General features: G+C 41.6%; 1 long non-coding RNA gene across 1 annotated transcript; it reads right to left on the bottom strand.

The window, feature by feature from the left end:
- Positions 1-50,512: 50,512 nt before the first annotated feature.
- On the bottom strand, positions 50,513-93,158 carry LOC123582530. The gene is made up of 7 exons (XR_006704430.1): positions 92,632-93,158; positions 90,656-90,784; positions 83,013-83,139; positions 57,633-57,749; positions 55,744-55,929; positions 51,133-51,296; positions 50,513-50,556 (listed from the first exon to the last, which is right to left on the bottom strand). It is a non-coding gene; the product is annotated as an uncharacterized LOC123582530 (long non-coding RNA).
- Positions 93,159-144,179: the final 51,021 nt, after the last annotated feature.

The raw sequence follows: 144,179 nt of genomic DNA, 5'->3' as shown, positions 1-144,179 counted from the left end.
TACGTTTGTCATAAGCGATGAACCTAGGTTGGCATGTCAGTATCACCCAAAGTCCAGCGTTTACGTTCAGGTTCTTGTGGGTATTTGTTGTCATTACACATCTCTGTCCTTTATGCAGGGTTTTTCCACTCTGGATGGTCGCTTGAAAAAATATATACTTCACCATTAGCAGACACTCAATAAAGTTTCATTTCTTCGCTGAGGAACTGATAGTGCAATACGATGGACCTTCTAGAAGTCTTCTCTTGTTACCTCGTTCTACAGAAACTTTGAATGATCTAATGCTCCGACCTCTCACCCCCGCTAACTATTTGCAGACGCGCTCAGGCCGTGTGGAAAAGGTGCAAACACAGTCTATAATTGCCTACCTACAAGACATTTTATTAAATAAAAGCATGGCTTTCAAGCAAGATTTCTCTCTAAAAAGATTTGGAAAAATCTTGTTATGGTAGCTCCGTTCTTCAAATGCTTACAGTGTAAGTGAAATCAGACTCTGAGGCTGGTTATAAAGGGAAACGTGGTCCAGAATTGTAGCCCCAGGACACTGAGATGATATTAGAAGTCATCTTAATTCTGAAAACAAAGAAAATCACAAAGTAATCCAGTCAAGTACCGTGCCAGGTGAGGGGAGGCATGGAGGCAAAGGACCCAGAACGACCTTCTCCGGGTCCACAGGGAGAGAATCTGTGATTGTTTTTCTGGCAAAAGCTTGATTGAGACCTATTTTAAACCTCGTCTTTTCTGCTTTGGCCTTCTCTTAAAGGAAGACAAAGGCCCTTGAAAAGGAGTCTTAAAAGTATGATTCACGGACTCGGGAAGAATTACAGGATGCGGACAGCCTAGAGTGGTGCCTTCCCCCAGAGGGATTCACATTTCCTTCCTCTTAATCTGAGCGAACCATTAAAAAGTCAGTCCGTTCCCTGGAGGCCCTTCCCAAGGAATCTCCTAAAAGGAAATCCCCCGCACTGGAAAGGTAATTTACCTAGACAGGATTTACAAAGCGAGGTTCCAGTTTGGAGATACCCAATGACTTCACATGGGCTGGTGCCTTGTGTTATCCTTGTTAAGGATTCTCCCTGACGTTGGGTAACAGAGCAGACATAGGCAGAACTACTCTTGCACACTTTACCTATTTATTTTCATAAGCAACGGCATCCCAAATATGAGTCTTAATCACCGTCCGAACATCAAAGGGTAAATATGCAATACATTGATTCTTCCTGAAAACTGGCCAGCCCACGGCATTTTGCTTTCTATTCTCAGAATGTTTTTAATTGCTTTATCTAGTGGGAAAACTCTTTTCTTATGGACAGGCATGGGGGAGGGGAGCCGGATTCTGTGCCTGGGACCTCAGGGAGCGCTGCGGCAATTCCGTGTCTGAGGTCTCCGGGAAGCCGGGCTTCAGCGCTGATTCCCTTTTATGGAAAAATAACTTGTGAATTTCCCTTTTTAAAGGCCACTGGAAACGGAGCATGGCTACAGGGAGCTTCAGCTGTGAATATGTGTAAAGCTGCTTACTTTCCCATCCCTGGCGATCCCGTGTCCCCTTCCCTGCCCCCTCCGACGAGGCTCTGACCTCCTTTCTGAGTGAATGACAGAACAGGGAAGAATGATAAGGTGGAAGAAGTCAAAGGCTGACGTTGGCCCATGTAAGGCAGACTCCGTGTACCTAAAGAACAGACAAATCAGGGAGGTGACTGGGCACAAGAGGAAAGAACGTCCTCATCTTCCACTTCCACGGGCCGAAACTAGGAGGACAATATTCTGAAATGCTATTGTATTCAAACAACAACCCCGACCAAGAGGATCTCGTTTCCCCAAGGCACCGAGTATTTCTTAGCTATAGGCCAGGATTCTGCCAGGATACTTTATTAAAAACTGAAGTCGAGGAACAAGGATGTGTTCGGCATATTTGGATTTGCACACCTTTAATCAACACAAACCCTCTGGCGCGTGAAATGTGAGGGAAATGGTAGAAAAACGTAGCTGTCTGTTTATCAAATAGTCACGTCTAAATTATCTGATGATAGGGCAAAAATTAGGAGCGACGTTTTAAAGCTACCCTACCCTTATGGGGCCTACTTTGCCATTAAAAAAAAATAAAACTATTCACATTTGATAAGTAATTTGTCCCATTGTTTCTTGTCCTATGAACTATGAAAAAGAGCTAAGAGAAATTCCTCTCCTTTTTTTTTTTTCTTTTCATAAAACTCAATTCGCAGGCCTGCATATTTTATTCACATTTTTCTTGTGTGCTTCCTTCTGTATTTTTTGGCTGCACTGGTGGAATTTTCTATGATAAGAGGACCACCAATCCAGTGTGCATAGTGTGGGGTTGGCCCAGTTGAGTGGGCCTCACTGGGGTTTTCAGGAAGAGGGCCAGGAATTCACAGGGCTTGATTACTGCCAGGGCCTTTTCTGTTTTTCAGTTAACTTTGCTCTTCCTGGTAAATCAACGCCTGAACCTTGGAGCCTTGACACAAAAGCAGTGATTGAGCAGAAACTGTAAAAACGAAGGCCCGGCCATGTGTACGTGACATTTCTCCAAGCTCGCTTGCAAGGGACACAAGGAGTCTAGGGGAAGATGAGTTCACTGTGTGAGCTCCTTTTAGGGCTTTGAAAATGTTTAAACCCACTTCCGTGGTGAAACATGTAAACGCAAGTGAAAGCATCTTCGTTCATAAAGGACAGCCATTTTGTGCTTAAAACTTCTTGTTTTGTGTTCATCACACATCAGCCCACCATGCATACTTTCTTTAAAAAACATTAAAAGCGAAGCTATCAAAATTCTTTCAATCCTGACTTTCTAAAAAATTCCTATCTGTGATCCAACTTAATTTGGTGACTATTTATGGACCACATAAGCCATTGAGTTGTTGGGCTATGGATTGGTAACGTGAGGATTAAGAAGATCAGTCAAATGGCTCTAATGGGTAGTAACCAATATTCGGTTCTTCCTTTAATAGAGTTACCCACCAGTTTTTCCTTCGTGATAGGTTTTGCTGCATTCCTGGGACCGGTTTTTCATCTCTCCTTGTTCCCATGCCCTTTGATACGTGACTCTGTCATGTGGCTACAGACAAAGAGTGTATTGACTTGTCCTTTGACTTGGGGTTCCCCGTGTGGCTTGCTGTGGCCAATAGAATAATGTGGAAATGATAGTATGTCTTAAGAGCTTTGCCAGTGTCCTACTTTTGCTTCTCCTGCTGGTCTTAAGACAAAAGCGAACATGGAGAACAAGAGTGATCCCAGCTGAGCCGTCCTAGCCCAGCCTGCCCAGCCAAGCTCAGCTTTGATCAAGTAAGCCCTGGGTAACCTACAAGTGCACAAGTGACACTAAACCAGAACTGGACGAAGCCACTGGATTTTAGAATGGTTTGTTGTGTAGCAGTAGTTACGTGATGCAATCCAATTCAGTTATTCATTCGCTTCTTCATCTTCAAACGTCCGTTGGACACATAATAGGCGTTGCGGTCTGTGGGCAACACCTTGAGATGCACAGGACAAACTTCTAGTGGAAAGAGATAAATGGAGCAGTAAATAAAGTAGATGGGCAAAGTGCTCACTTAGAAGTATGCATGGGGTGCTGTGGTGAATCCTTCACAGAGTGTTACCAAAGCATCCTGGAAGAGGAGGGATGGAGCCTAGGAAAATTGTAAAGAGTATGTAGCGTTTAGGAGACGCTATGCTTGGATTTTCAAGGGGAGGAGCATAGAAAGGCATTCTAGATATAGCAAGCCAGACTGTGTTTGCAAACATCCCACTGTTGACAAAGAGGCTGGTGCCTTGAGAGCCCAGTGACAAATCCGACACGGGCAGGAACCACACCTCACATTTTCTTAAATTCCAAATGGTTCTCAGCATAGGGAAGTCAGGGGCACTTCAAGAATGGCTTCCCGGGGCGCCTGGGTGGCTCAGTCAGTTAAGCGTCCCGCTTCGGCTCAGGTCATGATCTCGCGGTTTGAGAGCTCGAGCCCCACTTCGGGCTCCATGCTGACAGCTCAGAACCTGGAGCCTGCTTGGGATTCTGTGTCTCCCTGTCTCTCTGCCCCTCCCCCACTTGTGCTCTGTATCTCTCTGTCTCTCAAAAATAAATAAATGTAAAAAAAAATTATTTCAAAAATTAAAAAAATGGCTTACCAACATTATTGGTCACTCTCTTGAATAGAACCTAGAGATAATGTTTAAGGAGAGTCTTCTTAACATTGCTCAACTCTATCTAAATTCAGACCTAACTTCTTGAGAATGCCAGACGAAGGCAGGAAGCCTTTTGATTATTTGTGGTGTTTTTCTCTTCACTTCCTGCTTTAATCTTACAGCACAGGGACCAGACTATCCTAAGGGGAACTACATCCTTGGTATTTTTGGCCTGTGTCTTACCAGGAAACTGATGGAAGTATCCAGAGGTACCCTTTTCAAGAGATTTCCACTGAAACCAAGGGGGGGTGGGGGGTGGTCACTTCCTAACCATTCAGAGCTTTAGCCATTGTGGTTTACTCATGTTCACTAGCATGAAGGCTTGTGGAGAAAAAGTCAGGAAGTCCTTAAAGGCCCACAAGCATGTTTTCTTAGCTGCCAAATTACGGCTCTGACATTTACGTGAAATGGTTGTGGACATAGAGAGATAGAGGAAATTAGTATGTCCCCAATTGGAAAGATGCTCTGAGGTCATTAGGCCCAGAAGGGTCTGCTCTGGGGGCCAGAAAAAAAAAAAAAAATCAAAAGAAAGAAAGAAAGAAAAGAAAAGATTGGCCCAAGGCCTTATTCATTAAAGAGAAAAATAAAATGGTTCCCAGACTAGGGAACCACAGCCTCTTGCATTCTTGACTTCCATATTGCTTATAGACTCTACAACACTAAACTGGAATTGTGGACAAACAAAACTTATAAAGAGAGAGAAACAAACATGTTTCCAGTGTGTTGAGACAAGAAAGAACAAGTCAACAGAGGCAGTGGCACCACGAACTTGAAACAGAACGGAAGGAATGCATTTTGCAGGTGTGGCAGTCATTTTACAGTAGCAAAACTATTTGGAAACTTAAGACCTATGCGTAGGAGATGGGGAAATGGACAAGAAAGGACGAGGAGGAAAGAAGACACTACATCTTTAAATTAAATGGAATGTTCTGTGACTTTAAATGAAAGCTCTTCTGTTGTTGGGCAAATAAATTTAAACCACTTAACATGGCAGAGAAGGTCAGGCAAGCTTATTATAGTGATCATAGCGTTACAGCTATTGCGATTGACCGCTGCTCTCCGGAATCACCAATAATCAGAGACCGCAAGCTGTGTTTGCAGAGAAAGGTCATCATTCATTTTTTTCAAAGCATTAATATCTTTTGTTTGTTTGGCTCAACATGAAACAGGAATCGATAGAGGTAATTCACAGAGCAATTAGCCCCTCATCTGTCAAACGGCATCTGGGTGTATTTAACAAAAAGACCTTTGGAAAGGTTTAAAAAGGAAGAAAGTGCCTGTACGATCAACAATTTATATTTTCTACATGACATGTTGTGTATGTATCTGTGAAAAGGGGGGCCCTGGGACTAAGAAAATATACATAAAGCATGCCATAAATCTACACTTCAATGTTACGATGTTGCAGTGTAGAGAGAGACCAAAAAAAGCTCAGATTACAGTCTTGCCTGGTTCCCTTGAAGACAGTAAGTAGCATTTGGGGTCTTTGTATCAGGGGCAGACACAGCCCTAGTACGTAGATGTCTCAGAAAAGAAGACCTCGAGGAAAAACTTGTTATGGGCGCTGTAAACAAATTAGAGAGGGCCCAACTTCAGGAACGAATGGTCCCTGGTGGCATCGGAGCTTACTTTTGTGTTGGGCTAGATGGCTCTTGAGGCTGGCCACAGCCATGCTGTATGACCCATTGCACAGACACAACTCCCTTCCAGCTCAATCCTGGCCACACCACTGTTACGTTGGCCCTGTCTTGACATCTAGTTTGTCTCTGTATGAAAACAAAGAGTGAAAAGGTGCAATGCAAACTTGATTTAAAAGATTCTAGAATTAAAAAAAAAAAAAAAATGAATTCTGTTCTGGGTCTATTTTTCTTTACTGAATTTCAAATGTGTGTACTGTGGGGTTTGAACCGTTCGTATCAAAGAGGTAGGCTTAAAAAAAGTCATCTTAGGGACTTGTCTACACATTTACACAAATGCTATTACTCTCAGCAGGACCAGATGTATTTTGGGAATGTGGTATTTTCTTTTCAATTCTCTGGCTCTTCCTTCTCATTTTTTCTTGACTTGTCTTTCTTTTTTTTTTTTTTTTTTTTTTTTTTTTTTTTGTCTCCCCCCCAACCAATCCCACTTTTTAAAAAATTTTGGTCTTTACCCAGACCATAAAATGATGGCCAAAAAAGAAGTCATGAGGTTAAAAAGGAAGTTACAAAAGTTTCGCTTATTCTGTGACTTGGGAAAATGCATTTTTTTGTCTAGAATTCAGTTTTATTTTTAATAGACAAATATTTTAACAGGTTGCCTATCCATCTCGAAGTCATTTTCCAGATCATTGTGAACGTCTTATCTCCAAATTATGCAATCAAGTTAAGTAAAAAAGCAACAGACTCCACTGAACTTTGGGTGTAATTAGGACTGTGAAAAAAATATCATGGCAAAGATGGAATGTTAAATAATGTTTTGGGCGGAGGGATTATGGAGGTTATTTTTGTTTCGTTCAAAATTTTTGTATTTTCAAAATTTTCTATCGTAAATAGAATGCTATTTTAATTGAAAAAAGAAAGCGTTACTTACACTTAATACAGTAACGCAAATAAAGCAATCACGTCTCTGCAAAGTCATTATGGTCTATACTGACCCCAGGTAACCAGGATTTCATTTTTTGTAAACGCTGTCAAACAATCTTAAAGAATTCGTTGTAGGGCTACGACGAACACGAATTCTTAGAGCCTCAAGAAATTGTACACAGCACGTACAAGATTGAAGTTGAGATCTGGGGTGGGGTGATAGGAAGTAGCTCATGGTACACCTAGCTGTCTCAAATAATGAAATCCTGTTATAAGAGAGTTTCGTCGTCATATACTTGAGTTCATCTTATTTTTCTGGATGTGGAATTTAATGCTGGAGGCACTGTGACACAATGTTTCCTTCCTCCCACCTCCCAACTTGTTTGTCATTTTTTTCTGTTCATGTGAGCTATGTTAGAAGTTTCCATACATTCAATACGTGGCTTCCTTTAATCAGAGAGATTCTTTGTCACCCACAGATACAGGCTAATAATCATTGTCCACACTTCCAGTTACTAAAACAAACATCATAGTCAGCGGTTGCCCAGGGTCTATTTTGCTTTCGTGAAAACACCATATTACACTTCAACAATCATCCAAATCATTCTACCATCCCAATGGCTCTTCACAAGCAGGGGTCATTATTTCCTTGTTAGACTGTGTTAAGGGTGGGTCTGGCTTCCACGGGCTTTGCGCATTCTTCTGATTTGTAAATCAAACCTGAGTCAGAAAGATGGACTGCCACCTCCTTCTGGCTCTGCTTAGTGTCACAGGGGTACAGTTCATCAGACAAACACCTCATAAGCATCAGTTCTGGCTGCCTTCCAGGGAAAACCATGTCATACCATTGAATAACACTTAGGACCCAATCTTTCATCCTCCTCCTCCATAACTAAATAAATTGGGTAAAGGTCTTGCCCTGTTTCAAGATAACAAGGAGTTTAAAGAACTTACTAGTGTTTCATGTTGCAGACACTAAGCTTTAGAGAAGCGAACAAAAACAAGATGGCGGCTTTCCTGAAGTTCAAAGGCAGCTCTGATAGGCAAATGAATACTGATGGGCACAAATAATACTGTTCGAAAAAATTAAATTCAATTAAAAAAAGGAAGAAGATCCGGACCGAGGGCAGAAAGAGAATGAACCTGGACTTTTCTAATGCTAGCCCACTAAAAACTTCATCATCTAGGGCCAGAGTCAGCAAACTTTTTCTATAAAAGACAGGATGCCAAAGAGCTACACGACCTCTGTAGCAGTAACTCAGCTCAATGGTGGAACCACCATTAAGATATGTAAACAGATGATTGTTGTCCATGTTTCAATAAAACTTTAATACAGGCCCTGGAATATGAATTTCATATTTATGTGTCAGAAAATATCATCCTTCTTTAGATTTTTTTTCAACTATTAACAAATGTTGAAAAAAGAAAAAGAAATCTTTGGCTCATAGATGATAGAAAAACAATTACTGGACTGGAATTGGCCTTTGGCTCATAGTATGCTTACCCCCTGCTCTAGAGTTCAAAGTTCTAGTTCAAGTTTATGAGTCAGAATTTACAGAATGACAAGTACACTGTTGTTTACCCTTTAATTATCATGTAAATGAAGGTATTTTTCTTTAACTTGAATCTTAGTTCTTATCATTTCAGAAAAGGTCCATTATGCTTTTTAAACTCATCAAATTTAGAAGAAGAACTTAATTATGTATGACTCGGGCATTGGGGTGGGAAGTGGTTGGGCATATGTAAAACCAGAACAAATTAAACTGTATAAAATCATGCCTATGTCAAAAGTAGATTTTTTTTTTTTCAGGTAAAAATCCCAAGTAGTCTCAAAACCAGTCTCAATTTCAATTATAGTTTATTCAGGCAATGAATGTGTACATAATTATTAAATAAGTTTGAAAACTCTGGTGACAGAGGAAAATGCTCCCTTTCTAATGTAAGTGGAAAGAAATCAGAGTGTAAAATTCTACGTTGGTCCCTGTATGTATATATTTTATAGAACAGGAAGATATAAATTAAGATGTCAATATTACGGGGATGGTGAGGTTAGTCACTCCTTTCTATTTTTTTCTACTTCCTAACTATTTCACAATGGGTGCACAGCTTTTGTAGTTAGAAAAAGACCCAGCAATATTAGAAGAATATTCTTTACTCCCAACTTTTAAAAGTATTTCTACAGACAAATCTCTGCCTCTGTAGCAATCCTGGATGAAGAACACTGAAATACGCTGCACGATTCATTGACTGCTGGGAGCTTTTGTGGTAGCATTGAGGATAACCCCCGATGAGCTCATAAAAATCATTACCTGCAAGTGAGACAAATTCAACATTTTTGTGACGCGCAAATAAAGAAAAGAAAGGACAAAACATGAGATAACACAAGTAAGATTTCCCAAAAGGGACAGAGATAACCGTATGTAAAAAGAAATCATGGACGTTACTAAGTTCTGTGAAATTTTGGCAGATCGATAGGACTGAACGAGACAGTCAACAAACCTCCCTCACTTGCTATTCAAGAGGAACAAAGCACTAATTACTCTCTGAAATCAACATCTTATTTGTATTTATGACCAAAGCTTTCTTAAAAGCTTCTTTTCCTTTTCATTTCTAAGTTTCCTAAAAAGAAAATGGCTAAAGTCAATGAAACTTCCATTCATGTGGACAACGTAATAAAAAAAGATTCTTCTTTGCATCCTTTAGAACAGTTTTATTTCAACTGTGTGTGTGTGTGTGTGGGGGGGGAGAGAGAGAGAGAGAGAGAGAGAGAATCTTAAGCGGGCTCTCTGCCCAGTGTGAGCACAAAGCGGGGCTCAATCTCACGACCCTGGGATCACGACCTGAGCCGAAACCAAGAGTCAGAAACTACTGAGCCACCAAGGCCCCCCGTATTTCACCTTTTTGAATAAAGCATATTTCAACCCACAGCTCAACACATATTTCCTATCTGTATCCTTATTCCTGTTATTACATTCTAGTCACCATCAAGAAGAGGTTAATGTAGTTTACTTTCTCCTTATTAAACAAACACACAAACAAAAACCTTAAAAAGACGATGAAAGCATCTCTGAAAAAAAGTCTTATTTTAAATGTATATTATTAACCGACTGGTTTGAAAAGACCAAGTTTCAAAATAGCTTTATTTATGTTGCTCAGTGATTGGAAGACAAGCAAGAATATGAGAAAACAAAACAAAACTAGTGGCTTCTCACATGTAAAATAAAGACCTTCTGGGGTTGCCTGGGTGGCTCAGTTGGTTAAGCGCTCGACTTCGGCTCACGTCATGATCTCGTGGTTTGTCACTTCGAGTCCCGCGTCCGGCTCTGTGCTGACAGCTCAGAGCCTGGAGCCTGCTTCGGATTCTGTGTCTCACTCTCTCTTTCTGCCTCTCCCCACTCACACTCTGTCTCTGTCTTGTCTCTCTCAAAAATAAATAAACGTTAAAAAAATTTTAAGACAAGCTACTCAACTGAGAAGTCATTATGGCCTAAAAGCTTGAGCCTTACTTATTAGATTTGGCATATCAATAACTTTTTACTGCAAATACCAGCAGAAATATATCTCAGACTGATATTCTTGAGTGTGTCTGCTCTTTTCTCCTTTTCTGCTTCCATCCCATAGAAGCCTCGTTCCCCAGGAATCCATTTGACTGACGGAATTGTAAGGGGGAACAAATTACAGCTGTAGGATCCAACCTACTTTACTTCACCTTATCAAATGCACTCACCAATTTATGTTCAAAGCGCTTTTCCACAGTCTGACAAGAATCGGGACTATTCTGGGGCTTTTTGAGCCCTCCTGTCTCTCGGGATGGTGACGACTTTCTATCTTGACAGCTCAGATCCAGCCACCAGGCACCACCCACGGGCCCCTGATGGCTCTTCAACTTGTTCCAGGGGAACCAAGAGGAAGCATGCAGACTTCAGTTTTTCCCACTCCATGTTAGGATTCATAAATATACCCTGACCTTCAAAACTCAACTCAAAAAGATTCAGCTCCTCATCATGAGCTGCTGACTGAAAGCTTATAAACAGAGTCGTGGATGCTATGGGCGGGGGTGCTGCTCTTAGTTTTGTTGGGGCCCTGCCGTGGAGTCGCTAAGCGCAAGAAGCTATATATAAGGGCTAACTGAGTCGTACAGAATGCATACTTAAGAAATGGACATCATGGCTGTCCACGGAGAATCACGGAAGGCTTCGGGAAGGACTAGAATGGGGATCCGACATGAAGTCGGGGTAGGCACAGAGAGAAAGGTAGCCAAGAGAAGCTCATTATGTGTGTTCATGACCGGTGTATCGTGCCCCAGAGCCTGGGTTGATTGCTTCACCCACGCTATCCCATTCGCTCCTCATTAGGAAATGGAGGCTCAGAGCAGGTACTTTTCCTGAGATTGCACAGCTAATCCATACGGGAAAATTGGGTGAAGCGTCGATCTGCCGCATTCTGACGCATAAGTTTTTCTCAATGCACTGAAATGTATCAAAGGGCGTGACGTGGAAAGCGGATTGGTCAAAGCAAGATTGAGGAGGGTAAATAAACCAGAGCTTCCCCGGTGGTAGATCTTCCTTCCTGGAAACAATGGTTGGGATGAACCAACCAATTAAAAAAAAATTTGTTGGGGCGCCTGGGTGGCGCAGTCGGTTAAGCGTCCGACTTCAGCCAGGTCACGATCTCGCGGTCCATGAGTTCGAGCCCCACATCAGGCTCTGGGCTGATGGCTCAGAGCCTGGAGCCTGTTTCCGATTCTGTGTCTCCCTCTCTCTCTGCCCCTCCCCCGTTCATGCTCTGTCTCTCTCTGTCCCCAAAAAAATAAATAAACGTTAAAAAAAAAATTAAAAAAAAATTTTTGTTTTTTGGGGAGAGCAGAACTGAAAGGACAAGCAGGTGAAATCGATTTCCTGGTTGCCAAAGTATTTCATGTTAACAGGAGAAAATGAGGAGATTATGGAAAGAGTCACCAGCCATAGAATCAATGAGAGCTAGCTACTGTTTATTTTCTAACATATTGTCTTCCATTTTTTTCTTCAAACACATACATGTATTTATATACTATGGTTTAGGGGCGCCTGGGTGGCTCAGTCGGTTGAGCGTCCGACTTCGGTTCATGTCACGAACTCACGGTCCGTGAGTTCGAGCCCCGCGTCGGGCTCTGGGCTGATGGCTCAGAGCCTGGAGCCTGCTTCCGATTCTGTGTCTCCCTCTCTCTCTGCCCCTCCCCCGTTCATGCTCTGTCTCTCTCTGTCTCAAAAATAAATAAATGTTAAAAAAAATTTTTTTTTTATATACTATGGTTTATATAAAATTAGAATTTGGTTTTCATATTTTTGTAATCCAATATCCGGATTAATAACATACCACAACCATATTGCAACTCATGTGCTCTTTGAAAACATATTTTTAATCAATTAGAATATCTTATGTGCATAGATTACCGTATTTTATTAAACTCCTATCATTAAATATTAAAATTATTTCTAGTTTTTCTTGTTTTCTAATTCGAAACTGTGTCAAAATTTCCATGTAAATCATTTTGTTCATTCCTGATTTTTCCTTAAAAAATAATTTCTTAATGTTTACTTATTTATTTTGAGAGAGAGAGAGAGAGTAGGGAAGAGGGGCAGAGAGGGAGAGAGAGAGAATCCCAAGCAGGCCCCATGCTGTCAGCACAGAGCCTGATGCAGGGCTCAGTCGCACAACCATGAGCTCATGACCTGAGCCAAAATCAAGAGTTGGGTGCTTAACCAACTGAACCACCCAGGTTCCCCAAGAAATACTTTTTTTTTTTTCAACGTTTATTTATTTTTGGGACAGAGAGAGACAGAGCATGAACGGGGGAGGGGCAGAGAGAGAGGGAGACACAGAATCGGAAACAGGCTCCAGGCTCTGCGCCATCAGCCCAGAGCCCGACGCGGGGCTCGAACCCACGGACCGCGAGATCGTGACCTGGCTGAAGTCGGACGCTTAACCGACTGCGCCACCCAGGCGCCCCAAGAAATACTTTTTAAACAAATAATTCAGCTTATCTTATTTCTTAGGGTATACAGGATTGAAATCTAAACTTAAATCTTGCACCATTTGAGAAACTGAGGCACAGGGCAGGCTCTTGATAGAATAAAGCAAAACCCTAGCAGAAGCTTGACCCAATCACCATCACCATCATCATCATCATCTTCATCATCACCTTAGGGAGGGAATCATCCTCTGGAAGAAGGTCCTCTGGTAGAGCGAGAAATCGAAGACATGGAGGAAGGGAGCACAGAGGGAAAAAGAGAAGGAAAAAGAACATTGAGTTTCTTTTCTCTAGGACAGATACATTTTCACCAGGTAAGTGAAATTTTTTTTTAAAGAGCCAACTCCCTGGTGGTCTTGGGAGTGATGGGAAACACCCACTGTAAACTTTGTCAAGGTGGCGATTGACATTTTCACGCCCAGTGACATTCATAGGTGGTATATCTACATCAGTCTGCGATGTATTTCCTCATTGGGGAACATCAGCCAGTGAGGGAAGCTACCTGGGCTCCAATCCCTGCCACTCACTTCAACAGCTCTAAGACTTTTTTTTTTTTTTTAACGTTTATTTATTTTTGAGACAGAGAGAGACAGAGCATGAATGGGGGAGGGTGAGAGAGAGGGAGACACAGAATCTGAAACAGGCTCCAGGCTCTGAGCTGTCAGCACAGAGCCTGATGCAGGGCTCGAACTCACGGACCGCGAGATCATGACCTGAGCCGAAGTCGGCCGCTTAACCGACTGAGCCACCCAGGCGCCCCTAACAGCTCTAAGACTTTAAACAAATCCTTTTATTTCTCTGTACCTCAACTTCCACAGGAGTAAAAGGAAATAATAATGCCAAGTAGGAATGCTTGGACACGATGATTAAATCATATCCTGTATCCTCAGGCAATCACATATACTAGCTCCTTTCTCCCCTTCCTCCACATTTTTCCTTTTCAGAGAGGGCACGAGAGCTCTTCTTTTTTCCAGGAGTTTTCTTCATTTTAAAAAGCAGAGTTCAGGGGCACCTGGGTGGCTCGGTGCTTTGAGCATCTGACTTCAGCTCAGATCACGATCTCACGGTTTGAGCCTCACATCAGGCTTTGCACCAATAGCCCGGGGCCTGCTTACGATTCTCTGTCTCCCTCTCTCTCTGTCTCTTTCTCTCCCTACCCCTCCCCTGCTTGCTCTTTGTCTCTCTCTCTCAAAAATAAACATAAAAAAAAAAAAAAGGCAGAGCTCAGTCATTCCACAAAGTGCTGAATCTCTGGGTGCCGAGGACTCAAAGACATTACCCATTCCCTGACAAGGATCACAGCCCAGTAAAGAAGACAGGGAGAGTAATGGAAAAATGAACTAAGATTTCAAAGGGAGAGAACTGGGCAGAGAGTTGTGTGTGTTCCCAAATAAGGAAGGGTCAAATCTACTTGGAGACAGGGCATAGGAGGAATCACCGTTGAGGTGAGTCTTATGAGCACCTTTGACAGGCACAGGGAGGAAAGGAGCATCATTGGCAGGGGTTAATGCTTGGTCCAGTGGTAGTGGAGAGAGGGTTGGTGGTTGACATAAGAGTCCTGAACAGAAGCTAAAAGCTATTCAAATGGTACTTCCTTTGTCGAGCCCTGTCTGGTCCCTTATACAGGAAACTCTCCTTACCACCTTAGCACATTAATTGTACTTCATCTGTGGGTTTCCTTGACATTTACTACGTCCTGTTTTGCATTGGAGATATTTGTGTACTTATTTGACTTTCATACACACTAGAGAAACAGAGGATTCTTTTATCCTAGTATTCCTCACAGTGCCTTCAACATAAAAGTATATAGACATACACATGTATATGTATGTCTATGTATGTGTATATACACTATATCTATGTGTATGTCTATGTGTATGTATATACACTATATATATAGTAGTATAGTATATGTATATATACATATACTATACTACTATATATATAGTGTATATACATACACATAGACATACACATAGATATAGTGTATATACACATACATATACTATACTATATATGTATACATACTATACATATGTATACTATACATACATATACATATGTATACTATATATGTATATATACTATACTGTATATATACTATATATATAGTATATATATATACACATATATATATATACTATATATATAGTATATATTTGATAGGAGATACAGATTGGTCTTTCTGTTGCTTATATTCAATTATTAAGCAGATGAAAAAGCAAATATATATAATCGTATAAATATACATATTTAAAGAATGAAGGCCAAGCTAATATATTTCACATTCACTCTATCATGGTGGGTTTCTTGGCCCTTTTATTTATGGACTTCTAATCGGTGAAAAGTCTTGTCTTTTGGTTATTCGGCTGGTTGCATATTAAGTCTGATAAGCATACAGCACCTTCCAGTTCCCTGAGGAAAACCACTGCACCGGTTTTGCTGCTGTTATCAAAGAAGTGAATTTCTCCTACTACCATTGATGCTTCCGGAATAGACAACTAGCATCATCTCCTCTTTTACTGTCCACCCAACCTAGAGCTTCTAAGACAGAGGTTGGGACCTGACAGGGAACCCCCAGAAGACTAATTTGCTAAGTTCCTAGTAACGATGGAGTGTCGCCAGGATCCCACGTGGTTGCGGGGCCAATTCAGGGACATTTTGTCCTTCAATCTTCTGGGTTTAGACCCCCTTCAATCAACTAATGGATTATTACAGTTGGCTCCAAGTCAAACCTGCCAAGCAGACTGTTAATATTCACCTCATTATCTTGATTATTATGGGTAGTAATAGAAGTAATACTATATTACAATAATATCATTCATAATGGCTTACATTTATTGAACATTAACCATGGCCAGGCACTTTCTAAACACTTTGTCAATACTAACTAAATTCACATCCAAAGCAATTCAATGACTTGGTTACTATTAGCATCCTCGATTAATAGATGGTGAAACCAAGTCACAGAGAGTGTAAGCATTTGTAACTTGCCCATGGATCATACCTGGTAAGCAGTAACCTTGGACTTGAGCCAGAGCAACTTGCCATCGAGCCTGGGCTTTTATCTTCCATGCTGTTTCATTAATCCACCTCATCAAGGAAATATTATTATCTCCATTTTAGAAATAAGGTGCAGAAACATTAAGTGACTTGCCCAAGTCCACCCACTGGAAAGTGGTAGAGCCAGGACTTAGAGTCCAGTCCATCCAACTCCAAAGCCTGAGTCGGAGACTCCATACTTTCCATTCTGGGTCAAGGTTTATAACGCTTCTGGTTATAACTGCATGGTATCTTCTTACCTATGGGCTCTTCCAGGTGACAGTTTCCTATGATGAAAGAGAAGTGAAAATAAAGTGGTTCCTGACACTAGTATAGTAGTCATTGAAGTCAACTGGAGTAGTATTTAATATCTCTATGAGTAAATTAATTTCAGGATCTTTAAGGTATTATGAACGCTTCCTAAAGAATCTGTTGAAGATGACCTACCCCTCTGTACTCTGCAGTGAAAACGTAGTCACTTTACTACATTTTGTTATGGTCCAGCCTTCATGCTATGGCTTAAGACGAAAGGTATCAAGAATCCCAAGTCAAAGGGTAAGAAGGAAGTATCCAAAGGGATAGAGATACGGGGCGCAGTACATTTTGAAATGTTGAATTGAAACAAACCAAAGATCAGGGAATCCAAATATGCCGTCATGCCCAGAATCAAGACCGGTCTGGGTGCCTGAATTCACAGGACAAAGCCAGTAGACCCCTCGTGTGGATTTGGTGGAGAAGCGGGGATGAAGGCTGCCCCAGATGGTGATTTCCATAGGAAATACATGATAAATAAAAGTAGTTGGCCAATGGAGACCAGTGTAATTTATTGTTTGTGGAATCTTAAATGTGAAGCCCCCTGTTCTTTCATCGTGGTGGTTGTTCGCACTCCATCCAATCCACGGGGTCAGAAGATGAACTTACAGATTTGATCACCCCAGCAAAGACATGCTAATTGACCGGAAGTATCTGTCGTATGCGTCTCTTTTCTTCGATAATACACAAAAAATTGCCAAGTTGTCACTTGGTTCCCTGAGGTACCAAAAGAGACTTTGCAGAAAGCATAAAGTAAGGTATGATGTCTTATCTATTCTGAGAGTGAAATTGGTGATATGTGTTTATTTATAGATGGTGCCTGCAGTCGTACCTCTTAAATGAAATCTGACAATTGGAAGTGGCTGCAAGAAATGACAGTGAGTGCTCCTAAATAAATAAGATAGTGTGGAAGCAAGGGACTTTCTTCCTACTCCTGTAACTAAATTTGACAAAGCAGTCACAGTTTGCTTTGTAATCATCAACAACCTGGTCATATGACACATAATCCTTTAACGATCTATTCAGGTATTCCCGTTGCTTCTATTAAATTATTAAGCAAGTCAGAAGGTGATTATTTTGGTCAAATGGCAGAGAGTGCAATTAACTTCTTAATATTATAACTGGTTTCTTAAGGGAACGTAGCACATTAGGTTAAGAATCCAGACGGGCTCTTTTTGTGGTTTTAGTTTTATTTCTGGTCCTGATGTTCAACCACACTATGCCAAAATCTTCTTTTTCCCATTCTTACAAAAATATCTTGGCAAGGTCCTGTAACTTTTTAGTCCTTCTCAGATACTAAAACTCAAGTTAGCCTATTTTAAAAGTAAAATCTCATATGAGATTCAAATTTCTTCCCTTCTCTCTCTCAAATGCCCCCCCCCCAAACAGACTGGAACCTGGCTTCTTCGATTAGAAGAGGAGGCAGGAGTTTTTGTTTACGCTCTTGCCACTCTCCATCCTTTTGGTTAAGCTCCCCTGGCCTTCCTTATGTGACTGAGATGAGAAAGAATTAAAGGCACATTGGCTTTCCGTGTCCTTGATTGACCTTCCGGTGTTGGAAGGAGGATGTCAGGAAAGAAGATAAAAGAGGAAGGATTGATCTAAACTGCTGGGAAAGTCAGGTAGAGGCCGGGTCCTGGGCTCCATTGATTCTCTTTGCAACTGGTAACCACCACTCGTGGTGTACTCTTTCTCTCTCAGGTGGTGTAGCCTAACCCCCAAGACATCTTTCTTAAGATCCTGCCTGTTCCCTTCATATGTCAAGAAGTTCTTGGCCTACCTTTCCACTGGCCAAGCAATCTCTTGGGCAGCCCAAGTCTCCTGACCCCTCTTTCATCTCACTGCTTCCTCAGTTGGAGATGGAGCTAATGGGCCATGTTTGCATACTCTGAGGGCCATGGAGGGCACTTGGGATGGGGAGGCGGCTCTGTCTTCACCCCAGGTGTGCTATATTACAGCCTCAGCAGGCCCCACTCTCACACCCTACTTTAATCTACTTCCGTAGTAGACTTCCAGCTTCTGTGTACCTCTTGACCAATCCTGCACAAAGTCTCTGTGAGCATTTTGCCCCACGACACAAGTAGGCCTTTGTTGAAGTCACACCAAATCTCTCTCAACCATGTTCTTCTCTTTCATGGGAGCATTGGGACATGCTACAGTTTGTTGGCTCTGGCGAGCACACAGCTAGAGAATGAAAAGTAAGCTCCCCTTTCTCACGGGCACCTCCAGGATCTATAAGCAATTCTCCTGAATTCCCGATTCTGCAGCCAGTGGTCTTTGAAATGAGGAGGAGATAGCCTCTCCCCGTGAACCTGTAGTCCTCAAAGACCTGAAAGCCATTCTCCTCCATGATGCCTTCGGGAGGTAGACTGGGAATGAGGTGTGAGGTTGAGTCGAGCGAGCTGAGCTCTGAGCTCGGCCAGGTAGCAGCAGACTCCACTCCCATCACCTGGGGAAGTGTCTGCCCCCAACTGGTTTGTTGGTGACTTGATGGTGTGAGGTGCCTCTGGGTCTTATTTGCAGCTGCAGATGTCATAGCTGATGTGGGGAAATTATAAAAACTTAAGTCCCGCTATTTTTTATGTCTATGTCCATGTCTATGTCTCTATGTCTATATACCATCTATCCAAGATGGGTTTTGTTTTCAAGGGTCAAATGCATTCCATATCATTTCCATGTCTTCTTTCCACCCCATCCTCTAGAGTCTCTGAAATCAGATCGCGAGTACTAAAAGGGAGTTTCCAAGTCCTTTGCTAATTCTCCACTGATTCGCAGCCAAACTGGATCACTTAACCTCTTTCTCTTGGTCAGGGCTCTTTCCAGAAGCAGTGATGCTTTGGGTCACCAAGTTCACTTGTGATCCTCGATTCATCCTTGTTTCTATCACTCTGGAGAGCAGAGGCTGCCCGCGGCACCCCCTAGTTCCTGGAGACCCAATGCATTTCTTCCTTGTTCTCCTCAAGCATCTTTTAGAGTTGCCCATGCTGCTTCCTAAGAAGCGGAACCCTGCTCCTTGCGCCTTACTGGAAATAAGCTCAGTGCTGACGGGATCCGATCTCTTGGGGGTGGGGGGGTGGAGGGGAATGATGGGTCAAAGCTACATTTGACCCTTTGTTCCTCAGACTCACTTCATAGCTGAGCAGTCAAATTTTGATTTAAACTTCTTTTTTTTTTCTAGGCCCTAGATCAGTTCCTTACCTTGGAGCATGTCCCCTTTGCTGATCTCATACATTTTTATTTTATTTGATACTTGATGTTATGCTTGGATTATAGAACTTCCATTCAGTAGAGGTTCTGTAACAAATTGTTCTTTTGTACAATTGCCAACTATCTCAGACTAAAAACATATTGGGGTGGGGGGAGCCAGAAAAAAAAATTAAATGGAGTCAAAATTAGGGACTGGCTAATAAAATCAGATATTCTTGACACTTTTAGTCAATGCAAAAATAATTGTGGGAATATAAAAGGGTTTTTATGGTCAATTATTCTTGTCTTAGTAAGTATCTATAATCACAGCCCCCTTGGAATAGGTAATAATCCTCCATAGAAAAAATGAGACTTCCCTACAGATCCATAAGAAAGGTAAAACGTTATCACATGCATGCATAAAGTATATTAATATTGAAATGTGCTAGCTTTAAGGTCAGTTGGGTAGACATCTTTTCTACTCTGAAAAAAAAAATATATATATATACACATATATATACATATATATATATATATATATATATATATATATATACCATCTGATGTTACTGCCTTGCTGACATCCAATTGATCTGCATTATTCTTAGCTGGAAAGAGCCTATATACCTAAATGCCTCAGATAATAGGTATTACAGTATTAGGTAAAAAGCCTCCATGCAGTCTATAGCAATATCAAAAAGGTAGAAAGTGTAAAATAAGGGAGATTAAGATGACACCAGAAAGCTTTAAATGAGGTGTCATTTTGCATTTAGAGAGACAACCAGGGAAGTTAAGACAGAAGAAAAAAATGCCCCTTCCTCACCAGCTGCCCTTAAAGGTTTACAAATGATCTGTTAACAGAAATGAGTTTCTCTTGGGCTTCAGACACCATTTATTACGCTGGGAGAGAGACAAAAAAAAAAAAAAAAGGAGATGGAAACGACTGGAAAATTATGCTTATTTGAAGGCAAAATGCTTCCCATCGGCGACATGATAAAAATGTAGCAAAGGTGTCAGCCAGATGTTGACATGTTAATATTTTTCATGAGGTCTTTCAGTGAGGAATGAGTACAAAGAACTTTTTGGGTGTTCTTTAGAATATGAATTGAAATGCATTGTTAGGCTAGATGCCTTGCCTGGGAAACCACGATTGTATTTGATGATGAAGAGGAACCAGAAGTGTGTCCTAAATAGGGGGCTTGAACCTCTATTCCCTGGCTGCCTCCCAGATGTCTTGTGCTACGAATGGGCTCATCTGATCTCTCCTAGTCAATTTCATTCTGGAAAGTAGCCAGTGGGCCTAGTTCATGACCCAGTGATGTCATTATAATTCATTCTCCCTACCACAAAGACTTCGGAACTTTCCAATTTACAATGGGTCTTTTTAATAAGGAAGAATGTCATGCACAGAATTTTTAAGTGTTTCTAATGATTCATCTTTTTTTTTTTTTTTTTTTCTGTTTTGGCTTCGAAATGGCCTATCTTTTCCTTATGAAGACTGGCCTATAAAAATCATACAAAGATTCTATACCTTTGTTGTGTTTTATAGGCTGAACAAGGGTGACTACAGCCTATTGTGAGAGCGTCTTGTCCAAACGGCAATAACGAAAGCGATTTTATACGTGATGCCACCTCGAATGTATGAGGACTCGACGGATGCTTCATCTCGAGTACTCACCTCGCCCCTCGGAACGGCACAAAGGCCACTTTTAGTGACGTTGTGTGTCCTTTGAGCCTCCCTTTACAAGGTAGGGGAGGGGCGGGGCGAGGCGCTGGGAGAGACACATGTAAGTCATTTAGGAGCAGGGGCCACGGCATCATCTGTGTGTTCTCTCAACACCCTTCATAGGCTGTAAGGGAACATTCACTGGTGAAGCCTATGCATAAATCGAGCTCGACGCTGGGGAGTTGGGGCCCTCTCCCCCGAACCTCACCTCTTTGAACTTGGTTAACCCTCCCTGCGAAAATAAACTTTGCTAAGATGACTTCACTTATCCTTGGCCTGGATCTTTAAAATCCCAGGTCGGACGAGCTGAGTGGATGATCAATGCATTTGTGGCCTGCGCTGTAATTTAACCGGCTCTGTCTGACAGGAGATGTGGAATGGCTAAAGAGAGGCTTTACTTGTAATCTGCCGATGACTTTATCCTGGAGTGTTTGTGACGAGCGAGGCCTTCCCTGTAGTCCCTCCCAGTTGAGGGTTGAAGCTACGAAAGAGAAACGGCCCTTTGGTACATCTGACTCAGCCACCTCATGTCGCCTCCTCTGGACACCTTGGGACCCCTCACCTTTCACGACAGACCAGACGCTGGCTTTCTTGAACTAGCATCACCTGCCTTTCTCCCATACACACGTTCACAGAAATAACTTGCTGTAATTATGATATGTGTCGGGGCGGTGGGGGGAGGGGAATCCATAGACGTTTTGCCATTGATTTTCTCCGGGATGGATTTTAAATCAGAGCTTCACCGCCGGATCGTTACTGGCAAGAGACTGAGAAGTAGAAGAGGGAGGTGGCCGGATCACCGGTGCGGGATGAACAGATGCGGGTCACTTGCGTGGTGACTGAGAGCACAGGAAAGGCCAAAGGCAAGGAGTGAGGGGTGGAGAGAGTCTAGGAGGAAAAGAGAAGAAAGAGAGAGAGAGAGAGAGAGAGAGAGAGATGAAGAAGGGCAGGGAGACAGGTTTTTAATGAGAAATCACAGTGCGGAGGAGCTCAGAAGACCGGCAGCTCCGGAGGTGGTAAAAATGGAGGAGGGGCCCATCCAGAGGAAGGGCTCCACCCAGAAGGGCATCGACCTTTTCAGGAGGCAGTTTTTCTGTTTTCACCAAAGCTGAGCCACAGCACGGAGCCTGTCAGTCTCAGCTTCTCCAATGTTGGGTAATTTCGATTCTTCTAGATGACTTGTGGGTGCATAAAAGTATTGGAAGTGAGCCCTCTGTGAATCCGATCGCGGGCACATGGTCTTTCCAGGGAGCAGATCCTGGGCCGAGCACATCCTCAAAAAAGATCATACGTTGGGGCGCCTGGGTGGCGCAGTCGGTTGGGCGTCCGACTTCAGCTCAGGTCACGATCTCACGGTCGGGAGTTCGAGCCCCGCGTCGGGCTCTGGGCTGATGGCTCAGAGCCTGGAGCCTGTTTCCGATTCTGTGTCTCCCTCTCTCTCTGCCCCTCCCCCGTTCATGCTCTGTCTCTCTCTGTCCCAAAAAAATAAATAAACGTTGAAAAAAAAATTTAAAAAAAAATAAAAATAAACATGCAACTGTATCTACAGGATCCGTAATATACAACATTGGAGTGAGGGACAAGTGGGGAGATGTTAATGAAGGAAGGCAACCGTTGGGAGGTTTGTTGGAAACCAGCTCAGTGAACAGTTTCTATGCTGCTCATAGGAAACCAGATTGTATCTAATAGGTACTGAGAAGACAGGGGAAGTTTTTAGCAGAGGAGTCATATGATTAGACATATCCGTGGAAGGTAACTGATCAGAGAAGAACTAAGAATTCAGACAAGGTCTCATAGAAAAGTTATGGCAATAGCATGAGCATAATATGGGCCACATAACCCCTAGAAACAAACATGGCAACTCATTTGGTCCCAGCATGGAGTGCTACCACCCTGAGTAGCAACCCCAGTTCATGGCAAAGAGGGTTGGAAACAATCTTCCCCTGACAGCAACATTAACCATGGCAGAGCTGGGACTGAAACCCAGGTTCAGAACCTGGTCTTGTAGTGACCACACCACATTTTCAAGAACGATGATAAGTGGAGAAATGGCAGGCAAAACGATAGCCAGGTTCTAAAAGCGTTAGTGAATCAGGGCCAGTTGGAGACGCGTGTAGATAAAGGAGAAAAGGGGGGAGAGTTGGGGCCGGAGTGATTGTAGCAGCATGGGGTGGGGCACCTAGGTGGCTTAGTCAGTTGAGCCTCTGACCCTTGATTTCAGCTCAGGTCATGGGCTCGTGGTTCGGGAGTTTGAGCCCCATATCTGGCTCGACACTGACAGTGCAGAACCTGCTTTGGATTCTCTCTCTCCTTTTCTCTCTGTCCTGCTGTCTATCTCCCCCTTTCAAAATAAATAAATGCACTTTCAAAAAAAATATGGGGAAATTGTGGTCAAAGAGATACGAAACATCAAGAATAGTGACCACAATCTGGACCCTGAAGAATTTGGAAATAAGTAAACATCATCCTGTACTTTTGGGGGCTACAGAAGGGGCAGTGTCTTACAGACCCAACTCCATTCTACACAAGTTGATTCAATTGGACTGATGTGTCCTCCAGGCATCTGCTTTTTGTTGTTGTTTGTTTGTTTTTACAAGCTCTCCTTAGGAGTCTAATGCAAGCCGTCTGTTGAGAACCACTGGATAAAGTCAAAAGAAGGAGAAAATGTTCTGACAAGTAGAAGATAGGTAACCCTTTGCTGCTCACAGAGTGGGAATTCTAGCAAGATAAGTAGAAGTGTTTGGAAGAGAAGAGAAAGCAGCTATTCATGATATGAATGCCATTGTACGCGTATCTTTGAGTAGCTTCCCTCTGTATTGCTTGATTTCATATTTATTCCATGAGCACGGATGCATTATTCTTTGGTTGTGAGCATCTAAAGTATTTTGGATAAGAGAGCAGTGGGATGTGAATACTAAAAAATAATAATGATAATAAGATGTAGGTATGTGTGACTGACTGTTGGCTTGCTAATACTTAGATGCTACAATTCATTAACTGCTGCCAGAAGGGTGACTTCTTAGCCATTCATGCAGTGGGGTGATGACTTGGGTTGAATCATCTCTAACACCACGTGAGAGCACCTCCTCTGCATTTTCCTCTCTCAGATATTTATTGCCCCATATAACAACAAAAACAACAACAACACCTGTGACTTCATTTAAACGAAGATTTTTAATCAAAAAAGAGAAAGAAGAAGGAAGGAAGGAAGGAAGGAAGGAAGGAAGGAAGGAAGACAGGGAGGGAGGGAGGAAGGAAAGGAAGGAAGGAAGGGAGGAAAGAAGGAAGAGAGGGAGGGAGGAGGGAAGGAAGGGAGGGAGGGAAGGAGGTATAGGAAGGAAGGAAAGAAGGAAGAGAGGGAGGGAGGGAGGGAGGAAGGAAGGAAGGAAGGAAGGGAGGGAAGGAGGGAGGAAAAAAGAGGGAGGGAGGTCATCAGAAAAAAAGTAGCAGACGAAGAAATCAAGCAACATTTTACACACGATGTAACATTTTACATGGAATAAGGTCGATGGCAAGCATAAGACTAGAAGAAATGTCTGCAGGACAGGTTCATGACTAGTTATGGGGCTAATGGAAAGAAATGAGAAATGCAATCGAACGGTTCCCGGAACCATAGCAGGTGTGGACACAGTCCCAGAATGTTGCAGTTTCACCTGTGGTTTGTGCCCAGCTGATGCTCCTAAAGAAGCAGGTGGGATTAACTAGAACCCTTTTTTAAAAGGTTCTTAAGGAATAATTTCCCGGTTCTTTTTATTATTGTTATCGTTAAGTGTCAGTTCAAACAGATCATTTGGATTATATTCGAGAAATAAATTATAATGTAAGAATAAGAAAGCCATAAAATCTTGGGACCGGCCACTTCACTCCAGGTACTTGAGTTTGTCAGCCAAATACAGACTCTACATTTGGGTCCCAAACCTCAGCTGCGTAAGGACAGTACGATTTGATGTACACGTGGCGTCTGTCTCAGTCGTACAGGAGGGCAGGCATCACCCCCATTAAAGAGGGTTCTGTTCAGAACTTTACAAGGGACACCGAGAAACTTACGCACAGAGAAGACGACCACCATATTTTTGTTTTCCTTGGCGAGAAGACAACTCACAGGGACATAACAATAGTCTTCAACAAAGTCGCTGGTCTTTGTCTGCCATCCTAGAAAGTCTTGTTAACAACGATTTTGCAAAAGGCAATCGTCAGCTGACTATTCAAGGAAAACATTCTCATAACTAGCATTTTTCAAAGACAGAATGGATCTCTCTATAGGAGGCGGTAAATTCACTTTTGCAAGAGGGATTCATCTCAATATTAGGGAGTCACTTGTGGGACCTGTTGCCAAAGGGATTTGCGCATCAGGTGGGCAGGAAAAGTGATAATAATAGTAATAATAATAATGGATTATGCTTATTGAGTGCTTACTCTATGCCAAACACTGCTTTCTATGGATCCTCATATGTATCCCAAGGACTCTTCTGTAAGATTAATGATACCCTCCCTATCATACGGATAAGAAAAATGAAGTCCAGAAAATTACTCCTAAAAGGCACAGCCAGAATTCAGCTCCACACTTTTAACATCCACTCTCTCCTACCCCTGAAGGTAGTTGCAGTAAGAGAGCTTCAAGGTCAGTTGAAACTCTAATGATCATTGATTTTGGAAGTTACACTTCAGGAGTTTAGATTAGTGGTTTGGAGTCACACGAGGGTTCAAATCTGGATTCTTTCCTGTTATTAATGTGTAACCTTGGGTGATGTACTTAAACCCTTTGAAGCTCATTTTCTTCATCTGTGAAATATAGATTACAATTTTAATTCACAGGATTGAGAGCATGACAAAAGATGATGTATAAGTTGTTCAGCACAGTGCCTAGGATTAGTTAGAACCTTAGCAAAACTAGTGGCTCTTATGAAAATAATATGCAATAATAACTAATATGTTCTAAGACCTGAGACCTTGTCAGAATCATGTCTTGTACCGCCTGTGGCGCTCTTAAGTTTTAATAACATAATCTATTTTTTAAAGAAAATACTGAGTCTAGGCCAGGTTTGAATCCTTTCAGAGAATAAGCATTTGGTTTCATCCTTGAACCTCTTCTGTAGTAAGATACCAATTTAAATTCAGTTCGGGGGGGGGGGGGGAGAAGGTAAAAACAGTTTGGGGAAAGTATTTGCAATATGTATTTAAAGAGACATAGGATCAAGAATATATGGAGACAAAGTAACGCCCCCCCCCCAAAATAGGCAAAGAACAAGAACTTCACCGAAAATGGTACACATGGTGACTAAACATAGGAACACATGTTCACACAAGTTATTTTGGGCTCAACCCTGGAAAAATAATCAACACCAGTATAACGATGACAATATCCCACTCGCTGCCTCGTTTTCCCTTCACCCACGTCTCCCTCCAATCAGCACCCCACGTCTCCACTTCCTTTATAGGAAACTCACCAAAAGGTTTGTCCATACTCATTTTTTCCACTTCCTAGCTTCTCTCTTGCTTTGGAATCAACTTCAACCCAGGTTTCTCTCCCTTTCTTTCTCCTTGTAAGAGAAAGGAGGTTTCTTCCTTGTGGTGTTGAAGGTCATTTTGAAATCACGGAAGAAGCCGATTCTACATAAATCAGAGCAGAAAAGTAGGGGGGAAACAGATCCTCTGTGACATTACCGAGAATTCAAACTAACTTTATTTTTTTTTTTTTTAATTTTTTTTTCAACGTTTATTTATTTTTGGGACAGAGAGAGACAGAGCATGAACGGGGGAGGGGCAGAGAGAGAGGGAGACACAGAATCGGAAACAGGCTCCAGGCTCTGAGCCATCAGCCCAGAGCCTGACGCGGGGCTCGAACTCACGGACCGCGAGATCGTGACCTGGCTGAAGTCGGACGCTTAACCGACTGCTCCACCCAGGCGCCCTCAAACTAACTTTAAAGCTTATTCTACGTCGGGGCATTTCTCTTATCATTTAACCAGCTTGAATGGGGTTTCTGTTTTCTAGAATAAACCCCTCTGGGGGAGTCTATGGCTAAAGATGGATTCCCTGAAAGGAGGGAATATGTGGGGGAGGCAACTACTAGGAGCTTCTAAGGAGAAAATTTTTAGAGAATTTGGCTCACAAAACTGCCAGTCAGTCTTCAATCCGTGTAATTCCCGCAGATTTGTATCTAAATTGCGCAGGGAAATTCACGTCTGAGCCAAGTCAAGTCAGCGAAAGGTTCAACCAAGGTCTGAAAGCGTTTGTACAAGGATGAGTCATAGGCTTTGAAAAAAAAAAGTTGAGAAATGCTTTGAATTAAAATATACGACTTTTTGCTCTAGGATTCAGACTAAAGCAATTTTAAAGTTCAAGTTGCTTATCAGTGAATTAAAGAAGCTTTACCTCACTCTTTCTTATTTATGTATTTATGTATTTATTTATTTATTTGCTTAAATTTTTGTTTTTTAAGTTAATTTAGCCAGTATTTAGCCTTGACTTTGGTAAGGTGTTGGAGACACGATTATGAATAACATATTCCTCCTGGCCTTAAGTAATATTGCCCAGTATAATGAGGAAGACATAAATGAAAGACATAACTTTTGTTTCTTTTCAGTATGGTGAAGGAATTTCTTGGGTTTGCTTTTTATTTTTTTTTTCAACGTTTATTTATTTTTGGGACAGAGAGAGACAGAGCATGAACGGGGGAGGGGCAGAGAGAGAGGGAGACACAGAATCAGAAACAGGCTCCAGGCTCCGAGCCATCAGCCCAGAGCCCCACGCGGGGCTCGAACTCCCGGACCGCGAGATCGTGACCTGCCTGAAGTCGGACGCTTAACCGACTGCGCCACCCAGGCGCCCCAAGGATTTGCTTTTTAAAACCCTAATTAAAGTTCTTCAACTTTCCTTAGAAGTATGCTCTTTAAAGCCCAATATTTAATGAAAAAAAAAAAAATGGCTCCTTTCCGTTCTTTGTCAGTTTCCCTTCTTTCTGTGCTTTTTGACCTTAAAGAAACAAAGAAGGAAATGCAGGAGTGAGAGAATGGGAAAGTAAGACTTTCTCTGCAGGGGGCCAAACACCTCCTGGGGAACTCAAGAGTATAAGGAAATGAACAAAAACTAGGGTGTGGTGAATCTTTGAAGCAGAAGGCAACTGTGAAATTACTCCATGTCAGGTGATCTATTTCAAAGTTTTAATCATGACATCGAAAGGGATGCCCAAAAGTCTGGATTTTAAATCTTGAGGGCAGGGGCGCCTGGGTAGCGTCTGACTTCAGCCAGGTCACGATCTCGCGGTCCGTGAGTTCGAGCCCCGCGTCGGGCTCTGGGCTGATGGCTCAGAGCCTGGAGCCTGTTTCCGATTCTGTGTTTCCCTTTCTCTCTGCCCCTCCCCCGTTCATGCTCTGTCTCTCTCTGTCCCAAAAATAAATAAACGTTGAAAAAAAATAAAAAAAAAAAAATCTTGAGGGGAGCCTGGGTGGCTCAGCCGGTTGAGCCTGGGTGGCTCAGCCGGTTGAGCTTCGGCTCAGGTCATGATCTCACATAAGTTCGAGCCCCGCGTGGGGCTCTGTGCGGACAGCTCAGAGCCTGGAGCCTGCTTTGGATTCTGTGTCTCCCTCTCTCTAGGCCCTTCCCTGCTCATGCTGTGTCCTTCTCTCTCTCTCAGAAGTAAATAAACATTAAAAAAAAAATCAAATCTTGAATGTGAAAAAGTTGCTAGGATGTAAATTGTGGTCCACAACTTTTACCCATGGGTTCACTCAAACAATTTTCTCTGTAGTCTTCTCCCTCTGTTGTGCAAAATGATTTTTATATAACATTTCTAGATGAGTTTTCTCTAGAAAATACTCTCTGTACAAACTATACATTTTCCAGGTATATAGGTATAGGTATATAGTTCCTATATAACTATATATTTTAGAAATGTAAATTATGTTCTATTTTATGGCCATCATTCATGAACATCCATTCTCATAAATAATATTTGTATAAAACTTCTGAACCCGAAGAAGAATCATTACGAGTATGACAGATACTAGAAGGAGGGTCATCTGAGAAGAAAAGATTTGCTTTCAGAGAAAGACACATTGAATTGTGTTTTGTTTTTTTTGTTTTTTTTTTTTGTTTTTTTTTTATTTTTTTTTTTCAACGTTTATTTATTTTTGGGACAGAGAGAGACAGAGCATGAACGGGGGAGGGGCAGAGAGAGAGGGAGACACAGAATCGGAAACAGGCTCCAGGCTCTGAGCCATCAGCCCAGAGCCTGACGCGGGGCTCGAACTCCCGGACCGCGAGATCGTGACCTGGCTGAAGTCGGACGCTTAACCGACTGCGCCACCCAGGCGCCCCTTGAATTGTGTTTTGAATTAAAAAGAGAAGATATTTCCTTCACTGAGAACTTCTTTAATGTGTTTTATAAGAATGATTATGTCTTCTGAATTGAATTCAGTTCTTTCCCCACAATATGTCTTTGCTTATCATAATCTGTAAATTCTTAAAGCCTATATTAAACACTTACACCCAACACAGAATAAAATCAATGGTCACAGCACGTAAGGTTATCAATATATTTGCGGATATTTGTGTTTGGCAGAGTAAGACATCCTGATTCTGTGTTTATAGATACTCATGTTTATGTTATAATAATGTACACACAGTAAGTACATGTGTATTTGGAGAGTGCTTCATTACATCTTCTATTGTACCAAAGAAGATCTATTATGTGGAAAAACAACCTCATATCTCTTTTTTTTTTTTTTTTTTTTTTTTTTTTTTTTAATTTTTTTTTTTCAACGTTTATTTATTTTTGGGACAGAGAGAGACAGAGCATGAACGGGGGAGGGGCAGAGAGAGAGGGAGACACAGAATCGGAAACAGGCTCCAGGCTCTGAGACATCAGCCCAGAGCCCGACGCGGGGCTCGAACTCACAGACCACGAGATCGTGACCTGGCTGAAGTCGGACGCTTAACCGACTGCGCCACCCAGGCGCCCCACAACCTCATATCTCTTATTTCCTACCATTTCGAAAACAAAAGAATTGTCATCATTATGTTCACCGTTATCTGCAAACAAACTCATGGTCATTCTATTGGCTTGTGAGTTACAATAAATTTAATAACATGAAATAACAACAATAAGCAACAACACCACCAAAAAACATGACCTGTACATTCAAGGAAATGGAACTCTTCTTGGACAGAAGCTCTTAATGTGCATGTAGGGTGCACATTAAAGGAAAGCTAAGCATGAAAAGTAGTTTATGTAAATACCTGTGTCTAAGTAAAAAGGAGTGATAGAGCTGGTAAATAAGATCCTGTTGGAAAAGGGAGCTGTCTGAGTAGGAAATGTATATGTACATTTGGGAAATACTTTCGTGGAGGGAGCATCTTAAGCTAATCTGTACAGGATGGTAGGCCTCAGAATATGGAAGGATGGAGCGAGGGAGAAAACTATTTCATATATTAAGAAGGAGAGAAAAAAGGAAGGAAGAAGGAAAGAAGGAACGGAGGAAGGAAGGAAGGAAAAAAGGAAAGAAGGAAGGAAGGAAAAAGGAAGGAAAGAAGGAAGGAAAAAAACAAGGGAGGAAAAAGGAAGGAAGGAAAGGAAGGAAGGAAGAAGGAAGAAGGAAGGAAGGAAGTCATTCTAGAGGCTTCCACTTTTATTTTGATTGGGATATAGAAAGAATTGAAACATTTTACATCCCAAGGAGATAACAAGAAATCATTATCTAAACAATAATAGAAATAATTTTAAAAACTTTTCTTTAATATCATCAAAAAGCTGTGGACACAGAGAAATTTTAAAAAATTAAAAAAAAAAAGAACACCAAACCCAAAACCAAATGAACAACAAAAACCCGTAAACTCCAGGAAGACAAACCCTTTATTTTTTTTTATTAAAAATTTTTTTTAATGTTTATTTATTTTTGACAGAGAGAGAGAGAGACAGAGTGTGAGCAGCGGAGGGGCAGAGAGAGAGGGAGACAGAATCTGAAGCAGGCTCCAGGCTCTGAGCTGTCAGCACAGAGCCCAACGCAGGGTTCGAACCCACAGACCGCGAGATCATGACCTGAGCCGAAGTTGGACGCTCCACCGACTGAGCCACCCAGGCGCCCCAACAAACCCTTTCTAAGTAAGTGAACAATATAGGACACATTGAAACCTGGGATCAATTGCTGAGGTTTGGGGCAGGTGGGCAGAGGAGCAAAGCTATCAGAAAGTTCAAACTTGGCTTAGAAAAGAGGAAATAAACTAGGTTGTAATGAATCTAAAGGCTGCCATTTTAGATTGCAGCTGAAGGAACCCCAAATGCAAAGAGCATCCTCTCAGCCAAGTTGTTCACAAGGAAATTTAGATGACTGAGCAGAGACTGGGAGTGGAGGCAGAGAGATTTCACAGACTCACACTTGTCAGGATCTCAGTTTCCTTCCATCTCCCTGGTTTCAGCACCACACAGCCTCTCAGTCTCTGGGCCTTGGTGAAATGGTAAATATAGAGATTATTTTCTTGAATTCTTCAAAAGTCAAATATTCTTGAAAAGACTAGGTAAGGTGGTGCCTGGGTGGCTCAGTTGGTTTAGCATCTGACTCTTGATTTCACTTCAGGTCATGATCTCATGGTCTGGGGATTGAGCCCCACATCGGGCTCCATGATGGGTGTGTAGCCTGCTTGAGATTCTCTCCCTTGCCCTCTGCCCCCCCCCCCGCCACTTGCACTCGTTCTTTCAGGAAGAAAGAAAGAAAGGAATGAAAGAGAAGAAAGAAAGAAGAAAAGAAAGAAAGAAGAAAAGAAAGAAAGAAAGAAAGAAAGAAAGAAAGAAAGAAAAGAAAGAAGAAAAGAGAGAAAGAAAGAAAGGAAGGAAGGAAGGAAGGAAGGAAGGAAGGAAGAAATGAAAGAAAAGAAAGAAAGAAGGAAAGAAAGAAAGAAAGAAAGAAAGAAAGAAAGAAAGAAAGAAAAGACAAGACTAGGTAAAGGGAAAAATTCACAACAATGTATTATGGGGTTCACAGTATGTAAAAGTATAGAGAAAGTACACAAGTTAAGATAAAGTATAAATGAAATTATGCTGTTATAAAGTTATTTCATTATGCACCGAATGATATAAAGCTAATTCAAGATTGATTGTGATAAGTTACGAACGCATTTGGTAATCTCTAGTGCAACCACAAAAAAAGCAATACAAAGTGATAGAAAAATGCCAATAGAAGAGATAGAAGGGAATATTGAATATTTTCATGTTAATCCAAAAAGAGGGCAAGAAAAGTGCAAAAAGGAAGCAACCAAAAAACGGAGAGAACAAACAAGAAACCGGAAGCAGAATGTGACACTTGAACTCAGACATATTGATGAGCACATTAAATTTCCATGGGTGAAACAAAGCCCAGGTAAAACATTAGACGTTTCAGAATAGATAAAAAATAAGACCTAAGCATATGCTTTTTCTAGGAGTGCACTTTAAACATAAACTCACAGGTAAGTTGAAAGCAAAAGAATGGGTCGAAATATGCCACGGGAGCAGTAAGTAAGAGAAAGCTTGTGTAGCCTTATTATTATCAAACAGACTAGACTTGAAAATGAGTAATATTATTACCAGCAATAAATAGGGTCACTTTGTACTGAAGAAAGGATCAATTCATCCCCAAAATAAGACAATCTTTCATGTACACTCATCTCATCACAGAGTTGGAAAAGAAATTAAGCCAAAACTGATAGATCCAAAGGGAGAGGTAGATAAATGCAGTCACATTTGAAGATTTTTTCTTTCTTTCCTTCTCCTTCCTTCTGTTTCTCCCTTCCTCCCTTCTTTCCTTCCTTCCTTCCTTCTCTCTTCTTTCCTCTCTATCAGGAGTTAACGGAACAACTACAGAAAAAAATCATTATAAGTACAGCAGATTTGAACAACACTATCAAAAATTTGATGTAATTGACATAGATCATTATATACCAACTGTAAACACATATTCTTTTCAGTTATATAAGAGGCAGTTCAAGATACACCACATTTCAATAAATTTAAAAAGTTGAAATCTTATAAACTATTTCCTCTGACATCAGTGAAATTACATTGAAATCAGAAACAAACAAAGAAAAAAAACAGATAAGAGAGCCTAATACATCAAAGTTAAACAACAGACATCTGAATAACACGGGTCAAACAAAATAGCATAAGGAAAATTAGAAATTATTCCAACTGAATGATAATGAAAGTACCATATATCAAAATGTGTGGAATATAGCTAAAACTGCCCTTAGGAGAAATTTGTGTATTTAGATGCTCAAAGGGGAAAAGAATAAAGGTTAAAAAGAAGTATTTAATCTAAATTTCCATTTTAATAAGCTAGAAGAAAAGAATGAAGTAAATCCCAAGAAAGAAGTAAAGAAATAAAAATATCAAAGCAGAAATCAATGACATAAAAAATAGACAAACAATTAAGAGAATCATCAAAATGATAAGTAGCTTTTAAAAATGAATGCAAGGGCGCCTGGGTGGCGCAGTCGGTTAAGCGTCCGACTTCAGCCAGGTCACGATCTCACGGTCCGGGAGTTCGAGCCCCGCGTCAGGCTCTGGGCTGATGGCTCCGAGCCTGGAGCCTGTTTCCGATTCTGTGTCTCCCTCTCTCTCTGCCCCTCCCCCGTTCATGCTCTGTCTCTCTCTGTCCCAAAAATAAATAAACGTTGAAAAAAAAAATTAAAAAAAAAATGAATGCAGTTGATAAGTAGAAAAAAAATGAATGAAAATCACCAAAAACAAGAAAGAAAAGAGGGGCATTATTACAGATTCTATTGAAGTTAAAAGGATAATAATCAGATATTCTGAACGACTGTTGGCCAACACATTCAACATCCTGGAAAAGCTGACAATTTATTTGAAAAAGACAACCTTCCAAAAGGTCAACAAGAAGAAATAGAAAATTTTATAGTCCTATGTATTAGCCAACTCAGGTTGCTATAACAGAACGCCACAAACTGGGTGGCGTGAAAAATAGACATTTATTTTCTCATAGTTGTGGGTGCTAGAAGTCCATGGTCAAGGTGTCAGCTAACTTGGTTTCTGGTAAGATCTTTCTCTGTGTCTTGCAGATGGTTGTCTTCCTGCTATGGCATCACGTGGTCTTTTCTTGACACTTTGGTGTCTCTTTTTTTTTTTATAATGTTTTTTTTAATGTTTATTTATTTTTGAGACAGAGAGAGACAGAGCATGAACAAGGGAGGGTCAGAGAGAGAGGGAGACACAGAATCCGAAGCAGGCTCCAGGCTCCGAGCTGTCAGCACAGAGCCCGACGCGGGGCTTGAACTCACGGACTGTGAGATCATGACCTGAGCCAAAGTCGGCCGCTTCACCGACTGAGCCACCCAGGTGCCCCCTTTGGTGTCTCCTAATAGGGCACTAATACTATCAGATGAGGGACCCATCCTTTTGACCTTATTTAATCTTAAATACTTTTAAGAGTCTGCATCCCCAAACAGCCACAATGGGGGTTAGGACTTCAACGTACAAATGTTAGGGAACACAAACATTTACTCTATAAAACTGTATCTATTAAAATGTTAAATATAAAATTTTTAAAGTGTCTTATGCCCCCCCCCAAAAAAAAATAACACAAAGAAACAAACAAAAAGAATCTCTCCAGGCCCAGATGCCTTTAAGGGTGATGACTTTCAAACATTTAATTAATAATTAATACCAATGTCACATAATATCTTTCATAAAATTGGAAGGAGGAAAGATATGCTGATTTGCTTTATGAGTTCAGCATAACGTTGACTCCACAACATTAAGAAATAGAATATATAGCATTATATAAAAATCTATATCCTGCCCAAACATACTTTGTTCCAAGAAGGCAAGGTTAGTTCAACATCCCAAAATTCACTTAAATTCACCACATTATTGGCATAAAGGAGAAAAATCAAGTGATTATCTCAGTAAATGCAGAAAAAAAATATCTGATAAAATTCATCAGTCATTCATTATAAAAACTTACAGAAAATTAGGAGTATTCTCAGTTTAATTAAGGAATATCTACAAAAAATTCACTTAATCGTGATACATTCAATGTGTTCATCTAAGATTGGAATGTCAGTAAGAAGTCCATTCTATAGCTTTTATGCCATTTTTCTTAAAAGATGAGCCAGTGTAATAAAAAGTAGAAATAGCACAAAGAATTGAAAGGAAAATGGAAAGCTGTCATTATTCACAGAAAACAAAATTATTTCAAAGAAAATCGTAAAGGAATACCAAGAAAACCCTAAAACTTAGAATTAATGATAGGGAGAATATAGCATTATTGCAGGATGCTGGGTCAATATATAAAAATGAATGACATTTCTATTAAATGTTAGTACTTTACAAATAATAAAATAAAATTTAAGATGCTATCTACAAAAAAATGAGAATAAACCAAAATATTTAGAAATAGATTAGACAAAAAGATGTATAAGATTTGCACACTGAAAACTAATCAATAAATTTAAAGATAAATCAATCAAGATGACCAAATAAAGAGGACTCAGAGTTTTTAATGTGACAAATATCTCTCAACTGAAAGTATAAATTCAATGCAATATGCATCAAAGTCCCAGCAAGCTGTTTTTAATATAACTTATCGATTTGATTCTAAAATTAATATTAAAATTCAAAGCTGAAACAATTTTGAAAATAAAGCAAAATATTGGCAAATTTTCTTATTTTATTTGAAGAGTTATGAAGCTGTCATAAACATCAAGGCCACATAGGCTTGTGGAACAAAATAGAGACTCTGGAAAGAGAGCCACACGTATACAATCCACCCTTTTTCAACCAACGTGCTAATATAACTCAAGGTGGAAAAGGATAATAGTTAAAAATTTGTGTTTTGCAGTTTTTGAATGTTTGAGAAAACATGTTAAAACTCAGAGATCTTATTACTGGAAATTTCAGGGAAAAGTTATAATTATTGTCAAATGGGAATACATTTTGAAGGAAAGCTTTCCTCAAGATTTTTCACATATGAGCTGTCAAAATTAGATTTTTCAGGGCATTTTCAGGGCAAAAGTAAGATTTCAGGGCATTTCAGTTGCTCTTGAGAAGTAAAATATTCTTCCCTCACTCATTAACTTGTTTGACTCCTGGTGAATTACCGTTTGTAGCTTTCTCAATGTGAATGTTTTATGTCAAATAACCTCACATTGATTATTTCTTTCCCCAATGTATTGATGCGATTCACTACTTTCGATTGTCTTAAGAGCACATTCCTACAGCAGGATTGCTAACAATAAGTTAACTACACATAGAAGTCACAGCGAATCACTTCAATAAGTTCTCATAGATCCAGACCGAGTGGATTCCCAACTCATCCCCTAAGGTAGGTCGCTCAGATGACTGGAGCCACCCCAGTGCTACACCCAACACAAGGGAAAAGGTGAACAAGCCAACGTCAAAGAGGGAAGCGAAATCACAACCCATTGGGACTATGATACCTTTTGCAAATTTTACAAAATCACATGAGCCAATGCCGGGTACCTTCCTTGGCCTTTTGAAGGCTTACGCAAGTGCAAGGTCCTGAGGCTGATGCCTCCTTAGCTTGCCCATGAATCAGCCTCTGATTCTGCCTGTATCTGTTTCCATCGACATTGCCATCTATAGATGCACTAAAAAGATATAACATATCTATATTTTCATCCATATTTATGTTCCATAAATCCTCTCCTAGCCAGCACAATGCCCTATGCCTAAAATAGTTTCTTACTTATGGTAAGCACAAGATATGAGCTTTTAGAATTAGTTGAATTGGACTGAATTTAATTGACAGAGTGTAAAAAATTTAATTGGATCAGTTCTTATTCTTTTTATGCCTTATGGCAAAATGAGAGGAATGTAGGGTTTGGAATTGCTTACTAGCTTCTTCTTCTTTTTTTTTTTTTAGGGAAAATTATTTTTCCACTCTTAGATTCTGTTTTCTAACCTGCAAAACGGGGGGAATAATACTCTGCCAGAAATTGCTAATTGTCTCCCAATATTCCTTCTTGCCTTCTTCTACAGTAAGACAAGTCCTGGTTTTAGCTGGGCACATGGCTGCCCAGAATAAAAGTTACAATTCCCAGACTGCCTTGCAGTTAACTTCAGGTGAATAAGATGTAAATGTCAGGGAACTACTTCCCCGAAACTTTCTGAAAAGAGTGCTGAGGCCGGTCTTGTTTTTCTTCTTCATCTTGACACTCCAAATGCACATGCGATGCTAGAGCTCTATCCGCCATCTTGGAACATGAGGGAGAGGACCACATCCTCAGGGGAAGAACAAAATAGTCTGAAAGGCTAGTCATTGAGGAGCTAGACATTCAGGGGTAGAGGCATACTGTCAGTCCTGAGTTGCTCACCTCCACATAGTTTTGTTTCAAAGAAATACCACCCTAGCTTATTTAAGTTGCTATTATTTTGAGCTTTGTTGCTTGCACTGACTTTAATACAAACAAGCGCTTTGCAGGATCTCTGAAGACGACATATGCAAAGTGCCTAGTACAGTGCCCTGCAGACAGTTGATTTTAATATTAACAGCTGCTCAGTGTTTTCTTATCTGGATATTTTGGCCGGCCCAATGAGATGGCCCTCAAAAGTATTATTTATATTCCTGATTCTAGCTAGTAAATATCCTCATTCCTTAATTATCTAAAAATAAGACTTCTTAATGATATCTATGCATTAAAGTCTCTAGTCTGATCTCTCTTATGAACTGTTAGGAGGAGAACATTCCAGGATGGGATTACTATTTTGCTACTGTGTAGACTTTTCAGAATGTGCTGGTGTATAATTTTGCCCAGCATATAATTTTCATCCTATTTTCTATTTTTTCATCTTGCTGTTGTCAGCTATAACTTAGAAAACATCTTTAAATAGATATCTGGAGGAAAAAAAAGAGCACTGCATTTTTTTTTAAATTTACATCTCAGGCATCTGTGTACAGTTTACAAAATGACCAAATTTTATCCTTATAATGGAGGTCTCTGAAGTTGGCTTGGAGAGGGCCAATGTCAGAATCTCCGTGAAATAAAAGAAAACTATGGCATGATTCTTTTACCCCAAGATGTGAATTTAATTCATATTATCTTTTTTAATGGAGAAGATGACACACACGTTCAGTCCTAATTTCTCAGATCTCCATTTTTCATGAAAGTTTTCTTCAGCTACCATGCAATGGATTCTTTCTTTCCTTTCTGATACCTTGTGTGGCTTCATTATCCTGCCGAGTTCTTTGGATCATGACTTATAGCTCTTTTCCACCACACACACACACACACACACACACACACACACACACAATGCAAATAGAGTCTAAGGCAGAAGAATGATTTTCCAGGAGCAGGGGCATGCTACAGAATGGAGTTCCTGCCTTTTGGGAGTTAGCTCCTTCTTCAATTATGGTCCTGCCACTCCTCTCCTAAGGAGCCCCACGAAGTGTACTTGTTAGAGAACACACAGCATCACATCAGCTCAGGAAGGGTCCCCCCAAATTAATCTCGCCTGGTACATTAGGAAACACTTCGCTGACATTTGCTGTCCCTGTCAGCCCTAATAAAGAGATTTTTACCTGTATTTGCCTATTCAACACTTCAGTCCCTCAGCCAATTTTGGAAATTATTTCTGATTTATGGCTCTCTCACAGGCGGGTGTCACCCTGCCTGTCAATTATGCCTCAAAGCAAATGCTAAGTGAATGCTGGCTGGTAAAATTAATAAGGGAAACCTTTACTCAAAAACCTAGAAAGAAGCTTGTAAAGGGGATCATTCAACCAGGCAGTAACTCGGTGCCTGCCTGTGATATTTATAAGCGAGACAGAGGCATATGGAGAATTCAGTCACACACAGAAGGGAGAAATGTGGTTCCTCCTCGGTCTTGGAAGCTCAGCCACTCTGGAGAACATGAAGACCATTGTGATAGAAGTTCAGTGGTTCAGTCCCTCTGATGCTTCAGGGCCTGGGTCATGCCCATGCTCTGCAAAAGGAAACTGGTTTTTCTCCAGTTGGTCAATACAAACTGTTCAATTTCGGTGCAAATCCAAGAAATGGAAAGACACCACATCATTCTGTTCTTTTAATTATTATTTTAAAGATTACTAATATGAATAATAGATGCCCTAGTTTATATGGTTTTAAGATATTTGACATTAGAAAACTTACTGCTACTAAGTACTTTCATGACTGAGTAAAAGGAGTCCACTTAAGCACTAAGGTGACTTATTTCTGTCCACATTTACAGCAACAGGGACCACTGGCCTCATCTCTGTGTATACTCCAGTCTCCCGGTCTCTCGGATCCTCAAAGTTGTTTAGTTCCTTTACACCCAGGGCTTTTGTGCATTCTACTGTTTCCACCATTAGTAACAGTTTCTCTCCATATTTTTTTTTCCCCTGGAGAGCTCGAACTCCTCTTCAGGCCTAGGTCTGGTGGTATTCACTCAAAGAAACTGTCTCCCCAGTCTATGTAAGTGTTCATTTTCATCTCCTACCCCATCCTTTCCTTTTGCCTCATGATTTGTATTAGTTAGTAATTATGCATCCATTTGTGAGACTGTTGGCTCTGTACTTGTTGCTCTCGGTAAACTTTAAGCAAGATGAAGGCAGACTCTGTGATTCTTGTTCAGTTTTGTCCAAACCTCCAGAATATAACAAGTCCTGGCTCATCAGAGAATCAGAAGATATTACTGAACTCATGGCTGATGAAAGAAGGACAACTTTTTAAATCTGGGCTGGATCTGTACGATCCTTAGTCATTTGGAGTCCGAAAGTATATACTACCATATTCTTGTTTTGCTTTTCTGCATAAATAATAGGTCTACAAAATACATTCTAATATTACTGCCTGAAATAATCCTCGCCATCTGAATATGCTATTGTCAGTAGGTTGATTATCACATATGCCTCTAGCACATTTTTTCCTGCTTTATAGTAAGGTTGTTAAACGAACTGTTAATGAAAACATAGTGTCCTCAAAGTTGGAGAACCACATCAGACTTACCCAAGGTTCCTCCCTGAGTGTGTTTGTATGGAGGTATTCAATATTTTCTAAAGCCCAGCATCACTTTTATTCTGCAGAGCTAAATTGTAGTGGTTTTAGTTGTTCATTTGACAAGCATCAATGAGCCATGTCGTCGGTGCTAAGCATTTAGCATGACCATGGAATACCAGAGATGAAGGGTATCCTATATACCCTTGGAGAGCTCACAGTACACATGACTGCCATTAGGACACATCCCAGTATGTCACTGATTGCATTTATATTTATGTCTAAGGTATAGATATCACTGTGGAAACAGATCCCAGTACATCATGGGAATACAAAGTAAGCTCCAATCTCACAGTCCCACTGTCTCCTAAACTTGGAGATGACCCTATGGTGACAAATTTCCATGGCCAGGAATGCTTATCATCTGGGAAGCGTTGCATACATATCTATTGAATGATGGAACGAGTGACTTGAGCACATCCCTGAATTACCAAACTCTACTCCAAACAACCTGAAGAATTTCAGAGGTTCATGGCTTTAGCGCTTTCTCTGAAAGAAAGAAAACATCATGTTGATGCTTATTTCCAGAACTCTACTGAATTCACTTTGGTTGACTCCCACAGAATGTTTTTTAGCATCGTACAGTTGTTCAGTGCCAGCTTTCTAACACATCTCTTCAGTATTTTCATGGGAAGGCTCTGTCAAGTCTCCTCCCTTTAGAGAGGCAGAGGAATGCAGCGGAATATGGTATTGTATTTGAAGCTGTGCTTCACATCTGCTGCTGCCTAACTAGATCAAGCACCTTGCCTGCTCCGTCTGAATTTTCCCATCTTTAAAATCAGGGGTGACTATGAAAATCCAAGGAGTCTTTAAAACGTATAATGTGCGGCGGCAATACAAAGTATAAAGGTCATTGTTGCTATTCATAAAGTCTAGTGATTTCAGGTATTATATTCCTCACTCTAAGCAAAGTACACAGTGCTCTCCCTGACTTTAATCCTTCCTCTCTTTCTCTCATACCTGAGAGCACTTGCAATGGATTTCCTCATGCCCTAGGAGTCAAGGAAGAAAAAAAAAAAAACAAACGAAAGAAGAGAAATTTTACTAGATGGGTTAAACCAGAAAGGAGAAGGGGGGGAAATAATACTTTATTAGTTCATTCAACAGATTCTTATTTTAGTCATTGATCTCCCGGTATGTACAAAGGGTTGTTGTAGATACTGAGGATACCAAGGAAAGTAAAATGGACTCTGTCTTCGTACCCATGAAGGTTATTAGTAGGTGCTACAGAATGCAAATTCTGAATTAATGTGTTTCCTCGCACACCTTGATTTCCTCCTGGTCCAGCTAATCACATTGATAGGTGAAAGATGCATCCCTTACAACTGAGAAAAGTAGTACTATTGGCCAGGCCAGGATGAAACTAAGACAACGATAGTCATGTCAGCTAATGAGGTGAGTTTTTAAAGGTAACCCAAAGGTCATTTTATTCCAACTCCTCATAGTAGAATTGAGGCCTTTGTACCCTAATGGTGTTTCATCCACATGTACAGTTAGGGAGCTTCTATTTATTGGTGGCTACTAGTACTCAGCACTTTGGCACTTCTTATAATGTCTTAAGGAATCTTAAAGAATATAAAATGTTGTATTTATGTTTCCCACACACTCAAATTATTATAATTATAATCTCTCAGAGTTAATAAGTAGAATTGTAATATATATGAATATCTATGGAAGGATTCCCAAACGTGTGGTTTTTATTGGTTGTGATCAAAAGAATTTTACTATTTTTTATACAGTGGATTGTTACACAGCCATAAAAAAAAAATGAAACCTTGCCATTTGCAATGACATGGATGGAGCTAGAAAGTATTATACTAAGCGAAATGTCAGTCAGAGAAAGACACAGGCCATACGATTACGCTCATATGTGGAATTTAAGAAACAAAGCAAAATAAACGAAAATGGGGTGGGGAAGAGAGAAAAACCAAGAAACAGACTCTTAACTCTAAAGAACAAACTGATGGTTACCAGAGGGGAGGCCGGCCGGGGGATGGTGAAGTAGGTGATGGAGATTAAGAAGGGCACTTGTTGTGATGAGCACTGGGTGTTGTATGTAAGTGAGGAATCACTAAATTCTACATCTGAAACTAATATTACACCAAATGTTAACTAACTAGAATTTAAATAAAAACTTGGAAAGAAAAAAAGTCAGATTTATGATCCAGTGTGTGAGTGCTATTATATGACCACACCCCCCACCCCCACCCCCATACACACACACCGGAAGACCAAGAACTCCTTTGTTGTCTTTTGCTTTAGAAAACCTCAGGCGATATGCTGGTGGACAATTCTGCCACCAAATCCACAGTCCACCATTTTGTATTCCATCACTCTGAGAGATCATCCAATTGGCACTGCTGTGGGAGGGACACAGTACTGCTTAAGTGCACAAGTTTTGGAGTCATATAACTGGGTTCAAAGTCTTATTCTACTGCTCTCTATCTCTGTGATCATTCAAGTTACTCAACATCACTAAGGTCTAACGTCTTCATCGGATGAAGGAAGCCATCATGATGCTCTTCTTATAAAAGTCAACCGAGCTGTGTAACTACGAGTCAAGGTTCTTGATTTCAAATAACAGAAATTTACCTTTGTTAACTCAAGCAGAAAGGAATTTACTGAAAGAATATTGGTTGCTCACAGATTTGAGGGGAATGCCGATGTACTCGAGCTCAGAAAGGAATAAAAGGAGCCAAGTCATAGTTCAGTTATCGTCATGGGAGAGCTCCCTGAGGATACGACGTCTAAATTTTTTTAATTAAAAAATGTTTTCAAAGTTTATTTATTTTTGAGAGACAGAGACAGAGTGTGAGTGGGGGAGGGGCAGGGAGAGAGGGAGACACAGAATCCAAAGCAGGCTCCAGGCTCTGAGCTGTCAGCAGAGAGCCCGACACGGGGCTCGAACCCACAAGTCACGAAATCATGACCTGAGCTGAAGTCGGACGCTTAACCGACTGAGCCACCCAGATGCCCCAGAGGGTACCACTTCTAGTGCCCATCTTTAGCAAAACCTACCAGCTGTTCCCATGGACTGTGAATGCGCTTCCCTTGAATATCCCTAAGGGATTCGGCTTGCCCGTGTCTTAAGATTTCTGGCAATTCCAGACAAAAGTTTCTTTCAGGAGAAGTCATATGGCCCATGCCAGATGACAGCGACCAATAGCCGTCTTCCATGAGTCACACCCCTCAACAGTGTTGGTATTCTCACCCTTCTACTTGAAAGATAAGGAGACTAAGACATAGAGAGGTGTAGTAACTTAGCTATCAAATGACAGAGCTATCAAAGATTCAAAGGCATGACTAAGACCTCCAATACCTTATTTTTTTTTCAAAGCACTGTGCCCCAAAAGTTAGGCTATATTTCCAAATTTCATGTTCCACCTGCCTTAGTGCTTACCACTGGGCAGGCTAAGTATACTCATTCAACGTAAGCAAAATAAGATTAGGACCATTCCCCTTCCTCCAAGAGTCACCCTCTGACACCAAGCTGATGTAGACTCATATAGTTTGCTTGTTGCAGATGCAATTTTGAAGGGAAAGGGTTTGGGATATGGATGTATAGATATAAACAAAGGTACATGGAAGCTATCTCATTTGTATAGGTAACAACAGGAAGTTGGTATGCACAAGAACAGAAGTGACGGGTTTAAAATAAAAGAGGCCCTTTTGTACTTAACATCCATTTCTGAACCCCTGTATCACAACCTTCTCATACGAGGTCGGTAAGGTTCTGAAGACAGGTTTCGAACGTCGCAACGGGGTTCCTTTGCCTAAACATGAATGCTAATCTCTTCCCTCTCTTGCAAAGGGTACCAAGCCCCTGTTGGGTCAACAGATCTGCGTCTGGAATGCATCTCTGTCATGTCTGTACCTTCTAATTCCAGAGCGATTATGATGGAGTGTAAAAATTGTGTGATTAATAAGCAAAAGTTTTTGAATGTCAGTGAGGAATAGAATGCCTTATTTTTGTCTATCTCTGGAATCCCAGATTTTATTTTACTTTAGGAAGCCTTATCTTTCTACAAAATCCAAAGCTCTGGGAACACATATCCAAGAACAACTTCCCAGCTTCCTGGCACTGTGAGGCTTTCGAGATCTCCACAGTTAGATGGATGTCAGATTCTGAGGAAAAAGGAAAAGGGAGGGCTAACATCCCCAAATTATGTAAAGTTTTAGATTAAACATCTCCTTCAACTGACATATTAAATACTATCACCAAAGCCTTAAAATATCTTGCCTTGTTGTTGAGTTTTGATACATGTTAGTCCCTTTAAACGGATCATTTCTATGTTCACCAAAAAAGCTCTGGAAAGAGTATTATTTTCACTATTCGCTCGAGGGGAAACTGGAAATCAGAAACACTCAGTAGTCACCCCACTTCTAATACTTATTATGTGTCTGGGCCTGGATTTGAACCTTTTTCTCTAATGCCAAAGTCCACGTTCCTGTGTCCTGTGGACACACGCACGTATACAAACCTGAAGCTAGAACAGGGCCATTTCAAATTTAAAAGACGTACTCTCTCTTGGGGCACCAGGGTGGCTCAGCAGGTTAAGCATCCGACTGTTGGTTTTGGCTCAGGTCATGATCTCACAGTTTCGTGACTTTGAGCCCCACGTCGGACTCTGTGCTGCCAGGGTGGCGTCTGCTTGGGATTCTCTCTCCCCCTCTCTCTCGGTCCCTCCCCCACTAGAGCTGCCTTTGTTTCTCTCAACATAAATAAATAAACTTAAAAAATATATATACTCTCTCTCGACAAATTATTAGGAGGGGAGAATCAAAGGGAATGGGGAAAGGAAAAGGGAACAGACCAGCTGTTACTGGCAAATTCGTAAGAGGTTAGGGGAAGAAGAGGTGTCTGGGGGGAAACAATATTCCAGTGAATTACATGTGTGAAGTGTATCACTCAGGGACAATGTTGTCTCAACATGAACATTTTAAACCAGTTCTACATGCCCCGTGTTGCTTGTCAGCAGAGATATGAAAGGGATAAATATAACCCTTGGGGTTTCACAGCTTTGCACTTTGAAGAAATCAGCAATCTTTCTCCGGTTATCAAAACCCAGCATTTCTTGTCGTGATGGCTGTAGCATCCTTTGGAATTACTCCAGTGGAGGCAGCACATGCTTGAATAAATTGGGGGCTTTTAAGAAATGAAAGCCTGATTTCATGTGGATCAAAAGCTGCCAACACAGAATTTCCCTTTCTCTTCCCCCGTATCCGTCGGGCTACCTTCACCGACATTCACCTCCAGCCACCTAGCTTATTCTGCCCTTAGGTTGGCAGCCTGCTGTCAACAGTCTTGTTCTCTGTGGGAGAGGACGATTTCTAAATACTCTTGTTGTGACTTCCTCCCAATCCGACTAGATGTGACATCCGGGCTAGACAGGATGTTGTGCCCGCCGATCAGAACTTTCAGTGTGGGACGTTTTGCTTGGCTGTCCAACTCTCTGAAGGGAAAACCAGTTGGTCTCCCACTTACAGGTTCTGTTCCCCACTCACAGACCAGTCACACCCCTGGTTCCCGGGAGTCGATGGAGCCCCAGGCCGGTGGCTGGTGTTCTGTTGGCATTGATGTGAGTAGCTCCCTGACCTTTTGTCCTTCCTCCAAATACAGGAAAGAAAGATGAGGTGTAAGCGGAACCAACAGTACTGAGAAGTAACGAAGATTCTTAGATACCTAGTCTTCAAGATTTATTCCTACCTTAGAGGTGTCGTAGTCGCTTGCTCAACTGTACTTGGAAACTTTTATCCTTAATACTTGAGCATCTCCGTCCTTATCTATTTGGGTCACAGGTGAAATGTGACTTTCCCTAAAGGACCGTCCTGAATCAGCCAATTCAAAGTAGCCTTTGACTCTCTGGATCCACTCACCAGCATCGCCCTGTTTTATGTTCTTCAGGGCACATACCACGGTTGAAACTCTCACGGTTTTGTTTGCTTCTTGTCGATCGCACTACAAGGCAAGTTTCCTGAGGAAAGGAACTGTATCTTTTTTTTTTTTCAGTGCTGAAATATAGTCAAATTGTTAAATAAATAATCAATGCCAGGGTCTTCGAAATAGTTCTGTGATCTTTCTTATTTTTATTTCTACTTTCTTTCACACATACGCAAAAAGATGATTATTATATAATTACAGGATATAGGGTTCCGTGATTAGGGTCACAATTTTCATGACGGCTGGTGTCGTGTTATTTTAAAAGCCCGTGATAGTAAATGATAACGTAAGGTGACCCCTCGGCATCCATTTTCCAACAAAAGTTATGGGCCAGTTCCCTTTATTGTATGGAATTAGATCACTTTTTTTTTTTCTGTTTATCAACATAGAGATTTTATTATTCTTGACTTCCCTCTAAGAGGTAAACTCTGATGTAAGAGCGATCGTGTTCACCTTTGTTCCCCACTGTATCCATACCTAGCTTGGTTCCTGGAGCAAGGAATCTCTCAACATATGTCAACATGTAAACATGAAGGATAAAGTAAGGACGCTAATATTTTGTCTGTGTCCCATTTTCAGCTTGGTTTCTTTTTTTTTTTTTTAATTTTTTTTTCTTTAATGTTCACTTTTGAGAGAGAGGGAGAATGGGGGAGGGGCAGACACAGAATTTGAAGCAGGCTCCAGGCTCTGAGCCGTTGGCACAGAGCCCTAAGCGGTGCTCGAACCCACCGACTGTGAGATCATGATCTGACCTGAAGTCCCACACTTAACCAGCTGAGCCACCCAGGCACCCCTGGGTTTCCTTTTTTTTTTTTTTCCACTTTACTTATTTACTTTGAGAAAGGGAGAGCACAAATGGGGGAGGGGCAGAGGGAAAGGAGACAGAGAGAATCCCAAGCAAGTTCCGCGCTGTCAGCACAGAGCCCAACGCAGGGCTCCATCTCAGGAGCCGTGAGATCGTGACCTGAGCGGAAATCAAGAGCTGGAAGCTTAGCCGACTGAGCCACCTAGGGGCCCTGGGGTTTCCATTTTTGACCAGAGCCCCGGCCTCACTATTCTGGAGCCTCATTCCTTCCAACACAGGCACTAGATTTCTAGCCGTACCTTCAAAGAAGTCCCATTGCCTTGGTGGTTCCCCAGGATCTGCCGCCCAAGCCCCATGTTTTTCTCCTTGTCTTCAGGAGCTGAGCTCCAGACCCGGGAGATGACCAGCTTCACTCATCTTCTTGGGCATCCACATGTTGACTGTTGTTGGGTTTCCCTACAGCAGACAGTTGGCATGCCTATCAGGACGAGCCTACCGCTCACTGTCATGCTCTGTTCCATCAGTTCCGTCTTTGAAAAAATGGATCCTCACTGCAGCAGGTGTGAGCAGTGATTCTTCTAAGAAAAGGCGATCTGAGGGGCGCCTGGGTGGCGCAGTCGGTTAAGCGTCCGACTTCAGCCAGGTCACGATCTCGCGGTCCGTGAGTTCGAGCCCCGCATCGGGCTCTGGGCTGATGGCTCAGAGCCTGGAGCCTGTTTCCGATTCTGTGTCTCCCTCTCTCTCTGCCCCTCCCCCGTTCATGCTATGTCTCTCTCTGTCCCAAAAATAAAATAAACGTTGAAAAAAAAAAAAAAAAAAAAAAAAGAAAAGGCGATCTGAGGCCCCTAGCTTTTCCCAGTCATAATGCTGTTTCTTCGCTTGATGTGGGGAGAAGAACTTCTCATTGAAAAGAGTCAGCTACAAATTAAGAGACATACTTTCCTGACATTTAGAAATATGCAACACGTACGAATTGAAGTAGGCAAATAAAACAGTCTAAAATTCATAGGTGATATTATCTGAACATTTCTTTTTTTTTTTTTTTTAATTTTTTTTTTTTAATGTTTTTATTTATTTTTGAGACAGAGAGAGACAGAGCATGAGCGGGAGAGGGTCAGAGAGAGAGAGGGAGACACAGAATCGGAAGCAGGCTCCAGGCTCTGAGCCATCAGCCCAGAGCCCGACGCGGGGCTCGAACTCACGGACCGCGAGATCGTGACCTGGCTGAAGTCGGACGCTTAACCGACTGCGCCACCCAGGCGCCCCAGTATCTGAACATTTCTTAATGAGATCCCCCCAACTGTAAACTTTTTAAAAACATTACCCACAATATGTATTTGTCTGTATATTATGTACATAGATATTAATGTGTATCTACACGTATATGAAACCTTACCTAAATGTATACTTTTTTTTTTTAACATTTATTTATTTTTGAGACAGAGAGAGACAGAGCATGAGCAGGGGAGGGTCAGAGAGAGAGGGAGACACAGAATGCGAAACAGGTTCCAGGCTCTGAGCTGTCAGTCCAGAGCCCAATGCAGGACTCGAACTCACGGACCTCGAGATCATGACCTAAGCCGAAGTCGGACGCCCAACCGACTGAGCCACCCAGGCGCCCCTAAATGTATACATTTTTAAAGGAAGAGCTGAAAATCGAAAAAATAATTTTAGTCCAACAGAAGATCATCTTACATGCTCCTTGTGAAGGCTCAGAGATGCACCAGCCATCCCCCATCATTTTTTTTTTTTTTTTCTGAGGGACGATCACTCAGGAAAGTTCAAAATGCATTTCTTCTCCTGCTCCTTGAAGTCACTATTCACACTCGTGTCACACTGCAGTTTCAGATGCGGTCACCTCTGCAACCCATCAATGGGCGGGGTTATCAGGCATTCAGAGAACCTGACAACTTCTGTGAACACGTATTTTTAGCAGGGTAAAAGAAGGTTAAAATTTGTGGTTGTTTCCATTTGACACACAGAGGAACCCACACAAAATCTGGCTGAGAAGAGAGAGAGTTTTCCCGATCTGTAAGATACTTATCAGAAGGACTGTGGGAAATCAAGGGAGCGATCTGGACTGTGTGTGTATGTGTATATCCGTATGTATATACACATAAATATATATAAAACACGGCTGCCTGGTCATGAGTAAGCAAGCCATGTTTCACTGGCAGCACGTGTTTAATAAAACCTTTGTGCTCGTGCCAAAATCCAGCCTGCCGGTGATGTTCATGGATTGTGTCATCCAACATTATTAGCAAAATGTGTAGTTAACCTAGTGCAAGAATTTTATCACTGCCGTGTATTTGGTACTTGTATATCAGAAAGTTTTTTATGTTCAACCCCTACAAGCTTTTTGAACAGAGAACCTGGATTTTTAAGAGTATGTTTATAGTTAACTAGAATTATTATGCCTCCATAAATTCAGGGTGGGGAAACAGCCCATGGGCTTCATTTTTAGCTCGTTGGGGCAATTGATTGGTATTTCTTTCTTCCTTTTTTTTTTTTTTTTTTTTTTCCTTCCCAGAAAGGAAAAATGAAACAAAGATCCGTGGGCTTCCCAATCTATCATCCCAGTTCAGAAACGTGCCATTTTTCTCCTTGACCAAAATGCCTCCCAGCTGCCCATTTCTGTCCTAAGCCCAAACAAATCCCAAATAGTTTTGTTCAGTGATAGGACGACATCCCCAGTCTGACAGTCTGGGTTTGGTGTTCTGCTAAATGCTCAGGATGGCATGAAATAGCCAGTGAGAAATGAAAATTCCCCAGCGACAACACAAGGGAATATTCTAGAATCTGGGGTCCCAACTGCAAAGGAATAAGACACTAGATCCACAGGACGTGTGCTTTGTCAGGCTGCATGTCTTTGCAATTGCCCTCTGTGGTACAATCACTAAGGCAAGATTTCATTTCCCCCTAAACACTGAGCATATAATAATGGCTTTCAAAAGCTCACAACATGAGTCTATAATGTTGAAAGACCAGTAAATTACTATTGATAATTCAAGAGAGATGGGATGTAGCAAGTACAACTTTAAAGGATTTTGAGTTTGAACATGGCTCCGAGGAGGCTACAATTTTGACCGTGGCTTTCCTTTCTCTACCGCACCACCACCGTCCTACATGGTTGCGAGACTGAACGAGTAATATTTGTGGCCATTGGTCAATCGTAACATTTTTATCCTTCTAGGCATTCAAGGATGAGGTTAAGTAAATGTGTTAGCCTTCCTTCCTCAAAGATGGACACTTAAAATCATTTGGAAGAGCGAAAGTCTACATGAGCAAGGTAGGCAACATTTGAACTTGATTTTGTCTAAGAAACAAACAAACAAACAAACAAAAAGATCGCATCATCAAGTAAGCTTGGAACCTAGCCAGAGCAACCAATTATAAACTTACCTGAAAATATATGCTTCCTTTCACAATCACCTAATCATGTAGAAACACTGAACATCAGAGTTGCTGAAATAAATATTTTTATCTATGTATTCATAGTCCACTGTTTGTTATTTGATTTCGTAAGTTATTTAAAAGAAAATGTTTTTTTTTTTAATTTTTTAAACTTTATTCATTTTTGTGAGACAGAGAGAGACAGAGCATGAGCAGGAGAGGGGCAGAGAGAGAGGGAGACATGGAATCCGAAGCAGGCTCCAGGCTCCAAGCTGTCAGCACAGAGCCTGATGCAGGGCTCGAATTCACGAATGGCGAGATCATGACCTGAGCAGAATCAGATGCTCAACCGACTGAGCCATCCAGGTGCCCCTAAAAGAAAATGTTTTTAAAATAGTATCATCCATTTTATCTGTATCTTATAATATATTTTTAAAAAAATTTTTAATGCTTTATTTATTTTTAAGAGAGAGAGATAGAGCATGAGCAGGAGTGGGGCAGTGAGAGAGGAAAACACAGAATCCAGAGCCTGGAGGCTCTGACCTGTCAGCCCAGAGCTCAACACGAGAACTGAGAGATTATGACGTTGGCCAAAGTTGGATGCTGAAATGACTGAGCCATCCAGGCGCCCCCATTCTATCTGTATTTTAGATCATTCCTTAAGAGAGACACCTAGAAGTGTAATTACTTGGCCAAGGGGAATGGGGAGTTTTAAGTCTCTTGATTAATAATGTAAATTGCTTTCGACAAAAACAAAGTAATTTCAGAAGAAAGAATAATTATTTCATATAAGAGGCTGAATACAAAATATTCAAAATATTTGAATAAATGACCTTACTCTCTAGAGCTTTGGCTAATAAATAAAGGGGCAAAAGGAGGTTTAGGATGAAAGAAGGAAGGAAACTGGAAATGTTTGGGTTTCTGAAGCATTTACACTAATCAACTCACCTTGCGATGAATGGCTGTGTTCATAAGGCACAATGTATCTGCTTAGCAGTTAAAATAGCCAATCATGTAGCATAGTCAAATTATTTGTCTTTGTGTTACTCGATCACGCATTTTTAGTGAAAATATTTTGGGCCAATTCTCAGCTCTCAATCAGTATTTTTGACCTTTTAATGATGAAGAATATGAGAATTTGAAGAAAGCTATTGATTCCCCTAGAAAATACACATACACACAAAGCTTTGCATCTATTATCAGGTATCCACATATCCCCAAGATATGCTTTGTGTAGTTCCTTTAGGTAGTAGTGGCTTTTGATTAAGAAACCATAAAAATATTATCAGCCCATCCTCAAAACCCTTCAGTAGGAAACTGATGGTGACCACATTTAAACGTTGCATCTGAGTATCTTTCCATTCACAACATCAGCAAATGCTACTACTTGGAAAAAATGGTAGCAACATTTGGTTGAGTGGGTCTACACATTCTGGGGACACAGATTTCTTTGAGACCTTGATGAACACAATGGAACTTTCTCCTGGGGAGAATTGCTGATACACACGATGAGCCACAACCTTAAAATAGAATTGCTGAATTCCAGTGATGAGTTCAAGGACCTTCTAAATTTTCTCCTCAGAGTCCAAAGAGTCCAGGCTCGAGGCCTTGAGTTTCATTCCCGACACCACTTCAGTTGTACAGGTGAGGAAAGGAAAGTATGGAGCGGTTAAAAGATTTATCCTTACTCATAAAAGGAGTCACTAGCCATGTTAGAATTACAATCTATATTTTTGATGCCCCCAGCTGGTGCCATTTTAGACCAATTTTACATATCAGAAAATTGAAATTCAAAGGGGGAAAATTACTTACTTTAATCATATACTGTATGATCAACCAAAAGCAAGGGAGTGATTATACCTCTAGCCTCTGGAGCTTATAGATGGCGTCCTCTCTTCGCCAAGATGATAAATTTGTGTTTGGAATATACATTTGGGAATAGATCAGTTAACCGCAGATGATCAAGTTCTTTAACTTGATCAAATAATGCATTTTTACAGAAATACATTGTGATGAACCATACGAACTCCACACTTAAGAGCTAAACAGATGTATTTGCATACGTAGACAATTCCCTGTACAGGTGTGGAGGTTAGCTTCTCAGTACGTTACCCAATTTGCATTGGCAAATATGAACAGACTTGTCATTGATAGCTTTGCCTTCTGCACTTGAAAATTTGACCCTTCCAGTTCCGAAATATACAATAATCACCTTGTTTAATTTTTGAGTGTGTAATGTCTACAACCAGCAAAGTTCTTTAAGTAAATTGAACGCCTATTTTGGTTATCTCCTAGGACCACTAATTTGGAAAAAAAAAAAAAAAAAACAAAAAACAAAGCATATAAAATGGAGACGTAAAAATATCCCAATTTGGTGGCGTCTTTTACATATCCTGGTTTCCAATTTGGTGACCCTACAATGAGATGCCACAACTCGTCTGGAAATTCACCTTCCTGAAGCCAATATGTCAATAAATATGTAGACACACAGATCCACAGACCATCCCCTGCCAGCTGTTAAATCATACCATTGCTCTCAAAATCATCAGAGGCAATTTAACCAAATGGAAGGTGGCCATTGGGCAATTCTTTTCCAGGCCTTTAGAAAAATACAGGTCAGTGCTTATTAAAGGAGTATCTTCTTGCATGGTGATTGCTCGACTAATTTCGTATTCATAATCCCTGGTTCTGTCTTTCAAGAAAAGGCTGAATCCCAGCCTACCGAATCAGTACACAGAGGGATAAATTAAAACTTGGAACTATGCTAGGGGCCTCCAGGGTTGGGACTTCAGGAAAGTCAGGGCAGGGAGCAGAGAGGTCATCCGTAACTGAGCTAGGTTCCTTTTTCTTTCCTGCTAGATATATTTAAGGGGCCTATTTTCTTAAATACCCACTTCCTCCACTCAAGATGACTTTTGCATCCATTTCAGAACTTGAAATAGAATGGAAAAGTACTTCTCAGGACTCTATCAATCGTCCTGCTGCTGGACAAAAAAAAAAAAGGAAGAAAAGGCTTAAGTACAAGGAATGCCTCTTTAGTTCAGTTTAAAATCAGCTCCTGTTGCTACGAATGAACTAAACTGGCCACGAGTATGTTTCAGCGATCATATGCTTCTTTCTACAGAGCTCATCCAAGCCTACCTCGAATTGACCCTAATTAAGTGGGCAGACAGAACAACGGACTACTGATGAGGAGGAATACGACTTTGACGATCATGTCTCGCTTGACCAGATTGTGTGATCTTCGGTGAAACTTTTGTTGTACATAGAAAGGAGAGAAAGAAGGTACTCTTTGCTTTTGCACGTAGAGGTACGTGTCACCATACATCAGACGTCCAGCTCTCTAGGCTTAGACCAATAATGGAAAGGGAAAAGTCAGGTAAGCGAAACAGCCAAGGTTTGAATCCTAGCAACGTGATGATCCTGAGTAAATAGTTTTTCCTCGATGAGCATAAGTTAACTCGTTTGTAAAATGGAGCCAGTGGGGCCCCCACACGCTAGATATTCAGTCAATGATACCCATTATCCTTGAAGATTAGGAGGCCCTTTTTTTTTTCTATTTTCATATAAACTTGGGATATATTACAGCCTGGAGTTTGGCAGAACTGAGATAACAGACTTAAGTCCCAAATGCAGGAGAGAACCAAAGTGCTTCCAAAAGATTTGAGAGTTGCCATTACTATGTATCCCCATCCGCATCCCCTTAATACTGTAAATGAGGTCATTGCGCAGCTCCCAAGAATTGTCTATGAAGATGTTTGGAAAAAGCACTCCTGGGAGGTCCCTCGCCACTTGATAGTGAGACGTTCTGCAAGGGACACGAAAGTTCCTTTTTGGTGCAGGGACAGTCACAGGTTTTATAACATGGGTGACAGAATCAGTTTGACACAGTGCGAAGGAGATGGTGTCTCATTTCTCTGTGACAAAAGTCAAGTATTTCATTTACTTAATCTCCGAAGAAAAAGTCACTCATTTATTTTTTTGACTTAAAAGAAAAACCACCTAAAATGTAAGTTTTAGAGAGAATATTTTCCAGCAGGTAGCAGAAAACAGCATAGGCTGGTTTAAGCCAGCCTTCAAGCACAATGATTTATTTGAGCTGAGCAATTTTCCATATAATCATGCTTAATATACATTTTTTGGTTGTTGAGATACTACTGCTGGATGAACATGTATACATTTCCAAATTCAAATAGAAAAACTATAAAATATGATTCAAGCCATATGTTTTCTTTCTTTCCTTTAAAAAATTACGTACATAAAATAAATTGGGGGGCATAGATTCATAGAGGCCTGTATACATTTTATTCAAAAATATTTTTAAAGAGCCAGGTGACGCCTGAAACAAGGCTTTTGTAACACTCCCAAGAGATCCAGGTGACCTTAGCATTCTGCTCCACCAGCCGTGAGGCTGGAAACCTTGGGCAATCCAGCTGGTTCCAGTATGATTTCAGAGCTGGCAGACCCAATTAGGGACATTTCTCCATCTGCTGGTGAGGTTGCTGGTCTAGTTATCACGGACCATAATGTACAGGGTGCACGTGAAGTGGAGAAAACCACTGGAAACCTTGCCTGCTGCCCCACCCAGTCTTGATGCATCAGTTCAGTATGGAAAACATGTTAAAATATGGAGTCTGACCCCAATTCAGAATTCTCAAACCCCCTCCTCTACAAACACATTTATGTCATCGTTATCGTTATCATCATCGTCGTCGTCAACTTCATGGTCAAGGTCATCATCCTTACCGTCTACTGCGTGCCAGGATCTTCCAGGTCTCGCCACGTCTTACACCAATTAGGTCTCCAAGCCACCCTGTGAATTAAATATCCCCAGAACAGCGAAGAAGAAACTGACATCTAGAGGAAGCCTTTTGTATTGGACGGTCTTGAATAAGATGGAGACATGGTTGCTCTTTTCACGCAAATTCACGTTGTTTGTTTCCACTCATTTTTTATTTTTTATTTTATTTTATTTTTTTAAATTTTTTTTTCAAGGTTTATTTATTTTTGGGACAGAGAGAGACAGAGCATGAACGGGGGAGGGTCAGAGAGAGAGGGAGACACAGAATCTGAAACAGGCTCCAGGCTCCGAGCCATCAGCCCAGAGCCCGACGCGGGGCTCGAACTCACGGACCGCGAGATCGTGACCTGGCTGAAGTCGGACGCTTAACCGACTGCGCCACCCAGGCGCCCCTCCACTCATTTTTTAAACAGGCACGGCAAGTGCCTTCCACACACATACCAGTCACAGCGTGGCCAGGTAGTCAGAGGTCTTCCTGTATAATCCACTGATCTGGGTTAAAATCCCAGCTCCGAGGGGCACCTGCGTGGCTCAGTTGGTTCAGCATGCGACTTCAGCTCAGGTCATGGTCTCACAGTTTGTGGGTTCAAGCCCCCCGCGCTGGGCTCTGTGCTGACAACTGGGAGCTTGGAGCATGCTTCAGATTCTGTGTCTTCTTCTCTCTGCCCTTCCCTGCTCACACTCTGTCTGTCTGTCTGTCTCTCTCCCTCTCAAAAAGAAACATTTAAAAAAAAAAAATCCCCAGCGCTGATATTTACCTACTGACTGATTGACTTTGGGCATGTGGCTGTTAACTTCTTTTGAGTTTCATATTTCCCATTTAAAGATGAGAAAACTTAGACCTTCTTAATACTAAACATAACAGTGCCTCAAACAGGATAGGTCTCAATAAAGCAGTTTGGTTGCTATTTGACCTTCTTGTGAGTGAAGATCCACAGTTCTCTCTGAGAAGAAAGAGAGACGGTCATTGACAAGAACTTTTACAAACACAACTACTTTTTATTCACTTGCTTAAAAACAATGGACAGGCCTCCGAATGGTAACTCTGAAGGAGCTGAGGGAAAAATTATCAGTCTGGTGCCATTAGGATGTCTCCATTCAAAAGAAGCCAGAAGGCCCTGCTCTAACATGTCCCCTGGGTTAGAGGGTAATTCTGCTTCTCAGTAACCCACTCATTCCCCAGAGCCCATTTACAAAACCCGAGGCCCGACCGGGCTGCTGCCCCAGGAATCTTCCCATTTCTGGAAAATGGGGATGGACATCATCAAAATTCATCTCCCCAGAGGGAAGAAGCCCAGTGGTAGGTCTTTTGCCTTTTAAAGTGAACAAAACAAAACAAAACAAAACAAAACATATTTTTACTATTGGCGAATATGTTTTTGCCAGTTTGCACTTGGGAAGGCATACATACATAAATAGGGAGTTTCCTTTCCCCTGAATAATTAGGAGAAAAACATGTAGCTTTCGGTCAGGGCACATCTGCTTCAGTTTTCCAGTTGTGTATTTAAAGGGAAAGTTGTCGGAAGGAAGCCATTCCTTTTGTGTACCCGCTCTATGTCAGAATCCTTATTCGCTGTGATACATACAAACATTTCACACCATCCTCTATAAAAGGTATTATTATTTCCATATGGTAACAACAACAATTTTATTTGGCATTCATAATCATTGTATTTGCAAATAAATGTGTTTGTGTGTATTTTTAATTCGGACTTGCACTCACAAGGCATTTGATATGGCTCATCCCTGATTTCCAAGATGGGGAGACTCGAAAATGTTAAACGCCTTGCCTTATCGGATGGTACCTGCCCAGGGACACGGAAGGCTAAGTGTTACAGCCGGGACTTTTGGGGTCCAAGATCCATTCTCCTCCCCACTGTGTACCACTTCCTTATCAGTGAACGTCTAAGCTGCTCAGATTTCTGTTCCTTTAATCCAGAAAGCACGCTGGCAGAGCTAAGGAAATTCTGTTTGATCTGTTGTAAGCGTTACTTGCACATTAATACCAGGCCTCGCAAGCAGGATTTATTTTGATCGCTGGACTCACCAGGACATTTGAGGAATGGAATGTTGGGTTGAGCGTCGGTTAAGGAGACCAGAATAGAACCTGGTGCTTCAGAGCTGGACGGGGCTTTGCGGATTGACAGGTCCAGGGCATTTAACCTTGGGTGATTTCTAATGGCCACATGACTCCTTTGCAGGTAAGCAGGCTTAACACAAGCGGGGGGTTGAAATGTGTGTCATTGGGCTTGCCTGCCTGCCTGCCTTTCTGCCATGGACCATAAGAAGAGTTTCTGCCCCTTCCACCCGGGCCCCAGAAGAATTATATATGGAGCAGAACAGAGCCCGAGCCATAACAAGGCAGGAAGCATAGCCCAACTGGATCCGCTGCCTGAAGCAGAACAGCCCAGCTGACCCCAAACCGACCCTCAGCGGAACTGCAGACACAAAAGAAATAAATGCTTTATTGCATCCTCCACGATTTTGTGGCCATTGTTCTGCAGCAGAGGAAGACCGGCAGAGCCCCTGAATATATTTTTTGATGGCAAAGTAGAAAAGCCATAAAATGGGGAACCATAGCCGAGTCTAATGTTTGTAAATCTAAGGATTTAAAGATAAATTAAAAAAACAAAGGTTTCCAGAATACCTGCTTGGTACTGTTCTGTAGAAATTAAACCTCCGAAAGTACCGAAGCTACGTGAAGAGGTGGACGGAGGGCTAAGAGTCGCCGTCTCCCGTTATAATGATGTCGTTCACTCGAGCACTGAAAAAACAAACAAAAAAAGAGCTCTCATTTGTTCATTAATCTATTCAACAAACTGCTATTAAGCGTCCGAGGCAGCAGGTAGTGGGGTTTTTCAGGATGAGCAGCCCAGGTGCCAAAGTGAGCTCTCAGCTTAAAAGCGAGACGGGTTCACACAAACAATAGGTGTACAATGCGAGACGAGGCTAGAAGGGACACGTGAACGGTGTAGATTGTGAAGAAGGCTTTTAAATAACAATAGCTGAAAAGGATTGTGTACTAGGCAAATCCAGAGCTGATCTGTGCGCTTTGTATCAACTGGCCCATTTCATCTTCAAAACCCTCTGAAATGAAATAGACATCGCTAACACTGTTTCCATTTCACAGACGAGAAAACGGAGCTCCGCACAGGTTGAATCACCCGTCCTGGGTCAGGTATCACGTAATGAGAGTGTGCATTATTTGAGCTGGCGCAGGGCCACTCCAGACCCCCCAGCCTCCTGACCAGCACACCCCAGCTAGAGATTAGGTTATACCTGAGCCGATTCTTAAATGACACATGGAGAGGGCCGCAGTCATTAGCCAGGCTATTGGGGTACCGCCTTGTAGACAGAGCTAGCTGGCCAGACTCCACATCCACAGGGCTGTGTAACCCTGGCTCGATTCGTATGGATGTCGGTATTTACAGGAACCCAAAGCCCTCTCTTCTTGGGGATCGAGCTAAATGGACCAGCAGCCCGTCTCTCCTTATTCACAGATAACTCTGACTCACACATTTTCCATCCCTCACCTTCTCTTTACCCTAGGAACCTGCAATGGCCACGTGAGTGGACAGCCAGCATCCTTACTCGGAGCTCTGGGTGTCAAGTCCAACAGCTCTTAACTCTAGTCCATCAATACTCTAGGATGACCTTAACTTTGACTTTTTCGCTATCAGAAACCGTGCTACCCGTTAAACCTTAACTATCTCATTCTCTGACCACAAACTCTGGTTCTTATAGCTTTCTAGATCTCTCCGGCTTCCACTCAATCTGCACACAATACCATGGCCCTCCGCACCTCAATTTCTTAATTTCTTCTCGTCTGTCCCAAATTTCGTTTCTTGCTCTCCTACACAGCCTGACTAATGAGGTGTATTTCATCAGTAACAAGTTCGTCACCTTGTCTCCCCACAATACCCGCCCAACGTATCTAAGTCAGTGAATCACTTATGGACCATTGTGTCTGACTCCAGACTTGTGACTTTTAAACCCAACTAGATTTTGGACCATTCAAGGGGCGATATAGGTGTACTGAGTTCTCTCTCTCTTCTTGAGAGCAGTTATTCCAAAGTTTTAGGTGTGCCACATGTGTGGCGTTGTTCTTGACTTTCTTGTAGCAAATGATCTCATCTGGTACTCTTTGGGGAAAATAGGAGACTTCAGGCTTGAACTCTTTAACCACCTGTTCTTATACCTACAAAACCCATTCCTTTCATTTTCACCCCGAAGAAAGAGGAACTTCTACCTCTGTCCAAAGCTCATCTTCCATTTTCACGTTGGAGTCTACGTTTTCGGATCTTTTTTGAAAACTCATGCCATCAATGATCTTGGCCCTCTCCTTTACCCTAAACATTTTTTTTTTCTCTTTGTTGGGTCTTTTCTTTCCAACGTAGACATGTACTAATGTTATGGCTATACTTTAAAACATAATGTAAATAAAACCTTATTGTACCCTATGATACCTTAAAGAAATAATTACGCATTCTCTTCCCCTTTGTACTCGGACCTCTTAGAAAAGAAGTCAACCTTTGCTCTGTTCTTCAGTCCATGACCCACTAAATCAAGCCAAGTTATCACATCACTACCCTGAAACTGCTCTGACCAAGTCACCCAAGACTTCTGAAGGCAAATACACAGAGTACTTTTCAATTCTTTTTTGACCTCTCACTGGTTCTCAAACCGCCACCCACTTCTTCTCCTAGGCTACCATCACAGGGCACCTCTTTGTTTAGCCTCCTGACTCTTTCCTGATTCTTCTTTCTCCTTCTGCTTCTTAGATTCCTCATCATTTTTATTCTCATTAAAAAAAAAAAATCTGTTGATTCTGCTCACCCCCTCCTCCTTCTTCTCCTTTCTTCTCCTTCCCCTTCCCCCTCCCTTTCTCCTCCCCTTCTCTACTAATGTCTACTTTATATTCTACCAGAGTTTCAACTCCTTGGAGTCATCATGCTGATGACGTTTTTTCCCTTTCTTTTAGCATCTATAGTGTAGTAACTAAGAATGCAGACTCAGGCGTCAAATTATTGCATTTACGTTACGGCTCAACTCCTTCAGAGCCATGCAACCATGGGGAAGTCACTTCTCTATTTTACTTTTTAATCATTTTAAACAGATGTAATTTGTTTGTTTCAAAAATTAAGTGAGTTAAAATCTGTAAAGCACTTAGAAATTTCTGGAACATACTACACATCAAGTAAGTTGTAGCTATTATTAAATAACTGTCCAGAAATCCAATTCTATATTCAAAAACCACTTACTGCCCCCCAGATGTCCCGTAAGTACCTCAAAATCTTATCCAAAGCTCAACTCATCACATATTTTTACCACAAAATCTCTCCCCGTGGCTACTTGGTCTGAAAACTTTGCATCACTGTTTTCAGATAAGAAACCGGGTCTTGTTGTTTGCTGAGATTTTTCTCTCAATCTTCCTCTCCATCTTCCAATGGTTACCAAGTCCTATTATTTCTACTATTACATTTCTCTCCAGTCTGCCTCTTACCTTGCCTCCTACTACCATTGTGTAATGCAGGTTCACACCTCCGATGTGTGTGTTGTGTATGTTGGAAGAGTAGAGGTCTGGACCATTACAACTAATATCCCTTGACCGGGTCCATTCTTCTATGCATTATTCCCTTGGCACTCAAGGTATGCTTTTATTTATTTATCTTTAATTTTTTTAATGTTTTATTTATTTTTGAGAGAGAGAGAGAGAGAGAGAGAGAGAACACGTGAGCAGGGGAGGGGCAGAGAGAGGGAGACAGATGATCCAAAGCAGGCTTTGGGCCGACAGCCCCAATGGTGGGCTCGAACTCACGAACTGTGTGATCACGACCTGAGCTGAAGTCGGATGTTCAACCGACTGAGCCACCCAGGCACCCATCAAGATATTCTTTTAAAACAACAAACAGGGGCGCCTGGGTGGCGCAGTCGGTTAAGCGTCCGACTTCAGCCAGGTCACGATCTCGCGGTCCGTGAGTTCGAGCCCCGCGTCGGGCTCTGGGCTGATGGCTCAGAGCCTGGAGCCTGCTTCCAATTCTGTGTCTCCCTCTCTCTCTGCCCCTCCCCCGTTCATGCTCTGTCTCTCTCTGTCTCAAAAATGAATAAAACATTAAAAAAATTTTTTTTTAAACAACAAACAAATTCATGTTACTCCTCTGCTTGAATTCCTTCAAGAGCTCTTCATCAACATCAATGTGATGCCCATACATTCGAAGCCCCCACCTTGATATAAACACTGGTGACCACCTTTCCAGCTTAAACTCCTACCGAGCCCCATTGTGCTCCACAATTCAGCAAAACCCTACCACTAGCATAGCATTATTTGGGTTATTTTTCAAATCCCTTTTTTCCCCACCTACAATGTAGGCTGTAAGTGGTATAATCGGAGGCTTCTAAGACCCAGCCTCAACGACAGAGCTCTAAACATGCAAGACAAAAAAGTAGATTCAGATAAAAGGAAAGCCTGGATGTATTAAAACAGTCGTGAGACGGGGCGCCTGGGTGGCGCAGTCGGTTAAGCGTCCGACTTCAGCCAGGTCACGATCTCGCGGTCCGTGAGTTCGAGCCCCGCGTCAGGGTCTGGGCTGATGGCTCAGAGCCTGGAGCCTGTTTCCGATTCTGTGTCTCCCTCTCTCTCTGCCCCTCCCCCGTTCATGCTCTGTCTCTCTCTGTCCCAAAAATAAATAAACGCTGAAAAAAAAAAATTAAAAACAGTCGTGAGAGTTAAATCATCTAATTACCTAAGGCTAAAATTCTTTCTGCATTCTTGTAATCTTTTTACCCAATTTCCCCCATTTAGCAGAGAACTTTTTTTTTGAAGATGAATCCTCATTTGCCTCCCCACCTCATTTTAGAGCTTGATTCACATTCATTACTGTATTTGGCAATTCCTTCCCAAAGCTCTGCTTAAAATACATTGATTATGGACATTGCAATAGTTATCTTCATTTTTTTTTAAGTCACAGATTGATTAAAAAAAAAAAAACAATGAACGATATTATCAGTGCAATCCTCTAATTTTCCTGTGTGTGTGTGTGTGTGTGTGTGTGTGTGTGTGAGTTTGCCTTTACTAACTTTTAAAGCTATATACATTTATCACATTTGTAATAAGAAAAAAACAATGTCTAAAAATGAAACAATTACCAAGCAGTCGACAACTTATAATATGTAATGGAATCTACACGCACGTTCTCTGAGCATAAAACACTTGGAGTTAAGTGCTAACTGAATGTAAATGTGGAGACACCTGCTAGTTAAATGGGTACCTTAATACAGACCTCCTGGGGATTTGCTATATTCTTGCCAGATGTAACTTTCAGATTTTCCCTCCAGCCTAGATAGCACCACCATTGATGAAACACATAGAAGAATCAGCCATATGACTCTGGAGCTCTCTCAGTATCAGTGTTGATAGAATTACGTTGGAACTTCACTCTCTGTAACAAGATTTGAGGAATCTTCCCACATCTCCGTGTGCATGATTGTTTTAAGTTTTTCATTTTTGGCTTCAAGCACGCAGGCTTTCTCCGTCTTTTCTTTTCCCAACAAGTTCCCTGGCTCTGTCCCCACGCACCTCTCTATTTATCTCTACAAATGCTACCGCTTTGTTTATGGTATAGGTGACAAGACACAAACCAGGGATTGGGAAGAGTCAGTGGGATGGGGGTGACTCGAAGTTGCCTTTTAGGAAATGTGCTGTAACTAACATTTGCATCGGGCATTTGGGAGCCCCCTCATCTTGTGCTATGTGTGAATTCCAGTCGGGTGATTCATCCTGACATGGGAGTTCTTTGCTGCTTCTATTCGGCAAAAATGTGAGAATGAGGGGAGAAGTTTCTCATTCCTTCTGACTTCTCTAGGCAATCTTTATTTGTTCCCATAGCCATGAAAGAGATTTTCCGATGAGAAACGTTGCAGTTATGACATAACAACTCCATGTTTCACAACCCAACTGCTCTCCTTGTTACGCTTCCCACCCTTATTTCTCACAATTCAAAGTAAATTGTGAGATTACTAGTACAATTAAGGCTCTGGAAAGAGGAAAACTGTGTATTATGGCCTTGATAACCCTTTATGGAGAGCAAGTCACAACTCTGCCACAAATTCCAATTTTAGAGTGGGGTTCAACAATAGTAGCGAAGAGAAGAAACACAGGAAAGCAGATACGTGTTTTAAAATCATCTTGACCAGAAATGTTTATCTAGACACGTTAGGCTCCTGCAAGATGTCTATCACCTCCTCCTTCCATATATTCCAGTTCGGTCAGAATAGCCCTTATCTATTATCTAAGTACTATTACAACCTTATTTTGGAAAGGTCTCCCTGGTCACACGTACCTTAAGCTGGAGAGGAAGGCAACTGATTGCATTTTTTTTTTTAACTGAAGTAGTTTCTGTAGAACAATACAAATTATATTTATACCATCGCTTGCAAAGATTAAGTTACATGGAATTGTCACATCTGCTGGGCTTGAGGTCGAAAATGTCTCTGTTTAGCGGCCAGTGTGCCGATTTCACTACCCAGTAAAGCGACGTGTAAAAGGGAAAACTCAAACTGCTAAAGCAAGGAATCCATCTCGACATTAAATATTTTGAATTAAGACACCAGTAAAACCTTGGATTGCAAGTCACTTGTTCTGCTAGTGTTCCGTGAGACAAGCAAACATTTCTAACAAATTTCAACTTGATAAACGAGTGATGTCTTGTAATACAAGTCGTTCATGAGGCCAAAGGACGCATGATCACCACTGAGCCAATGGTTCCTGACATTCGTTTTGCTATACAAGGGCTTTGGATGACAAGCATCTTTCTGGAACGAATTATGCTTGCAAACCAAGGTGATATGTACTAGTATTTGTACACGATCTAATTTCAAGTGAGTACATAAAAGTATTAAGAACGTGCGGTCCTTCGCTTACAGAGCTGCTGTAATAGAGAAAACATTACTAGGAATTTTTCATGTCCAACATTTCATCCCACTATTCTTACTAGGTGATATCTCTCCAAGCCATACCCCTTTTGTATTTCCATTTCCATTCTCGTTCGTTTAGAATTTCATCATCTTTTCTAGTATTACCAGCTCTCTATCTTACCTACCGGCCTTGAATCAAACTTCCTCAGCTCTTTGTACAACCACCAAAACTACTCTTATGCCTGAACTAATTCACCAGATTAACAAGAAATTTTTAGCTGAAAATGACAAAAAGCCCAATTTAAAAGTATCTAAACTAAAAAGGAAATTTATTGAGCCATGCAAATAGGAACTGTAAATAGTTAATACAGATGTGGCTCTCAAGCTACTGTTTACTAATCAGGAATGCATCACTTTCTTAATTTCATGACCTTAATTAACTATGTTTGCCTTATTGCTCAGATAGAGTCTCTTGGTGAGGTAAAAAGAAGGTCTCAAGAACCGTGGCATAGAAGTCCACTCTACTAAGCACATCATTAGAAAAATGGGAGGTTTTCCTTAATATATTTGGGGAAAAACCAACAAACAAGTTTTTAGGAAAGATTATGGTTAGTTCTGCTTAGGTTACGTTTCATCCGTGAATTATTAAGTGTAATGTCCAGGGGAAGGGGACTCTTCAAATGGATTAATCTGGATTGAGAACGCAAACTCTATCAAATATCCAGTGTACAATGAAAAATTAGCAGACACGTAAAGAAACAATACAATATGAGGTAGCAAAAAAACCAACCAAACAAAATTGGCAATAAAAACATGTTACAAGTGTTCCAGGTATTGGTGTTATGAAGCATACAGCTTAAAATAACTATTTATTATGTTCACGGAGATAAAAGACATAACGAAAAAGTTAGGCAAAGAGCTGAACGTTATAAAATTTTTTTTTAACATTTATTTATTATTGAGAGAGAGAGAGACAGAGCACGAGCAAGGGAGGGACAGAGACAGGAAGACACAGAATCTGAAGCGGGCTCCAGGCTCTGAGCTGTTAGCACAGAGCCTGACGCGGGGCTCGAACTCATGAACCACGAGATTGTGACCTGGGCTGAAGTCAGAAGCTCAGCTGACTGAGCCACCCAGGTGCCCCAAGAGCTGAACGTTATAAAAAGAACCAAATAAAAAATGTAAATTAGATTAATAACTTGATTGGTTTAACAGGAGACTGGACACAGCTAAAAAGAGAATTAGGGCACTGGATATTACTTTAGAAGGACATATACAGAATTAAGCCTGGAGAAACAAAACACTGTCAAATGAGAGAGCGAGGTATTTATAGGATACAGTAACAAAGTTATAAAATGTGTGGGCTAACATCTCAAAAAGATAAAAAAAAAAAGAATAGGTCACAAAACTAATTGAGGAAATAATGGATGTGAATTTTCAATATTCAGGAGAGATATATAGCATAGAATTACTATCTTATTTACTCTAATATTAGTGTAGTGGGATAATATGTACAGGATAAGTAGTATAGTAGTAACTAAGTAAGTAGTAAGTAAGTAAGTAGGATAGGTAGTCGTTATGTGGCAAAAAAAAAAGATTGCAGATGGGTTCTCAGTAATGCAGAAACGAAAAGCAGTAGCAAGATGATGAGACGGTGAGCAAATAAAGATCATTACAGTGCATATTTAACAATAATAATATCTTTTTGATTTTAAAGTATAAATTATTAAGGGTCGCCTGGGTGGCGCAGTCGGTTAAGCGTCCGACTTCAGCCAGGTCACGATCTCACGGTCCGTGAGTTCGAGCCCCGCGTCAGGCTCTGGGCTGATGGCTCAGAGCCTGGAGCCTATTTCCAATTCTGTGTCTCCCTCTCTCTCTGTCCCTCCCCTGTTCATGCTCTCTCTCTGTCCCAAAAAAAATAAATAAACGTTGAAAAAAAATTTTAAATAAAGTATAATTTATTAAAATATAACAAAATTTGTGTACTTACGCTGTAGGAAGGTAAAAACAACTAATAGTGTGATTTCTATGGCAACTATCAAAAAAAGTAAAAGGCACAATTTCCAAGCTTAGAGAAAGAAAAGTTGGATTAATAAAAAAATAACTAGATAAATAACTAATAAAAAATAAAAAGGTAAAGACACAGAGTAGAGAAATGGAATTAGTAAAATGATACGTTTAATCTCAATATATCAGAAGTTATATTAAATGTAAATTGATTAAGTTATTTGATTAAAATAAAAAGACTATTGGACCACTCAAAAAAATCCTCAAAATCAATGTCTGTGCTGGGTACAAGAGACATCTAAATTGTCAGAACAGAATATTTAAAACCAAAGAATAGAAAAAAGATGTACAATGCAAACACTAACTACAAGAAAACTATCGTGCTATGTTAATATCAGAAAAAGTACACTTTATAGGAGTATTAACAGATTGAGAAGGACAATCCATAATAATAAAAGTGCCCGTTAAATGGGATCATATAATAGTCTCAAGTTGTCAGAATCACAATGAAAAGTAGAAAAATCCAGAATCACAGCGAGTGAATTTATTAAATCTCTCTCAGTCACTGATAACGGAAGTAGGCAACCAAAAGTACCATAAGAATATAAAAGTCTGACTTACATTATTGAAAGATTTGTCAAAATTTTGCAAAAAATGTCCATATAGTGCATCGCAAAGCAAGCGTCAACAGAATTTTAAAAAAATTGAAATCATGGAATATAATCTGAATATAATGTTATTAAACTGGGAGTGAAGAAGAACAACAAAAATTGAGACCTCCATATGTTTGAAACCAAGAAATATAATTCTAACTAATCCATGGGTAAAAACGAAATGGCAATTAGAAAAAATATACTGAGTAATAATTAAAATTCTACATATAACAGATGTTGTATTACATGTTTTAGTACAACAAATTGCTTCAGTTTCAGCCGTTAGGGACTCTTCCAGGTTGGCTTTGGTGTCCCTGTGACATTTCCCAGTCCCATCCTTTCGCTTATTAAGCATTTCCTTATTTTCTGGCACTACAGGAGGCTCCAAGGCTCAGCTGTGTTTTTCCTGTCCCCGTTCTAGAAACATCAATTTCACCAAGGTGCTCTGCACCTAACTTTCTGTGAGACATAATTTTTATTGAGTAAAATGAACAAAGCTTCATTGTACAGCTCACTGAATGTTTCACCTATACATACATTTGTAACTTCTTCCTAGTTCAAGATACAGACTTCATCACTCTGGAAATGACTCTCAGACCCTTTCTCAAGCACAAACTCCCACTATTCTAACATCTGTCACCCTGTTTCATTTTGCTGGTGCTTGAGTTTCATCTAAATGGAACCACAGGGGCACCTGGGTGGCTCAGACAGTCGAGCGTCCGACTTCGGCTCAGGTCATGATCTCACAGTTTGTGAGTTCGAGCCCCATATCGGGCTCTCTGCTCTCCGCATGGAGCCTGCTTCAGATCCTCTGTCCCTCTCTCTCTGTCTCTCTCTCTGTACCTCCCCTGTTCTCTCTCTAAAAAATAAATAAATATTAAAATAAATAAATAAATGGAATCATCGAGTTTGTACACTTTTGTTTCTGGCTTCTTCCATTTAATGTAATTTACTTAACATTATCAATAGTTTTATTGCCAGGTTATCTTCTCTCATGTGTGTATAGCATAATTTGTTATCCTCTCTCTTGTTGACAGACAGTTAGGCTCCTTCCTTTGTTTTGTGTTGGTTTTTCGCCATTATGAATAAATGTGACTAGGGTGTCTGTTGGTAGACATTGACCCTCGCTTAATATAATGTTTTGGAGATGCAGCCGCCTTGTTAAATGTATCAGCTAGTTTATTCCTCGTTAACGATGACGGACTCGTATTACGTTCTGCGCATGCACCAGAATTTGTTTATTCATTCACCCATAAACGAACTATGTCAATTTTGAGCGATTATAATTAAAATGTTACAAACATTCACGTACGGCCATTTGTGTGGATATGTTTTAGTTTCCCCTCTGTGAAAATCTAGGCGGGGGGATTCCTGGGTCATACGGTAAGAAGTTGCCCAAGGGTCTTCCAAAGTGGCTGATTTCTTCTTTCTTTCTCACCAACAAAGCTGGCATTCCAATTGTCCCACATTCGTGCCAGTACTTAGTGTCATTTTCTTAACCATTGTAAGCCACGTGAAGCAGTATCTCATTGTGGATTTAATTTGTATTTTCTTAATGACTAATGACTTTGAACAGCTTTTCTGGTGCTTATCGTTATTTCTGATTTCATAAAAGCATTTGCTTAAATCACTTGCTCGTTTTTGTACTGGATTGTTTTCTTACTGTGAACCTTTTTTTTTTTTTTATTGTGAGCATTCATTATAAATTTTGAATACTGGTTATGTAGCAGATTTGTGTTGTAAGTATCTTATCCTGGAATGTTACCTATCTTTCATTCCAGTAACCGTGTCTTTGTAAAAGCGAATGCTTCTAGTTTTGAAGTACAATGCATCGATATTTTCTTGTTTGTTTCCTGATTTTTTGCTTCCCAAGAATGCTTCGCCCGACATAAAGTCACAAAGATTATCTCCGACTTCTACAGATTACTGGTGAGGAATATGGAAGGCTTTAAGAGTAATTTTGGAGTTTCCTATTTCTCCATTCAGGACTATTAGTTTTTGCTTCATGTGTTTTGAAGCTCTATTAGGATCCTACAGAGGATAAAAGGAAAAAACCAATGATATATACCACATGTGGCTTTTCAGGTTGACTATTATATATAATATATATATAATATATTACATATTATACAATTATATATTTAATATATATATTATATATACACATATACACATTATACACACACACACATATATACACATATACGTGTGTATATACATACACATATGTTGTTGTCGAAAGGGTAACGTATCCTGAGGATAATGTGAGTTTCATGTTTGCGACATTACCAGATTCTGTCCTGCGCATCTCCTTCCTTGGCTGCTTTCAAGGTATCTTTTCCTGTCATCCATTGCATCTGTAGGACAGCAGCTTTTAGTGAGCTTGGTGGGTCTTTTACGAATTGCCAATACAGCGGGGACATCCCTAAGCGTGTGGCTGGTATCAGAAATGAAGTCAGCCATTTGTGGGCTATTTCCTCTAACTTGGTAGCCAGACCCAAACTTCCCGCAGTTGGATCGGAAATTCGGTCCAAACGTAGTAGTTTGTAGTCTCTGTCCTCAACCTCACAGCTCAACCGATTCCAGGGGCAGGGTCTTATATCATTCTCATTATCTACCTAAAGAAAGGTCAGGATTGTTTCCTGGCTTCTATGAGGAATACACCACATTTGGCGGTAAATACAAGTGATTTATGTACTTCGAAAACTTTCAGCCGCATAGCACATTACACAACTACTGAGATACTCTGTTTTCTTTTATGTTCTTGTTACATTATTTTTATAGGTATATCCCATCAAATACAGGGCATTTTAAAGAATATTATTAAGTTCTTTTCCCAAAAAAGCTGTACCCACTTATATCACCATCAGCAATGTACGTACAAGCCTGCTGATTGCACCACATTCTGTCATATTATTTCAAATTCATAACATGATGGAAATAAAGTACGAAATACATTTTTGATTTGGTTATCATATTAAGCACTGTTTCATGTTTATTGACTGTATGTCTTCCATAGGACATCTGTTTATGTGCCTTACCTGTTTTTCCTTTGGATAAACAGTTTATTTTCTGATTGACTTTAAAGCTCTTTAAATTCAATGTATTGCCATTCGTCTGTCAACATTATTGTAACGAGTTTCCAAGTTATTCACTTGATTTCAGTTCCTTTACCTTGGTAAAATATAGAACTATGTAAGAAAAAGATTTATATATTTAAATATATTTTATGTTCTCATCGAGGATTTCTTTGGCACAGAAATTTCACTTTTATGAAGGTTTTCTAAATAAAACAATTAGAAAATAAATCTGTTATGTGCAAAGATGATGATCACAATGATGCTCTTTTAGATGAATGCCACCTAAATGCCCCCATCTAGGGTAATGTTAAAAAAAAAATTTTTTTTAACGTTTATTTAGTTTTGAGACAGAGAGAGACAGAGCATGAACAGGGGAGGGGCAGAGAGAGAGGGAGACACAGAATCTGAAACAGGCTCCAGGCTCTGAGCTGTCAGCACAGAGCCTGACGCGGGGCTCGAACCCATGGACCGTGAGATCATGACCTGAGCCGAAGTCGGACGCCCAACCGACCGAGCCACCCAGGCGCCCCTAGGGTAATGTTTAAATGAAGTATTCTCAAAAGTCTCAAATCAAATACTAAGTATCTTTTTTAAAAAAACGGGGTACCTGGTGGCTCAGTCGGTTGAGCGTCCAACTCTTGATATCAGCTCAGGTCCTGACCTTGTAGTCATGAGATAGAGATCTACATCAGGGTTAGTAGTATACAGCTAATAGGATATTAATAGTATAATGTTGGGTGGAAAAGAAAAGCATGATTTAAAACTGTGTAAGTCTAGGGGCGCCTGGGTGGCGCAGTCGGTTAAGCGTCCGACTTCAGCCAGGTCACGATCTCGCGGTCCGTGAGTTCGAGTCCCGCGTCGGGCTCTGGGCTGATGGCTCGGAGCCTGGAGCCTGTTTCCGATTCTGTGTCTCCCTCTCTCTCTGCCCCTCCCCCATTCATGCTCTGTCTCTCTCTGTCCCAAAAATAAATAAACGTTGAAAAAAAAAAAAAAAAAACTGTGTAAGTCTAGATCTGAAATGGAAACTATGTAAGTATATTTATATAAAAACAATTATAAATAAAAGTCCAGAAGAAAATACATCAACATTTCACTAGGTCATAAGATATGGGTAGTTTTTTGGTATGCGTTTTTTTTTTCATTTTTTTCTCCATAAAAATGCATATTACTTTAATTTTTTTAATTTTTTGAGAGACAGAGAGAGAGAGAGAGGGCAAGTAGGGGCGGGGTAGAGAGAGAAGGAGACACAGAATTCCAAGCAGGCTCCAGGCTCTGAGCTGTCAGCACAGAGTTCCATGCGGGGCTCGAACTCACAAACCATGAGATGGTGACCTGAGCCAAAGTTGGATGGTTAACGGACTGAGCCACCCAGGCGCCCCTTGAAGTATCACATTTTGTTGTTTTCAGCTTCTAAATTGTGGTAATTTGTTCGGGTAGCACAAATACAAACATTTCCTAAATGTCAGGTTGAGGATTCAAATTAAAAAAAAAAAGAAATGCCCTGGTCCAAGGCCTCAAGAGGAAGATGTGTGCATAAATAACCATATATGCTCTGCTAAACTGTATGTGTTACGTTTTATGAAAACACACGTGAAAAGTAAGCCCGCCTAGGAGATTCAGTAAACACATCAGAAGAGGTTGATAACTGCACATCACTGTCACTGCCAAACCCCAAGTGTTAGGTGTCCTATTTAAAGCATGCTCGGGAGGCGCCTGGGTGGCTCAGCGGGTGAAGCCTCCGACCTCCGCTTGGGTCGTGACCTCATGAGTCAAGATCTCATGGTTCGCGGGTTTGAGCCCCGCGTCGGGCTCTGTGCTGACAGCTCAGAGCCGGGAGCCTGCTTCGGATTCTGTGTCCCCCTCTCTCTCTGCCCCTCCACGGATCCTGCTCTGTGTCTCAAAATAAATAAACGTTAAAAAAAATTTTTTTTTAAATTTTTTAAAGCACACTCAATATTTGGTGATAATGTAATCTAAGTTCAAGGCCACCAAAAGCAGACTCCATCAAAGCTATGAACACTAGAACCTTCTCCGAGCCCCAAATTCAAAAGGTGCTTCCAATTTGATAGTCTTTGATTTTAAGCTTATGCTGCTTAAACCAAGTAGACAGGGCTTCGTTTGGACAGACGAAGGAACTGTCTCTACACCATGTTAGGAAAAGCTCATAATTTTTTTTAATGTTTACTTATTTTTGAGACACAGAAAGACAGAGCATGAGCATGGGAGGGGCAGAGAGAGAGGGAGACAGAATCCAAAGCAGGATCCAGGCCCTCAGCTGTCAGCACAGAGCCCGACGCGGGGCTTGAACTCACGAACCGCGAGATCATGACCTGAGCCGAAGTCGGACGCTCAACCGACTGAGCCAACCAGGCGCCCCAGGAAGAGCTCTTATAAACAGCAGATGACATTTATTTATTATGATTTTTATTTGTTGGAAATTAATATATTACCATTTACATTATTACTGAAAAACTGATGAGACCCCGCAGAGAATTGCCACGAAGCTCTTCCCCCCACCCCAGCCCACCCCCGGCCCAGCTTCCTCTTTTATTTACCTCTTATATTAGCGTAATGCATTACATTAATTAATATTCATACAATAGTAACTAAAGTCCACACTTGAAGGTTTGCCCTTTGTGTCTTCCATTTCATGGCTTTGACAAATGCATAATGACACAGGTCCGTATTCTTATTATCATACAAAGTTATTTTCACTGACCTAAAAATTCTCTCTTCTCCACCTAACCACCCACCCCTAGCTCCCCCTGAACTTCAGGCAACTGTCTCCAGTTTTGTCTATTCCACAGGCACTGGAATCGTACAGCGTGTAGCCTTTCCAGATTGGCTCCCTTCACTTAGCAATATACTTGCAATCTTAGTTCATGCCTTTTCGCGTGACTTGATAGCTCGTTTCTTTTACCAATCAAATAATACTGCATTCTATGGATATACTACCGTTCATTCGTCCATTCCCATACTGAAGGACATCTTGGTTGCTCCCAAGTTTTGTCAATTACGAATAAATCTCATTTAAGTATGCATGTGCAGAGTTTCGTGTGGACCTACGTTTTCACGTCATTCGTGCGCATACCAAGGAGCACGTGCGGGATTATGTGGTAAAAGCAGGCTGGCTTCGTTTTGTAAGAAACTACCAGGCAGCCTTCCAAAGTGGTTGTATCGTTTTGTATCATAACCGGCAATGAATGAAGATTTTTGTTGTTCTACATCCTTACATCATTCAGTGTGGTCAGTATTTTGGATTTTATTCATTTTAATAGGAAACAACAGTATCTCATTATTTTTAATTGGGAAACCCCTTATGACATATGACACGGATCATCTGTTCTTATGTTTATTTACCATTTGTATTATCTTCTTTGATGGGTATCTGTTCAGCTCTTTTGCCCAATTTTAAGATTGAATTCCTTATTTTCTTATTGCTGAATTTTGAAGGCTCTTTGTCTATTTTGTTACCAGTCTTTTATCAGATAAGGGTTTTGCAAAGATTTTCTCTCAGTCTGTGGTTTGTCTTTGTCTTTCCGTTTACTTAAGAGTGTCTTTCGCAGAGCCCAAGTTTTTAATTTCAATGAAGTAGAACTTAACAATTTTTCTTTCATGCCTTATTCTTTTGGTGTTGTATCCAAAAACTCATCGTCAAGTCAGAGTCAGATATAGGTTCTCTCCTGTGTTGTCTTCTAGGAGTTCTGTAGCTTTGCATTTTACATTTAGGTATGGGATCCATTATGAGCGGATTTGGGGGAAAGATGTAAGGTGTGTCGTGTTTCATTTTCATTTTCTTTTCTTTTCTTTCTTTTTTTTGAATGTGAATGTTGTTCCAGTTTCACTTGCTGCAACAATGATCCTTTTCTCCATTGAATTACTATTGCCTCTGTGTCAAAGATCAGTTGAGTAGATTTACCTGGGTCTGTATCTGGGCTCTCCATTCTGTTCCACTGACCTATGTTTCTATTCTTTTTTTTAATGCCATACTGTCTTAATTTATAGTAAGTCCTAAAGTCAGATAGTGTCAGTCGTCCAAATATTCTTCTCCATATATATGTGTGTGTGTGTGTATATGTGTATATATATATGTATATACACACACATATATATGTATGTATATACATATAAATATATGTACATATATGTATTCTTCTCCATATATATATATATATATACACACACACATATATGGAGAAGAATACATATATGTACATATATATATATATATATATATATATATATGTGCCATACTGTCTTAATTTATAGTAAGTCCTAAAGTCAGATAGTGTCAGTCTTCCAAATATTCTTCTCCATATATATATATATATATGTGTGTGTGTGTGTGTATGTGTGTATATGTGTGTGTACATATATATATGTATATACACACACATATATGTATGTATATACATATAAATATATGTACATATATGTATTCTTCTCCATATATATATATACATATACACACACATATATGGAGAAGAATACATACATGTACCTATATGTATATATATATATATATATATATATATATATATATATATATATATGGGCGAGAGAGAGAGAGAATCTCAAGCAGGCTCCATGCTGGGCATGGAGCCCAATCAATGCAGGGTTCGATCCCCTGACCCTGGGATCATGACCTGAGCTGAAATCAAGAGCGGGACACTCAACCGACTGAACCACCCAGGCACCCCTTCTCCTTTAATATTGTGTCGGATATTCTGGGGTCTTTGCCTCTCTACAGCAACTTTAGAATCGCTTTGTTGGTATTTACCAAAAAAGTTTCTGGGAGTTTTCTCTGGACTGCACTGAATCTACAGATTATGCTGGGAAGAACTGACATCTTAACTATATTGAGTCTTCTAGCATTCATGAACATGAAATACCTCTCCATTATTTCATCTGAGGTTCACAGTTTTCCTCATATAGGTCTTGTAAATATTTTATTACATTTGGACCTAAGCATTTGACTTTTTGGTGTTAATGTAAATAGTACTGAATTTCATATTTCATATTCCAATTATTCATTATTGGTGTAGAGAAAACAATTGGCTTTTTAAGAAAACTTATTTATCTTTTTAAGGTTTTTATCTGTTTAAGTCATCTCTGCACCCAACTTAAGGTTCAAACTCACGACCCCAGGATCAAGAGCTGTATGCTCTCCCAACTGAGCCAGCCAGGTGCCCCAATAAAATTTGTTTTTAATTTGCCTATAGGACACTCCAAGGGCTAAAAGAGAAGTGGCCATTTCTATTCGTATCTCAAAAGAACGCCAGCGGAGGATGTGACCGGACGCGATTTCTGGCCGTCTTGGCCAGTGGCTGTCGTCTGGGCAGTATACAGTTAATCAGTGCATTAACACTTCAGATTCAAGACTCAATCATAAACTTTTGACAGCCATTATCAGACCCCATCAGGAAAACTCTCTGCCTCATCTAACAAAATGCATTTCTTTCTAAGGAGACATCTTCTCATAGAGCAGTTTTTTCCGGGATAAGACGAAGCCTGTGGTCTCGGGATCCCTTCCTCTGTCACTGTACAAGCCCCCATGTCTAAATCTGTAGTCTTCCACAAACCCTGGGATGAAAGTCGATAACCTGACAGCGCTTGAAGAATGCAGTCTCATCATTGGCATATGTAGCCAAAGTGAGATTTATTTCTCTAGCCCATGGGTGTCTGCATTAAGAAGTATGTTCATTCTTCTTACCAGTGTCCTTTCACTAGAGAGAGCGAAAGAGACTCCGTCAATAACAGGCTGAGGCTTCTTACGAAGTGGCAACCATTAACCATTTGGCACACAGATGCCAGGGAGTGCGATCTGTAAAGTTAGTGAACAAATCCTTTCAGCACTTGACAATGGATGCCCTCTTCAAGTATCGTATGCACGTTGTGAAGTGTAGGTTTAGGAGGAAAAAAAAAAAAAACCCTGCACCGTAAAATACAGTAAAAAAAAAAAAAAAAAAAACAACAACCAAAATTGATAGGTTATAAACATACCTTTTTACTTATGCTTCCTGCCCACAGCATAATTCCCAGAACGAATGATAAAATCTAGATATTAAAAAAAGGAGGCGATGAGGTTGTTTCCCGAGGCTTTATCATGAGCCTGAGTGTCTTCTGTTACTCTCATTCATACTAATTCTCATTGATGGAATTTCTTTGCATTTCAGAGTATCAGAGAAACCTCCCCAATTATAAGCCAAGAGTTTCTAGGGAGTGGGTTAAGGCTCTAAGATTTATTTTATTTGTATTTATTTGATTGCCTTAAGGGTGGGAATGTGAATATTGAGGGTCTGGTCTAATTTTGTTTTTAGCCTATACCAAATCTCCTCGGTCGTTTCTGTTTATACCAGTACATTCAATAGTGAATATGTAGTTAGAATTATGTTAAGAACTTGGAGACACAAAGGTGAATAAAATAATTTCCCTGACCTCACAGAGTACATAAGCCTAAGAAACATTCATATATAAATACAGCTACTCAGATCACCAATACAATTCGTCCCTTCTCCCTCTCACCAATATAATTTTAGGAGCAGAAAGAATTTCAAAAAGGCCCTAATGTTCTCTGCAAACATTCACTTATAAGAAATAATATGCTTTTACTCTGTTATCAGCGCACATTCCACTCAAGATCAAAATGGAATTTACTAATTGACAAATTCACAATTTTTAAAAAAAAACGCATTCTTCAATCCAAGACATGTTTTCTGTTAGATTTGTTTTAAAAGTCCTTGAATTTGACCCAAAAACCTTTCGTACTGATTATGTGTAGGTTGCCATTATGGTAACTTGAGTCGTGTCACTTTTTTTTAACCAGGCAAGAACTTTAAATTTCCTTTCATAATTCTATATACAGCATTTACCTGTTTACCCAGCGGTAATTTCCCTTAGTCAAAAAAATGAAACTTGTCATATATATGCTTCGACCTGATCTGTGGCCCAAATGTACATTTTTATTATCTATTAAATGCATCCACAACATGGACCGAAAAGGAATTGCCCACATCCCTCAGTTTTGCTTAATACTGATTTAGCCGCATCCAGAGTTTAACCCAAATATCTCATGCCTGACTCCACTTAAGGCAAAGTTCCGTAGATCTCATGCAATCAAATATCCATATCCATCCAGTCAACTCTAATCAGGATGGAATCATGCTATTAAGATGTGCTTGCCAGAGACCCACCTTTGTAACAAAGGAACAGACAGAAGGAATGTGGGAAATATACAACTAGAAAGTCATCAAAGTCATTTCCCAGTGTGGAAGGTGAGCGAATCTTCCATTTTTCCCAGGAGATTCCAGTCTTAAGCAAATTTTTTCTCATGCAATTAATCAGCAGTGTCCACTTTTACTCTTAAAGACAACGTGTTGGCTTGCACAAAGAATTATTTGATATGCTTAGACTTTACTTTTTAAACTCACGCAGCATTTTGGCTATGATTATGGTTTCTGGCCATAAACTGAGATTGCTTCTAAGATTTTAGTTTATCAAGTGCATAAGGAACGCTTATAAATGTAGACAAGCAGGTTAAACTTTAGATGATTGGCAAAAGCAGGAACGCACGTCATCCCAAAATATCTACATGTGAGTTGAAATATATGATTTATTCAGTTCTTTACAACATTTAGAACTTATGGTCAGCTAGATAAAGCACTGTAATCTAACACAGTACTTGTCACAGATTTTTTTGGTTTTTTTTGTGATTTTTTTTTTTTTAGATCTCAGGGGGGCCCCTGGGTGGCTTAGTCAGTTAAGCAATCGACTTCAGCTCAGGTCATGATCTCACAGTTCGTGAGTTCGAGCCCCACATCGGGCTCTGTGCTGACAGCTTAGAGCCTGGAGCCTGCTTTGAATTCTGTGTCTCCCTCTCTCTCTCTCTGTTCCTCCCCCCGCTCATACTCTCTCTCTCTCTCCTTCAAAAATAAAGAAAATGAAAATAAAAACATTAGATTTCAGGGGGCTATGTTGACTTTCTAAGATATTTTTTCTTTTTTTTTCTTTTTTCTTTTTTCTTTTTGTTTTTTTTTATCACGGCTGTGGCTAATTTTAAAACAGCTTTCCTCTGAATGCAGAGAATGACCATGATATTCAGAGAAATGGAGATTGGAGGTGAAGCTTTCCTGGGAAGGATCAGTTTTAGGAATAAATAGAATTTTATCCTGTTTGTTACTGTTGTTTAAGTCTAGCACACCCTGATAAAACAGTGGATACAACAACGGAAGTATTAGTTATGCATATGAAATAATCAGTTTGGGCAGTCACATGTTAGGCACAAGCAAAAGGAGGAAAGAATCTGGACCTGATGTCTTCTAAGCAGGTACTTGCTAGGAAATTGTTTTGCCAACTTTGAAAGAGGTGTTGGCAGCTTTTTAATGGGTGCTAATAAGCATAGAAGTCTGAGTTCTGAATGTTATTGTTGGTAAAGACTTGGACCACGAAGATGATGAAACTCACAGACAAAAATGTGTCTCCCTGACCACAGAAGTGTATACATTCCACTGTGGTTTCCTTTCCCTCCCACCCTCTATCTCCAGAGAGAACCAGATATGCAAATCGGAACCAAAATATAAACAAAGATAATGAAGATGCTCAGAAGAAAAGAAGTTTATGAACTCCATACTCAGTGGAAGCAGGCTACAAAAGAGTGTAGCTGTCCTTCTAGAAAACAAAAATTAATTTGCTTTGGCCAAATTAAAATTAATTAAAATTATGCAATGTTGCCCTTGTGTTAATTTTAACAGTGAGGTTGTTGTGATTTAAGGCTACAATTAGTTCTAGTGTTTGAAAGAGAAGCTCTGTAATCGAGACAGGACATTTTAATAATCCCGGTTATAAACATTTAATACATCATCTTTAGGGACTCACAAACACATTGTAATTAACTTTTACAACTGAAATAAATCAGATTGCATTAGCATATTGCAAAGGAAAAAATCATTTGCATGATTGAAAACAGCTTCAGAAAATTATGTATAACAGGCTTCATGCAAACACCAGCACAACTTTCACCAGGTTTCTTGAATGGGGATTATTTTTAACAAGTACAGTTTAGGAGTCCTCAGCTAATTATAGCTCTTGCCATACAAGGAAATATCCAGGTTCTCAAGAAGTAGCGAAAGTCATTCTGTGGTCAGTAGGACCACGTCCAGGCTTACTGTAAACTCATTGGGCAACATTCACATGAAAACATAGTGTGTAGTTCCTCTGTGGCTACTTCTACGCTCTGGGCAAGCATTTTGGTCAGGAGAAAATGCTTTCTATTTATGTGTTATCCACGTTTCTAGTGCTAAAACCATTAGTGGGAAGTGTTCCTCTGTCCAGCACCTGGCCGGCCTCATAGAATGTCAACCCCTTCTTGATGGAGATTTCATTGAGAATATGGCGGTCTGCATGTTCACTGCGGGATGAATAAAATGAATTAAGGTCTTACTAAATATGAGCTATCATTCTTGCCAAAAAGTTTTCAGGTCAAGTGGACCAGTTGTTGTTTTTTTTTCTTTTTAATTTAAGTTTATTTATTTTGAGAGAGGGAGAGAGCGTGAGAGAGGGCACGAGTAGGGTAGGGGGAGAGAGAGAGGGAGAAAGAATCCCAAGCAGGCTGGATGCTGTCAGTGCAGAGCACAACGTGGGGCTCAAACTCAAGAACTGTGAGGTCATGACCGAAGCCAAGATCAAGAGTTGGCCACTTAACTGACTGAGCCACCCAGGCGCCCAAGAGGACCGGTTTGATACACTATTGATCCTTTGGTTCTGGTCACTCATTTAGCCTATGAGTGATCACTGGTGGCGGGGTAGGTGTTAAAAGCACAGAATCTGTAGTCATATTTCCTGAGTTTAAAACCTCATTCCAACACTTACTCTGTGACATTGGGTTCTATGCCTCATGTTCTCTTTCTGTAAAATGAAGATAATAAAGTGGGTATTGAAAGTGTTCTTTGAGGATTAAATGACATAATGGATGCCATTTATCTTAGAATGATGTCTGAAACATAGTAAGCACTCAATAAATATTCATGACTATCACTGTAATTTTTAATTTTGTGGACTATCCTTAGGTCAATGCATAAAAGAAGAAAAGAATCAGTTCATTGCTGTCTGGAAGCTAGAGACTCTCCAGAACTGAATTTACCCAGGGCTTTTCACAAATACACAATGTGGCCCCCACCCTTCCATTCATTTACTGGATTAATATTGTGCCTCTACTATGTACAAAACATTAGATTTACAAGAGAGGACATGTGTGAGACCTTGGCACTGAGGCCAGGGTAGGAAAAGCAAAACCTGGAGTCAATCAAAGGGTCAGAAGCCTTATCAAGTTATGAAATCAGAGTGAGAGGGATAGCCAAGTTCAGATTCCAGGTGTGAGGCAAAGCAGCTACAGCCCCCACCTTCCACCCCTCAGCCCACCCCTCACATACCCAAAAAGAGAAGAGAAAACAACTAGTCAACTCCCAAGTAGAACAGAAAAAACAAGTCGTTTATGGATCACTCTTGGGTCCAAGGTAAAGAATAGGACAAGGCATGTTGGTGAGGACATGAGTTGCATTTAGGCTCTGATCCCAGGACAATCCTAAAAATAGTCTTTTCTCCCGGCTAGATCATGTGAATGATCAACACTGAAATGAGGATAACATGATTTCGGGAGTTGAACCTTGGGTGGAGACTGTGTAAAGGTAGGTTAGAGCTGGTCTCTGTAAAACCAAATCAGACAGAGACAGTTTAATTTCTGTTAGGTAGAATCTGACAAAAGACAGGGTAGTGGCTTCCCTTCAAATTCAGTATTTCTTTTCGGATTTCTATTTAATCTGGATTCTAGAAATAGACAATGAATGAACTGGAAATACAATTTACTCTTAAAAGTTCGTCCCCATATGGGTCTTTGTGTTGAAGGAAAAGGAAGGGTTCCATATTCTGCCCCACTTGGGGGGGGGGTAGTGCCTGGACTCTTCAAATGGGAAACTTCTCATTTCTCCTGAGGCTACAGTTTATTGACTTAAAAGAGCAGGAGTTTAATTAACAGAAGAAATGAAGCCTATTGCATAATTAATTAGACATTTACCTGAAATCAATAATCTAATTGCCACACCTACATAGGGGATAATTTTCATTCTATTGAAAGCGATTTATTTATATCTATGTGTTAACAAGGTGATTGGTGGTTTGTTTAAGAGACTAACCCCATCTGCAAAGTGATAATTTATTGAACAATCAATTAATCTTTTTACTATCGCAAATGTAAACAAGCAATGAAGAGCCACACCGTGTCTGCCTTTGAAAGGTCAGATTTGGGAGACTTCATCTTGCGTTCTCCCTCTCAGTCACCATTAAGATATGAGCGATGAGTAAGGTTTTACTTTAACTATCCCTTTGGACTTGTTACTTTCATGGGGAGTCAATAACATGCACAATATTTGTAAATACATAAATCACCAATTTAAACCTGTATCCTGTCAGGGTGCCTGGGTGGCTCAGTCGGTCGAGTGTCTGACTTCGGCTCAGGTCATGATCTCACGGTTCATGAGTTCAAGCCCCGCATCGGGCTCTGTGCTGATGGCTCAGAGCCTGGAGCCTGCTTAGGATTCTGTGTCCCCCCCCTCTCTCTCCGCCCACCCCTGTTTGTGCTCTGTCTCTCTGTCTTTCAAAAATGAATAAACATAAAAAAAAAATTAAACCTGTATCCTGTCTTTACAATAGGTTCCTAATCTAAATTGTGTTTCCCTTTTTAGAGATACACATCACTCTGTCCCAATATACCCAGCTCTATATATACCCTCTGGGCTTTTAATCCAACATGGGAAGAATTGTTTCATAGCCAGGAGAATGAATTATAACCTTTATCTAAGAATATGGGTCCATGTCAAAAAGCTGTAAAGCTGAGGTTGAATTACTATCCCGCAGTCTACACGCTTGTCCAAAGTCTATTTTGCTCTTTTCCCTCTGCACAACTGAGTCTGAAGTTTCCCAAGTCTTAAGACACTTCCTGTTTTATGACTGTTCTCAAAGCATTTCATTTCTTAAAATATTGTCATAGCTTAGTTTGAATTCTCTTGCATCTATCTTCAATCTTGACTTTCAGAAATCATAACATTTATACCAAGATACTCCAACTCACTAGAAACAGAACCATAATAATTATGATATCAGCCTGTGTAGGTGGGAGGAACAATTCAACGTGTCCACAAAAATGTCTAAGACTTGATCTCTGAAGGCCTTTACAAATGTCATTAGATGGAGGAGTATGTGCTGGAGGGCGACCAGGGAGGTGGTCTTGGAGAAACACGGTATATACCAAGCTGATTACGTGAAAAGAAGTTTCTAGGTCTCAGACTAGGGTTTTAAGTTGGGATTCTAGCACAGTGATTCATCATCTAGGGCTCCAGGGCAAGGGGTCCATGAAAATGGATGGACAAAATTGGATGGATGCATCTTTATTTTCACCAATTTCTAACTGAAATGCAGCATGCCCTTTCATTATGAATGTGGATAAAACATAGTAACGGTATTATGAATACGTATGATTTTGCACCAAGGGATGGATACAATTCTATTACATTAAATATGCCACAGATCCATCACACTGTCATGTTTGTTCCACACATCTTTAACAGGATGGTAGGTATGAGGCCTGTCACTGGATCTTGTTATTTACTACGTTAATAAAGAAGCACATATGATATTATGATACTATGAGTTGGTCTTACCAGCATTTTAATGATTGTATTTTATTTTTTTAATTTTTTATTATGTTTTATTTCTTTTTGAGAGAGAGAGAGAGAGAGAGAGAGCGGGGGAGGGGCAGAGAGAGACACACACACACACAGAATCCGAAGCAGGCTCCAGGCTCTGAGCTGTCAGCACAGAGCCCGACGTGGGGCTCGAACTCACAAACTGTGAGATCGTGACCCGAGCCGAAGTCGGATGCTTCACCAACTGAGCCACCAAGGCACCCCTTTAATGGCTGCCTTTTAAAGTGCATTTTACATTATTGACTTAAAATCATTTCTTCTAAGACAGGTTCAGAGGCTTCATCAGATCTCCGAGAGAATCCAGGGGGCTTGGAATCTTTGGAAAGATCCTTGCTGTCTATGTGGAAAAAGCATAGGACAGTGCTGACCCTTCCTGGACAGGGCACGAGGCACAATTGCTTCCAGATGACAGACCCATTCCCCCGAGTGTGGGCTCCGACTCAGAACCCTTCCAATCAAAGCACTATTACCAACGACAAGTGCAACTATTACCAAATGATGTTTGCTTGAAGTCTTTTATGCCTATGGGAACCCTCTGAGGTGAGTTTTTCTGCAAACGAGGATTGTAACAATAGTTATCATTTACGGAGTACTGGGTATTTGACATATTTTATCTCACCAAAACGTGTCCCAATCCCATGAGTTGGGTGTTACTTGATATGAAGAGTAGCTTAGAAGGTGGCAGAGACAATTTTCCCAAATCTTGGCTCCTTCCAGGATTCGCACACCAACAACGGCATCTTTTTCTTGAGAAAGAGAGAGAGAGAGAGTAAGGGTACCAACGTTCATGGAACCTGTTGTAGCCCACAGATACTAACATAAAGCCAACATTTTATCAGTATTGTAACACATGGCACTTAACACTCAAGCTTCCACGTGGTCTTGTCTGGTAGTTATTGGCTGCTCCATTGCGGCTGTTGAAAACAGAAGACTAAGAGGGAAAACCCAAGAACTAAGTGGAGAGGGAAAGACGGGTTCTAAGCAGGATCGTTTCAATGACTGTTACCCCCATGCAGTGTAGAAAATGTCAGCATGTCTCGAGTCCCTCTTTTGAGGTAGGGCTTTCGTGCTAGGCACAGAGGTACCAGGGAGCTGAAGAAGCCAGCCCCTGTCTCCAACGGGCTTCACAAGTTGGGGAGAGACTGCTATAAAAGCTGTACCCAAAATAAAAGGTAAAATGGTAACTCTAGCTGACGTTTATCAAGGACTGCCATATGTCAAATACTTTTCGAAGTGATTTGCAGGCACTAAGTCATTTAATCCTCGAAGTAACTCCAAGAGCTGAGGGCTACCATTATTTCCTTCATCGTACAAATGAGGAGACGAAGCCAAAGAGAGATTAAGCCAGTTGCCCAAAGACACACAGCATGTAGCCAGAGAACTTGGATTTTGACCAGAGGACCTGCGCTAAACCCCTGTCGCTCAGAATAAACCAAACGTTGTGAGGGCAGCGGCATCAGTGATGAAAGAAAGATGGATTGTGATTGAAAACCACAGGTCACCTTACCAAGCTGTGTGTGATATGCATTTGAACACTTATTTGACTTATTTGACTCAATAGATATTCCCTGAGTCCCTACTATGATAGTATTAGCTTCTTCTAAGCGATGCACCAGCTCTGCTGTTCCGGAGATGTTTTTAACCATTTCTCACCTGACCAGTGGAAGCAAAGTGATGATGGGGAGAACCAGGGGGCCATTTAAATGTTATGTAAATAGTAACAATTTCGCGTACACTTTCTATCAAAAAGGTGGCTTTACAGGCCAAAGCAATTTTTTGTTTCAGGCCAAAGCCATTTTAAAAAAAGGAGAGTATCGCCCAGGAGGAAAAATCCCAAAGAGTTTGGAAGGTATTTAAATGTGTTCACTGTGGGATTTGCTCCCACATTCGTATACATGAACCGTTATATGTATTTTTAAAACTTTAGAGGTGCATTTTGCATAAAGAGAGATCACTGCATGATTGTTTTTGTTTTTTTTTTTTCACATTTTCAGGACTCCTACTTTATGTTGTACTTGGAGGTGAGAGAACACTTATGTCCAATATAATGCTCTGTCTTTTCATTTATTTCCAATAAAAGATTTATTTTCTTGAGAAGTCGTTTCTCTCCTCAACCAGGGAGGGTTTCCTTCTTATTATTTAATTTTTTTCACTTATTTTATATTTGTTTTGAACATAGTGTAAAGCATTCAAATAATTTCGGCCATGGAAATGCCTGTTCAAGATGAATGTCCTTCGTTTCTCCGTTGGGTTTCTGAAATGACCTATTTGGACTCTGTTGTTGCTATTATCCAACTTACGATTTTTTTCTTCTCCTAAGAGTGCACTCGATAGGATGCCGTACTAGTGGGAAAAGGCTACTTTTCTCTTTTGAAGTTTTTATCTTGATTCAAATTAGTTAACATACAGTGTTATGTTCGTTTCAGCTGTATAACAGAGTGATTCGATAATTGCAGGCATCGCCCAGCGCTCATCGTGACTAGGGTCCTCCTGAACCCGAACCTGTTTCACCCATCCCCCTACCACCTCCCCTTGGGTAACCATCAGTTTGTTCTCCATAATCAGGAGTCTGATTCTTGATTTGTCTCTTATTTTTTTTCCCTTTGCTTGCTTGTTTTGTTTCTTCTAAAAGGCAATTTTTTTTTTTCTTTTTTTGGTGAAAGATTGTACTTTGAAAAAATCATGAAAAGATCTCGATTTAAATAGGGAACATATTCACGTCCACAATTTAGGAGGTACGAAATGACGAACAAATTCTCTTAACCCACCTTGGCCGCTATGCACCTAGTTACCTTCTCAGAGGCAAACACGTAACTAGCTTAGATAGTATTCCAGAGATATTCCAGTAAAGTACAACTATGTACATGTAAAAGGTGAATTTTCTGACTCAGAGTTGGTTAAGAGCTCAGATGAGCCCTTTAGGAGTCTATGTCTAGGGTATGCATCAGACTAAGAACTATCACAACCAATTTTAATTTTCAGGATATAACAGAGTTTACCCCTAACTGAATCAAAACCTTTTTCTGGACTGCGGTGGAAGGGAACACTCCACGTTCTCAGGGTTGAGGTCGTAACAGCGAGTCAGGCATAGGCCAGGTAAGGGTTGGAGCCATCACCGGGAGATGCCAAGTCAGGCCAGAACAAATACCAGATTGGCAGTGACTCTGAAATTCGAGTTCAGAAAAACTGATGAGATAAAAGCAAGATGAGGGAAACTGTAATTCATACATCAGAGGCCCAAACAAATCAGGATTTTGGAAGAATGAAGCCTCTTTTCAAAATCCACAGACCAGCCCAAGAGAATGTCTCTCTGGAAGGATACCGAGATCTTTGTATTAAAGACTCCCACCATGCCTACTTACTTTTACAATCAAACCTTGGTTTAAGAGTGTAATTCTTTCCAGAAACATGCTTGCAATCCAAAGCACTTGTATATCAAAGCGAATTTCAAGAACTGTTGGTTCAGTCGTGATCATGTGATGTTCGGTGTCAGGTACCTCACTGCCATCGCAAGCCAACGCTCGTTTATCAAGTTAAAATTTATCACAAATGGCTGATCCTCTTGTGGAACCCTCGCAGAACAAGTTACTGGCAATCCAAGGGCTTACTCTCCTTTGAACACTCCATAACTGATCAAGGCTTGCCACATCCTTCCCGGAAATAAACCCTGCAGTTTTCTTTGACTCCACGAAAGTGGACAAAAGCTGGGTTCCTGATGTCAGAGGGGCTGGGGTGGGAAGGTTCAAGGCGAGGGGGAGCCCACGGCGGGTGGACCTTACTGCGTTTTACTATTAGAAAGAGACTGGTTCCGTGGTTGTTTCTCTTAAAACAGAATTTTCTCTTCACCCCGCAAACTGCCCCTGATAGTTTGTTTCTAATAGTTTGCCCATGATCGATTCTCTCTGGCCTTCCCCCCGCCGGTTGTCTTCAGGTCTTTAACCCTTTGCTGGTTTTGCTTCCTTTTCTCTGTGCTTTCCTTTTATTTCATTGGACTTTAACCAGCCATACACAAACATCCCAGCTAATCTTTCCAAATTAGCACAGCACCAGCTCTGGAGGTTCTCATTAGATGTGCAGCTGAGATGTATCAGATCTCATTTGCCTAATATGGAGCCTAACTTTGGGCACCTGGCCCTTGCAGTAGGGGGTAAGGAAAAATAGGAACGGGTCTTTTGTCACTGCTATGCAGACTCACTAATTTGCTCCGCCTAATAAAATTACAAATGAATACAGCTTTATTCACATTGCCTTTATAGGTTATAATAACCTTGGTACCCCATAACCTCCTGCTAGCTGAATTAATCAGATCATATTAATATTTCTTCTTACTTTCTTTTAACTGGTTCTTCTCTTAATTAAAGGGGCCAAAGACGTAAACAGGGTAGGTGACTAGAAACATGGCGTCAGGTTATAAACAAGGCTCATTAAAAAGATGGATGTGCAGGCCGACTGCAAAAATTGCTTACTTTGCAAGTGTACATTTTGTAATTTCCTGACGACTAAAAGAACTAATGCCAGATCCCACCCCCCTCCCTTTCGCACATGTATAAAAGATGATAATTTTTGAATACCGGGGTGGGAATGGCAAAACCGAGGAACCTATTCATCAACCAGAATAAGGTCTTTCACATTATAAGACTCTGAGCTCCTTCCCCACAAGCCTACAAATGTGAAATATATTCAGAAGTGGAGAAAGAAAAGAAAAAAAAAAACACAGGAAATGATTTAAAAAGGAAAAAAGAAAGATGAGGAACTTTTAAGAGAACGTTACACATGTTACACCGCAGTTAAATTTGAAAGAGAAAACGAGGGTCTTCTTAAAAGAGGAGTAAATCTTTTGAACTTGCCCCTGTTCAAGAAGGTGGGGGCGACTCACACACGTGTTTGCCTGCACACACAGGGCAACAGAGAGCTTCATCTTTATGCATGAGAGCAAGAATCATTAAAGTGGACAGTCTACACTAGCAAGCTCGCGGGAAGTTGTAACTACAAAACAGAGCTGGAAATGGTACGGTGTGGGAAATTTAACTCGGGCGTGTTTTCCATTGTTGTAAAGGCTTTGCGTCCACTCGTACGTTGACACGATGGTGTGCCTACGCCACGATGATGAATAGGTTTAGAGGCATGGAATCGATAGGCGTCTTACAGGTGGATTCTAGAAGCCACGTGTTTACATCTGATGCATTCGTCATATCTACATATTTATGTTTATAATTCGTGCTTTTATTTGTACGCTCCCACACAGGCAGATGCTCCTCCGGTCCCAGTTCTGGTGTTCTGAAACTTTTGCCCCCATTCGCATCCCCAAGCAAGAAGACGCCTGCATTTTTATCCTGGCAGCAATTACTGGCAAAACCCACGCTCTGATTTCCTGTCCTTCCGTCTCCCTTCTCAACGAGAGAGAAAGTCGTTCTGACAGGATGATGGACAGCAAGACCAGGCAAGACCTCACTTCGTCACGAATAAATTAGAGATGAAAGTTTAACTGATCCCCTTGCATTTTTATGGAAGGACCTCATCCTAATTTACCTAAATGCTTTGAGTAAAAGGAAAGAAAATGTAAGAGGCCAAGGTGGAAAGGTTAAAATCTGCGTTTAAAGGGAGGGTTTTTTTTTTTTTTTTCCAACACACCACAACACACGGATGCCGGATGCCAGCAACTGTTCTAATGATTCCTTACTCAAACATGTAAGGGAAAAACCAAAGAAAGGAAGAATTTTCTTCCTCTGCCAGTATTGCTTCTTAGAATGAAATGCTGCAGGTGTGACCAACGATTCTTGGTTCAAGAAACTCCTCACAGATAGATTTTCTATACATATACACGTGTGTGTGTGTGTGTGTGTGTGTGCATGGATTATATATACAGCAAACACAGGAGTGGAGACTGAACAATCTGTATTTAAGGTATTATTTTCCTCAATGGAGCTCAAACTCTGTGGAAATGGCATTTGTTTTTCATAAAACACTTCTAGGATATGCTTCAGCGAGTGACCTATTTCAGCATTTTCTCCACTGATGCATTTTTAGTACTAGGCAGGCAGGCCAGGAGATGGGGTGCGGGGCCCAAGTATCGGGTTTTCCCATATAGGATCAGACCAGTTGGGCTAATGGTTTTGGAATCCCCCCTCTGGCATTGGCCATTACCTGATGCTTCAGAAGCCAGGAATGAATTTGCATGACCCCAGCCCTTGAGATGTCCCCTGTGGAAAAATAGGAAATTGGCGAGTAGGATCATTTCACGGATGTGCTGAAGTTGTCATTCTTAGAAATCTGTGGCTTCAGCTCTGTGCCTGGGAAGTTCACCTGCAAATGCATTTTGAGCGGTTCCCATCTGCAAATTGCTGGTTTTATAGGGAGAGGAGGAAGCCTGAGAGTCCATTCTTAGTCTCCCTTGCCTTTGGCTATTGAAAAGGTTGCTAAATACCATGTCCCGATAATATTGGTGTTGGATGTGCAAACTCGTCAGGCATGACTGAAACAGCGAGAAATAATACGGTTTCGAAAGGGTCCGAGAAGAAAATTAAATCATTCCGATCCACTGGTTTTTGTTTTGTTTTGTTTTGTTTTAATGGCAGTTTAGCATGCAGTTATTAAATGGTAGAGAAAAAAGAAAAAGAAAAGAGAAAATGGAAGCAAATCTATCCATGTCATGATTCCACTATTCCCTTAAAACTTTAAGGATGCTTGAGGTTGTATATGTGTGCTTTAGGTTTTAAATTACGTCTCCCTGGCATACAATCATTGTGACGTCTCACCGCGCTTTGTCCTAAAATAAGGTAGACTTTCAAATCTTGTCCGTGGCCGGTCACAGACACATTTTGAATGGAGCCTTTTTAATTGTAAGTTTTTCGTAACTGTTACATCCGTTTCAAAAATAAATAAACCTCAGGGATAAGACAGACTGTTTTCGTCCCCGTTCCACAGGATCCTGTATTGTAATAAGCATTCTAAGCTAGTAATAACCAAAAGCTGTGTGACTAGAGATCCTTATTTTATATCCTGGTGGGTTGTTTTCTTTTGTTTGTTTTTTGTTTTTTGTGGGGTTTTTTTTGTTTTTTTGTTTTTTGCTAAAATGACCAAAGCTTCTGCAATATTCACCGTGATCGCCATTAAAAATTTTGACATCTTAATTAGCGTGGGGGGGGGGTGTTGGAGACCATTTCTACCAAACAGGAGCACAGCCTTTTCAAAGAGTCCCACAGACTGGCTATGTATATTTTTTGAACGTTAAAAGTCTTTTTTTTTTTTTCCCTCCCCCCCTCCTCTTTTGATTATTTTTCTGAAATGAATGTCTGTTTCCCTTTCACCATTTGCCATTACAGGAGTATAATTTCATGATCCCTTTCTTCTCCATGCAACTTCCTCTAAACAAAAGGACACAATAAATAAACACAGGAGATAAGACAGTTCCTCCCCCCCACCCCCACCTCCCAACCCCCTTCCCTTGAATGTCTTGAGCAGCCGGAACCACTTTAGTCCTTCAAATATTGTCCTGAATTAGTATCCACGCTGATGCAGTGAGGCTAGAGTGTATGATAATAATGCACACCAAATGGGGTCCCAACTGTAATATGTGTATTGATATATATTTTTTCTAGTTCTTTTGGCAAACCTATCTTGCTGACTATACTGATGAAGGTTGCAAGTAATTGTGTACGCGTTTCTGTGAAAGATAAATGACCTTCCTTCCCAAGGACGCTTGGCCAGGCCTTAATCCTGAGCGTGTGTGTGCGCGCGCGCGCGTGTAACTGTTTTTTGAAGGCCTGACAAGGCATTTTGATCATTTCCTCATTTTGAGGCCTACCCACGGCCTCCTCCGTGGCCCCCCTCTCTGAAACGTTATTATTCTGTCGTGAGCCCTTCTCTGGCCAGGATGTTACTTCATTTCCACCTTTTGTCTCAGCCTGAATGTGAATGATGTTCTTTCGGCAATATACGGCCGTTTAAACTCCCCCTTGCTGCCTTACATAAATATACAACACCCGTCTCGCCCTATAACTCACTTTAGGCCTGGAAAAATAGTGACTTCCTTTATTGGTCAGATTCTCCCGCAATTCCCAACAGCTGTATGTTCTCACCTTTGAGGATCCACACCGTCCAATTTGTATTTGTCTCAGCACTACGGCCGTGGATTGCCAATAAAAACGAGTCCCATTTTTATAACCCCTGAGAACACAGGGGCCGGCTTTCCAAGGACACGGATACCCCCGCCCACCCCCTCACCCCCCAAAAACGAACAAACCAAACCTCCCCACAACTTACCAAAAAGTGGTCTTTTTGTCTCCAGGACAGATGGCCTTCGAAGCGAGTGGGTCGGGGGTTCAGTAAGGCATGAAACGCGGTCTCTGGGCCCATTCATTTTCCTCAAGAAAATCCGTGTTTATTTGCTTCCTTAAGAGAACAAATGGGGTGACAGGGCATATCATCATTAAAGTGACTCATGCTCCTCGGTATATGCAATATACTCGATATCCATATATGCAAGAGACTGTCTAAAAGGAATACCAAAATTCACATTCCATCAGTTACCCCACCTCTGCTAAGAAATTTAGTTACATCCCTGTGCCTCTGAATTGAGAGGGATTTTTAAATGGGTGCATTGGGGCGCCTGGGTGGCGCAGTCGGTTAAAGCGTCTGACTTCAGCCAGGTCACGATCTCGCGGTCCATGAGTTCGAGCCCCGCATCGGGCTCTGGGCTGATGGCTCAGAGCCTGGAGCCTGTTTCCGATTCTGTGTCTCCCTCTCTCTCTGCCCCCCCCCACCCGTTCATGCTCTGTCTCTCTCTGTCCCAAAAATAAATAAACGTTGAAAAAAAAATTTTTTTTTAAAAAATAAATAAATGGGTGCATTATATCGGATTTATGTATTTAGTTATGTTTGTTTTTAAAGCTTATTTATTTTAATTAAAGTTTTTCTCTCTTTCTTTTCTTTTCTTTCTTTCTTTCTTTCTTTCTTTCATGAGAGAGAGAGAAAGAGAGAGAGAGAATACAAGCAGGGGAGGGGCACAGAGAGGGAGGGAGACACAGAATCTGAAGCAGGGTCCAAGTTCCGAGCTGTCAGCGCAGAGCCCAAAGTGGAGCTTGCACTCGCGAACCATGAGATCATGACCTGAGCTGAAGTCCCACTCTTAACTGACTGAGCCACCCGGGGGGTCCTTTGAATTTATTTATTAAAGGAGATGATGTAGGAAAAAAAGTTGCTTTCAGAATGGAAATCGCTACACAATCAAAACGTGGTAGTATAATGGCTAAAAGCACTTTATTTAGTTATGGATGCTCATGGGTTGTGGAATTGAGCTCCATTTCTGCTTAAGAGCTGGAGAATTTGGAACACCTTCCTACATATATCTGAGCCTCAGTTGCTACATCTGTCAAATGGGGGCTCACTACCTCTCTGTCCTGTTTTGTGCATTAAATAAAAAAAACAAAACTGCATGAGTAAAGTCCAAAGTGCTCTACAAATGGAAGATCACATTTTTTTTTGTCTTCCGTAATAAAGTTGTGGCTAATATATACAACTTTTATTTTGTTAATTCATTCATTCATTTATTTATTTTTGAGAGACAGACAGACAGACAGAACACAAGCAGGGGAGGGGCAGAGAGAGAGGGAGACCCAGAATCCGAAGCAGGCTCCAGGCGCCCAGCTGTCAGCACAGAGCCCGACTCGGGGCTTGAACTGATGAACCTCGAGATCATGACCTGAACTAAGTCAGACGAGTAACTGACTGAGCCACCCGGGGGGGCCCCGTACTATATGCAACTTTGAAATAGCAATGTTCTGGAAAAGCAGGGGCATGAGATGGAGAAAATGAATACCTTGGGCATCCTGGATTCGTGCCACAAAACCACACACTGAAGGGAAAGGGCAAGAATATTAAATACTAACGCGTCAAAGCTGCACTTAAAAAGGACGTAAACTCGAGGAACAGGGAAATTTGCCAGATTAAAGTCAGTGACACCCCTCTATTTTATGACCTCGCAGCTCTCCACAGGAGGAAGAAGGCTGACTGCTGACATACAGCATGTGTTAGCAGAAGGGACTGCCTGCCAGCTCTTTGCCAAGTGCACACCGACAATTGTTTCTGTCGAACGCAAAACTCTGGCTTTGGGAGGTGTTTCCTTCCGTGCTCCCAGCATCACCCCCGAAGCACGACTGATGATTTTGGAAAGGCACCTACCTGTGCTCAACACATTAAACCTGCCCCCCCCACCGAAGGCGGCTCCCAAACGGACTCACATGATCTTTTGAGTATTTACCCCGAACGCGGCCGAGGAACGCGCAGTCTCTTCATGTCTACACCCGCTCCTCGGATGGATGCGCAGAAGGAGTTTCTTGTAAATTCTCTTCTACGCTCCCACGTCGGACCCAAATCTCCAAAACTGTCCCTCGGAGGAACTGAACATTTTCTTCGGGTCAAACTGGTCCCTTGTCAGTGGGGAACTTTTTCTGCTCTAGGTGAAATGTTACCAAGTACGTTTCCCCCCACCAAGCCCTGGACTCGAGCTGTTTTATTTATCTGACTGATCCGAGGACTGTAAAACGTGCTGTTGCACATTGTAACATAAGCCTTTTTTTTTTTTTTTCCCCTAAAGTGTGCCCTGAGTATTTGCAATTGTTATCAGGCCCAGATGTATCCGAGTGTCAGCGAGGAGCTCTGCTAGCTGGCTCAGATATACAGAATGTAATTAATTAGCTCAAAGGCCTCTGCTCCAAGTTTGTAGTAGAAGGAGCGCCTGAGAATAACCATTTGCTCCTCTCCCCTCCTCCCCTCCCCTTACCCCCCCTCCCCTCCAAAATGGTGGCAAAAGGTGAGAATCTATTGTTCGAGATGCTGAAGGTCTAAGAAAGAGCAGATTCATGTTTCGATGGAGATTCCCGCCCCCCCCCCCCGCCCCTCCGTGGCAAAAGTTAGCTGGGGGGAAAAAAAAAGATTAATAAAAGCTGGGAGTGGAAGTGAACGGGTTGAGAGGGTCTCAAAGGGGACAAAGTGGTCCTCCCTGCATTTTAAGGCGGTGTCCTGAAAATCCCAAATCACATTATTTTTGCTTTCTTCTCCATCCAGATTCTCCCTTCTAGACCTTCTTCAACTTTTAGAAACATGTCCAAGAAGGAACGTTTGCATTTTATAGGCAACGCTTCCCAACCTGTGCCCCGTCCAGTGTGCTGTGCTACAGAAAAGGTTCTTAGGTACCAGGAAGAAAGCAAATAAGGTATGATGCAACCAAGGATGGGCGTATGGTAAGCTGAGCTGCATTCTTAAAAGCACTGATCAGTATATTAGTTTCGGGGCGGGGGGGGGGGGGGGAGGCACACCAAACAAAAATAGGGGAGTCATTTACCCAAGGCAGTACACATTGGTGAAGGCAGCGTAATTCCTTCCTGACCCTTGCAGGAAATCAGTTTATGCCCTGAAGCATGAAATTTGATTGTAATTATTTTAGCTTGCTCGGCTACATATGTTATCGATGTTCTTTCCTAAAAATCACCAGCCTTTTAGAAACCCTGCCACAGTACTTGACTCCATGACCTGTAAGGTATACATAATAGAAAATAAGCCATGCAGGGTTTCTCTATCGATTGTTCCACAGAAACTCTCTCTTCCTAAAGAGCAAAGCCCCAGTGTTCTTATAATAGTTGTATATAAAAACAAGACTCTATTTACAGACGTCTATATGCTTCTAAAAGGTGCAAAGTCCGTATGAGTTAACCAACTGCCTAGGAATCTCATGTATTCTGAGAAAATCCAAAGTTCCATAGAGACTTTTGCCCTTAGCTTAGAAAACATTGTGTCCTATTGGGGGCGGGGAGGGGGGTGTTTGTTTTGTTTTTACAATTACAGTGAAGTGACAAGTTGGGACAATTATCCAGATGACAGAGGTCTCTGAGCGTGTTACTGAAAATACACACTGAGGTGAAGATCCCATGAAGTTACATGTATTTATCAAAGTTTTTTTTTTTTTTAATGTTCTAATGTTTATTTTTGAGAGAGAGAGAGCGAGCACGAGTGAAGGAGGGGCTGAGAACGGAGGGAGACACAGCATCTGAAGCAGGCTCCAGGCCCTGAGCTGTCAGCCCAGAGCTGGACGTGGGGCTCGAACCCACAAAATCATGACCCCAGCCAAAGTCGGACGCTGAACCGACTTGTATTTATCAAAGTTTTCAAATAACTTTCCAATTCCTCACTCTGCCTTCCTGCTGAATAAATGAGTGAAGATGCTAGTGTTGTAAATAAATAATAAATCAGTCAGATAAGCCAGGTAAAATCAGATTACAACTTCCTGAATCCCAAACTAGAGACTTGTGGTATTTATGGGTTTGGTTGCAGACCTACTCTCCTTCCCCAGCTGATTCTCTTATCTTAGGAAAATCAAAGACTTTGCCTGGAAAGCAGAGAAAGCTCGTCTTCATAATACAGAAATACATGCCAATATCTGTACATTTTCTGTTAGTTTGCTCTTTGGAGAAGGCTGCCTTCCAGCCTGAGCACAAAAACCTAACTGAAATAGAATTAATTTTTTTTTAATGTTTATTTATTTTTGAGAGAGAGAGAGAGAGAGAGAAAGAGAGATAGCACAGGCAGGGGAGGGGCAGAGAGAGAGGGAGAGAGAGAATCCCAAGCAGGCTCCGCACTGTCAGCACAGAGCCTGACACAAGGCTCGAACTCACAAACCGTGAGATCACAACCTGAGCCGAAACCAAGAGTCAGGAGATCAACGAACTGAGCACCCAGGCGACCCTCTGCTTCCAAATCCTTAATGCCAAAATACTCAGTGGCATGTGCCTGACCACAGCTGTGTGATCAGGCATGACCAGCTAGCCCCCCGGAATTTCCATCTTACCAAGTAAGAGCAGTATTACAGAAACGAATCACGCAATTAATTCTTGATTATCCCAGCAATAAGGACAGAGGGGGGACAGCAAAGAGTGTGAATACCCAGAGAAACAGGACTGCAGAGGCGGCTGGGAAGGATGGGAGGGTTTTCTGAGGAGGGATGTCTGAAACGAGATTGGAAACTCCAGTAGGAACTAAGCAGTCAGGTGGGAGGCGAAACACTTTTCACACCGAAGAAACATCTCTCTTTCGCAGTGGGATGAATGCACTTGGCTTTGCTTGGCCGTCTGACCTCTTCATTTAGAGGGAAAGTCAGTCTCAGCACATTCGGGACAAGGCATGTGCGTGAAACCCATTCTGCCGGTTGCCAGAGGGGCTGTTGTAATCTCAGGACATCCCTGTGACTCTCTGTGACGCCACTGTGATTTTTCTTCAGACTTTGCTCCCGTGGCCCCTGATTTGGCTCTGGCGAGGCATCAGGAAGCCTCCTGCGGAAAGGCTGTGCTACCCCAGAGGTGAAACTCAAACCACACCTAATTTCAGGGGCGAAGAGCTTATGATATAAAGAGATAGAGGACTTCACAAGATATCAGAATATTCAAAGACAGGATGAAAGGGAAATGGCAGATAACGAAGGGACAAGAAAAAAGGAAACCTCTTCCTTTCTAAAGAGGATTCTTATATTGGTCATAAAATAAAGAGGCACCAGGTGAATAACGGAGTGGAAATGGGAGAACACACGTGTTTCTATGCGAATATGCTCAACTTTCTGCCGCCCCCCCCCCACCATCCCCACCTGGTTAGATCATGCAGGCTCTCACACCTCCTCTTATGAGATCATTTTCCCCTGAAGCCTTCGTCCTGCCAAGTCAACATGGCTTATGAAAATCAAGTTGTATTCTGTATATTTAATACATCATCTCTAAGGATAATCATTCTGGAATCTGAACTTGTTTCTGTTATCTAGCTCTGCTTGACAATGATTTATGAACCAGAAAACAAGACAGCTTCATTTTCATAAAGCAAACGGAACCTTCTGGACCAGGAGGAGCTGTGAAACTCGTTTTGACTGGTAAACTGAAACAAACATGACATAAAAGTCAATACAATCGCACCGCTGGGTTCTCATCCCACAGTGTAACTTTTTCCCCCAATCCAGCAGGATGACAGTTGAAATGTTGCATGATCCAACAGCAATTTTTATCTTACTAATTACCAGCCTGGTGTGATCAGGAAGGGCGCTGAGAAATGGAAATAAACACATGACAATCATCTCCTAGAAATGTCAGGCTCACTCAGGAAAAGAGAGCTGGGGGAAAAAAAATGTTTCGGAAGGAAATATTTTACAGTTTCTATTAAAAACTCTTTGATGTCTTTCACTTAAAAAGATGGCAATATTATATGCCTGATGTGGACATCATTTACCAATAGTAAATGCTACTCATGATGAGAATTTGCAAAATAATTTAATGATGTACATGAACTACACTGAACATTGCGAAGATAGTCTTTTGCCCGTATACATACATGACATGTGCATAATTATGGTAATAAACTCTTTGCTGATTCACATGGGAGGGAGGGAGGTTTTTCAGAGTAGTAGAGAGAACAAAGCACCGTAGTTCATACCTGAGTGTCGTCACTTATTTGGGGCAAGTCTTTTTCTTTTATTATAGAGAGAGACACAGAGCACAAGCAGGGGACAGGGGCAGAGGGACAGGGAGAGAGAGAATCTTAAGCAGGCTCCACACTCAGCATGGAGGCCAATGCAAGGGCTGCAACCCAGGACCCTGGGATCATGACCTGAGCAGAAATCAAGAGTCTGAGGCTCAACCAACCGAGTCACCCAGGCGCCCCTGGGCAAGTCCTTCTATTCACTAGGCATCATTGTTCTCCTCTATTAGAAGGGGGCGATTAATAATAATATGAAGCCTACTGGGTTGTTGAGAGAGGATAAAATGACATTTCGCTCTGTGTGCCTTCTTTTGTTGTTCTTGTTGAGTTGTTTGGCAAGCATTACGGAATATCTGCCCCCTTCTTCCACTTGCTTTTGGAAAATAAGACAAAGGTAAAAACTGTTCAAATGGTATCCACTACTTTGAAACGTAAGAAGAGAATTTATCAAAATCTTCTAAAACTATGCCACAATGGTGAAGTCACATCATGAACACATCTGGGCAAAATGGAATGATAGTGCCTTAAGTGCCTGATTTAGTCTTTGAAAATGGTCTTAAAAGGAGACAGGAACATAAAACAATAGGCATTTTAATGGACTGCATTTGGCTAACTTCAGCGTCTGAATAATTGATTTGAAATCATAATCCTCGTACATACTGTTAACTATCAGAGGTATATAAAAAGTATTAGATGGAACACATGAGATCTCACCTAATTCCCATGTACGTTAAATGATCTTTGTCTACATTTGATTTAAATCTGATAGACTACAGAAACACATTTCCATTGGTGAAGCAAAATGCACCATTTGCGGGGGGGGGGGGGGGCGCTATTTTTGTCTACACCAAAGGCTACTCCATGATTGTGTCACAAGTATTTTTTTTTTAATGCTTATTTACTTAATTTTGAAAGAGAAAGAGAGAGTGGGACCTAGGGATGGGCAGACAGAGAGACAGAGAGAGAGAGAGAATCTCAAGCAGGCAGATTTCACCCCATTAGCACGGAGCCCAATGCGGAGCTCAATCCCATGAACCATGAGATCATGACCTGAGCCAAGATCAAGAGTCAGACACTTAACCAACTGAGCCATCCAGGCGCCCCAACGTCGGACAGATTTTTAAAAGTGAAAACGAGATAAAGGAGCAGAGGTGGGTCTTTGGACTCATCTCTACTGCTTCTCTATTCATCTATTGTTACTTTTTAAATCTATTGTTATTTTTTTTTTTGAATTTCGAAATGTATATTCCAAAGATGAATAAATTATGTACATACACCTTAAATTCTTGGTGTTTTAAAAAAAACACAAACCCTCATACCTACCACCCACTCATCATACTACTCTCTGGGATTTTGTGTTAACAATTCCATCCTTTTCTTTTTTTTTTTTTAGACTTTTTTTCACATTCATATGGATCTCTAATCAGTATGAGATTTGGATTTACTTTTTTAAAACTTTTACGGGAATGGGATCATATGTGTGTCTCTTTCACTGTCTTCTTTTGTTCAGCTTTAGGTTTTTGTGATCATTAATGGTCATACATGTAGCTATTCCCTTTTTCCAGCCTATAGTTTCCATTGTATGAATATGCCATATATATATATATATATATATATATATATACACACACACATATATTCATTCTACTGTTGATGGACATCTGGGTTATTTCAGTTTTAGACTATTTTGAACAGTGCTGGACACTTTTAGAACAATTTCTTCAGGTGTACCTCTAGAAGCCAAATTACTATGTTGGAAGATACACACGTTACCAAGTTACCTGATAATGTCCAACTGTTGTCCAAGATGGTCATCTCAATTTATTTTCCATTCAGCCGTGATGAGAACTCCCATTGCCCTAGATTCTTACCAAATCAAAGTAATGAGCATATTCATTGAAACATGATTCAATCTGGGGACAACAGATCATCAAGGTGACATTTTGATTTTACAATCCTTGTCCCAGAGTCTAATAAATGTAGTAAGTTGAACTGAAATCTTCTTAGCTAATTAACCCAACATTGGTGTTTTCTGTGGGACACTAAAACAGAGTCAACATGCTTGTCCAGGATTTCGGCCCAAACTCTCTGACCAATTGGAATGTCATACAGATTCTGGAAACTCCAAGTTGGAGGTGAGGAGATAAATTATACCATGAGATGTACAAAGGACTGATAAGGAATCCACCTCTGCTCCCTGTATGCCTTGTTTGGGCATAGATGGGAAGAAGGATTACAACTACTCCTGCTCAGGGGGTTTGCCAAGGAAGGGAAAACCCAAAGAATTGAATTTTGATTGAGGAAGACCAGCCAGGTGATTCTAAATTTCTTCTTCGTTTTACATATTGTACTGTTGTCTTTGAATGTCAGTGCATCAATGTTCAGAAGTTAAACAGCTGTTTAGACACACGAATGTCCATAAATCCTCAATGATTTTGACTAATTACTCCTCTGTTTTACACGTAAAGACTTCATCAAAAAAGATTTTCTCAATGGGATCAAATGTTGTAAGCTTGGCAAATTTACAGACTTTAGGTAAGTCTAATTCTTAACGATTTCTCGCAATAAATAGACTAAATGATTTTATGACCAGGCATGTGACTGATGAGGAACAGTTACGTATCGACAGATATTAAAAATGTATTTATGTTAACTAGATCGTGTGAACGGTAGCATTTTCCGAGGACAGTTTCTCCGTTCATCAAATTAATGGTTTTCCTTCAGGTGAAGAGACATAAAGTACTTGAAAAAGGTTAGGTTAGGTCCTCATGTGGTGACCAGACCCCACTGAAAAATACACGATTTAATCATTTCCTTTCTACGAAAAATCAGCCGTAGTTACTATATAATTAATCTATCAGCAGCAGTTATTGTATTGACTATAAAACAGACAAAAATATGGGTCTGACCCTGCCTTGTCTTCTTGTTCAGGTGGGAAGAGAGGTGGTCTGAAATATGAACCATCATCTTTGCGCCTAAATTAGCCAAGTGAAAAGGGGAGACAGAATTTAGGAGGGCGTTTTTAAACAGACTGAAACAAAGCTATTAAACTGACAAAAACGTAACCTGACAGTTTCACTTTGTGAACTACATCCCGGAATATTTGTACAACCGAGGAACAGAAAGACCATATGTGGGGACAGAGATAAAGGTCTCAATTCTTCTTGGGTTGTTTATTTTCAAAATAACACCTTTTGAACGGTTAAGTATTTTAGACACGTTCAAATAATTTGCCTGGAGCCAGTGTGGGGACTGCCTAGTGGTGCTTCCTTGTCCTTATACAGCGCAACCGCCTCGAGATCATCTGCAAACTGTCCGCTGTAAACGCGGAAGCATATGTGCAAGTTAATGAAGACAAGCATGGGTGGGATTCAATCTCAGATTGAGACGCTACAGCTCTTCTCTTCTGATGTGTGTCTGTTTCTTGCAGGTACCCGGTTTTGATGGCCCTGGGCAAACAGGGGCAGCAATCCCAACATAAGATGGAGGAAAGGATGGACGCAGTTGCTCATTCTTCCAACCAATGTTTGTTGATTACCTACTATGTTGTGGGTCCTGAGCGCGGTGCAGTGATTTTCATTCAAAAGGAGGCACTCCACAGAGAGACCCTTTGATTTCTCGCTTGAGAGAGTGGCGGTGGGAATCAGCACATACATCCAGTAACGAGTTGAATACACATCCAGGGCAGCATATAGTAGATAACTTGACACTGATACTGTCTCCACTGCCTACACGTGGCTGATGTTTTGCTCTGAGTTCTAGTACTGAAGTGAACAATACATTTGACTCTAACTTGCTTTTAAGTCAGAGAACAATTTGACTGAATTTTACTGGATGTCGTAAGATTCTCTTGATATTGCGTGCGTGCGTGCGTGTGTGTGTGTGTGTGTGTCCCCATCCTTATTTTTAGTATGGATTTCAGGCTATTGCTGACAATCATTCAAATGTTTTGATCAAGGTCATATATGAGACTACTTATCGTGTTAAGAATAAACTCAGCCCCTGTGAAGATGTGTGTCCTGTTTATACATGAGCTCTAAACCAAGTTTATAATTTTATCACATTCACAAAGCAATACATGTTTATTTTTGAAATTTAAAACACTTACGAAACTTTCGCACTGTGGGGTCTCTGGGTTTAATACCAGCCATCGCAGGTAAACGGACGTAAGCCAAGAAAGGAAAGGAAGGAAGAAAGGAAGAAAAACCTTACAGGCTTTCTGTATTTTGAAATAAACCTTTGCCCTTTGGGAATGCGACACGAACCACCGAATATATTGCGATTCATGCTAGCTTACAGAAACAAGAGACACGGACTGCGGAAATTTCAAAGGCATCTGGTGTAGGCCTTGCCTACCCGGAACGTGCTTCCAGAATTTCAGTTCTGGCCCGTGTTCCTCTTTCCCGCCGTGGACTCCACAGACCTTTGGGCCAGGAGAGCTGAAGAGATACTCCTGGCCCATAGCATTACTGAAGGAAGCAGGCGGCGGCAAGATTACCCCGGAAAGCCATTCATTATGCGTTTTCAATATCCCCTAAAAGGGTTGCCCACCCCTAACTACATATTTATACATATTTACTTGATAATCAATAAAGGAAAATGGCTGCATTATTTTGATTAAAATATCAACCCTACGTGTGACTATAAAATCACATTTAAGAAGCCAGAAAAGGGGAGATAGGAGTTCATGCCTCCCTCCAGCCTATGATATATGAGATTTTCAGGCTGTGAGGAGAGCAGACACATTAAGAAAATAGTGCTAATGATATTAAAGTACTTTACAAGGCTTGTTACTAAGAGCTGACGAACCTGTCAAGTGTATAATGTAGGAGGCTATCGTAACGTTCTCAGAAAACCATACCTCTACTCCATTTCACTGCAATCTCCTAATAATGGAGGTGCTATAAATTCTAGCCAGCAATGGGACAGAGCCATGGCTTCTCACCCCAATGTGAGGACATGATAAATATAAAAGAAAATGGCTGTCAGTTTTGGCTCCTGAACCTTATTACAAAGTCTTAATCTTACTGGCCTCAGCACCTTTTATCACCGCCTTGTTATGAGCTGATGGCTTTTTTATTTGCTGGGAAATGGAGGATGTGTCATTTGATGTCCTTTTATGTAGCCACTGCTCTGTCCTCTCATGAAAAAAAAAAAAACACAACATTTTATATGTTTATTACAGTAACCAATTAAATGCAAGGCTCCCGCTGTTGGCTCAGGTACTGTGCGCGCTTAGGATCTCACAGAGCCTGGATTTAAATACATCATTAGAAGTATTTATGTGAATGGGACCCAAATAGGAAATTAATTTTTTCTCGGCACTGGAGATAGGGCATGTGCAATATTCGTGATTGTTTACACTCGCTCTTATTGTTTACCGGGATTGGTCATTCTTGGTTCCAAGGTCGGCCGGAAATCCCAGCTCTCGCTTTTCTTCTTCCTTCAAACGTCTCAGCTCCGAGGAAGGAGGCCTCGTAAACCCAGTCGGGCTCAAACTCGGCTCAGGTTCAATCAGCTTGATCCTGAAGATGAGATAAATTGCAATTATCTAAATATTAGTCTAAACCTCTCGCAGCTCACTTCCCATCGTCCTCGTTTGTGGCAAATGGAGAGTCTGAACTTGGCTTGAAGCGCTGACCCTGACAGAACCTCTCTACCCACCGGAACTGCTCCAAAGTGCTGAAATCAGGTACTTAACAGAACCTGACATTGATGGGCTGGTTTCAAGCCGCGGCCGGAGACTCCATCACCGGATCTGATCTTCAATTTGTGTCCATAAACACGCGATGGCCCTGAGTGTCTATGCACAGAGAGCTTTATCCTGACGGTTGGCCCCTGCCAGCTGAAAATCAGGCCCTTGAGTTGGGAAATTACCAATTTCATGCAGGGGTGGGGCTTGCGTGGTGTCTGTCCGCGTTCGAGCGGGTGCCCAGCATGTTTCTCTTCGCCCAAGGCTTCTGCATTCCAAAGTCAAAGGCCAAGGGTCCCCGGAGATTTATTTCTCTGTATCTCGGAGGAAATTGCCAAGTTGATGGTTCCAGGAGGCAGTGTCTACGTGAGGCTAGCAAAACGGATTTAAAAACAACAATTCAGTGCTATGACTGGCACCCTCTGTCAACGACATTCTAGCAAATAATTGATTTGAGTAAGTTTTTAACGCAATGAATTATTCATTTTCCTAAAGAGACGGAATTAGAATTAGCTGGTAAAGCAAAAGCATTGTCGAGGCGAAATTCACACTCTCTCCTTATTTACTGTATCATCAGAAATTGCCTGAGTTACGCAGGAACCTATGTTGTTCTGATACCTAGTGCTGGGCCGTGGGAAGAGATGGAAAATACTTGAAGATGTTCTTTTCTTTGAAAAGGAAAGTATTTGAGTACTTCTGTTTCCTGGATGCACGTGCCATGTAAGAGTGAAAAATCTCCTGGAGTTTTGTTTGTTTGTTTGTTTGTTTTACCTCGACTTTTCACTTGTAATTCTCCGTTGAAGGTGTACTTATGCTTGAAATGCAGCTTTGGCATACGGGGGGGGGGGGGGGGGCACCGAAATGGCCCCTCCTGTGATTGTTCCTGAAATAAGACGTTCGTGATTTGCCACTCCGGGAGAAAAAGACCTGATGAAAATCTTAATGCGCTGGAAAAAAGCAAACTGCATGTCTAGAAAGTTCATTAATAAAGAATTAACCCTCCCCATATAAAGGCGGGCAGTCCCCTTCACCATCTTCCCCTTCCTCCTCTCCCCAAGTACAAAAAGTACTCGCGGTGAAATCTACACATGCAGAGTAATGAGACAGAGCAGCCTGTCGCCAGTAACCCAGAGACTCTTGGCCCCTCGGAAGAGGTGATCGGGTTAAGTGGTCTGTGACTCACAGTATCACCTCTCACTGACTTTCACTGTGCATTTCTCAGTCTGCTTGGAAGAGAGGATGAGGAGTCTACTCCCCACGCTCATAATGAGATCGTTCCCTTGTGTGCGAATCGCGCGTTGCATTTCAGGCAACTTTTGCACGTGTATTTCTTTTAGCTCAGGCTCACCATCGTGCTCTCGTAGAAGATGGGGGAAACATAAATGTGCTCATCCATCAGACAAGGGGTCAGATACAGCGCAGGATGCCCAGTTAAATTTCAAGTGGGGGCGCCTGGGTGGCTCAGTCGGTTGAGCATCTGACTTCGGCTGGGGTCGTGATCTCACGGTTTGTGAGTTTGAGCCCCGCATTGGACTCTGGGCTGACAGCTTTGAGCCTGGAGCCTGCTTCCCATCCTCTGTCTCCCTCTCTCTCTGCCCCTCCCCCGCTCAGGCTGTGTCTCCCCTCTCAAAAATAAAAATAAAACATTTAAATTTCAAGTTCAAATAATGACTACCTTTCTAAAAAATATTTTTTTACATTTATTTATTTTTGAAAGAGAGAGCCAGAGCACAAGTGTGGAAGGGGCAGAGAGAGAAGGAGACACAGAATCTGAAGCAGGCTCCAGGCTCTGAGCTGTCAGCACAGAGCCTGACGCGGGGCTCGAACCCACGAACCGTGAGATCACGGCCTGAGCCGAAGTCAGACGCCCAACCGACAGAGCCACCTAGGCGCCCCAACAACTACCTTTTTAGTAGGAGATATTTTAGTCCCAAATATTTCATGGGACGTATTTCATCTTAAAAAAGGTATTAGTTTTTTATCTGAAATTCAAATTTAACTGGACATCCTGAATTTTTATGTGCTAATAAGTAAATAAACCCCAATGGAGGGTCGAAAACGAATTTTCCAGCTCAGGCCAGTAGTAAACGGCAGAGTTGCTGGACGTTATAAAAATTGCCAACCGTAAGATTTACATATATTATCTCAGTTAATCCCGACAGTATGAGATTATTCTCCCCTTTTTCCAGATGCGAAAACTGAGGTGCCCAGGGAGTGAATAGTGCCCAAAGTCACAAAGCTGGCAGGGTAGGGGCATGGTTCCAGATCTGTGGCTTTCTGAGCCCTCTGATGCCTTCACCCTTCTACCATCGTTGGGAGCTGGGATACTGGCTGCCCCCTTGCTGAGTCCCCTTCAGCTGTGTGTATCAGGCAACTGCTCGGTGGCTTTCAGGCCAGACATTGCAGACCCGCGTAAAGACGCCGGGAGATGGTCATCCACAGGCGTCCACTGAAGAATCACCAAACTGCCAGCTTTCATTGCTGCGTCAATAATCAAATTGCTGTTAGATATATGTATTCCCTACCCCAGCCCCCCAGTGGAGAAAAAGGAGAGAGAGAAAAAAAACTTGAGAAGGAAAGAAATTGTGTTGGAACTTTTCCACCTGTCCAACATCTGCACACGAAGGTGGACCCGAGAGTTGTTACGTTTCCCGCCTGAGTTTTAGATTCTGCTCCTTGTGAATTGCCAACAATACACGGTATGGGACCTCTGGATGCCCAGACTATGCGGATACACGGATCACACTCTTACTTCCCTACCCGTGTGCTTATTTATCTGTCGGTAAGTCACGGAGTGTTTGAGGCCTCACTTTTATAAGCTCCGGCAAACTTCTGGACCCTTAGCAAACCATCAACGGCAGCTTCTTTCTCTACTTCCTGTGTGGCTCCCTTTTAAAAAGGTCACTGCCTGGGGCGCCTGGGTGGCGCAGTCGGTTAAGCGTCCGACTTCAGCCAGGTCACGATCTCGCGGTCCATGAGTTCGAGCCCCGCATCGGGCTCTGGGCTGATGGCTCAGAGCCTGGAGCCTGTTTCCGATTCTGTGTCTCCCTCTCTCTCTGCCCCTCCCCCGTTCATGCTCTGTCTCTCTCTGTCCCAAAAATAAATAAACGTTAAAAAAAAAAATTTTTTTTTGATAAATAAATAAATAAAAAAATAAAAAGGTCACTGCCTTGGGGCACCTGGGTGGCTCAGCCGATTAAGCATCCAACTCTTGGTTTCGGCTCAGGTCACCACCTCGCAGTTGCATAGGTTCGGGCTCCGCGCTGGCCGGGTGGCACCTGCTGGGGATTCTCTGGCTCCCTCTCTCTCTGCCCCTCCCCTGTTCATACTCTGCCTCTCTCTGTCTCAAAAATAAATAAAATAAACATTAAAAAAAATTTTTTTTAATGTTTTGAATGAAAATCCACCATACATATGCAGAGTTGGTGAAACCTTTAAAAATTCCACTGGTCTCATGTTAGTCCCAACCCCACCCCTCTGAAGGTCATAAGGTAGCCCGGAAGCTGGAATCTGGATGCTGGAGGAAATGGCGTCAGAGACAAGAGGGGAAACGATGGGCGAAAGGTCGGAAACAGAGGACATGGCGCATGCATTTCACAGTCTTCCTTCTTGTAAGTTTCAGACAAAAGAGGGAGTGTCTTTGATAAAATGAGGGCATATCATGGACACAGCTCCCTTGTCCAACTCGGTGTTTGGGACCTGATTAGGGGTCAATTCAGAGCTTGCAGAGCAAGAGGGCATAGTTGACTTTTCCCGAGCTCCCCTCAGTTACAGCTGGAGAGGACCCAGGTCAGAGACCCTTCGTAGGGTGTCCCGGAATGAGGGACACTCAGCTTGTCAAGGGGAGCGCTGGGACCAGAAAGTGTCAGGAGTCCAAAGTAGAGGCCATCAGGTGCACAGCCCAGACCCAGGGCCAGGTGGCCGGTGCGACAGTGACTCGGAAGAGCCATTCTCATTGTGGGAGACGCCATGGTGACTGGGGAGCATCAGTGGGACCCGGCCAGCCTGAATGAGGCAGACCGTCAGTTCAAACAGACTCAGGGTGCAACCCAAGGATGTGGCCCTCACACCAAGTGTCACCGATGCAGGAAGCCACCCAGAGCACCATCCTCTCTCTTGGTGGGAGAGGCCAGGATTCCTTGAGGACCCAGAGACCTAGTCTCTCCTTGAGGCTTGAGGACAAAGTGTGCATAACACTAGTTCGGAGAAAAGAAAGGACGGGGTGTCTCTGGCCCACTGGAAATTTTATCTGAAGGATATTATATTGTCGGAAGACACTGACCAAATTCAACCATTAAGCTGAGATGACCAGATTGGTCTCTTCCACGCAGCAAAACAAGCAAGGAGCCATGAGAAAAATCAAACACATTTATATGTCTGTATCTAGCACCTGTTATCTATAGCTATACACACTTTGCACGTGGGAGTGTTTTGGGAGTAACTGTGTGATCCTATCACACATGCTTTTGTAATATGTAAATGTGAGTCTCAAAGATGCTCAATTCTTTATGAGCCAAGAGTTGACCTACTCCGGGAATACTGGAGACAGGGTTTGAAACACTGGAGGCAGGTTTGAAAGCAATCAGGAGCCTCGCGCGTATTTCCCTCTGTGAACAACATTGTGATCATGGGTTGGGGATGTGGGGATGTTTGGCTTGAAGATTCTCTGAGCTGGTCCCTTTATCGCTGAGGCTGTCCTCATCAGGAACCTCTCTTACATCAACAGTTAGCCCCTGTGTTCCTCACGTCTTTTCAAGTGGCAAACTGCAAGGGACAGAGCATCCCAGTTCAAACCAGCGTATAGGGAAGGGGACCACGTTGTCCTGCAGAGCCCGTACGTGGGGAGGGAGATTTGAGGAAGCATTTTCCATCCTTCCATCTCTGCCCTTCTCAGCTCATTCTTGCAAACCGGCTCTCGTCTACAACCTCCTGGCAGTTCTACATGCACACCTCCCTGGCCTTGTCCTTGACCCACTCGCTAGGTCTCAAAAATCCGCGGGGAAAAGGCGGCTTTCTTGGTCTAGGTTATCTGCATGATCACCCCTGTATTAGTTCCTCATTGCTGCTATAACAAGTCGCCACCAACTCAGTGGCTTAAACAATATACAATTACTACCTTATAGTCTAGGAGGTCAGGAGTCTGAAATGGGTCTTGTTGGGTAGCCAAGTTCAAGGTGTTGGCAGAGTTGAATCCCTTTCTGCAGACTCCAACGGAAAAATCCATTTTTGGCCTGTTTTAGCTTCTAGAGATCACAGACCTTCCTCTATCCAAACTCCTTCTTCCCCAAGCCAGCAGTAGTGGGTTGGGCTCCCATATTTCATCCCTCTGGCCTCTCTGCTTCTCTCTTCCACATTGAAGTACCTTGGGGATTACGTTGGGACTTTCCAGATTTTGCAGAGCATCCTCTCTATTTTAAGGTCAGCTGAACAGCAATCTCAATTCTATCTGGCACTTAAATTGCCCTTTGATATGTAATGTGCCATTTACACAGGTTCTGATTACCAAGATGTGATCCTATCGGAAAAGGCCCCGCAAGGAGATGATGTTCCTCCGTGTGAGGCTTGTGGCCCCACGGGCTGATGGCACTGTGTGACCACAGGGTGTTCCCTAGTGGTACCACCCGGAACAGAAGACTGAGCACAACCTACACGGGAGGTGGCTTGAAGAGAATCCCTTGAGGAACCAGGGAGTTACGCGGTTGTGCAACACACGGAAGTATTCAGTATTTCACAGGGGAAATTATTTCAGAGCACAGTGTTCAACAGAGGAAGAGCAATCCAGGCGAAGCACCAGGCACACATGAAGTATGAATTTCCTGGATGACATTTTAAAAAGTATGCGACACAATGAGAGACGAAGCTGACACAGAATGGCAGCATTCCTGATTGCATGCGGAAATCTAGGATTTATCCCACCCCCCCCCCCAAACTAATCTCTCTGTACAGGTTTCCCAAATGCTTTCTCATACATTAATTCACTTGTTTCTTGTAATGAGCCTCTGAGGTAAGGAGAGCAATTATCATTGTCCCTCAGAGACGAGTCATTTCATAGCACCTTGTGCATATTGTTAGCGTGTCTTTCTCTACTTCATGCTAACCATTCTTCCTTCTTTCTCCTTCCTTCCTTCCTTCCTTCCTTCCTTCCTTCCTTCCTTCCTCCACTCCCTCCTTCCCTCCCTCCCTTCCTTCCTTTCCTTCCTTTCTTTCTTCCTTCCTTCCTTCCTTCCTCCACTCCCTCCTTCCCTCCCTTCCTTCCTTCCTTCCTTCCTTCCTTTCTCCCCTTCCTTCCTTCCTTCCTTCCTTCCTTCCTCCACTCCCTCCTTCCCTCCCTCCCTTCCTTCCTTTCCTTCCTTTCTTTCTTCCTTCCTTCCTTCCTTCCTCCACTCCCTCCTTCCCTCCCTTCCTTCCTTCCTTCCTTCCTTTCTCCCCTTCCTTCCTTCCTTCCTTCCTTCCTTCCTCCACTCCCTCCTTTCCTCCCTCCCTCCTTCCCTTCCTTCCTTCCTTCCTTTCTTCCTTCCTTCCTTCCTCCACTCCCTCTTTCCCTCCCTTCCTTCCTTCCTTTCTCCCCTTCCTTCCTTCCTTCCTTCCTTCCTTCCTTCCTTCCTCCACTCCCTCCTTCCCTCCCTCCCTTCCTTCCTTCCTTCCTTTCTCCCCTTCCTTCCTTCTTTCCTTCCTTTCTCCCCTTCCTTCCTTCCTTCCTTCCTTTCTACCCTTCCTTCCTTCCTTCCTTCCTCCCTCCCTTCCTTCTTTCCTTCCTCCCTCTCTTCCTTCCTTCCTTTCTTCCTTCCTTCCTTCCTCCACTCCCTCCTTCCCTCCCTCCCTTCCTTCCTTCCTTCCTCCCCTCCCTCCCTTCCTTCCATCCTTCCTTCCTCCCTCCCTTCCTTCTTTCCTTCCTCCCTCTCTTCCTTCCTTCCTTTCTTCCTTCCTTCCTTCCTTCCTTCCTTCCTTCCTTCCTTCCTCCACTCCCTCCCTTCCTTCCTTCCTTCCTCCACTCCCTCCCTTCCTTCCATCCTTCCTTCCTCCCTCCCTTCCTTCTTTCCTTCCTCTTTCTCTTCCTTCCTTCTTTCCTTCCTTCCTTCCTTCCTTCCTTCCTTCCTTCCTTCCTTCTTTCCTCCACTCCCTTCCTTCCTTCCTTCCTTCCTTCCTTCCTCCACTCCCTTCCTTCCTTCCTTTCTTCCTTCCTTCCTTCCTCCCCTTCCTTCCTTCCTTCCTTCCTTTCTTCCTTCTTTCCTCTTTCCCTTCCTTCACTCCCTTCTTGCTGGCTTTCTTGATTGTTTCCTTTCATTCTTTCTTTTCAAAATCTACTTCCTTTCCAATTTATGAGTAATTGGTACCTCCAGTGTCTCCCACATGTCTTGAAAAACAGTTTCAATACCTTTGGTGGGAACTCAATTCATGCTCATTGCATGCATGTTCGGCAATCATTCATGAGTGATTGAGGAAATGAGTAAATATGGAACAAAGGAACCTTTCAACATATATGATCTAAGCACATGGCTCAATAACTAGAAATGACAGCTTTAAACTAAATCCAAAGAAAGGAGAAAGAATAAATCAATGATGATAAAAGTATAAATTAGATTACATTAAGAAATGAAATCAATGAGAATATATCCAAACACTAGTCTCAACACACACACACACACACACACACACACACAGACAAACTTCTGGAGATCTAACTTAGAATTTAAAAATAAGTAATTGGGGCACCTGGGTGGCTCAGTCAGTTGAGCCTCCGACTTCAGCTCAGGTCTTGATCTCACAGTTCGTGGGTTAGAATCCCACGTCGGGCCCTGTGTTGACAGCTCAGAGCCTGGAGCCTGCTTCGGAATCTGTGTCTCCCTCTCTCTGTCCCTCCCCTGCTCGCGCTCTCTCTCTCTCAAAAACAGAATAAACATTAAAAATAATAATAATAAAAACAATAATATAAATAATTAAATTGAGAGAAAAATAAACAGCATTAAAAATAAGAAACAAAAAATTCTATACGAATGGAGGATATCTGAAAAGACTCACATGAGAATACTTGGTACTCTTTTATGCGAAATATAGAAATTGTAGAAAAATTATTTTCTAGAAAAATATGGAGTATCACGTTTTTATCAAGAAAATAAAAACCTGAATACACCAATAATCACAGAACTATGTTAGAGCTCTGTTCCTAAAATGGACTCCAGACTTTGAAGGTAAATTTTACAGGGGCACCTGGGTGGCTCAGTTGGTTAAGCGATCGACATTGGCTCAGGTCATGATCTCGCAGTTTGTGAGTTCGAGCCCCGCGACGGGCTCTGTGCTGACAGCTCAGAGCTTGGAGCCTGCTTCAGATTCGGTGTCTCCCCCTCTCTCTGCCCCTCCCCTGCTCATGCTCTGGGTCTCTCTGTCTCTCAATAATAAATAAATGTTAAAAAAATTTTTGAAGGTAAATTTTATAGAAACTATATAAGCACACAGACACTCCCACATCCATAAGAAAAACTGGAGACGAAAATAGGTATTACAAACGGGTGCAAATACTAGAAATCCAACAATGGGTTGAATGAATCACGACCAAAAAAGGTATACCTCAGGAACGTTAAGATAGTGCAATGCCAAAAAAATGATTTAATATAAGTCACTATATTTTCAAAAATGAGACTAAAATGACTATTTCTGTAATAGCAATAATAACAATAAATAATAACCCTTGTTGAGTGCTATGTACCAGGCACCATGGTAAGCTTTTTCACATTCATTTAATTTTTAAACTCATTTAATTTTTAAAATAACCCAGTGGAGTAGATCCTATGAGTTCTCCCTCTTCTCAGATAAAGAAAAAGGTGAGGCCCAGGGAAAGTAGGTGGTGCAGTTACACAGAATATGCAGAATTTGGATTCTCCAACTTGTTCTCTGAACCAATGCATTACGACGCCTTTGTATAAATAGCATTAATGATTTGCATTTTTAATGTTTATGTCTTTATTTTGAGAGAGAGAACATGATCAAGGAGGGCCAGAGAGAGAGGGAGAGACAGAGAATCCCAACAGGCTCCACACGTCACTGTAGAACCTGACGCTGGGCTCGAACCCACGAACCATGAGGTCATGACCTGAGCCGAACTCAAGAGTCGGATGCTCAACGGACCCAGCCTCCCAGGCTCCCCAAGAGCATTACTGATTTAAATGAAAAACCAAGCAAATAACAACAACAAGAAGACATACGCTAAAATAGAAAAAAAAAATGCTTCCATCTGAAATACGGAATCTACCAGAAACGTGTAGTCCAGATCATACTTAACTCTAGAATATTAGAATCATTCCTATCAAAACTCAACACACAAAAGACAGGGCAGCTGACCCTCACTGCTGCAATTTAGCACTGTATTAGAGATTCTGGTTAACGTATTAAAATTATAAAGACAAAATAAATGTTGAAATGAAAAAGGGGCGAAGGTCGTAACTTACAGACTGCGATTATCTTTAAGTTGTAAGAAAAGAAGGGACAAACTCACAGTGAGAACCACACACTTCAAGGATGCTGACCAACTACAAGATCAATACTGTAAAAGCAATATGCTTTCATAAGACAAGAATCATCAACCAGAGACTATAATAGAAATAAAACATGTCTTTCATAACAGTAATAAAAACCATAATTTACCTAGAAATAACAGTACTCAGAAATAAGCAATGCCTGTGTGAACAAAATAATTCAACCAAAATTAACCACAAAACATACAAGAATACCTAATTAAATGGTGAGTGGAGATGTTCGAAAAACTCAATATTATAAAAATATAAATTTTCCTAAATGTATCTATAAGTTAAAGACGATTCAACATAAAATGATGATTTAATAGAGAGATGATTCAAATAAAAATTACAGTCTGGTATTTAGTGACACGTCACAAGCTGAATCATACGTGAAGACAGTCAAGAAAGTTTGGAAAACAAGGGCACTAATGAAAACTTTCTCAGACCGTAAAACAAACTGCAAACTTACAGTAATTAAAACTCTGTGGTATTCACAAAGTGACAGAAAAAATTATCAGTGGAAAAGAAAATACAGAAACAGACCTCTATGTATCTAATAATCTATATATGATAAAATTGACATTTTACGTTTATTTTTTTAATATTTATTTTTGAAATAGAGACAGAGCATGAGTGGGGGAGGGGCAGAGAGAGAGGGAGACACGGAATTTGAAGCAGGCTTCAGGCTCTGAGGTCTCCAACTCCCAAACTGTGAGATGATGACCTGAGCTGAAGTCAGACGCTTAACCAACTGAGCCACCCAGGCGCCCCTAAAATTGACATTTTAAATTAGCATGAAAGGAAAAGCGTGTAAGAAATTTTGAATCAGATGATCAATTAGCCTTTAGGAAAAGAGTTCAAGATAAACCTCTACTTTACAGAAAAGAAAAACATTTTAGGTGTCCCAAAGAGGTCCGTGCATTTGACCATAAAAAAAAAAAAATTAGAATAAAATTTCTGGATGATATTTTTATAATCTTGACGTGTACAGGGGAAGAAACCTTAGTAGACTATTGATGAGATAAAGTTAACATATTTTCTGGACAAAAAAGACACCATAAATTAAGAAAAAGTGCCAGTTTAGAAGAATTGAATGTATTTAATCCATTATTACTATCCAGAATACACAAAGAAGTACTACAAATAATTCAGAAAAAAATAATGTAACTCTTTGCTAACATTCATTACATCGAACTGAAAGCAGGGTTTTTTTTGTTTTTTTTTTTTTCATTTTTAAGTTACAAAACACTTGAATGTACTGTATTTTTAAAAGATTAAAACAATCAGGGGCGCCTGGGTGGTTCAGCCGGTTGAGGGTCTGACGTTGGCTCAGGTCATGATCTCTCGGTTTGTGAGTTCAAGCCCCGCGTCGGGCTCTGTGCTGACAGCTCGGAGCCTGGAGCCTGCTTCAGATTCTGTGTCTCCCTCTCTCTCTCTCTCTCTGCCCCTCCCCTGCTTCCCCGTGCCCCTCCCATGCTCATGCTCTGTCTCTGTCACTCTCTCTCTCCAAAAATAAACATTAAAAAAAAAAAAAAGATTAAAACAATCAGAATAACACAGACGAGGGAGGCTCCTTTCACTGTCCCCAGGCTCCCTCTTCTCTCTCTTTGTCCTCTGATCCCCGGAAATGCCAACTTTCCACAATTTTGTGTACATCCTTCCGTATCCTCCTCTGGTAAATTTTCATACACGTTTCTGTGTATATGCTCTCTTTTTCTGCCTATAACCATCTGCAAGACGCTGCTTGTTGGCTTTTTAAAATGTTTTCCACTTGACATATCTTGGAGAGTTTTCCATCCCAGGCATTTATAAAAGCTGCCTGGAATCCTATGGCACAGCTAACTCCAGGTTTAGAAAATCACTTACCTACTTGGCGGACATTGAGGTTACTTCCAGTGTTCTACCGTTACTATGAAATCTCGTTTGAAAATACCCCATTCATAAACAGTTCGGCACCCGTGATGGTAGCTTTCAGAAAAAATTTCTAGAAGCGAGATTGCTAGGCCAACTTACATTTGAGTACAAAACTTCCTACCAACTCCTATCAACCATACATAAGCATGGATCCTTGCCAGGGCCTGTTTATTAATATTTTGTTCATTGTTGTCAACACGAAGGATGAAAATTGGTAATAGTTTCTCTATTTGCTTTTGGTGACCGGTATTTCATAAGCACGATGTCTTATAAATTGTTATTTTGGTCTTTCATACATTTATCGTCTTTTTTTTTTTTCCTTCTGTGAATTCACTGTTCATGTTTTGCCCATTCTTCTATGGAACTTCTTACTGATGTGGAAAGAACACTTTACATTTGAATATTAATGTTTTGCCTCAAACCATTAACAAACATTTTCATATGGCAAAACTTTAAAGGTAAGTAGGAGTTTCTTTGAGAATGAGGAAAGCACATTTTAGGCCTAAAGACATTCCGTCAACTTTATTTCATCAGATATTTAGGTAACCTTTCTTATTCTCATCAATTCAGGTAAAGGGCTTTCTAGGTACAAACAGCCTTACCCAAATTTGAAAGAAGGGAGTTTCTTCAGGCAACTTGAATTAAGGCTCCAGGTCTTATAAGGTAGAAAGGCAGGGTATATGGTTGCCCACACTATATAATAAGAAAATGGAACTATTTGACCTACTCAAAAATAATAAATACGATGTGTCTGCCATATTCTCTATAATTTCTTTAAAAACACATTGCGTGCATGTGTATGATTTGAGGGAAGGAGGTTTTATGGAACTGAAAGTGGAAAGAGAAGACGAGAAGAGGTCCGGCAAATGCCCAAACGTTTCCACTATGTCTCAACTTTCAAAGGTGACGTTTTGAGAGGTATAAAGTCAGTACGTCTTAGTGCGTGATATTAAATGAGTTGTCCAAATCAATGAGTTGGTGAAGAGAAGGCCTCTTCCTTTCCCCATCCTTTTTTTCCATCTCATATACCTACACAGGGAACTGTTTAACTGGTAGTACATCTTTTCATTTTTAAGAAATTTTAGTTGATGAGATTAGTGAAGTGATTACCAACGGTGATCAGATAAGCAGACGAATGTGACACAATCTCATTTGTTCACCCGTTCAAAAGATGCTTCTTTATCACCTACTATGTGTGAGGCATAGTGTAGAGAAGAAAGAGAAGTAAAAATACGGACTACCTTGCCCTCACGTAGCTGACCCACAGGGGCAAGGGTTGTGTCCTATATTCAGGGGGTGTGTCATATATTCAGCTCAGAACATGGCATCCACCATTGGGGCACCCAGGTGGCTCAGTCAACCCTTGATTTTGGCTCAGATCACAATCTCAATGGTTCATGGGTCCGTGCCCCACATCAGGCTCTGTGCTGGAAGTGTGGAGCCTGCGTGGGATTCTCTCTCTCTTTCTGCCCCTCCCCTACTTGCACTGTCTCTGTCAAAACAAAAAAAAATTAAGAAAAATTAAAAAAAAAACCAACAACATGGGTGGGGGGCGGGGCGCCTGGGTGGCTCAGTCCGTTGAGCGTCCGACTTTAGCTCAGGTCATGATCTCACGGTGTGTGAGTTTGAGCCCCATGTCAGGCTCTGTGCTGACAGCTCAGAGCCTGGAGCCTGCTTCAGTTTCTGTGCCTCCCTCTCTCTCTGCCCCCGCCCTTCTCTCTCAAAAATAAATAAACATTACAAAAAAAATTAAAAAACAAACAAACAAACACACATGGTATCCACCATTTAGCAGAAGGGTAACTAATGTGTAGTCAGTGGGTCTCAGACTTGGACCTTTAACAACATAAGAAACACAAAAATAGTGATTGCTGACAGTTGATTGTCAACACTTTAGTTTTCCAAATAAACGTATTTATAAACTATTAACCAGGGGGCACCTGGGTGGTACAGTCGGTTAACTGTCCAACTCTTGATCATGGCTCAAGTCGTGATCTCACAGTTCATGAGTTCAAGCCCCACACTGGGCTCTGCACTAATGTTGCAGAGCCTGCTTCGGAGTCTCTCTCCCCTCAAGGATTTAGGAAAAGATGAACAAACTACGATCGAAGTTAGCAAAAGGAAAACGAGGTTAGCAGAAGAAACAAAATAATACAGATTAGAACATAAACTAGGCTAGAAAGATGCTAAAAAAAAATCAATGAAACGAAGATTTCGTTTTGGAAAGATAAAATTGACCAATCTTTGCCTAGACTAACCAAAAAGCGAGGGATAGAGAGAGACGACTCAAATAAGCAAAATTATAATGAAGGAGGAGACATTACAACTGACACCACAGAAATACAAAGGATCTATGAGGCTACTCTGAACAATTACATGAAGCCAACAAATCAGCTAACCTCAAGAAATGGATAAATTCCTAGCAGTACACGCCTACCGAACGAAACTGAACCATGAAGAAATAGAAAATCTGAGCAGGCCAATAAAGACTAAGGACAGTCAAGCAGTAATCAAAAACTTTCCAAAAAGAAAAGCCCAAGATCAGGTGGTTTTCCTGGTGAACTGTACCATTTAAATATTTAAAGGAGAATTCACATCAATCCAAAACACTGAAGAGGAGGGAACATTCCCAAACTCATTTTATAAGGCCAGCATTATCCAGATACAAAGTCAGATAAGGACATTACAAGAAAAGAAAACAAGCAGCCACCATCCTTGACGAACATAGATGCGAAAATTCCGAACAAAATCCCAGCAAACTGAATTCAACAGTGTGTAACAAGGATCATACATCATAATCAAGTGGGATCGATCCCTGGGATACAAGGATGGTTCAACATATGCAAATCAATAAATCCGAGGCATCACATTAATAAAATGAAGCATAAAATTATCCAATTCTCTCAACAAATGCAGAAAGCAGCATTTGACAAAATTCAACATCTTTTTGTGATAAAAATTCCCAACAAATTGAGTATATAAGGAATGTAACTCAAAATATAAAGGGCCTGTATGGACAAGCTCAGAACTAACATACTCAAATGACGAAAAGTTGAAAGCTTTTCTGCTAAAATCAGGACTAAGACACGAATGCCCCTTCACACTACTTGTGTTTGACATAGTACCACAATTCCAAGCCAGAGCACTTAGGTAAGCAAAAGAAAAAAAGCATCTAAATCAAACAGGAAGAAGCAAAATTATCTCTTTTTGCAGATGACGTGATCTTATATGTAGAAAACCCGAAGGAACCTGCCACCAAAATGGTTAGAACCAGTAAGCAAATTCAGCCAAGTTCAAAAATACAAAATCAGCACGGGAAGATCCGTGGCCTTTCTATGCACTAAAAAGGAAATATCCAAAAAGAAAAGAAAAAAAGAACACGATCCCACTCACAATAGCATCAAAAGCAATAAGACGTTTTGGAATAAACTTAACCAAGGAGGACCCGAACACTGAAAAAATTTTAAGACACTGATGAAACAAATAAAAGAAGACACAAATAAGTGGAAAGAATTGCTTGCTTGGGGGCTGGTATGATTAATACTGTTAAAATGCCAGGGCCGCCTGGGTGGCTCAGTTGGTTAAGCATCTGACTTCGGCTCAGGTCACGATCTCATGGTTGGTGCGTTCGAGCCCCGCATCGGGCTCTGTGCTGAGAGCTCACAGCCTGGATGGAGCCCGCTTCGGATTCTGTTCTCTCTTTGCCCCTCCCCCACGCAAGCTCTGTTTCTGTCTCAAAAGTAAATAAAGATAAAATTAAAAAATCTATATATTGGGGCGCCTGGGTGGCGCAGTCGGTTGGGCGTCCGACTTCAGCCAGGTCACGATCTCGCGGCCCGTGAGTTCGAGCCCCGCGTCGGGCTCTGGGCTGATGGCTCAGAGCCTGGAGCCTGTTTCCGATTCTGTGTCTCCCTCTCTCTCTGCCCCTCCCCCGTTCATGCTCTGTCTCTCTCTGTCCCAAAAATAAATAAACGTTGAAAAAAAAATTTAAAAAAAAAAATCTATATATTGTTAAAATGCCCAAAGTACAAAAGTCCATTTACAGATTCAACGCAACTGCCATCAAAATCCCAATGGCATTTTTCACAAAAATAGGAAAGAAAAATTCAAGCCTGAAATTCTGGGAAACCACGAAAGCCCTCGAATATTCAAAGCACTCTTGAGAAAGAAGGAGAAAGCCAGAGGCATCACACTTCCTGATTTCAAACTATACTACCGACCAAGAGTAATTTTTTTTAAGTTGATTTATTTATTTTGAGAGAGAGAGAGAGAAAGAGAGGGGAAAAAGAAAGAGAGAGAGGCAGGGAGAGAGGGAAAGAGAGAATTCCAAGCAGGGTCCAGGATGTCAGCACGGAGTCTCTTGCTGGGCTCGACCTCTCGAACAACGACATCGCGGCCTGAGCCGGAATCAAGAGTTGGATGCTTAACTGACGGAGCCATCAAGGCGCCCCTATACTACTGAGCGATAGAAATCAAAGAGTGCTTTGCTGGCACGAAACACACGCACACCACCACCACCGCCAGAAGAAAAGGACAGACAGTCCCAAAAGAAACCCCCAAGTACACGATCGGTGAATATTTGACAAGGGAGCCAAGACTATCAATGAGCGAAAGATAGTTTCTGCAATAAATGAGCTTGGGAAAGCAGTATTCACGTGCAACGAATGATATCGGGCCCCAATTTTACACCACTCACAAAAACTGACTTTAAAAGGATTAAAGGCTTAAATGTAAACCTTGAAACTACAAAATTCCTAGAAGATAAGGAAAAAGCTCCTTGACATGGTGTTGGCAACATTTTTTTTTTGGGGGGGGGGCGGATATGACACCAAAGGGGCAAGCAAAAAGACCAAAATAAACAGGACTACATCACATTAACATTTTCTGCACAAATAAAGAAACAGTCAACAGAATGAAGAGGCAACCTACAGAGTGGAGGCAAATATCTGCAAACCAAATGTCAGATAAGGGGCTAACATCCTAAGCATAGAAGGAACTCATGAAACTCAAGGGCAAAAAGTAAATAAATAAAATATGATTTAAAAATGAGCAGAGGACTTGAATAGACCTATTTCTTTTTCTTTTCTTTTTTTAATGTTTATTTTTGACAGAGAGAGAGACAGAGCGTGAGCGGGGCAGGGGCAGAGAGGGAGACAGATAATTGGAAACAGGCTCCAGGCTCTGAGCTGTCAGCACAGAGCCTGAGGCAGGGCTTGAACTCACAGACCACCAGATCGTGACCTGAGCCGAAGTCGGACGCTCAACCGTCTGAGCCACCCAGGTGCCCCGAAGAGACATATTTCTAAAGAAGACACGGTGAATGGATACGTGAGAATATACTCAATATCACTAATGGTCATGGAAATGCAAATCAAAACCACAGTGAGTTATCACCTCCTATGCCTTTAGAATGGCAATTAGATAAGAGGTAACAAAGGTTGAGGATGTGGACAAAAGGAGATTCTAATGCACTGTTGGGGGGAATGTAAATTGGTGCAACCACTATGGAAAGCAGCATGGAGGGCCCACAAAAAATTAAAAATAGACACACCCTATGACCCAGCAATTCCACTTTTGCACACGTATCTGAAGGAAACGGAATCACTATCTCAAAGAGATATCTGCGTCCTCAGGTTCATTGCAGCATATTTCACAATCATCAAGGCATGGAAACGACCTAAGTCTCCATTAAAAGATGAACAGATAAAGAAAATGTGGTACACGTGTACACACATACACACAAAGTGAGAGAGAGAGGGAGGGAGAGAGAGAGAGAGAGATTATTAGTCATAAAGAAGAAGAAAATTGGGGCGCCTGCGTGGCTCAGTGGGCTAAGCGTCCGACTTCGGCTCGGGTATGATCTCTCAGTTCGTGAGTTCGAGCCCCGGGTCAGGCTCTGTGCTGACAGCTCAGAGCCTGGAGCCTGCTTTGGATTCTGTGTCTCCCTCTCTCTCTGTTCCCCCCCACTCATGCTCTCTCTCTCTCTCTCTCTCTCAAAAATAAATAAAGATTAAAAAAAATTTAAGAAGAAGGAAATTTTCTCATTTGTGATGACATGGGTGGACCCTGAAGGCATTATGCTAAGTGAAATAATTCAAACAGAGAAAGGCAAATTCTGTATAATCTCTCTTATACACGAAATCTGGGGGGACAAAAAAAAAGGTTGAACTCCTAGAAATAGAAAATGAAAAGGGAGAGGAAGATGGGGAGATGGTAGGCAAAGCGTCAAACTTCTAAATTATACGATGAATAAATTCTGGGCATCAAATGTACAGCATGATGACTCTGGTTAACGATATCGTTTTATAAGCTTGAAAGTTTCTAGAAGAGTAATCTTAATTGTTCTTATCACACGCAAAAACTACAAAATTTGTAATTGTGTGAGGTAGTAGGCATGTTAACTAATCTTATGGTGGTAATCATTTTGATATATATTATATAGATCTCTAGATACGATCTAGATCTGATCTAGATATCATATATATTATTATACATACCTGTGATATATACATCTATGATATATATCTATAATATATACACCTATGATAATATACCTGTGATATATATGATACATATCTATGATATATGTATCTATAAGACATATCTATTATATATATATAAATACTCATCACTTTGTACATCTTAAACTTACACAATGCTATATGTCAATTTATCTCGGTAACATTGGGAAGAAAAAGTACTGGAATAGCTTAAAATTTTTTTAAATAAAGACTATGAATCACATCAGCAAGGTAAAAAAGAAACATCACGTAACCATATTTATACATGTAGAAGAAACCATTGGTAAATCCAACACTCATTCATGATAAGATAAAAACCTCTCAGTAAACTAAAAATAGAGGTAACTTTTTCAACTTGATAAAGACTATCTGCGTAAAACCTACAGCTAACATCATACTTAATGGTGAGAAAAACAAAATATTTCCGACTTTGTCAGGTACAAGGCAAGGCTGTCCCCACTCACCATTCCTTTGCAACTTAATACAGAAGTCCTTGCTAATTAAATAAGGCATGAAAAAAGGAAATAAACATATACAGGTGAGGAAGGAAAACATCAAAGTGTCACCTTTTTGAAGATCTACATCGTCTATGTAGAAAATCTGAAAAGAGCTGATGCACACACACACATACACAAAACCTTCCAGAACGAATAAGTAACCACAGCAAGGTTGCAGGATACAAGGTTAACATACAAAAGTCAAGTGCTTTCCTATGGACTCAAAATGAACTGGAATTTGAAGTTAAAAATACAATACCATTTACATTAGCACCCCCAAAATTAAACACTTAGGTATAAGTTAAGAAAAATGTCTGTACAAAATTTGTTTTTGTAGGAAACTACAAAACTGAGGAATACAATCAAAGATGAATTATATTAATGAAGAGATTTTCCATGTTCATAGATGGGAAGACTCAATATTGTCAAAATATCGAGTTCTTGGGGCGCCTGGGTGGCTCAACCCGTGAAGCATCCGACTCCGGCTCAGGTCATCACCTCACAGTCCGTGAGTTCGAGCCCCGCATTGGGCTGTGTGCTGACAGCTCGGAGCCTGGTGCCTGCTTCAGATTCTGTGTCTCCCTCTCTCTGACCCTCCCCCGTTCATGCTCTGTCTCTCTCTGTATCAAAATAAATAAACATTAAAATTTCGAGTTCTTTTGAACTTGATCTATAGATCCAATGCAATCCCAATCAAAATCCTAGCAAGTTATTTTGTGCATTTTGACAAATGATTGTAAAGTTTATACGGCGCAGCAAAAGATCCAAATACCTAAGACAATATTGAAGGAGAAGAACACAGTGGGAGGACTGACACTACCCAATTTCAAGACTTAATATAAAGTGACAGTACTCTAGACAGTGTGGTATTGACAAAAGAATAGACAGACACTAGAACAAAACAGAGAGCCCAGAAATAGACCCACACACATATACGCAACGATCTTTGACAAAGAAGCAAAGGGAATACAAGGGAGCAAATATAGTCCCTTCGACAAAGGATGCTTAACACCTGGACAGCCACACGTAAAATCATGAACGTAGATAGACACAGACCTTATACTCCTCACAAAAATGAACTCAATAAAGATCACTGACCTAAATGTAAAAAAAATTCAAAACTATAAAACTCCAATGGGAATGCAACCTGGAGCAGCCACTCTGGAAAACAGTATGGAGGTTCCTCAAAAAACTAAAAATAGAACTACCCTACGACCGAGCAATCGCACTACTCGGCATTTATCCAAGGGATACAGGTGTGCCATTTCGTAGGGACACGTGCATCCCCACGTCTATAGCAGCGCTATCAACAATAGCCAAAGTATGGAAAGAGCCCAAATGTCCATTGATGGATGAATGTGGTATATATATACAATGGAGTATTACTCGGCAATCAAAAAGAATGAAATCTTGCCATTTGCGACTACGTGGATGGAACTGGAGGGTATTATGCTCAGTGAAATTAGTCAGAGAAAGACAAAAATCATATGACTTCAGTCATATGAGGACTTTAAGAGACAAAACAGATGAACATAAGGGAAGGGAAACAAAAAAGAATATAAAAACAGGGAGGGGGACAAAGCAGAAGAGACTCATAAATATGGAGAACCAAGCAGAGGGTTACTGGAGGGGTTGCGGGAGGGGGGATGGGCTAAATGGGTAAGGGGCACTAAGGAATCTACTCCTGAAATCATTGTTGCACTAGATGCTAACTAATTTGGATGTAAATTTTAAAAAATAATAAATTTAATATAAAAAAAAAACCCATAAAACTCCTAGAAGATAACACAGGAGAAAATCTAGATGACCTTGGACATTGTGCTTCCTTTTAGGTACCACAAAACATAAGATCCATGAAAGAAATCACTGATAAGCCGGACTTAATTAAAATTACAAAACAATTCTGGTCTGCAAAAGGCAATATTAAGAGAATTAGAAGACCAGCCATGGATTCGGAGAACATGTTTGCAAAGACACATCTGATGGAGAACTATTACCCAAAATGTATCAGGAACTCTTGAAACTCAATACTAAGACAAACCACCCAATTAAAAACTGGGCCAAGGTCGTCACCAGACATCTCACCAAAGAAGATATGCAGGTGGCAAATAAGCATAGGAAATTTTTTTTCTACGTCGTATGTTATCAGGGAAATGCAAATGAAAACACCCATAAGATACCAATGCACACCAGTTAGAATGACCAACATCTGACACAGGAACGACAGCGAATGCGATCAAGGACTCTCTCGCACTGCTCGTGGGAACGCAAAATGGCACAGCCCCTTTGGAAGACAATTGCAGGCTTCTTACAAAACTCAGCATGCTCTGGTAAGTATCATCCAACAGGTATCGTCCTGGGCGTGTGCCCGAAGGAGTTGAAAACGTATGTCCAGGGGCGCCTGGGTGGCTCGGTAGGTTAAGCATCCGACTCTTGGTTTCAGCTCGAGTCACGATCTCACGGTTTCATGAGTTCAAGCCCCACATCGGGCTCTGCGCTGGCAGCTCGGAGCCTGCCTGAGATTCTCTCTCTCTCCCTCTCTCTCTCTGCCCTTCCCCCACTCGTGCTGTCTCTGTCTTTCTCAAAATAAATAAATAAACTTAAGAAGATTAAAAAAAAAAAAGAAAAAGAAAACATATGTCCACACAAAATGCCGTACATGGATATTTAGGAAAGATTTACTGATAATTGCCAAAACCAGAAGCAATCGGGGCATGAGTAGACACATCAACTGGCACACACAGACAGTGGCAAGCCATGAAATGACATAAGGAAATTTTAAACGCGCATTACCCAGTGAGAGAAGCCAATGTCAAAAGGCTACTTACTGTACGATTCCAAGCATACGACATTCTGGAGAAGGCAAACTACGGAGACGATAAAAAGAGCAGTGGTTGCCAGGGGTGAGAGCGGGCACATGAGATGAAAAGGCAGAGCTTAAGATATTTTGGGGGCAGCGAAGATACTCTGTGCATCATAATGATGGATATATGTTCCCATGACTTTGTCTAAACCAGTACGACGCACGTCAGCAAGAGTAAACCCTAGGGTAAACTCCGGACTTTGGGAGATGATGATGCGTCAGTGTAGGTTCACCCACGATAAAAAATGTGCCCCTCGGTGAGCGACGCTGATGAGGGGAGAGGCTATGTATGTGCGGAAGCAGGGAGGGAATAAATGGGAAATCTCTGTCGCTTCCTCCCAATTTTGTCGTGGACCTAAAATTGCTCTAAAAAGCCAAGTCGTTAAAATAATAATAATAATACTCTAGTAATTGAACTACTATCCACTATTACTATTGTTTTGAAATCTTGTCTGGAACTTGAGAGGGGACGCCCGCCCCCACCATTGCCCTGGGGCTGCTTCAGCTTCCCTTCCAACTTCCTGTTCCTGCCGCGGTGGGTAGGGATCGGCCAGAACTGTGTGGACACGTGGCCTGCTCTGTCAAGTCCCGTCCACCCCCACCCCTTGAGGTGTTCAGATTACTGAAGACACCCTCAGCTATCTGCATTTTAAGGTTTGAAGGTCTACAGGAACTTTTTCTTGCTTCTTGGAGGAGGGGCCTGCGGAAACCACTGAGGCGTCTGGCAACGTTATGTACAAAAGCGTGTGCCCCCAAATGCATCAAGAGGTACATTTGGCGGGGGTGGGGACTAAGGAGGGCACGCGTCATGATGAGCACCGAGTGACGTATAGAATTGCTGACCCACTGTATCCTACACCTGAAAGCCATGGGACACTGGAATTTAAAATAAATTTTAAACAAATAAACAAACAGGGGCGCCTGGGTGGATCTCGCGGTCCGTGGGTTCGAGCCCCGAGTCGGGCTCTGTGTGCTGACAGCTCGGAGCCTGGAGCCTGCTTCGGATTCTGTGTCTCCCTCGCTCTCTGCCCGTCCCCCGTTCACGCTCTGTCTTTCTCTGTCTCAGAAATAAACATTGAAAAAAATTAAAAAAAAAAAAAAAAAAAAGCATTTCACGGCATTCAAAAATAAATAACAAAAAGTAAATTTAAAAAGAGGGGAAAAAAAGATGTACATTTCTTCTAGGCCTTTTATGGGTTATGTTGAGTGATGAATGTATTTTTGTTCCCTGTTTCAGCCAACGGTAATTGGATTAAAACACCAAATAGATAAATACAAGTCCACCAGTGCAAGGTGGCACTTAAGGCAATCTTAAAAACAAGAAACCCCACTGGTCGCTTTGGGAGATTGCTAAGGAACCATTCCTTTATTCTGAAAAATGATAAAGTGAAAAAAAAAAAAAAAAAACAGTGTTTAATAAAATGTGGCCAAAATTTCCCTTTGCTTTGTGCTTAATAAGCATTGATCCAGCCTCAAGAAGTGTGGCTGAAATAGGCAGGCTGATCGATCTGATTCAGCGCATCGATCTCATTATGACTCCTGCCACGACAGGGCACACGACAAGGACTCTTAGAGTAACAGTACCAGGGACACTGCCCTAAGGAGCCATGGTGGCCACACAGATCTGTACCCTGGGTCTAGTTGGCTTCTCATGGGCAGCAAGGATGACCCTATAAAGACCCTATAAAGGACAAGGGAAGCAAGAGAAGAAAACAAGGGCAAAAGATAAGGACTTCTCTCTAAATCAGATTCATCCAGAGAGCGCTCTTGGAGGTGAGATTTGTAGACGTGGCCCTAGAATGAGCAAAACCATAGACCCTCAGGCGCAGAAAACGTTCGACGTGATTAAAAACTACGTCATGTCATCTTAGGATCTTCATCCCTAACATTACTAGTATACAAAGCCAGGAGCACTAAAATTACAATACCAGTTAACAGGAAAGTAAGCAATAAAGACAAAAAATAATAAATTTGCAGATGTGGGACCAACGGCAGGGTCATCGACAACATCGGCGTGGGCAACACGGGCTCCTCACTGATGTACGTGCTCCCTCTGAACCAGGCGCTGTGCTACGTGCCGTATTGAATTCTGATGAACACCAGTTTTTATCCCCACCCCATATGTGAAGCAGCCAGTTACCCCAGATAGGTTAAGTGGCTTTCTAGTAAGTGGCAGACACGGGATTTGAACCCAACTGTGCCTGCCTCAAATCTTGCATTCCTAAACACTAGGATGTACTCCCTCTATCAATTCCAATCACAGCCTGAGGAAGAAGTGGCAAATAATGAGGAAAAACTCTTGGCATTTTATTTCCAATGATAAAAAAAAACAAAAAAAAAATCATTTCTTCCAGAAACGGGGCCGGTGCTTAATCGGTATTTGCCACATGCTATCAAGCTCATTTTCACAACGATAATATCTATTTGACAACCAGGGATAAAAAGCGATATCCTCTGAAAGCGAGGCCACAATCCAGTTAAAATAAAAAACGTCTCAAGCAAGGTACGCCTTAATTTAATTTGGGTCTTGGAAAACAGCTTGCCCAAAAATGACTTTTGCAAGTCACGTAGAGTATTTCAATCTGTCATTCTATATTGACCTTCACAGGACGGAAATATATTGCACTAGACTTGCCAAGCTTATGAGAATGATATTAAACTTGGTGATATTTTTTAAATCTTATTGTATATCCACTCTGCTTTTTACTTCACTGTGTATAATTCTTGAAAGCGTGGATATTACCAAGCATTCTTAGATATATACCAGTTTTCTTGCTAATTAGAATTTATTGAGGTTGATTCAATAAATCACCGTAAAGGTAGAATGTTTGTTCAAACACGATGCGGACGATCACGTATTCAGAAGAGTGGTCTCAATATTTTGATGATGCCTAGCAGATTTGACTTTAAGGTTTTATGGAACTGTGTTTAAGATCTAGCACTCAGTTTATTAGCATTTGCATCTGCACGCAGAATTTGGAATAGCTTACTTTAATTAAATCTTACATCGTTGAGTATAAGTCTTCAATAATCTATCTGTCCTCTTTCAATTTGCAACCTTCAATAATATCATAATAGAAATTAATCTTCTTTAATGGGGGTACCTTTCACTTTGCTGGCCAACGCGGAACTCAGGTCTGAGGGTACGTTCTGCCCGTTTCACTCCATAGTCCGCATTCGTCACTAACATCCAGAATAATCAATTGCTTAAATAATTAACGATATGTCCCTTCAAAATAACATTTTGCTAATCTTAAGAATACTCTCACAGAAACATGGGGACATGCGGTATGCATCATTATCATCTTCCGGAAAGGTGGAAACTTATACATGATGGTACTTTAGTATTTCTTACCCAGAAAGTTCAAAAACTGTAAAGGACTTTATAACTGCAAATAAAATAATTGAGCTCTTCTTGTCAGAGTGAAGACGCTCTTTTCCATGTTAATAGATGACGCTAACCCCATTATCATCTGTTTGTGTTTTTTTAAAAAGGCTTTTGCATACAGATACGTATAAACATCAAAAGGAAAATGTTTTCTTTTTTCTTAATTTATTTTTTGTTTCCCAAGAGGGAGGGAGAGAGACAGCAAGTGAGAGAGAGGCAGAGGGAGAGGGAGGGAGAGAGAGAGAATCTTGACCTTGGGGCTTGCTCTCAGAACCATGAGACCATGACCTGAGCCAAAATCAAGAGTCAGACGCTTAACTGACTGAGCCACCCAGGGCCCAGGAGGAAAATATTTTCTACCCTAGAGTTTCAGTCCAACAGAGATTACCAGTAAACCAGCTGTATAAAATAAGAATACGTTTAGACTGCCAAGTCCTCCTCATATTTTTACAGCTAGCCATAGGAAGATGGGCACAACGTATATGAGAAAATAAACCAAGAAAGAAAAGGGTACAGAAAATAGGATACCTGACACAAGAGACAGCTGAAGCACCTTACAACAACATACTTATGAAGGGACAGCCCAGAATGACAGGTGTGTCCAGAATATAAGGGCGGCTAGTTCAGAGGGAGGTCGATCAGGCGGTATGGGAAGATTTTTGTTTTAATTTTTTTTAATGTTTATTTTTAAGAAAGAGAGAGAGTGTGTGAGTAGGAGAGGGGCAGAGAGAGTGGGAGACTCAGAATCCAAAGCAGGCTCCAGGCTCTGGGCTGGGAGCACAGAGCCCGACACGGGGCTCGAACTTACCAACTGCAAGATCATGCCCGGAGCCGAAGTTGGACACTTAACAGACTGAGCCCAGCGGGCACCCCTGGAAAGATTGTTTTTAGCTTTATGTAGTTTTTTTTGTTTTTTATATAATTTTTTTTTAACGTTTATTTTTGAGACAGAGAGAGACAGAGCATGAACGGGGGAGGGGCGGAGAGAGAGGGAGACACAGAATCGGAAACAGGCTCCAGGCTCTGAGCCGTCAGCCCAGAGCCCGACGCGGGGCTCGAACTCACGGACCACGAGATCGTGACCTGAGCTGAAGTCGGACGCTTAACCGAGTGAGCCACCCAGGCGCCCCAGCTTTATGTAGTTTTTTAAGTAGGCTCCACGCCCAACGTGGGGATCAAACTCACCATCCCGAGATCAAGAGTCACATACATCACCACTGAGGTAGCCAGGTGTCCCCTGGAAAGATTTATTTTTAAAGAAAGCCGTAGTTCAGTAACTGAAGTATATGATGTCTCAAGAGAAGTGTCAGAGATTGAGAGAGGATGTGGTGATGTCATAAGTGGCAATCACTAGGAAGTGAAGTGAAAGAACATACAAAAAACCAAAAACAAAAAAGTAATTATTAACACTAGGGGAAACAGAAATTGTGCAAAACAAGAAATGTTTACTCCCTAGCGTGGCCCTCGATAGCATTTAGCGGTGATAATGCACACTGAATATTAATTTAAAAATTCTAACGTAACTAGTAAGCAAACGAGGGCATGGGTATTAGGGATAGACACACAAGTCTTGACCTTCTTTAGGGAAAGTCAATAGAGAATTTTCCAAACTAAAATAACACTAATACTAAGAAGGAAAAAGAAAAGAAGGAAGAAATTTTTAAAAAGTAACCGTACAAACGTTACTTACGGATAGGGAAGTGAATTCTCCTAGACTTCAACAGACGTGTTGGAAACATTTGCCTTTAGGAAAAGGGAAATGGGAAGAAGGGCAGCGTCAAGGGTGAATATTCATCACCTTCCAGAATTTAATGTTTGAAACCGTGATTGGTGTAACCTTCCCACACAGAATCTGCATTATAAATGAATGTATTTTATTTAAGAGGACGAAGTAGAAAATCCAAAGTTTAGTCTGTGGACAACCAGTCAAAGTTCAAACCATTCAGAATTTTTAATAAGCTATGCTCTCATTCCATCAAAAATGAAACGCATGCTTTCCACCACATAACACAACTTCCCTTTGCGACTAAAATTTCTAACATCGTACACGGTTTTAGTTCGCATGGGCATTTTAGCAATCAGTGAGCCCAGACAATGGAAGAAAAGCGTAGGAGCCAGGTTCTTCGATCGTGGTTTTATTTATTTATTTTTTAATTGTTTTGGAAGTAAACTCCACCCCCAACGTGGGGCTCGAACTCACAGGGCCACTTTCAACAGTTGCATGCTCCCCGACGGAGCCAGCCAGGCGTCCCTAAACTTGGTTTTACCGGCGCAATGGAATCGTAACTTCCCGAATTCAATACACAACACAAAACATCGTGAAGTTTGAGGATCAGGAAGCCATCCACAAGATCTACTTTCATTAAAATCACTTCGTGTTATAAAGCCCGTGACTCCATTAGGTTTCAATCCTATGATGTGCAACAATACCCATTCAGCCGCATGTATTTGTGCACTTAATTCAATAACTAGACAACGTTCATCAGGTATTCCTCCCACGGGGATTCAGGAATAAGTGATGTAGCTAAGTGTCTGGCGTCTGTCTCAAGATTCTGCTCGTCCACTCATGAGATTCTACGGTTCTCCGAAAAAAAAAAATGAAAATTCCCTTACCTGCATTTTTGTCTTCCTCAGTCAAACCATATTCTCAAAATACTATCACTGGAAGGGTCTCTTTATTTCAAAGTGAAAAACCTCCTGGGGCGCCTGGGTGGCTCAGTTGGTTGAGCGACCGACTTCCGCTCAGGTCAGGATCTCCATCGAGGTTTGTGAGTTCGAGCCCCGCCTCCGGCTCTGTGCTGACAGCTCAGAGCCTGGAGCCTGTTTCAGATTCTGTCTCTCCTCCTCTCTCTGCCCCTCCCATGCTCCTGCTCTGTCTCTCTCTGTCTGTCAATAATAAATAAACGTTAAGGGAAAACAAATTAATTCAATAAATAAATAAAAGTGAAAAACCTCCTTTCATTGAGGTACCGTTGATTAGAGAGAGAATAATAAGGAAATGGACACCTCCATAGTCATGCAAAGCCTTCTTTCCAGGGTATTCTTAACATAGCTTACTTGGAATCGAGAATTCATTTGCCTCCAGAAATAATACTGCAATGGGGGAAAATGATCTTTTACAAGTGTGTTTGGTGTTCCTGGGAAGCTATGGCTTATTTATTTTTTATCGACGATATTCACACGTGTGTATTTACACATGTAAATGTGCTCAAGTCCTGTTTTGTACGCTAATAGCGGGGTCAATGGGAGGAGTCAGAAGTGTCTTTTCGAAAGGCGCACACTGAGTATTAAGACGTGTGCCCAGAGGCTTCGTGGAAGCTTATTTTCCAGCATAAAATTTGATATTTGATGGTATATTATGTTCTCATTCCCATCAACATTTTTTGCATGAACTGCATTATGCACAGCCAAGAATTTTTGGAGGTGTACTAATTAAATCTCATTTCTATGAACAATTTGCTGAAGGGTAAAATGCCGCCCCCACCCCCAATAAAGAGACTTTTTCTTGTGAGGTCATTTCAGCGTGAATCTACCACGGCCTGTGAAAATAAAGAGCTTTGGGAAAATAAACTTCCTAAAACCATTATTTCGACACAAATACCACACTTCAAAAGAGGCTAACCTGGACAGGCTGTTTCTTCGGCACATTATTCTAAATGGAAGACTTCCTCATTTTAAAAGAAAAGGGACTTTTCCGCAAATGTCCTTTTCTGAAACGTGGGAGAACAATTTCCTTTCCAAAGTAGGTTTCGCACAGTCTCTGTGATCACACCTAAATTATTAATTTGGTTAATCAGTGCATTCCCTTCCCAGAAATTGTAGAGGGAGCCTGGCCCTCCTCCCTCCCCAAAATTTCACGCAATATTAATTAGTACATTTTTTATTTTAAAATGAAAACAATTATTAGGAGCAGTCCGTGCCCAATTGTCTTCTACAAGATACAGGAGGCAAGCTACTTACATACAACAAACGACAAGAGCAACAAAAATCGGGGTCTTTCATTACAGTTCACACAAAGGGATCCGGTCAGTAGCGCCACTGCCTACACAATCTGCTATTTCTAACTGAGCGACGATGGCCACCCACACCCCCAAACTCCCCACAAATAATTTCTCGAAGGTGTATAATGAGGACACCTGTCTCAAATGCTTTGATGGGCTTTTAGTTCATTTCTTGGGAGAAGGGCGCTGGCTGTTCCTTTTTTAATCAAAGCTACTTCGCCAAATTGCTTTGCGATCAGACCTCAGAATATTAGCAAAAGTCTGGCGCTGGCCTTGTCACCAATTTGAATATTAACGGCCATAGTTTTACAGCCGCTCCATTGTGAGTAACGCACTGAAACTCCCACAATTCAGCCATCATTTCTTTCCTTCCTCAGCTGGCCCTGGCCCTTGGAATGTTTGCGTGGTGTCACCGTGAATGTGCTCGGAGCAGAGTTATATGGCATCATTTGGAGAAACATTGCGTTAATAACCAGAGTTCAAGGGCAAAGGATATAAACGGAGCAAATTACAAGTCTGAACAGATATATAGCTTTTGCTAAAAGGGACACGGGCTGCCACTTTATTTACTGGGCACTGGTGCACTTGCCAAGGTGCCGAGACGCAGGAAGGCATTTTTAAACGACCACATCACAGCTTAAGGAAAGAACACACATTTTCAGACGGGAACGAAAGCTAGTGAAGGGATCCACGATTCTGAGTTTCCTAATGAGAGAATACGATTCGCCATAAAGTACCTTAAGTTCCTGGGGTAATTTCACAGATGACAATATCATTTTAGGTGTCACAACGGAGGGAAAGCGGAAGCCTGCTGGAAACCTAAATTCAGTAGATCATCCCAAACTGCCCCTTAGCCCGGTTTTGTCAGGCATTTCTTGCCAGGATTATTTTGACCAGGGGGTACCGCCCTAGTGCAAAATGAACACCACGAAAGGGTGATTTGTAAAAATGCTAGATTTTCTTTTAATATGTTGACTAGAGGTATCTTAGTAATTAAATAAACGGGGAGCTAAAAATTTAAGAGGGGGGAGTAAAATCAGTGTTTAGAAGAGAACAGAAGTACAACTTCACTAATAAAGTAAAAACCAAAGAAATAATCATGCCCACCACATTGCCGCATGTTTTTTATTAGTCTTCCTGGTAACACTGTGCATACTGTAAAACATATGATCCAATATTTTCCTGTGCATAGGGTTAAACGCTACCACTTTTTTTCTTTCTCTTCTTTTCTTCTTTTTTTTTTTTTTTTGTAAAGCAATTGGGAAATTATTGTAAAATTGTATCAAAGTGTTCATTCATGGCCTATTTATATTTACTCCACTTAAAAAGTTTATTTGAAAGTAATCCATTAATTTAAAACATGGAAATGTTGCCTTAAGATGTTCCTTACTGTATTATTTACTTTACCAAAAGCCAGAAGCGACCTAAGTATCCAACAACGAGGAAATGGTTAATCAAATGATACGTACATTCAGGGAAATATTATGCTCTTATTAAGACTGATTAATATGGTTATTTTCTACTAATATTAACAAGTACTTTTCACATAACATATGAAAAGAAAACCACAGGATTCAAATGAGTTCTTCTGTAAGTATTTAAGCTTACATAAAAGCAATTCTAGAAAGAAACACAAATGAATTTAATTTATGTGTGCTTTTTTCTTGGGGGGGGGGGCAGATAGGCAGTCCGTGCTAGTGTGATGGGATTAATGAGTTTTTAAATTTTTCAACTCTTACCCTGTGAAAATATAGTATTTAACAGGGAAATGCATGGACCAAGGTTCTTTCTCCCCCTGACTCATCTCCAACCACAATGAGATAAAACACACCTCTGTGACAGGATCCAATTTCACTTATTGCTATTTTCAACATGGCTTCTATTTTCTTAATGGTTGTAGTTGCTAGGGCAGTAGGGATTGTGGCTATTCCAAAGCACAATGAAATTGAATAACATTCCCGTATTAAAAAAAAAAAATAATAAAATAAAATCCCACTGCTTTCTCTCAACTACTTTGCTCTCAGAGGTAAAGAATCAGCTCATGGGCAGGACCGACTGACTTCTTGACAGGAGATGGCATTAGCTAGAGTGCTGTGGTTGTACAGGAGGAAATACTAAGTGAATGGACCTGTCCTTCTGTTGCCAAAGAGGAGTCTGGATGATACAATAGCTCTCTCTAGCAGCTCCATTTCCATGGTGGTTCGTGACATATTTTTTCCTGTTATCCCTCCGTCTGCTTCAATCCCTCCTCTCAACCTAATGAGTTTTTAAAAGGACACTTCTTAAATCCCATAGCCTGAAACAATGTGCTGTCATCTTTTTGCAAGGATAAACAAAACACATTCAAAGTGCTCATGACTTTTAAGGACGGAAAAGCTAGACAGATTATGAAAATTTTACACATTCTAGAGTGCAAAATTATCTCTAGAACACATTCTCGTATTTTATATTCTCTTTGAGCTCAAGCGGTTTTTTTTTTTTTTTTTTTTTAGCATCTGATATCCAATTGTCTTATATTTTTATCCGGAACAGACCCTCTGAAGTGCATTGTCTCCCCGCCTCCCCTTTTTTTTTTTTTTTTTTCTGTTTTGTTTTGTTTCTTAAAATCTATGTTCCATGATTTTACTGTTGCCTGAGATAAGAGAATGCAACTGTTCGGCTCTGATTTCATTTTTTTTCCCCCCTCAGATAACCGATAGGGCATCATTCACACAAATGACCAACAGGACTTGAAAACTGTTGGGGAGGCTCAGGGATTGCTCGGATGGCGACACGATTTGTCAAACATCGGCCCTAAACGAGGCGAGGCTCTGCGCCCTCCGTTTGCCCGGAGTGCGTCTTCCTTTCCCCCACAGCGATATAATAGAAACTAATCTTCAAAATCTAAACATTCCGAGCCGGGTCCTTTTGTGCCGGCCTCTCGCTCTCTCCGCCCAGGGCCGGGAGCCGCGGAGCGGCGCTCGTGTTTACACTCGCCAGCCCCCCGCTGCTCGGACCCGGGCCGGCGGACAGGCCATCCATCATCCGCCCTCCTCCCGCCGGGCGCCGCCGCCGCGGCCAATCGGGCGGCAGGTGGGGCGCACCTGCGGGACGGCCCGCCGCTCCCCTCGCCGCGCTTCGCCGGCTGGCCTTGCCCTTGCGCCCCCCCAACCCCCTCCGCGTTCTCCGAGGCCGGAACCCGGCAGGTACGTTCGGCCCACGGCGACGGCGCGCGCGCCTGGCCCGCCGCTGGCGCCCTGGGCGGGAGGGGGCGGGGGGCCTGCAGGAACGCGGAGGGGACGCGTTCTCCCCGACTGCACACGCCTGCCTTGGATTGGCCTGCCCTCCGTGCGTGCGGACACACGGGCCCTCACTGGGTTTCGTCTCTAAACGAGTGGAAGAGTGAGAACGCTTACCTTTGGAAGGGACCACTAAGGGAGAAACACATTGGAGTGATAACACTTCGTTGCCTCCGGTCTGTGCCTTTGAGAGCACGGACCCGTGGTGGAGTTTGCAAGCCCAAGGCTGAATTCAGCATGGCCCCGGGCGGATTTCAGGCGGCAATCCGCCCCCAGACCGAAGTGCACCGCATGAACACAGTGCTAGTAACTGATGTGCACCGGATACACAAACTACTCCAAGCAAGAACCTAACCTGGATCTCAAGGGCCGTTTCAAAAAAAAAAAAAAAAAAAAAAAAGCTTGTAACAATTCAAAAAAAAAAAAAAAAAAAGGAGCAGACCTAATCTTAGTGCAATCACCTTGCCTTTAAGGACGGGGCTAAGTTCCTTGGATCTTCTGAGAAGGCAGCCACCACGAGTCCTGCTAACGTGGTATGGATTTTATAACCGGACTCCATTATTCCTTCTGGTGCGAAGGATCCAATACATGTACTTTATCCAGTAATTTGAGAACCACTGAGGACAAGCAGAATCCCCACCCCAACCCCCTCACGGTCCAAGAGTGTATCTATGTACATGTCAGTTACATCCAGGCGAGGCCTTGGGGGCGGGGAGCGGCGGTCAGCCCTACCAGGGGCTTCAAGGTTTTCCAGAAAAGCGTGTATCTACAAAATGAAAATAAAAATAAATAACAGCCACCACAGCAGTAAGCATCGCCCCCAACCCCTCCACCCGTGGCTTCCTTCTGAATCATAAATCATGAAAGAGAGATCAGTGACTCCAGCTTTCCTGCCCTTAACAACTGGGACAGATAATGCCAAAAAGGAAGAGAAACAAACACGTGAGCCATACTGCTGCCAGAGGAGGGGTGCGCCTGTGAAGTTCCAGGTTTCTCATCTGTCTGGCGAGGAAGGGTCTCTGATCCTCAGGGTTGGTGGCTCTCAAACCTGGCTTGGCATGAGACTCACCTGGATTTGTGGGGCTTTGGGGCTTTTTATGTTTTGTTTTGTTTTTATTTTGGTTTTTTGTTTTGTGTTTAATTAATTCCCACTGCCTAGAGCAGCATTCTGGTTCTACTGGCCTGGGGCGTGGTCTGAACAGAAGTACTTTAGAAAAACCTTCCTTGTCACTGGAATGCGCAGCCCTCCAGCTGCACATTCCAATACTGTTCTGTTTCATGGGATCCGTGGATAGGATTCATGGGCTATTACCCTGGCCTGTTTCGTGGGATACAACTGCCCCCCCCCCCCCGCCCCTCCCGGCTCAAACACACACAGTCCACACTTAGTTGACCGAGTCTCTTTTTTTTGGCCTTGCATCACTTACTCTTATTAGCATTCTGGTCTGTTTCTTCCAGGTGTTAGAAATTTGCTACCCCTCATTTTAACACCTTGATAGCAGGGTTTGTTATTATTATTATTGTTATTGCATTTATGTTTTCATTATTATTTAAAATCCTGGCTTGGGGCAGGGTGGAGAGCGAGGGGATGCGCGTTTTGCTTGCCGGGGGAACTTCGAAGCTGAAAACATTTTTTCCCTGAACTTGGGGAAAGTTCCTCCTTGCGCTCCAGTTTGGTTGGTCCGCTTCAGGCCCACCTGAGCGACCTCAGATTGCCTTCCTAAGTCCGGCTCCACACTTAGTATGAGCAGAGCATTCTTCTTGTTCACCAAAGTGGAACTGGAATTTCTCTTTCCCTGCGTTTTTCTCGCTCTCCGTGGCCAGCCGTGCTGCATTTCTGGATTATGTTGTACACTTTTCCTTGAGAGATAGATGATCTGTTCTTTGATTAGACACCCTGACCTTTTACGGGCGTTGATCATTGATCTTGATCTGGGCTGGATAGAAAGCTCTTGACTCTGAAAAGTTACTCTGCTGCCAGCACCACAGGGAAATTCAATTTCTGCATCCGTGTAGCCACGTAGGAGCTCCTCAATTAGGATTTCTCTTGTTATGATTTTACTTTTATTAAGCAAGCTGCAGCCTCTGTTTTCCAGCCCTAGCTTTTAGTTACAGTAATCAATTTTTCAGTGTAACTGGCTGTAATTGTTGGCTTGGATATTAAGCTTTCATGGGCTTAGACATAGTGTGTTCCCATGAAGGGGCTTCTCCATACCTCGCAGACAGATGGGTAATAATAGCATACATTAATACCTCCACATTGGTTTATGTGTGTTTGACCACAGTGCAAGCATAATTATTTTTGCCCAGTAAAAGCTATTAGAGATCTATTTGGTAGGTTTTACGATCAATAGCTCCTGTGATATTTGTGTAGCAGCCACAGAATAATCAATTGAAGGTCATATAAAGTAAATTACCATCCTCCTATAATGATTCTTTTTTCGAGATGAGAATTGGGTTTTATTATTTTATCAGGAGCCTCTCAGCGATGCATGCTCTGTCTGTTTGAGAAAAAGAGATATAAAAGTTGTGAGCGCGGTGTTTTGAACACGGTATTAATATCCATTACTGGAATTTATGTTATTGGATTATTGAATTAGTGGATTCACACTGGAATTCCTTCAAAACCCTTTCTTATGTACTCAGTGACACAGTTAATAACAGTCGGGAGCAAATGGACGTCTTTTGCTGCATGGTGGAGTGAGTCACTTTGCAAAAGTCAATCTTTGTAGCTGTCTCTTTAAAGCAAATTTAGAGTTGGTTAAATGTGTTATATTGACAGTGTGACCGAGCTTCTCTCTTCAAACCCTTTTGGAGAGTGACTGGTGAACTAAGCAGGAGATAGAGTCTGGGATGCTGAATACTCACGCGCTGTCCACCAGTAGCTCAAGGTGAAACTGGGGGTGAGGTGGAGCCTGGGGAGGGGCACCTGCCTTCGGGGGGGGGGGGGGCGGGAGGGCGCGCTCTCCATCACCGGGGATGCCTAACCTGGATTTCAGACCTGCACTGCTAGCCAGAGCGATGGCTGTGTCTCTATAAAAGATTGCAATTTGCCAACCGGAGGCATGCAATCCCCCAACTGTCTTAAAGGGACCCATTTTCAGAGTTTAGCCTTTCTTTTTGTGGGTGCAATCAGTTGTGCACTGAAAAACTGCAGCCACAGTTGGATAACTGCAGGCACAACAGGCCACAAGGGGCCTCTTTGCTCCAAATTTTGTACCTGCAACTAATTGCACTTACAGAAAATGGGAGTGTGGTAGGAGCTTTTTTAAAAATTGGGGCCAGTAAATTCTCCATGGAGGGAAGAGGCAAGGAGAGAGACAATTACTCACTTTCTTAAAGACAAAGGCAAGTAGAGACATCTTTTTCGTCACACATTCCATGTAGACTGTGGAGCGTGGTTTGGGGAGCCAAATATTAGGCACCACAAGTACCCTGATCATTTGGGACATTGCCTGGCAATCAGTATGGGACATAATATGTTGCAAAGTACAGGAGAAAAGATACTGGTGAGTTTAAGACTACCAAGTCCGGTGATAGATTGACGAAGAGTTTTGGAATAAATGGCGAAAGGCATTTTCTTTCCTTTAGAGAAATGTTTTTTTTTTTTTTCCTTTCTAAATTTTTTTTTAACGTTTATTCATTTTTGAGAGACAGAGAGAGACAGAGCATGAGCGGGGAAGGGACAGAGAGAGCGGGGAAGGGACAGAGAGAGAGGGAGACCCAGAATCTGAAACAGGCTCCAGGCTCTGAGCTGTCGGCACAGAGCCCAACCCGGGGCTCGAACTCACGAACTGCGAGATCATGACCTGAGCTGGAGTCGGACGCTCAACGGACTGAGCCACCCAGGCGCCCCTAGAGAAATGGTTTTTATTGCTGTTACTTCTTATTTACTCCGGGGGTGATTGACACATAAGTCAAGAGAGTAGTGCCTCTAGATTGTAATGACGTGGTAAATCAGGGAGCATATATAAATGCATATATGTAATACATGCTTATGTATTTATACATTTAGAAATGCATTTATACAAATTATGCATGTGCTTTACATACACACATATATATGCAGGTGAACATATACATACGTGTGTGTGTGTGTGTGTGTGTGTGTGTGTGTATAGTTAATTTAATTTTTTATGAGCTTAAGGAAAGGACATTCTTGGCCTGGATCGCCCCCTAGTCCCTGTGGCTGAAACTCTGTCTGGAGGGGCTTATGGAGCTATGGCACAGGGACCTCGGTCTACCATCTGTTGGGCGCAACGTGGTGACAAGCTAAGCATGACACCAAGAACTTAATTTTCCAGCTTTTGCAGCTGCCCATACATTAAGCACATCGTCGGGAAATTGGAAACCAAATACAAAACAAGGTTGGAAATTTGAGATAGCATTCCTACAGGAATAATTATGAAATATAATTGTATCTCAGTAACGAATTTAAGAACCAAACGGAACAGGAACAGGTTTTGGTGTTCTTTACAGTTCCCAGGAAATTGATAAGGAATAGTGAGTATGCTCGGAGTGAAAAACTAAAGAAGTCCAAGATACCGTCGTAGACCAGTCTTGGAATAAGACAAGGAAGGACCAGGAAAAAAGAAAATTAAGGATCAAGAATTATCCCTTGTCCCTTCCAACTTATCTCCATATCACAACTTGGGCATACATCACATTTTGAAATCTGGATACTTTTTCCCATTGAACACTGCCGGAATGAATGATTGATTAGGTTCTTCCACAACTGTAAAAATCAGTTTTTAATGTAAATATAAATGTCAAATTCAACAATGTATTGGCATTGTTTTCATCTAGATATATTGGCCTAGGACTCTAGTCTCCAGGGAAAATGCCTTCGAGAGAAGGGCCACTGGAAATGGAAATGAACCCTTGTTAAGGACCACCCAACCTGCTGCAGGTTGGGAACATTCGAGATTGTAGAGCTGCCTCTTTATTTTTCCCCGTCTTCCTTTTCATGACGCCTTATAACATGAAGCTTCCACAGTTGCCCTTTGGAGGGTCAAACCTCTGTAGTCAAACCTTGGAGAGACAAAGCTTTGGTTCCACATTTCAAAAGAGGACCAGGGAACTTGGAGAGAGTTTGGAGAAGAGGAATCCAAATGGTAGAAGCGATAGAAGGTTGATATGTGTAGAGTGGGATTTGTTCTACAGAACAGGAAGGTAGAACACAGCAAGAGCATGGAATGATCTATAAGGAAATTGCAAAACCATCTTTCTTCAAAGTTAGAAGTAATAATCTGGGAAATGGACTTTAATTAGGAAAAGTGTCTTGTGTACAGGACAACATCCTATGAACCGTGAAAGTTAAAAAATGGTTTTAACCAACAAAGCGAAGCGGCAGGATAACAGTTCTCATAAACAAGAGGTGCCCTATGCAAATGAGGCATTAAGTAAATAAAGAGCTGTGATTGGAACTGATTGATGATGATTATGGTGATGGTCACTACGATTATTTCCATCCCAGTTTTTGTAACAACTTCACATCCTCTAGCTTCTAGTACTTGCCTTCCCACACCCCCAACATTGGATTAACTTAACCATCTGCCTTCCCCATATCTATGCCAGCAGCTTCGCTTGGCTAATGTGACCTGACCCTCGCTAACCTTGGTTCCACTTTAGGAATAAATTCCCAAACTTCATAAGGGCTCTTACCACTGTTCTGTAGCTCCTCCCAGTTTCCCCACTATGCTGGATCTCCATGACAATAAAAATCCTGTGCCTCACCCATCTCCTGAAACTTCTAGTTTACTCTAAGCTGACCTTGCTGCAAATGTCACTTGGAAGATAGATGTCATCAGTTGGGAGTCTGTCATCTTTGACCTAGTTTTAAGTATTGAAACGTACCTACGACGGCCTTTGGCTTACCTTTTTCCACTAAAATTACAGGTGAGGAAAGGTGCGTTCTGTTTTCAAAGGCCAGTCCTTTTACTTAGGTTCTGAATCCAACCTCCTCATCTTTCTCAAGGGTTTTGCGGACTTTGGTCCATTACTCTCCTGTAGCCAATGCCCCTTTACTGGCTCCGTTCACCAGCTAAACGATACAAACACCCAAACAAAAAAGCAAACATGCAAACAAAACTCAAATTCTGGCTCTGGCAAAGGATGACAGTTGATCTCGGATGGCCATCATTCCTTTTTTTCCCCTTAAAGAACCTACGTATTTAGCTAAGTCCATAAACACTTGGAAGAGATAACAGTTTCCAGCCTCTCTTGCTCCTGGGTTTGGCCATGGGATCGAGTTAGCAGATGCAGCGGCTCAGCCTCCTGGGAGCATCCTCAAAATGGGAGGACTTGAGCTTGTTTATCACTCCCTCTCGTGTTTCTGTTGACATAGCTGTAAGGTAGCAGGACCTGGGGCCCTGGTGTTTGGGAAGCCACCATGGCAGCCCAGAACTTACCGTCTCACGTAAAGGGGGAGAAAAGAGACGTCTAGCGAGTTGTTGTAGGGTTTTCTATCATACGGGGCCCTACCTGATATGCTAGCATTCCCTTGATCCCTCATTTCCCTAAAACTACCACCACTCCTTCGTCTTCCTTCCAGATCCAAGTATTTTGATTCATCCACGTATACAGCGTCCATAGCCTCACTCCTTTTGGGTCTCAACTGATTCCGGTGTTTCTCTTATCATCATGCCTACAAGAAATTGCTTCAGTCAGGCGCAGGGCCTCCATTTTGCCAATCCTCATCTCACCTGATGGTGGCCACTCTTTCTCAAGTCGTTGTCTCTCTCCCTTTCTCTCTCTTTTTAAACGTTGGTTTATTTATTTTGAGAGAGAAAGTGTGCATGCATGAGCAGGAGAGGCGCAGAGAGAGAGGGAGAGAGAGAATCCCAAGCAGGCGCTGCTCTGTCAGTGCGAAGCCCGATGCCAGGCTCGATCCCACAAACCATGAGATCGTGACCTGAGCCAAAAATCCAGTTGGACGCTCAACCAACTGAGCCACCCAGGCGCCCCTCTCGAGTCTCTTTTTTGTAAGATTTTGTGATGTCACACTCTCCTATACTTTCTTTGGCCTCACAGGTCACTGCCCTCTGGTCTCCTTTGCAAACCTACGTTTCCTTTGCCTTCTCCATCACTCTTCCTTTGGTTTCAGAGGCGTTTTTAACTCAATGTGTCCAAAAGAGAAATCCTGATTCTCTTGCTGCCCAAACCTGTTCCTACCTCAATCTTTCTCATCTTAGTAAATCATCTTAGTAAATTCTCTAACTGGAAATATGGGAGTCCTCTTTGATTCCACTCTTTACCTCACTCTTCAAAACCCAAATCTCTGAGCAATTGTGGTTGGTTCCATCTCAAGCATCAACACTACACGTATCTGTTTCTGTCCATCCTTCCTTCTGCCACACTCATCCAAGACATCGTCCTCTTTCTCCTGGGCTATGGAACAGCATCTGATCGGCTTTTCCCAACTTTCACTATTGCCCTGTTCCAAACTCTGCAATGGATTGATGTTACACGGAGAATAGAATCTCAACTAGTTAACATGGATCCTGTGGCCCTACACAACGTTGTTCCTTCTCACACTGGGCTTCTCCTCAGTTCCTCGGAGAGGCCAAAGTTTTCCCCACCTCAGGACCTTTGTGCGAGCTACTCCCTCTCACTCACAGTCTCCTCCATCAGGGCTTCTTGTGGTTGGCTCTTTCTTACCCTTCTGATTTCTCGTGAAGTGTTATTTCCTGAGCAAAATCTTCACTGGCCACCTTATTTAAGGAGGCACTTACTTATGCACACTGATCCTTTATCGCTCTCCCCTCTTTACTTCCTTTAGAGCAATAATTATTCTTTTTCAAGTAATAATTTCTGGGATGTAGTGGTCCAATGAATTCTTCAAGACTTTTTAAACAGCTTTCTGGAGGTATTGCTTATATACCATGAAATTCACCTGTTGTAAGTGTGCATTCAAGATTTTATACTTTGAGAAAACTTAAAGAGGTGTACAACCATTGCCATAATTCAATTTGAGAACAGTTCCTTCATGCCCTTTGAGAGTCACTCCTCATTCACAGGCCCAAGCAACTATTAATGTACTTTCTGTCTCTATAGACTTGCCTTATGTGGACACATCATATAAATGGGTTCATTTAACATGTGGTCTTTTGGGGCACCTGGATGGCTCAGTCGGTTAAGCGTTCGACTTCGGCTCCGGTCATGATCTCGCGGTTTGTGGGTTTGAGCCCCGCGTCGGGCTCTGTGCTGACGGCTCGGAGCCTGGAGCCTGCTTCGGATTCTGTGTCTCCCTCTCTTTCTGCCCCTCCCCTGCTCACCTGCTGTCTCTCTCTCAAAAATAAATAAATATTTAAAAAAATTTTTTAAATTAAATGTGGTCTTTTGTACAGAACTTCTTCCAGTTAGCATGTTTTCAAGGTCCATCCTTAAGTGTTACAACACATGTCATCACTTCTCACTCCTTTTGACTGCCAAATGATATTTCATTGTATGGAGATGCCTCAGTTTGTCCTCCTTATTCTCCAGTTGATAGTCATTTAGGTTGTTCTCATTTGGGGCTATTACATATAATGTCGTACAGTACTTATAATTATCATTATTTTTAAAGCTTATTTATTTATTTTTAGAGAGAGAGGCTGCAGGGGAGAGGCAGAGGGAGCGAGGAAGAGGGAGCGAATCCCAAGCGGGCTCCACACAGGTAGCGCAGAGCCCAAAGTTTGCGGTGTTCCAAGTCGTGAATCGGGAGATCGTGACCCGAGCTGAAACGAAGAGTCAGACGCTTCCCTGACTAGGCCACCCGGGTACCCCCGTCCTTCTTACTTCTAATGAAGCATTTAGAAACTCGTTACTTCATCTCCTCTTAAGGCTGCCACCAGTAACGGCCTGCTTTGTTGTCAGCGTGGGCCTCCCACCCAGCAAATGTCTACCACAGAGTGGATGCTGCGAATGTATTGGTTAAATGAATGAATGATAATTTACTCCATGTTGATTTCCAAAACTCTCTTAAGGATCCCAGAGCAATTCAGAGGATTGTGGAAGATGGGAGAAGAGTGACATTCTCATTGTTGGATACCATCAGCTCTGGGTGACATCATCTTTCAAATCGGCCTCCCCTTCTCCTGGTTGTACCAATTCTAGAAGTACGAGTCTGGGTTGGATGGAGCCCACATTCCCTCAGGGTAGTTTCCAGTCCATCTCTGACTCCAGAAAGGCTTGGAGCCTTGCAAAACGTATGGAATGTTGTTGTACATTTATCTGGAGCTCAGGAGGAGAATCTTTGGAGGCTATAGGGAATGTCTTCCGTATAGAGCACGTGTTATTCACTGCACCTGAATAACAAAATAAGGAACAGTTCTTAGATAGGAGTGTGTATGAATCTTGCCAGACCTGGGATCCTGTTTTAGGCTTGAGCCCAAGCAACTTAATTCATCATCTAGCGGGCAGGATTAAGCAAACTCTGTTCCTCCGGCCGGGGCTAGGGAGACTTGACTCCCGGAAACAAAGAGTTCCCAGCAAACAAAATGGTTCTGTACCACCTGACATAGGCAGAAACTAGCCACTGCTGCAAGGAGCGATGTATCTGTTTAATTGAAACAAGGATATTCTAAACATCCCGCAAGCATGCCCTGGCTGTTAACTTCTGTAAAGAACTGC

Source organism: Leopardus geoffroyi, chromosome B3 (assembly GCF_018350155.1).
Source record: "Leopardus geoffroyi isolate Oge1 chromosome B3, O.geoffroyi_Oge1_pat1.0, whole genome shotgun sequence".
Lineage (NCBI taxonomy): Eukaryota > Metazoa > Chordata > Mammalia > Carnivora > Felidae > Leopardus > Leopardus geoffroyi.
Note: the sequence above shows the minus strand (reverse complement) of the source record. Positions and strands in the feature narration are given on the sequence as shown.